Source organism: Gallinula chloropus, assembly GCF_964237585.1.
Source record: "Gallinula chloropus genome assembly, chromosome: 1".
NCBI lineage: Eukaryota > Metazoa > Chordata > Aves > Gruiformes > Rallidae > Gallinula > Gallinula chloropus.
Genome location: NC_140085.1, coordinates 146,783,895 through 146,910,817, shown reverse-complemented (window position 1 = coordinate 146,910,817; position 126,923 = coordinate 146,783,895). Strand labels below are relative to the sequence as shown.

General features: G+C 43.8%; 2 protein-coding genes across 3 annotated transcripts; one reads left to right on the top strand and one right to left on the bottom strand.

Annotated features, from left to right (window-relative positions):
• Positions 1-11,911: 11,911 nt before the first annotated feature.
• Positions 11,912-71,984, top strand: UXS1 (UDP-glucuronate decarboxylase 1; the record flags this gene model as incomplete). 2 transcript variants are annotated; one of them, XM_084262455.1, is made up of 15 exons in its annotated part: positions 11,912-12,011; positions 25,777-25,804; positions 28,493-28,541; positions 30,737-30,780; positions 33,705-33,765; positions 38,241-38,421; positions 46,870-46,974; positions 48,711-48,770; positions 51,035-51,156; positions 60,174-60,293; positions 64,217-64,260; positions 65,454-65,514; positions 66,931-66,992; positions 69,030-69,129; positions 71,123-71,984. In XM_084262455.1, the coding sequence occupies 15 exons, from the start codon at positions 11,912-11,914 to the stop codon at positions 71,252-71,254; spliced, it is 1,269 nt and encodes a 422-aa protein (XP_084118581.1). In that variant the 3' UTR covers positions 71,255-71,984. The 2 variants fall into 2 exon arrangements, with proteins under 2 accessions (XP_084118581.1, XP_084118582.1); XM_084262456.1 differs by lacking the exons at positions 66,931-66,992; positions 69,030-69,129.
• Positions 71,985-80,040: 8,056 nt separating this feature from the next.
• On the bottom strand, positions 80,041-85,101 carry ECRG4 (ECRG4 augurin precursor; the record flags this gene model as incomplete). The annotated part of the gene is made up of 4 exons (XM_084274237.1): positions 80,041-80,380; positions 82,247-82,395; positions 84,273-84,320; positions 85,008-85,101. 4 exons carry the CDS (start codon positions 85,099-85,101, stop codon positions 80,219-80,221), a joined length of 453 nt encoding a protein of 150 aa, XP_084130363.1. The 3' UTR covers positions 80,041-80,218.
• Positions 85,102-126,923: the final 41,822 nt, after the last annotated feature.

Genomic DNA, 126,923 nt, shown 5'->3' with positions numbered 1-126,923 from the left:
ATTCTAATAGAAGTATTATATAGATCAAAAGGATGAAAAGCTTCCCCTAACTGTCTTGCTTCCAGTGATTGATTTCAAATAATAAAACTGAGCAGGTTCAGGGCAAAGTATTTCAATGGGTAAATCAAAGATCTGAGCTGTAGACCGAGTCCTTGTTCTGGCTTTACTGCAGGGATGCATAAATTCCATACTGGTTATTTCACTGTGTTCAGAGCTCTACCTTTCCATACAGTCCAGGGGTATAAAAAGGAAATGCTAGTGTCAGTGAGGAAGGAAAGGTTTGGGGAAAGTTAACTCTTGAAACACTGAAGAGTAAAAAAATAATCTAAAGTAGAAGCAATGGCCAGGGACAGCCTCAGTACTGAAAATACTTTTCGCATACAAAGTCAGTGAAGAAACAGATTAGACAATATAAAATGCAGTCACACTAAAACATTTCCTAGCAATCTCTCCCTCTCCTTTCAGCCTACATTTTTCCTATTTGACTAATGAATTATTAATGGCTTTCTGAGCTTCCAAACCAAGTGGACCTACGGATGGGAAGGAAACATTTGCAAGAGCCATTTTATACAAGCATACAGAAAGCCTGACCAGACCCCTACCTCTAGCTAGACATTGCAGCCAGCCTGCAATGCCTGTCTGTGTACAAGCTGTGGCTGGAAAGCCCTGTTCAGGACCACAGAGCATGCTTTTGTAGCTCATTTTTCTTCATGGTCTACATATCTACAGACAGCATGGAACATGCCTATGCCGTGGTTACAGTTCAGCTCCAGCCAGCAGCCAACCACCCCACACCACTCACTCCTCCCACAGGAGGACAAACAGACAGAGCCCCACAGTTTGGGACAAGGACAGTTACTGACATGGCACTATGACAGAAAACACACACGATGATGACACTGAGCACCACACCAATGCAAGGAAAAAACTAATGCCCCAATCACACTCAAACTGCCCCAGAACCTCCCCAACCAGCCCCTTTCATGGGGGAGTGATGTCAGGTGGCGTGGAAACAGCCTGGGCTGATTCAGCTCACCTGTGCTGGCTGCTTGGGAAGGTTAACTCTGGCCTGGACAGAACCAGGACAACTGCAAACCCAGTCAATATCACAAACTTTCCAGGGTCCTGTTTGCATGTCTGTATTGGTTTGGGCTGGGATAGAGTTAATTTTCTTCAAATTAGCTGGTGTGGGTCTACGGTTTGGATTTGTGCTGAGAACAGTGTTGATGACACAGGGAGGTTTTCATTACTGCTGAGCAGTGCTTGCACAGCCTCAAGACTCTTTCTCACACTGCTCCACCAGCAAGTGGATGGAGGTGCACAAGGAATTGGGAGGGGACACAGTCAGGACAGCTGAGCCCCGATGATGGAAGAGATATCCCATACCATATGATGTCATGCTCAGTGTGTAAAGCTGGGGGAAGAAGAAGGAAGAGGGGCAACATTTGGAGTGATGGCATTTGTCTTCTTGAGTCACCATTAGGTGTGATGGAGCCCTGCTTTCCTGGAGATAGCTGAACACCTGCCTGCCCATGGGGAGTGGGGAATGAAGTCCTTGTTTTGCTTTGCTTGTGTGTGCAGATTTTGCTTTACCTATTGACCTGTCTTTATCTCAACCCACATGTTTTCTCAATTTTATGCTTCTGATTCTCTCTTTCCCACTGGTAGAGAGTGAGCGAGAAGCTGCGTGGGGCTAGCTGCCTGCCAGGGTTAAACCCACAACAACACACCAGCTCTGTATCTCTCTCCTACATAAAGAGCCTTGATTTTACTTTTCCCCAACGCCTTAACTTAGCTGTATGTGGGGAAGACGAAAATGTATGCCAGGTGTCCACATCTCTGGATCATTGCCATTCGCTCCTGCTGGACTGTGGTGTCCCCAGCACCTGCACTTGGCAGCTCCCAAACAGAGTTGTGAGCATCTAAACTCATGCGAGTGAGTCATTATGATTGGCAGTGGGATGTACTAGATGGCACGTGAAAGATGGGAAATACAAAGATTTTTGTGTTTTTGAAATTTAATGTTGTTTTTATTTGTGGTCTAAGACCAAAACAGTGAGGAGCATCAGGAATTTAGTACTAGGGTGTCCTTCAGCTCCCAGTGAAGGACAATGGTGCTATCTATAGATAACATCTTAACTAATTACACGATGAAATACAGATAGCAGCTACTGCTAAAAAGCACTGAAAGAGGTTTTAAGGCCTGGAACAGGCTGCCCAGGGAGGGATTTGAGTCCTCATCCCTGGATGTGTTTAAAAAAAGAGCAGATGAGGTACTTAGGGATATGGTTTAGCATAGGAAAGGAAGGGTTGGACTTGATGATCTTAAAGGTCTTTTCCAACCTTGTAATTCTGTGGTTCTGTGATTCTGTTTCCCAAAGGGCACGAATATGCTGAAGGGCATCTGAGGACCTTGGTATCCAGGGTTGTAATAGTTTCTGTTCATCCATAGCTATTTCTATTCATCAGTCACACAAGAACACCTTAGCTCATGAACGTGTGAGCCTTTCCCAAAGCCAGACCAAAGGGTACTTCCTGTGAGAGTATTGCAGATTTTCTAGTCTCAGAAGATTAATTTAGGTGTTATAAACCATAAATCTACACGGCTGTAAACACTGAAATAAATAATAATGGTAGTCAGGGATTTTTTTGTTGGAACCTCTGTAAAAGACAACACTAATCTCTAGACAAAGCTTGCTGATGTAGTCTCTCAGAATGGACATTTTCTTTAAAAAAGAAGAAAATGGAAAACAATGCCTTTCAAATCCATTGTATTTTGAAATGTTCACTGACATGTGACAAAACCATACAGTAGATGAATGAATGGCCTGACAGATGGAGTACAAAACTGGTCTGACTTGCACTTGCTCACCAGTTGGCTGGATTTAGCAAATGAAAGCTGCATGAGATGCATGAGTAATTGCTGGCTCCACTGCCAAGTTCATTTTGGGTGACAGTGGGTGGACTGAGCCAAGGCTCACTACCCAAGTGCAATTCACGTGGATGACTTCTTTCCTTCTCCCCTCAAACAAGTTCCTTTTGTAAATGCTGTGGAATGCTGGGTGTGGGGAGGAAAAGGGGTCAAAAACCTACTTTAGACTGGTATCACCTGGCATCATTCTCAAATTTTTTTGAGATACACATGGATAACTAAACCTTCTGCTTCAAGATATTTGGGCACAGCTTCTTAGTTCCAACAAACTACTTTCCTTTTATTTCCCCTTTCCATACTACTTTTCATCTTCTTCTGTAGATTTCTCTGCTCCTGGGGGCTTGTTCAACTATCCCAGGAAGGTGAAACTGCAGACTTTGTTCTTCAGTTTTGCTACAATTAATAGCTTTAGGAACAGAAAAGCTAATGAAGCCTGGTTTCCAAAGAATTTGTGTTGTGTGGTTGGATTGGGTTAGGGTTAATAATAAACTGTGAGCTCTGTTAGAAAATCTCATAGTCATGGTGTTCACACGTCTTTTTCCTGCATGGAGTCTTTGCTGTTTAATAAGACTTAAGCATAGCCTGTATATTTTCCATCTGCCTACCATCAATAAGCACATAGGGAAATTAACATCTCTGAGACTTATTTCAGATGAAACATCTCTGCTATTTCAGATGAAACAAGCTGGTCATTAAATTACCGAGGGACTGGAGAGATGGGAGAGCAAGGAGAGAGATGTAAGGACACATAGGAAAGCCCACATACATTTACAGAGATATGTACTCAGGCTAAAAAAATCAGAGCCATCACCAGCACAGACATGAGGGCAAAATGTCTAGGGACAACTCATCTTACTGATGTTTGATTCTTTCCAGAGTACTAGTTTAAGCGATCCTGGCAAGAGACTAATTTTTCCAATATAATCTATGTGGGCACATTTGTGCTATCTGGAAGTGAATACAGTGCAACTGGATCAGGAAAATGCTTCTGAGCATTTATCTGTTGAAATTACCAATTACTTGAATCAACACAATGATTTTCCTTTTCACAGTCACTAGAGGTTGAGATCCTGTTCCTACCTAAACAACCTAGTATGTGTGCATAGAACTCCCAGACTTCAGATCTAAGTCTCCTGATAACAGGATTACTTTTTTTCAGAACCTTTTGAAGGATGCTTCAAAGCAATCCATGTGTTGGACCTTCAGGATCTGGGAATACTTCCCAAATGCAGTTCATGTGTATGTTCCAGCTTTGTCTTCATAACATTCCTTCTTCAATGCACCGTTCACCTCTCAGTATTGTTTCCATAGCTAAAAAAGGGAAGGTTGCATGAAACAGTAAAATCATATGGTATTGGCCAGGCCTGGCCTAATCAACCTATCTTATAGAATCATCGAATCACCTGGGTTGGAAGAGACCCTTTAGGTCATCGAGTCCAACCATAGCCTAACCCTGACTAGTCCACCTCTAGATCATGTCCTTAAGCACTTAGGACCCACAAGCACTGCAGCTCCTCCAGGCACTGTGGCTACTCAGACCCCAGTGACAGGCTCTGTAGCTGAGCCAGGAAACCAACCGGTACCAGCATCAGCTGCCAATGAGGCCCATGGTAAACGTGAACTTGCACATTTATAAACAGAAGGATTGGCACAGCATTAAAAGATAAATTTCTGGTAATTATTTTTGATCCAATAATGCAAATGCTGTATGCATTAGGCAGTCAGTGTCTTTTAGTGGCTACTTCTAATAAGCACTTCAGCAATAAGTTTTCAGTGCCACTGACAGGCTCAGGGTAAAAGTTCACACATGAGAACTGCCACCTTTTTTCTGTGAATAACTTTCATGCCAGAAGTTGACACTGCTTTTATATGATTTGGAAATCTACAGGGCATTGCTTTCAACCAGCAGAGACTTTGTATAACAAGAACATTCAAGGGTTCTTTTGTTAATTTTGGTTTGTTGGTTGTTGGGCTGCAAATAATTTCCAAATTCAATTAACAGGTATTCACTGGGGGCATCTACTGTTTATGTAAGACCATAATTTAACTTTGGAAGGCAGCAATGAAAGCTTATTTGGTTAAATCTCATTAGCTACTGGAAAAGATATCTGGAATTTCTTAGCCCTCCTTACTTCAAAAGAGGAATTTGATACTGTAAATTACCTTGACCATAGGCTATAATTCCAAAGCCTGTAATTGCAAGAGTAAGGTTACACAGAAGGCTGATCCTTAATGTCTTTACTCATGTGAATACTTCTACAGGGATAACTAAAGCCAATTTATACAAAGGTACTTGTGCTTGCCTGGTTTTGTATCTATTCAGCTGTATCCAGGAAAAAAAGCAAAGCAAGTAAAATATCTGGAGATCTCCTAGTGTAACCCCCCTGCTAAATCAGGATCCACCTAGATGTATCATGTCCATGGCTGCACAAGATCATGTCCAAGCAGGTTTTGAATATCTCCAGAGGAGACTCCATAGGCTCTCCTGTCCCAGTGCTCAGTGACCCTCAGAGTGAAGATTTTCCTCATGTTAAGACAGAATTTCCTGTGTTCTAGTTTGTACCTGTTGCCCCTTATCCCATCACTGGGTACCACTGAAAAGAGTCTGGCTCATTCCTCTAGACATCCACCTTTTAGATATTTATGTGTTTATCAGATCCCCTCTCAGTCTTCTTGAGGCTAGACAGACCCAGCTCTCTCAGCCTTTCCTCATACAGGAGATGCTCCAGCCCTTCATTATCTCTGTAGCTCTCTGCTGCTCTCTCTCCAGTAGTTCTCTGTCTGTCTTGAACTGGGGAGCCCAGAACTGGACAGTATTCCACATGTGGCCTTACCAGGGCAGAGTAGAGGGCAAGGATAACCTCCCTTAACCTGATGGTCATGTTCTATTGATGTACCCCAGGGTATCATTGGCTGCCTTGTCCATGAGGGCACATTGCTGGCTCATGGAGAGTTTGTTGTCCACTAAGACTCAGGCCTTTCTCCTCAGTTTCTTCCTAGCAGGTCAACCCCTAATTTGCACTGGTGCTTGGGGTTACTCCTCCCTAGGTGCAATGGCACCCTCTACCTGCCTTTGTTGAACCTCACTTGGCTCTTCTCTGCCCAACTCTCCAGCCTGTCCAGGTCTCTCTGAATGGCAGCACAGCCTTCTGGTATGTCAGCCACTCCTCCCAATTTTGTATCCACAAACCTGCTGAGGGCACGCTCTGTCTCCTCATCCAGGTCACTGATGATGCTGAACTAGACCAGACCAAGCCCTGACCCCTGGGGCACACCACTGGCCACAGACCTCCAACTAGACCCTGTGCCACTGATCACAACCCTCTGGGCTCTGCCATTCAGCCAGTTCTCAACCCACCTCACTGCCCACTTATCCAACTCACACTTCCTAAGTATGTTTATGAGGATGTTACAGGATACAGTGTTAAAAGCCTTATTTAAGTCCAAGTAGACAACATCCACTGCTCTCCCTTAACCAACCCAGCCAGTCATGCCATCACAGAAGGCTATCAGATTGGTCAGGAAGGATTTCCCCTTGGTGAATCCATGCTGACCACTCCTGATAACCTTACCCACTTAATCATCTCAGTAGCCTTTCACTGTACTCTCTCCAGTATGTCCATGCCTCTCTTGTACTGGGGAGCCCATAACAGGATCCAGCAATCCAGGTGTGGACTCACCAGTGCTGAGTTGAGGGAAAGAACCACCTCCACACTTGCTGGCCAGCACCCCTAGATACTATTAGCCTTCACCATAAAGGTACATGCCTGGCTTTTGTTCAGCTTGGTCTCCAGGACCTCCAAGTCCTTTCCAGATGTTTTGGCCCCAGAAGCAGTTGGTAACTTGGGGTTGTTCCTCCCCAGGTGCAGAACTTTGGACTTCTCGTTGCTGAACTTTGTGAGCTTTCAGTCAGTCCTTTTCTCCATCCTGCCAAGGTCCCTCTGAATGTCAGGACAGCCATCTGTCCTATCAGTCACTCCTCCAGATTTTGCCATCTGCAAACTTGTGACAGGTACACTCTGACCCATCATTCAGACCCATCCTGATACAGAAGCCTCTTCTATTTGCAGCTCTCCCAGATCCCTCTTTGTAAGGCCATGGATCATCATAGCTATGGACCTCATAAACCTAACAGGGTCTCTACGTTACGTTTTCTGAAATGTGTGTGTATGTGTTCTCACTGTGATTCCTCTGACCTTCCCGATACTGCAGTGAATGAGATTTGTGGAAGAGGAGTAACATGAAACATTAGAAGAAATTTGTGCACTCCAAATAAAATTCAACTTGGCTGTTACACAACAGACTCTTCTCAGTAATGTCCTTCTATAAATTCAACTGTACTTGCTCTCTAACACCTTTAATTACCTTGTTTACTTTCTGCTTTATTGACAGCATTAAGAGTAGTTGAAGAGCACTAGGAGTGTTTTCCGCCTCAGAGGAGAGAACACCAATAGATATATCTAGACTGCAGAGCAGATGTGCTCTCCAGCACCTCGCAGTCCTGCTTCTGTTTCTCAGAGACTCAGCCTCTTATTCACACTTAAGCTGATAACCTTCATGTTGATGTAACACAGAAACACTATCACTGAGGTGGCTTGTAAACCATCTGCCTGAGGCTATGGTTTATGCTATATAATATACCATGCTGCTAAAATGGCTGAAGTCACATCCAGCTAGCATTACTGCAAGTAAAGATGCAGAAAGGAAATGGCTTTTCCTGTTCCTAGTGCTGCAGTGGCCAGCACAGGCTTCCAGCATAAGCCCCAAGTTGGTTTTGTTACCAAAGAGCAGTCTTCGGCCACTACATCGCAGGCATGTTACATGCACATACATCCTTGGGCCACCCCAAGAGAGGTTTATTCTTGTTTACTCTCTGGGGCAGTAATATACTGGGGAACAGCGGCAGAGAGGCATGACTGCTCTGTACCATCATACAAAAAAAGCTCTGGACATCTTTGGTACTAACTCCAGCATGATCTGGATTGAATCCAACCCAAAATAGATCCATTCAAAGTCACTGCTTCCCAAGTGCTGTGGGGTAGAACGATGCCAATTAAAAAGCTCCAAAGGGTTTGGGGAAATTACAAAATCTAAGCCATCAGTGAATAACTTGCTGACCTAGCCTAATAAATTAGTTTCTTTGATGGACCATAAAAGAACTTTGAGGAACAGTGGGTTTAGCTCCTTGCAAGTTTTATAATCAGTAATTTAGACACTCTCTCTGCTATTTCATTCTGACCCAATTATCAGAGATTCTTGCATGTGGCCCTTCTGCACTTTGGGAATACATACAGCACCTTAAAATCTTTTTTTTTTCAATTTTGAAAATGTACAAGGCTGCCTCAGTTACCTCAGGGGAAAAATGCATCATGACGAACAAGAACTTTATGTAGGTAATGCTACCAGTCAATTTAGGAATGTTGTTTGACTCATTTTTTTCATCTAGTCGGTGTATCAATTTCAAACCTGGAGCCTGAAGCAACTTCTCTGAGTAACATTGTGTGTTGGGTTCCTACATGCTTTGTGTAAAAAGGAGGCTCAACCTTTACAGAATGAAATCTTGGGACTACTCCCCGGTGATATCTAACGAAATTGCTTAACAAAATAGATGGACTGCACCCTAATTTGAAATGCAATTATTTTATAATTTATACCTTACAAATAGCTGTCTAAGTCATTAAATGATTCACCTAATTTCTGCAAATCCCTATCTAAGTAGTCATTTTCATATTATGCTTTGACATCTGCCTGCTTGTTTGTTTGCATTCACTGGATGATCTGTCTCTTTATTTGTATGCTTTTGAGGCCTGGGATTGTCTCAATTCTGCATTCATGTAATACTTAGGACAGTTGTGATCCAGTTGCATTTGAAACTGTTTATTGCCATCACCATCCAAATAATAAATAATAACTGTCTGAGGCACTTAGCAGCTTTCTTTTTCTTTTGAGATGTTAATGTTAAAAGAATTGACTCTGTTCCCAGAACTGCATGTTCTCTTTTCATTTGTTTCACAAAAACCGCACAAACTCTCAAGCTTCTAACTTTCCCTGCAAAGAAACACTGCTAGTGTTGTCTGAATTCCCCTTCTCACTATGATCACAGTGTGGTGGTAATGGCTTGGGTTTATTTTTGTGGTTTTTTCCAGTGTTTTGCAACTCATTTGCTTATCTCGTACACAGCGGTTCTCTCTGCCCGGGTACCAAGTGCCCAGGGTCCACTCTTGTCTCCTGGCTCATATGGTGGAATGTCATCTCTTGCAAAAACATGACTGGGACAGAGAGAGAAGATTTCCCTGTGTTTCCACATGACAGAAGTCTCCTTCATGCAGCATCGTGTGGAAATGGTGAAAATTGTGGCAGTTGTGGTTGGGTTTGTTTTATTCCTGATTCTGGAATGACAGGTGAGGAATTGCATGGTTCTGATCTGGTGTCAAGGAAAAGTATGTTGCAGGTGTGCTGTGAATTCCTAAGTTCATATTGGTTCATTCTTAAGTTCATTCACGTCCATTCCACATACACCTGCACATTAAGAGTTTTAATAATTCAAATAGTCATTAAAATTTTCAACTTTTAAACCTCCATCACTTCACAGGCTGTAGTTAGTGAAAGAAAAAAGTTTTCATGAAGCACTTTGAGAACTAAAGTTGAAAACTGGAAGACAGATTATGTATATTATCTACAAACTAGTCATGAAGGGATTTCCATTTGCTAAGGTCCCACTATCAGCTTGACTAAGATAATAACCCTAAGGCAGATGGATGTCTGCTTCCTGATCTATAGCGCGCTCCTAAGTCAGCACTCAAAACTGTATCATCCCTCAGTCTTTCTCTTGGCACATTTAACAGCCACCACATGCCAGAACCTCTGCTTTCGGTGCCAGTCCTTGGCATGAGGCTGAGAATATGACCAGCTGGATCCTGAAATAAATGTCCCTGCTCCTGGCCATCGTGTGCCTGGAGACCTATAGTACTTATAAAGTACATGCCTATCGTTATAGCTGAGATATGTTGGACTTATGTTCACCCTCCTGTGATTGTTAGACATGCTCTGGCTCACTTAGAATGATGTGGACACAGCTGGCCCTGGTGTCATTCATGACAAACAACTGGCCTTGTAGAGAGTGTGGTCAGGCTGCCTCTCACGAGGTTTGAGTCTCCTCCGCCATGAAGCACCATCCTGCTCCTTTGCTCTCCTTTTCCCACCTTCAGGGATTGCAGCCTGCCTTAACATGTTTCTGCAACGAAATTAGCCTGAAAAACTGAGCATGGTGCCAAGCGAGGTGCCTTACCCAGGCAGCTTGATCGAGTCATGGATCATGCAGCCCAGATTAGGGCAGGGCAACTGTTAAAAATGCCTCGCCTGCCCCTAAAAGCTTGTGAAAAGTGGTGTGGTGCATAGAGATGCCATTACAGAAAATACTGACTGAAAATAATGGGAGTTTGAGGGCAGGGAGGGAGTAATAGTCCTGTAATATTCTCTAACTTTTGTGCAGTGGGACAGCTACAGCTTTTTGGTGGCCAAACTTCCTCCTGGTATAAAACTCTGTTACTATTTGAGTTATTACTATGCAGACGTATTTGGTGCGGGATTGTGTTTTAAATGGTGGTATTTTTATTCCCTTTCTTCTACATAGCTACAAGCAGTGGAATAAACTGGCAAGTATACCAAATACAAATCATAGTAAAAAAAAAAAAAATCAGGAGGAAAAGAGTGGCCTTACCAAAGCAGAGGGTTGGGAGTTAGGAAATTTAAATTCTCAAGGTTTCCTGAATAAAGTCACTTCACCTCTCTGGGCTGCAGGGGCATAGTCCGAGTCACCCTGAACCACATCTTGCTGCACTTACCCTTCCAAAACTCACACATTTGACTGATGGCAGTTGTCATAAGAAGGAAGGGTTAACTCTTGTTAACTGTGTTAACTTTCTTTGTGGTCACAGTTACTTCACTGTGAACACCTGTATTTCTGCATTGAAATTTAAAGATTGTAAGTTATTCAATTCAAGAATGCTTGTTTTCATAGTCTTCTGCAGGAGACAAGTATCCCTCAGAACCAGTGTGAAGGCCGTACTACCGAGGGGAAAGGTTGGATAGTGGAGGGAGATTTCTCTTCAGATTAAGCGGGTGTATTTTACTGGCAGATCATGTTTTGACATGCAAGGAAGGTGCCTACTGTTCCAGCCAAATAGGAGTCTGCACTTTGTAGCAAGCCACAAGGACTAAGAATGAAAGCTGCCTTAGAAATATAAACCATTTTAAAGCACCTTATCTTAAACAGAGGCAAATTCATACACTGTTACTTCAGTGAGAGGAATCCTCAAACTTGTGATTTAGCATAGCAGAGATGCACGTGGCTCTTGAGATCACATTTGGTTTGAGGCAAATGTTGCTTTCAAACTAGCAGACACTGAAGGAGGCAGGGTAACGCATATTGCCAGTGTGTGTCCCTGTCTATCTGTCCATCCTGGCAGTCACCACCCAAGGGCTACTAAGGCAGGAGCTGACAGGGGACCAAGACACCAACGCTGAACCAGCGCCGGGGCACAGAGAGGCTGCAGGAACTCTTTCTTTCCCTCAGACACTGTCTGTGGGAGGCTGGCGACCTCCAGGCAGCTTCCAGTCAGGAACCCGCTGCTTGGAAGAAACGACGGGCAGGCCCCGCGGCGCCATCGCCGCATCGCGCCTCACCACCCGAGCCGGGCCCAGGGAGCTGCGCACGCTGCCGGGCGGTAAGAGCCCGCGCATGCGCCCAGCTTCGCCGCCATCGCTGCGACCGCCGTTGGCCGCCGGCCGTCTCCACAGCGGGGGAAGGGAAGGCGGGGGGGGGGGGGGGAAGACCGAGAGGGCGGCGCCGCGCCTGCGCGGGCGGTTCCTGGGCTGCCCGGGCGGGGGGAGCCGAGCGGTGGGTGGCCGCAGGCGCGCGAGCCCGGTGGCGTGGCCGGCCGTGCAGGCACCAGGCGCTGCGTGCCGCTGCCGCTGGGCATGGTGAGCAAAGGGCCGCTGCTGCTGCGCCTGGTAACCGCCATCAACCGGAGGAAGATGAAGCTGTTCCTGGGACTCGCCTTCGTCGCCTGTATCGCCTGTGAGTGAGCGGGGGTGGGGGTGGGTATGGCCCGACCATTCATCACTCGCTGGCCGGGCGCTCACCCGGTGCCCTCCGCGCCGAAGGGATGAGGGGGGCGGCGGCGGCGGCGGCGGGTCCTCCCGCGCCCCGTTGCGCTGCCCGGTTGCGAGGCTCCGCAGCGCGGCTGCTGCGGCCCCAGCGGGAAGGAGACTTCGCGCGGCCCCCCGAGGGCCGAGGGGTTCCCTCCTTTTCCCGCCCAGCTGAAACTTTCCCAAGTCCGGTGGGCAGCCGGCTAGGCCGTGGCGGAGGGCGCCGGCGGGGCCGCCAGGCGGGCAGTGCCATGCCCTGCTGTGCCAGGAGTCCCTGTCAGGCGTTTTTCCCCTGCCTGCCCGTGAGGGCTGCGCGGTGAGGCGCCCCCGAGCCCCCTCGGCGGCCGTTGGGGGTGTTCTCGCAGCGGGCGGCTCGCTGCGGGGACAGGCGGGCGCGCTTCCCTCCCCTCGGCGCTCCGCGGGAAGGGGCTCCGTGCGGCAGGCAGCGGTCCTTCAGGCCGAGCCCCAGGCGTGAGGTGGGGCGGGCGTGCTGCGGAGGCACCGTCTGGGCGGCGGGGCGAGCTGCCCCCGGGCAGAGAGGCTTGAGGCGGGGGGGGGCAGCGGTGCGAGCGAGACGTGGCTGAAGGACTAAGTGTTTCCGCAGCCGCTCCTCAGACCGGTCTTTGTCCGCGCTGATCTTGACCTGGTAGCTGCGTGAGGTGAGGCTGCGAGGAAGTTTTCCTGGGCAGGCCTGGCGTCTGGTTTATTTAGCCCCCACGGGACATCAGAGGGACTCACCAAAATTTGTGTTTGTGAATTAGCTCAGCACGTAGCCGTAACAGGCTGAAGGCTGGCACAGAGGTGTTTGGGGAAAACTTGGAGTAACCACTGACAGGGATGTTTATGACTTCAATTATTAGGCAGGAGTCAAATAGAGTCTCGGATTTATAACGTTGCCCTGTCAGCTGTCTTGTTTTTCTTGTCCAGATGTTTCTGTTGAATTTTTCATGTTCAGTTGGTTTTATATTAGGCTGTTCTGCTTTTGGACGTGGGTAAATTTTATGTAGTTGGCATATCACGAGGACGCGTCTTTGAACCCTTGTCAGCTGGGGACAAATGATTCTCTTGATGCTTCAAAACAAGTGTAAGTGAGCTAGCTTTGGGTGGGGATGGGGTGGGTGCACTGGATTTAGGAGCCTCCCTTTGCATTTGAGAGGGTGGAGAGGTACAACTTGAGTAACTTGGCAGAAGGGGTGATGTTTTCTACCCCAGAAACACAATATAGGAATTTCCTTTACTACCATATGTTACTGTGTTTGCAGGACCTTGTTATTTAGATACTGCGGTTATAGTTGAAGTTATGTGTCAGCTCTGACGCTGTCCTGGTTTTGGCTAGGACAGAGTTAACTTTCCCAAGGAACCAGCACAGGTGAGCCAAGCTGGCCAAGGTTGTTTTCATACCACTTGACTTCAGCTTCAGGTAAAAGGGGCTGGTTGGGGAGGGGTGGGTCTCCGAGGCTCCGGGAGGGTCAGAGTGTAGGCTGCCAAGCCTCTGGGCTGTTGGCTGTCAGGTAGGTAAGTGCTTTGTGTTATCTCTGTGTAATCTGTTACAAGTCCTGTTGTTGTTCCCCTCTCCTTGTGCTGTGTCAGCAAACTGTCTTTATCCCAACCAGAGGCTGCTTTTTTCCCCCCTTTCTCCTCCCTGGGAAGAGGAGAGTGAGCTGCTAGTGGTGCTCAGCTGCTGACTGGAGCTGGACCATAACAGACTCTTAGGACCATTTGCTTGTCCGTGTGACTTCAGGTTCCATGTGCACTGAAACAGAGACAGCTTAATATCTGTTCTTGTTTGGAAAGGGCTTGGTGTTTTGCTAAAAATTATACTTAAATTTTGAAAATAAAGTTGCTAGACTGCTGTTAAAATGCTGGATTTGAGTAGCAGTTGACATGGTCATTGGGACCTGGCAATTGATTAGATTCTATGGAGAGTAATTGGTATTTGCTCTCTCTAGCTTTGTGGGTAAAAGTTAACCTTAAAAAACTGTCATATGGAAAAACTGCTGTGATATTTACAGTCTGGTCCATAAGTCATAGATGTCTTCTTAATGCTTGTTTCTGGTTGTTCTTTGGGATTCCGAAGAAATGGAGGAGAGGTTACTGCAGATCAGACTGTCAGAAAGTGGCTTGAAAAGGAAATGGGTTGGTGTCTGATGGAAGTACATTAGATTTGAAAGAAACATACCATGTTGCTGTGTTTTTCAGTCTTCTGACTAGTGGTGAAAAGCAGTGGAATCATCAGTCATGGCTCTGGTGTCTTCAGTACACCAAGGTGCTAACAGATGCTACTGGTCTACTAGATTGTAGAGAGACTTTTTTTACTTCCTTTTCTAGGGAAGTGATTATGATCCCATCCCCCAACCCTGAAAGTGCACTCCTTGCAATATTACTGAATCATCACCGTGCTCTGGTTGCAGTCAGATAATGCCAGACTAAAATAGCGTAGAATCTGAGAAAACTGAGGTGCTGGTGTAGGTGTATGTGCTGGCATTTCTTCCATTCCTTCTCTCTCAAGTGCTCTCCAAATGACTAAGTGTTTTCAGGCTGTGCACCTCCTTTCCATGAATTTCCATTCAGTGTTAGTACACTGGGGAATCAGAGTTGGAGCACGTTATGTTGCAGGGAATGAAGTACTTGACAAGTACGTTATATTTTTTATGAACTAGGAGATAGGACTTTTTTGATAGTGCCATTTTGTCAGCTTGTATGTGAAACCCCAAGAGAATGTTGAGGGACTAGCTTCTCCGAAAGCATCTTATTCCATAAAAAGCTTCTGCTTCTTCATAAGTTTGCAAACTAGAGGAAGAGCTTAGCAGAGAGCATTTCAGCTGCTGCTAACGTCTCTGTCTCAAGAGTCATTAAGTGGCTCTCTTGGTAGCTTCTTAGCCCAAAGTGTTGGATAGTTAGGCTGGCTTAGGTATCCCTGCTCCACATCTTCCATTTCCCACCAGCATCCACCATGTTTCTGTGCTGTGCACTGGGTAGAGGAACTGGTCTGGAGTAAGATCACCCTTTCAGGATATGACTGTTTGGTAGTGTGGGTATTCAGCTGTTTTGGCCCGACTGAGAGGGCAGTGCAGGAGGCAGCTGGGAGTGCTGTTGGCAGTGTTGCTGTCACCTACAATTAGTGTCTTGCCTGAGGAGTCTTATTGATGTTGCTTGAAGTACCACCATGATGTGGGGTGCAGTCAGGTTCATATCAAAGAATCCTAGAACTCTTTTTATGGACTTCACTGGTTTCCCTAGTGACACTTAGAGTTAGAGGGATCCTTATTTTACATCCGGGTATGACTTAAAGCAACATTTAGTGTCTCATTTCTGCAAATCTAATTTCTATTAATTAAAAAAACACAACAGCTATTCACTTGAAACAGTATGCTATGCATAGTGTATATAAAAATAGAACCCCAAAGGAGCATTTCTATGATGCAGGCACTTGAAAGCTGTTGTGGCTTAATCAGCTGTTCCCTGGCAAAACTGAAGAGTTTACTGAATATTTACGTTTACTTTAATGTGTAGGCCCTATGTGAAAGGGGCAATTTTGTTCCCCATAGTCCAAGTGATGAATCTGGACATAGTGCAGCTACTAAGCTGTCAAAATCAGTCTGTAATCTAGTGGAACTCTGCACAATTATTTTAATATTTTTCAGAATTAGCTGATTTGACTTACTTGCAGTGCCACCTCCTGTGAACGCTGCATGGCTATACTGTGCTACACATAATGGGAATCCTTGGCCAAGGGTTAAGCTTTCATTGCCCTTTTAAAGGGGCAAAGTCTTCTGCTACAGCTTTTCTCTGATTTCACCCCCAACAAGATACTGCAGGAGTGTTGGTGCTAGCTGGGAGGGTGGGGGGAGCGTGGGGTGGGGTGGGGTGTGTGGACCAAAACAAATCCTTTCACTCATGGGCTGCACTTGCATCATCTTGAAGCCGTGGTGAAACCACAGCTTGAGAATGTGAGGTAATTATAAACACAAGTTAAGTGGATTTAATTGATTTTTGTTGTCTGTAATGAGAAATGTAGCCATCATAAACCAGCAACCAATTAAATAGAAACAGTTGGGGAAAAAAGCTCACCCCTATCCAGTGTCACCACAATATGAGTAACATACCTAGGTTTTTAAAAAGCCCACGTGTTTGTGGGTTGGTATGTCAATACATACACACCTTAAAATCTTTAGCTTTGAAGTTGTAAACTTTTGTCCAGCTTTATATGGACATACCGAGATGCTTCAGCGAAGCTGTTTTTTGTAAATTCTGGACCTGAAGTTGTTTGAGATACATTGTAAAATCTCGTAGGCAGGATTTAAAGATCAGAGCTTGTCAGTCTACATGACTTGCTTTAATCTTGATGCTACTGTAAATAATGTACTGATGTCTTAGTATAACAAGGGAGTTGCATTTTCGTAATGAAAATAAAGAGCTCTATTTCTGGTAAAGTAGAACAGTTCTTTTTGCTCATTTGTAGATCAAATGCTTCTCAGGAAGTATGTCAGTAGCCTTGTTTTTTTTTGTAGGGAAAAAAAGGAATAATAGGGTACTGTCATGAGATCCAAGCTTACGACCGCATTACTTTTACAACACAGCTACTGAAACAACTTAAAAACAAAATGTCAAAATAATGTGAGGGAAGTAAATCTTGCAGTGCAGTGGCTCAACTTTCTCCCAGCACTGTTAGTTTTCTGGTTGCTATTCTTTGTTTTACAAGATTAGCCGTTTGTTTTTGTCATGTTTCCATCAGAATGTAGTGTGTTCTTTTCAGAATACCAAGGTGTGACTAAGCTTTTGGGTTTGAATGTTGCATGGTGCTTGTCTTGCATTCAAAACAATGGCTAAATGCTACTTGATGTTGTGTTCTGATAAGCTTTTACTTTCACTTTTCATAGTAGAAAAGTAGCTGTAGATTTGGTCCTGTCCTATTGCTTCAGGGTAGCTGTCTGAAAGTTATTCAGCACTGTTGTGAAGAACACCAAAAATCTTCCTTCCCCAGCTGTTCTACAAGACCACTGGGACTGACCGTCCATGGAAGAATTAGCATTGGTCTAGTGTGACATCAGGCTTGCCTGCTTTTTGTCTCACCATGCCATGGATTCAACACACACACATAAAAAAACCCCAAACCAAACCCGTTTGCTTTCTGGCTGGCTTAATGTCCTGCAGAGCTGCTTTTCATCTGTGGGTTTATGCAAATAAGCTTACTGTCTTCAGCAGCTTCCAGGTCCCTGCTCATCAGGCTCCCAACTAGCCGTAGCCGTGTAGCTCATGAAAATGTGTTCACGCTTCAGTTGAGTTTGTCAGGAATAGATGGACTCCAACTCTGTTTGGCTTGCCAGGATGCATTAAACCATTTTTTTTTTTGGCATCCTGGAGAAATTCACCCTTACAGTTCTAGCTTATCTCCATCTAATATTTGTCTTTAGTATTTGTCTTTAATATTTTCTCTCCACTTAAATATTTGTCTTCTCTGTGGCATATGCAGGAGGTGGTGCTGTCATCATGTTGCTGAAGGACAAACACTCTTAGAGCTTTCATCTTCTTTCCTCTTTGTGTTTTTGCAAAGGGGAAATGTTTCCCTATCATTTATCTTGCTGTTCTCTGTAAAGTTGGTTGCCCAAGAGGAGCTTAGTTAAAAGTGGTGGTTTTCAACTTCTCATTCAAGGACCGTAGGGAAGGAGAGATGGGGGTTACTGCACCGATTTACCTGAAGGGATTTGTAAAGTAACTGGGAAAAGTGAGTTTGTTTCAGTTACAGTGCTGACCGTTGCTGTGGGTCTGCTGCAAACAATCATAGCAGTCAACAAACTTCAAATAAAATGCTGAAATTTTGAATTGATTTCAGTCACGACACCTCATTTGACTGTCACCTTAATTTGAGTCACATTACCTTGGGTGGCTGCTCAGTATCTGGGTTTTTGCACGTGTGCTGGTGCAACCTTGGGGTGTGGAACATTCCCTGCCTATTGAGGTGTCTTGAAAAATGCCCCACAGTTCTGCTGGCTGTGCTTGGGAAACAAAGGGAGTGTCAATGGCTAAATTTAAGAAGTCATTATCTTTTAATATTTTTTTAATTTATTTTTATTACTATTTTTAAGGCATATGAAAAATCAGGGCTGCTGTCTAGATTGGCAAAAGCATGACTTTAGTAAAACTGCATGTGATACATTCCCATTGCTGAGGTAACAGTTGTGCTACTTTCCTTCACTTGATGTAGGGAGATGTGTGGCCCCAAGAGCAGCCTGTACAGGTTGATTGGCTTAGAAGGTTTCTGTTTATTTAATCTGCCATGTTGCTTTAAAGTAAAGGGAGTGAAACAAAGTTACAGTTTGTTTCACTAAGAGTGAAACAAAGTTTCAGTTAAGTTTGTTTCACTGTAACCGAAACAAACTCTTTTTCTCAAAGGTTATGGATTTGAATTGTGTCAATCAGATTTATGTGGAGATAGATCTAATTTGATTTTTTTTTCATAATTTGCTGCTGTTGACTTAGACTTTTCAGGTTTTTTTCTATTATTAAGTGAAAAGGGGACACATGGGTATTAGCAATTTAGATTGCTTAGTTTTCACATTGCCAAAATAATTTTGACCCAATTCAGAATGTCATTTCTGCATAGTACTGCAGTATAGGTCAAAGTCTGTCTGTTGTCTCCCTTGGGAATTCAAATCTTTTGTAGGCAGTCACTGCATTTGCAAACCACTTTGTTGTTTCAAGCCTGTGAAGTCAAAGCTAGAAAGTTTTATGATGTCTAAGCACACTTGAATATGTGGTGATGAAAATTAAAGATCCTGTTTGGAACTTTATAACTGTGATGCATCACCTTATAGCAGAAAACAAAGGACAGACAGAAATGGATGAGTAGTAGTAAAGAATTATCCTAAAGATAGACAATAGAAAGGAAATAAGGTCACTGAATGGAGAACTGAAAAAAAGACTTAACAGGAGTGTTGGAAAGAATTTGACATCTGAGAACAGAATTCAGTCATAAAGTGGTGATGCTAACTGAAATGTTAGAATAAGTATTCATGGTTAGCTTCCCATCTAGTATGAAGCTCCATTAACTCTTGTAAAGAAAGAAAATTTGCATAATGTTAAATCTCACAGCTGCAGGAGTGTATCAGTTTGCCAAAGTATAATTAATCATTTGTAAGAGAAGGTACAAAAAACTCCTGGTGACTTGTTTTTGCTTTGCTAGCTGATGATGAGGAGAGAGATTAACATGGAGTGGTGGTATCCAAGCTGGAGAGCATCTTCACCTTTAGAAAACCCTGTGTGCTGGTCTCTAGGGTATTTCCCACATGGAAGAGGCCACAGTTCCTATCTGCTGCCTTCAATTTGGGGCAGGAACTTCGTTGTTGCACAAGATGTTACTTCAGGAAATGCTACAGAAATAACTACTTGCTGTACAGAAATCTGTGTAGCTATACCAGAGGAGTAGATTTGTTAATCTGAATGTTAAAATAATAAAATTGTACGTTCCCCAAGGGTATATAATTGTAAACTTCACCCAGGAAGTTGACATTCCATAGTATGAAGTTATGATTAGTAATTGTAAATTTTCTCCTCTAATATTGCAATATACTCTCTATAAATAATTTTCTGAGCAAATTAAGAAACTACTGGAATTACAGATAGGATACAGTTGGTGTGTTTTTATTTTTATGGAACCTAGAGTATAAAATACAGTTTCAAATGCATTGGCCAAATTGTAGAATGGTTTGGGTTGCAAAGGATATTAATCTAGTTCCAACTCCCTGCCATGAGCAGCGACATCTTTCTCAAGATCAGGCTGCCCAAGCCCCATCCAACCTGATCCTAAACACTTCCAGGGAGGGGCCAGCCATAACTTCCCAGGGAAACTTGTTCCAGTGTCTCATCCTCAAAGTGAAAGACTTTTTCCCAGTATCAAAGTCCCTTCAGCTAAAGCCACTACCTCTTTTTTTTTTTCCTCCACCAGTATGTCCAAGTCCTTCTCTGCAGGGCTGCTCTTGTTCCAACTCAAGTGCAGGACCTTGCACTTGGCCTTATTGAGTGTCATGAAGTTCATATTTGCCCACTCCTGAAGCCTGTTGGGGTCACTTTAGATGGCACCCTGCCCTTCAGTGGCACTACTCATCTTGGTATCATCTGCAAATTTGCTGGAGGTTGATTCAATCCCACTGTCCATGTCATTAATAAAGATACCAAGCACAACCAATCACGGTGAAAACTCCTGAGGGACACCACTGATTTCCCTGGAGAGCATCTTCACCTTCAGACATTGAGTCATTGCCCACAACTCTTTGGATGTGACAACCCAGCCAATTCCTTATTCATTGAGTAGTCAATCCATCAAACACTTATCTCCCCAATTTAGTGACAAAGATGATGTGTGGGAAATAATGGGTTTTGTTACAATATTACATATCTAATTGAGATCTACATAAGACTTTAATGCATCCCTAATAATAAAAATAAAATAATAATAAGCATTACGTGAGCTCCCTTTGCCTGATTTTCCTTATTGTCAAGTTTTCCTCTGGAGGCAAAAAGCTTATTTGTACCAGGAGGCTAAAGATGCTGGGTGACTATGGAGTCAGATATAAGGAAAAACCCCCCAACAACCCACTTTTGCTCTCTGAAACAGGAAGTTTGGCTGAAGCAATTCACTCTGGATATCCAGAGTTTATGATTTTGATCTAGAAATTGAGGTTGCACCTGTATTTTAATTGGTCCTGCACACTGTGCCTGTTGATAGTGAGATCAGTTTGAAACCAATGTAATCTTATACTTGAGCAGATGTTGTAAGGAGGGCAATACAGGGAAAAATTACTCGGTGTTCAGTTAAATCTACTTTCACAGAAGTTTCTTTAACTTATTGTCTTGGAAATACAAATAACAGAGCCATTGGGAAAGAAAATGGTTTTAAAAGAGATTGCATCCAGTTTTGTTATGGTTGGGTCTGTGGGCAACAGGGTCTCACTTTTCAAAACCTCTGTTTTAAAATGTTTGTGATGCTGAAACTAATACTGTCAGATTATGAGTGTTTGTAACCATCAGTGCTTTGTGATAGTCTGTGACATAGATTTTTAATGTGATTGTAAGAGACTCAGAGAAGAGGAATCATCCTGGGGTACAGGCACAGGCTTTCTTTCAGATTCTGGGTTGTTTTTTCCATCTTCGGATTTTGGCAGTGTTAATTATCTCATTCACAATTGGCTGGGGAAACAGAAAAATAAGGCATCCAAGGTTCTCAGAGTAGTAATATGTTTTATAGAAACTTATACACAGTGAGTATTATTACAGATGACAGACTCAGAGGGTGTTCAGGTGAAAACACACATCTTGTTCCTCTATTATGAGGATCAAGAAGAATAAATCTTACTTGCTATGCAGTGCAGCTGGTCAGAGCTAAAAATCCAACCAGGATAGATAGGAAAGTGTCCATTTAATAGTGGATGCTCAACAGCAAATTGCTTGGGATTTCTGTTGTTCATTTTCAAGTGTAACTGAACAGATTTTGTGTTTGGGTGTTTTTTTGGGTTTTATGGTTGGTTTGTTTTTTGTGGGGCTTGGGGTTTTTTTGCTTCATGCAGGCAGGGTTGGCTTGCATTTGAAGGATAGCTCTTGGAATGCTCCTTTGCTGAAAGCAGCCTGGTCATCATGCTGTTCTGCATTGGGTATAGTTTCAGAAAGGGTCTTTTCTAGGAAAAAAAAACCCAAACCCAAACACTCAAATTTCCAGTGATATATATGTTCAGTAGAAAAAGAGCAGAAAACATTATTTAATTTTCTGTGACTGCTTAGGTTTTGTTTAAGGTAGTTTTGAGAAGTCATTGAAAGCTACTTGACTATGAGGCTGTGCTTTCCAAATAGTCACAGTCTTATCTCTGAGGCTGGAGGGGGGAAAAAATCAAACAGTAAACCAAATAAAAAAGAGGATTGGGGTTTTCTGAAAGCCACAAGTGATTAATGTTTAGTTGGCAAAATGTAAATACCTCTTTAATAACAATACTATGATTAATACTTTAAGAAATAAATCTCCTTTTTTTTTCCCCCCCCCTAAAAGTACAGCTCTTTATTGCTTCATCCAAGGCATGTCATTCTTCTTCTCTGGAAACTGTCACTGTAAAGTGTAATGTCTGTGGGAGTGATTAATGCCTCTGATGTATATTTAATCTTCGTGGTACTTGCAATTAATCCTTGCAAAGATGCCACAACACAATTGATTGTTCTCATAATTTTATAGAAGGGATGCAGAGGGGGAAAAAACATCCCAGAACAGATAGAATGAAAACAGGACTACACCTTTGTCCTGCAGGTCATTAAACCAGGCTTTCGTGTGTCTCTGAGCAATCCTGATGTTCTGATCTCTTCCCTAATGGCAAGTCATAATTACTTTAATCAGTCATTAGATGAGTTTTACAAACAGTCTTTGAGAGAATAAGCAGAACCTCTCTTTCTTCTCTCTTGTAGGTGAGTGTCCTGATTGCTTGGTTACAAGTCATGCTTCTCTGTGTCCAGTCCAATTAGTCATGAATTTAACCCTTGCATAGAGTTTCAGCAGACGGCGGGAGGACGCTCTGCCCATGAGTGCTCTCTAGTTGGATGAATAGGGAGCTCTTTGCAGAGCACATACTGTGTGTGGCTGGGGCAGGAGATTGAGTACATTAAATCTCTTGAGATTTGAAAATTGGCATTGGACTGTTATCCTGGGTGTATACCTCTTGGCTTAAAAGATTTGGCTTTAGAATTGGAATATTTTTATATCCTTTTTTTTTTTTGACTGGCTTTTACAGGGAGGTACTCAGTTATGCTGGCATGTGCTCAAATTTGGCGCAGTAGGAGTCTGATGTTTTTGAAAAGTGGGTTTATGTGTAGTGCCTGATTCATGACCTTGTTAGTTTGCATGTCTGCAGCCTTTGGTGGTTGAACTTGGTGGGCCTGTTAAAGGGCTTTATGGTGTCTGTGAAGGTTTTCATCTTAGATCTAAGCTTGTAATTCTGCATCATCCTGCTCATGGATTTGGTCCCGCTTGCCTTAATGCATCTCCATCATTTTTGCCTGAATGTCAGACTGGCTTTGGCATAACCTTTAGGGTAAAGAAGTGACAAGCCAAGGAATTCCTCTGCAAACCATAGTCATACTGCTGGTTCTGAAGCTCTGTAAGCCTGTTTATAGAAACAATTGTGTATTCAGAAAAAAACCAAAACCTTAATTCAACTGTAGTGAAAAACCTTACCTCTGATCCCATCAAGCCTGATGTAAGCTGTGTATGGACACACAGTAGCTGAAGAGATCCTCCTTGTAATTGTGCATTCAGAATCCTTTGCAAGGGTGTTACGTTCAAATGTGTTTCTGCAGCACCTGTCTACATGAGAGAGACAGACTTCACAGTTCTTCACATCCCTCCATGTGGTATTTCCTACATGGTTTATTTTGCAGGGTTGGTTGGTTGTTGATTTTAATTTCTTCTCAATACTACAAAAATAATCTGCCTAGAAGTTTAATGGAAAGTTATTTACTCCTTCAGACCTGGAATGTCAAGCATAGTGTTTTTGGAAGTACATGGATGCCTTTCTGCGCTCACATTCCCTGCTGTGGACAGTAAGAATGCACAGTTTATGTATCTTCTTTAAGAAGCTGGCTTCTTGTGTGCAGTGTAGCTGCACTGTCTTCACAACAAAACTGGCAGGGTGGTATTTGTGGTGCAGCTGACAAGTCATTTTTTTTTTCTCAATTCCTGTTTTGCCAACTAAGCCCAGATGTTTTCTGCCACTGGGCAAACAATGCATTGGGTTATATGTATGGGTTTCTGTAGCCCAGAAAAATAACTGTTTGTGAGTATAGCTGAGTAATGTACAGCTTGACAATTCTGTACCTGTAGTTGCCAGATGGTCATCATTCACTAGGGAGAAAAAGAAAGGATTTTTTCCATTGATGTTACCGTAAATAATTTTAAAATCCTAGCCAGAGGTGAAATAACTTGGATTTAACTTAGTACCCAACTCAATCCTTTTTTCCCTTCAGAAAAATTTACTTTAATATAGTATTTACAGTATTTTTTAAATTCAGTTGGATTTTATTGGTAATCTTTTCTAATTTAAAGCTTCCTTAAATATCTTCCCCAGAAATTGACACAGATAACACCACAGAAATCACAGTGCCCTCCTACAGTTTGTTTGACTATCTGTCATGGATTCAAGTTATTCCTTGAATTACTCTAGATCATTCAGTACTTAAAAACAGTTCAGTAGTGTCCCCATCCCCTCAAGGGTGGAAGAGTGACTGCATTGCTGCATCTTTACTTCTGTCCTCCCCACTCCTTTCCAGGATATGTTTCCTTTTGCCTGGAAGATGCCTGTGGCTGTATCAGTATTTTTTTATTTTGTTGTTTCTGTAACAGCTCATCTGTTTGAGGTCAATAAATAGGTAATAATCATGAAAATATATGTCCAAAGCCTGAATCTGGGCAAAATACTTCATTACAAAAAAATACTTCTTACAAAAGCTGAGGATGCTTCAGAAGTTTTCTACACATGTGTTAATATTGAACATAGGATACTCCTCCTCCCTAAGATCCTGTGTAATTTGGATCCTTAGGTTGAGCTTCCTCCCTTAAAGAGGAATTGGAGAACGATTTTACGGCAGTATTCCAGGTACATCTCCTGTGTTGCTTATCGCTCGTGTTGCGGAGTCCCTTACGTAACTATTCTGTATTAACCTTATTTGTCTTCATGATTTGAAGTTGTCAGCTCTGGGGTGTAGTCTGGTTTATGGCTTCTCATTTTTTTACTTTAAACTGCATTCTGTGTCCCAGTTGAACAGCGTTCTGGCAGTCTTTGTGTAATCTCTTAAACCATGCATGGCTTCAGAGGTTTTTTCTAGCTGAAAATAAGTTAGATGTTTAAGCTCTCTCTGTGTTTACAAAAAGATTCATGTTTGCTGTGCTGTTTTATACTGTGGTTTGTCTTCCTTAAAACTTTTTTCCACATAAAGAATGTAATAAATGTTCTTTGTTTGCTTAGTGAGGCATTTGGTTACATTGCTTAATTACCTCTTGTGTCTGCACTGCAATATATACATATTTAGAGAGAGAATTCACATGTGTACAGGCACTTGTTACCTTTAAGGCGGGGTTGTTGTGACACCTCTTTGGACTGGTTCAGCTGTTGCCTGCACTGGCCAGTCTTTTTACTCTTGTCACACTGTGGTTTCCAGTTACTGCGGTCCAGGGCTACAAGACTCATTTCTTGCTCTTGCCATTTTTATTATTTTTTTAAGTTTTTCCAGTATCACTAATAACTCCCTAGCTCTGGTTTGTTTAATCTGTGTAACCTGTCAAATTATATAGTTCAGAGAATACTTGTACGTTTTGTTTATCTAATGCAGTGTGGGGGTAATGATCAAATAAGTACATTTGATGATTTGCTGGTCAGATAATGGCAGATGTGCACTGGAAGAGTCTAGCCTTGTTTGGGGGTTTTATTGAATTCTTGTATTTTCCTACTTTTCATTATAGTCTCCTGTGATTTCATCAGAATTCCTCCCATACCGTTAAATTGTGTTCTTGTCACTTGAGGTGTGGCATATATAATGTATGTAACTTTAGAGAATTTGTGATTAACATACTTAATATTGTTTTAAATTCCTTATGATAATAATAGGAAAAAAATTACCACATGTACTGTTACGTGACACTAATGTTCTCTTTTCTTATTTTCCAGCTGTATGGGGAAACTTTGTCAGTATGAGGTAATGTATATAGAGTTTTTTGTATTTAATATCCTTATCTGAAATAAAATGAACATACCTTTCCCAGTAACATGCATCACTGTGTCAAGTAGGGAGAAAACAGAACAGCAGCTCACGCTGTTGTTTGGATGGTTGCTAAGCAGCTGATGCAGTTTTTTTAAATACAAGGTGTTCTCTCTCAAAAAGCCATGTATGTCTGCTGCAGATCTCACACAGGATCTTACTCTCACTTCAGCATCTGCCTCTCTTCATGAATTTGTCTTGTGTTTTTGGAGATGCTTTCAGACAAGTTAGTTGGCATAGCTGGGCGCACAGGCTTGGATTCTGCTTTTCCTCAGTACCGATCTGACCGTACCTCAGTGATGATACAGGCTTAAACTCTGAGGAGCTGCAGATCCTACACTGCTTGCTATAATTATGTTTCTGTACCTAGAATTAGAAGTGTGTTTTTGAGGGATTTTTCTCTTCCACAATTAATTGGGAGAGAATCCAGTGGTCTATCTGCTGAAAAGCAAAAGAATCCTGCAGACTTTCCCCAGGATTTTTGCCCTCAGAAAGACCTAGTGTATGTCCTCAGGAGGGGAGGACATAACTGAAAAAGAAGGTGAAGAGAGTATTAGGACAGACTGTTGCCTGCAACAGAGTTTTTGTGCATAGAGGACAAATTGTTTCACCATGTTGTTTTGCTAGGGAAGGGTTTTGGTACTCTGTTGCCATACTTAGCAGCACAGAGTAAAGAATGCCTGAGGCAAAGTAAAAAAATTAATGGATTTTCTGTAGGCTCTGATTCACCCAGGACCGCTTACCCTGGGATCTGTTCCTATCTGAAGCTGCCCACTTTTCTCTTGAAGTTTCCCACCCCTCCTACAAATTGTTCAGCTGTTAGGCAAGCAGCTGCTGAAGCTTCCAGATGGAGATACGATTTAGATTGCCCTGTTATCCTGCCCAGCAAACTATGGCAGCTTGGCAGCTGTTACATAAGCAGCTGAGCGTTTCTAAAGGAAGGACAGGAACTGCAGACAGGGGTTTGAGAAAGCCAAATAGACGTGGGATCCAGTGTGTTCATCCCCTGATAAACTGTCCTTACAATTTCTACCATCAGCTGCATCTGACTTTTTATTTCAGGTGTCCATTATAGAGCCATCGAGGGGGAGAACTGTTTTTCTGAAGGCTGGATAGTGGTCCTCAGCCAATAGGATTGTCTTTGTTAGAAGAAAGAGCTCATTAAAAACTAAACTGCAGAATGCTAGTCCTTCAGTTCTGGGATTTGTGAATAAACAATGGTAGAAACTATTTTTGAGGGAACATTTTTATATTCTGAGAGATTTTCCAAATTTTCCTTCCTCATTTAGCAGAGAGGAAAGGTTATACATTCCACAGATTGTTCACATATTTTTGTAGATTTCTGTTATTTGCAAAACATTTGAAAATTTTTCACGAATTACTTAATATTGCCCAATATTCAGTCTATGTTAACTGGAGAGTTTTTATTTGCCACTAATACAGTAAATTTCAATTTGTTTTGAAAAGATGGTTCAGGGTCCGTGTGTCTTAGTCTTCTTTACCGATACAACAAAATTAATCTGGTCAGTAAGGTTTTTGCCTCAGTAATAGACTGAACTGACTTTTAAAGTAAGAGTTTTACAGAGGGATATGAAGGGGATCATTGCTCTAACTTCCAACAGTGTGGCGTATGTATATCTGCTTAATAAAGGATCTTCTGTTTCCCAAGGTGTAATGACTTGAGGTCCCAAGTAAAGGAGCTCTGTTTTATTTGAAAGAACTCCATTTTATGTTGGATAACCATGAAACCCCTAGCATGCAAAACCTTGCTTCTGTAAGATAAATAATTCCCCTTTCAGAAGTTTTAATTGAAAAAAATGATTATGCAAACTTCAGGAAAATTGCATAGATTAGGTGCAAGAGATAAAATTTAAAAATACATATTCTACGCTTATAGAAGTTTACACAAAGAAAGAACACAACTGAGATACTTCACACAATTAGATGCTAAATAAGACCACACAGATTTGTGCAAGGTACCAACTTCTTCGATGGTACTTTGTTTTCAGAAATTACCTTGACATCCCTCATCCTTCAGTGTATAATCTTGGCTTCATTTCAGTCAGGTAGCATTTGTGTGCTATGTCAGTATTGCCCATCAGGTGGTCACTTCAGACAAGTTGTGGTATAGGGTTTTTTCCTGGTTTTTTTTAATGTACATAGTCAAATCTAGCTGTGATTGCCCTTCTCTCTTTTTGAATGAAATTACAGTTGCAGCTTTAAAGGAAAACTATTTTTTAGCAAATAAGTAAACAGAGACCCTCAAAAAGGCATCTTAGGTATTTGCATAGTAAAGATACATTCAACATTTCTACTGACCTCTACCTTAGTGCAGTGATTAGACATTTTTCTACAGTGAAGTTAGTTTTCTCTGTAACATTAATGTCATCTTTACTGTTACTACTCTTTCCTGGGGGCTTGGTTCAGTTTCTGCCAAACTTGGTGACATGACTAGCTGATTTTAATGGGAATTGGGCCATCCACTTTTATTTGCTCTGAGCATGCATTTGAAATAATACTGACTTGTCATGCTTTGAAAATATCAACAGGAAAAACATGATGCAGGTACATGCATAGCAACTATTGCACAGGTATGGATTATGTTTTTTCTGTTCTTGCCAACAGGTCTCTTCAAGAAAATGGGGACCAGAAGGTGGAAAGTAAAATAGAGGAGGTTAGTTTGCGAATAGTTGTAGTCTGCTTTGCTTTGAAGACTCCATTTCTCTCATTTCATATTGTACATATTTAATTCTAGCTCATTACTCTCCATAAAATACAAAGTATTGGGATTTGTCTGTGCATAAGTTTTTGAACTCTTCTTCAGTTTCTAACGGATCTGTGACTCACCTTTTTATTCCCTCCCTCTAAACCTTTTTTTTAAAGTAACAGTTCTGCTGTCTCATTTCCTGCAGACTGTTAGATTCTTCCTGAGAACTGTTTTTTTTTGTTACTGAATTAAGGATATACATAAATCCTTCCCCCTGTCATCCTTACAGAATGCTTGCTGTATATAGGTTTCATTAGAAATTCAAAACCTACCAAAAATGCTTTGCTTTGTTCTTAACCAACGAACCAAGGTAGTGGTGTTCGTGGCTGGGGCTGGTGAGCAGTTCCAGTGCTTTAAGCACAAGTCCTGGCAGTTTCTGGAACAGATGTGGGTATTGGACACGCTGGTGGTTCTGTACTTCTGTGCCAATACCTTTGAATTTCTGTTTGAACCCAACAACTCCTTTTGTGAAATATTAAAAATAACAGTAAAACCAAATAATATATAGAAAAGTCTTTGAGTTCAATGTCCCCTACCCCTTATGAGGGAGTGTGTGTGTGTGATGGTACAAACGTAGTCCAGTCTGCTTAGTCTCTTGTATTTCAGCAGGTTTATATAGCAATTGGTCTTCTGGACACAGTGAGAAGCCTACTGTAATAGCCTAAAATCAAGGGAAAGTTTGTGTTCTTAGTTGGTCTTTTACATTTCTCCCCTCTCCCTCCCCTCTTTTTTTAAAATTCTGGTGAACATTGCAGTGAGCATTCTGAAATGCTCATTGTTGTGAGCATTGTGGCTGCCTCCTCCCCAACTGTGTTCAAGGCCAGCTTGGATGGGCCTTTGGGCAGCCTGGACTAGTGGCAGGTGTCCCTACCCATGACAGGGGGTTAGAACTAGATGGGCTTTGAGGTCCCTTCAATTCAAACAAGTCTGTGCTTCTGTGAAAATCCAGTTCTTTAAGAATGGTCAGATACTTGAAATACAGTGGGTCAGAGTTACTCTAAGGTCTGAGAAGTTGAACATTTATGGAACTTGTGTTTTAAAGCTTTAGCTCTACAGTAACTTGAACCGTTAGGATAAGTATGGCTGTTTCAAGAGCTCTGCTGCTCCACAGAGCTAGGTATTTAGTGAATATGAATGACAATACCATATTTCCTCTTAACACGAATATGTGGTTTATTCCAGTTCATGAAGTTCCTGAATTGTCTAGCTCTAACCCAGCAGTATTTGTACAAAACAAATTAATTGTGATTAGTGATGCGTTGATATATAGTACCATTTGAAAAGATAACCCTCTGATAGCTTCCAACTCGTGTATGGCCCTAGGTGGCAAATTTTGTGTCAGTGTTTAGTAAATTTAAAGAGTTCAGAGACTTGTTGAAAGTTGGCAGGACTGATAGAAATTTGTGTTCTATGATAATCTAAAACTGATGCCAATTTAAATGATTCTGTCTTTCAAAGCAGTTAAAATGCAAAAGTCTTCATAGGTGAACTATATTTTCTAACAATTTTTAATATTTTTAAAAGCCTACATATACTCTTGAATCATGGTATAAAAATATTTTTGATTTGTGAATACGATGTGTCTTTAAAAACATATACAATATTCAGAGAAAATTGCAGCCTTTGTACTGCAGCTAATGCCTCTGTTGCTGTGTCTGTGTACTGTTAAATGTCTGTCTGCTGTCCATTTGAATAGTTGAGGTTTTACTGACTGTCCTATTGTGCTGTTGCTTAATACAGATTCCCTTTTACAGCCTCAAACAAGTCACTTGTGACTTCACTTTGCCAAACAGGAATTGTAGCACTGGATGTTCTTACCAGCAATCTATGCTACTCATAGCCTTGAGGTCTTTTGTTTTTAGTGGTAATCTCCAAGGGATTTCACCCTGTACTAGGTGGCCTGCTTTTTGGTGAAAAAGATACAATGATTTCTCACATAAAGAACACTTTAAGATGCAAGTTTCTTGGAGTGTCTTCAGAAAAGGTCTTCATAGAAGATTGTTTTCCATTATTTTTGGTGTAAAGAAACTTCCTGTACTCCTGTTTTGTGATGTGAGCCTTGTTCTGTTCTTCAAAGATAAAATGTCATTCCTTTATTCTAGGTGGTTGCACCTCTAAGGGAGAAAATCAAAGATCTAGAAAAAAGGTAAGGTTTTTTTTGCCAAATGTGGGAAGCAGTACAAAACATAGCTTCTGTTCTATAATAGTCAGCTCTGTACTTCTAGGCTTGAGATAAATGTTTTGCATATACTCTCAGTACCTTTGAATCTTTGAGTGGGGACTGGGCCTCAGATGCTGTCAGACATTAATGCTTAGAGTATTCAGGTTGATTAATCTCACTAAAGTGGGAATGCTGCATTCTGTAAAGTTCAAACCCTGTGGAGAAATTTGCTGGTTTGAGTCCAGCTGGTGAATGAATTAACATGGTTTAGTAAGTCCAACCCAGGTGTGTGCTCAAGCATATTGGTTTGAAGTTCAAGGGACTGAAAAGGTTTTACCTCACATTTCCCACACTTGTGATCAGTTCCCGTGGTTCAGCTAATGTACAGTGATTTGATTCCATCCCTTAGTCTGTGCATGTGCTTTGGATGAGCCTGGCTGACTCACTTCTCTTGGGATTTGTAACGGAATGTGGTATCTTGGATTAATGATGCATCATCTTGGATGATGTGATTGAATAAAAGCAGACAAGGTTTTTGATGAGCAGCAGATACTAAGTGCATGCTGTAGTTCCACAAGCCCCTTAAATTGACACAGTTGTTTAAAAAAAGAAATAAAAAGTTCCAAGCCCGATCCATTTATTCCTGGCTGCTTGCATTTACCCTGCAACATCATTTTCTCACTTTTATGCCAGCAGAACCACTTGGGTGCTGGTAGTAAGCTGGATGGAGGAGCCAGGTATTTCTGTCTGTCTTTGCAAATAACTCCCTCGCTCCCCTGCCAGGTTGCTTTTCCATCAGATCAGTTCTCCCATCTGAGTGTCCTCATGGGCAGGTGCTTTTCATCACAGAGTAAGACCTGGAACAGGGGTGGGAATTGTCAGTTCTGACAAGAGCACTGCTGCTTTTGGCAGTGATAGTGTTTCACAGGTGTCACTGTTGATGTCCCAAGCAAACAGCTAGCTGAGACTGCTGCATTATGAAGGGCCAAGTCTGGACTTGTTCAAGCAGTACTGGTGAGCCTGGATGGTTATGTAGGGCATACTGGTGGTGCGAGCTGTTCCTCGGGAGAGAGGAGCAGAATCCCATTGCTTTTGGTCAGAGGTAGGCTCAACACCCACAGTGTTCTGGTGTTTTGAGTTTTGTCTTGCCAGTGAGCAGTTGTCCTCCTTCTCCCACCCCTCCTGTGCTATAAAAGGAAAATAAGAAAAGAAATTAAGACTTGTCAGTTCTGGGTTTCTTTTACAATTGATTTGATAGATTCAGTGACCTGCCACATATAATTTATTTCAGTGAGAATACTGATCTGATTGCTCATCTCTTAATGTAAGTGTGAACTTCATGGATCAAGCCAGGTGATGTATTGGCAACAGAAGCAAATTTCAGACTGTTGCCTGTAGTTGGTGCATCTGATACTGCCATATCAATTATAATGGTCAAGTTATAAAGATTTTATGTTCACATTAATTTTTTTGTGTCCTGCCTCTGTTCAATTGACTTATTTAATCTTTATTGATAGCCTACTGTATCTGCAGCTTCAGCTGTTACAATTTAGCAATCTATTTGTGGGAGTGTATCCTGAGTAGCTCTCTTTAAAAGAATATATTTTTCCAAATGAGCATTGAGTTTTTTGGGTGGAACTATCAAAACTTCTCCCAGGAGCTATCTAAATGCACTTTTTGTTTTTTTGAGTAGGGTTTGCAGTATATTGATGAGTCTGGCTTCCTATGTCTAGCAATGAGGAGAAAAGAATAAAAAAACTTTTTTTAACCTTGTTATGAGCCAATTTATGAATTATACTTTCACAAAATTTGGGGTAATGGGCTGTTATTGCGTGTATCAAAATAGGGCCTCCTATTGGTGTTGGGTTTTTCAATTTACCTCTGCTGCTTCAATTGTGTGTGGGTTGTTGCAATTAATTTTTGAGTGTTGTATCTACGTAAAGTGGCAGGAAATAACTACTCACTGTCAGATGTCCAAAGGTTGATTCTGCTTGCAAAGCTTACTCTCTAGTGACAGTAGAGTTTTTTACCTCATAAGCTGATAAAACCTGAAAGCAAGCTATCATCATGCTTTGGGGAAGCAGGAAAGACAAGAATTTCTTAATGCTAGTCTCATGGCAACAGACTGTATAAATGAAACTAAAATTGGAAAGTTTTTATTAATAAATTGCATAGCAAAGATTTGTATGTTATGTAACTTTATTTTAGGATGCTTAGTTCTGATTAAGTTTCTGTAAAGAAGAAGGTGCAAAAAAAAATTACTAAAGCTAAAATACCTTGAAGACCATCAAAGCAATGGCAGTGTAGCTATTTCTGAGAAGAAAATTCGGATTAACTTTCATACTGAATCTCTGGTAAAAACGGATGAAGCATCTGAAAGGGTTTCTTCAACTTTCTGATTGTATATTTGATTGCTGTGAAACTTTAAGGAGAATTAAAACTTTATCTTTTAAACTTCACATTGAAATGTTTGAAGTCAATGTGGTAAGTCTTGCTTTCTTTTCCAGAACTTTTAAAAAGGTGGCTTGCTTTTTTAAGTGGCAGTTGAACTTTAAAAAGTTTATGTTTTACTGCTTTATTCTTGTGTGATGTCATGCTTGGCACCAGTTCTACTCTCAAAAGATAGAAGTCCTGTCTTCTATTTTAGAATATCAGTTAAGCAGAAATTCTAAAAGCACTTTTGCAGATTGATTTTGATAGTTATCACAATGCTTTTACAAACCATAGGCATTTCCTCATGTTGGTCCAGATCCTTCTTTTAAAAAAAAGAGCTAAACATACCCATAGCAGAACTTAAAGAATGAGAGGTTTTCAGAGCAGTTTTTCATATTTCAAAGACGGATACATGAAAGAAGCAGCAAGTCCAAAACTGACATAGTTTTTTTATTTTGTTTTGAAATGTTCTGTAGTTTCACGCAGAAATACCCACCGGTGAAATTTTTATCAGAAAAGGATCGTAAAAGAATCCTGGTAAGTTGGTGTTTACTCAGGGGGTGGTTCTGGGAAATAAAAAAAAAAAAATATCATCTGTGGAATGTAATCAGTCTTGTAGGATTAATTAAAGACATAAACAGGAATAAAGTGAAATATCTTGTATGTTGTATGTTCTTGCACAGTGCCACTTCACTTACTACTTAATCTCTGTTGATGTTTGTAAAGTATGGATGAATACACTTGGGCTCTGGTTTGGATGTTTGACTTGCCAATTAAGCTACTGTTCTCTGCTTGGAACATTTCAGGGCTGCTTTACCAAAGGGTCTTTCATCTTGTGCTCCCAGGTGGCTTAAACTTGCAGAGGCTGGGAAGTTTTTTAGGCACATCTTGATAGAAATTTTGTGTGACTGAATTGGGCAAAATCTAGGCATAAGTCTAGGAAAGTAGTTTCTGTGCAGCACTATTAAGAAGGATAAGTTAATTAGACTGGGGGAATGTTTGTGTGTCTCTTGTGTTCCATATTGTTCCTAATATTTTCAAGCATCACAGATATTTTAAGGTGGAAGAGGAAGGCGGGTCAAGTGAGGACAAGTAGTTGTTCAAGGCATTCTGAGCAAAATCTGCTTCAACATCAGCTTTTCAGTTTTGTCTGCAAACACTTTTGAAGTTAGCTGTGTCCTAATTTTTTTCTTCTTTCAGTCTGTCCTGGGGAAAAAAGTTGTCACCATATTTTGAAGAGACAGAGAGAGTATAGCTACTTGTGATGTGTAAATATAGTTCTGCCTCTGCAACAGAGCAGTGTCTGGGACAAGTCCCTGCTAAAGTCCCTAACTTACCTAATGTTCTCCTTTGACTCTTCAAAATTTTGAAGAAATGCAATGAAAAAATACAATGGAAAGCAAGGTTTGTTCTCACTGCTTTATTAGACACCAGTCTTCACTGCTATTGCAAAACTTCATAAATAAGTGTTACCGAGTTAGTTAAATTCCTCAGTTCTGTCATTTTTGTGAGTCTGAAGGGGTAGACCTGTAGGCTCCCTGTTATCTTGTTGAATGAGGAAAGTATTTTGAGGGAAACATCAGAGCAGTGCAATTCTGAAAATTTCTAAATTGTGTGCTCATTTGTTAGAGTGTAATAAAGTGTCCTTAATGTCATGGATTTTGTGTGAGCAAGAATACTGGTGCAAGCTGCTAATAGGCTGTGGAGCTCAATATTAGCTTTTAATCTTTGCCTGTTAAAGACACTGGGTATTTTTATGAAGGGATGAAATAGGAGTAGTAGTTGGCATTAGGAGTGACATGGTGTTGAATAGCTTTTTGGTGTCAGTGTATTTTGTAGAGTTTAAACTATTGAAGAGAAGGCTGGCCAAAAGGATCAGTGAGTTGTTGAGTAATTTCTTCTCTGTTGTGGCCGGGGACTAGTTCAGTGCTTTCACAGGCCTGCCCACACGGGCAGTTTTGTTGTGTTAAAATGTCACTGTCATAATGTTCTCTTGAGTAGCTGAAGTCAGCTTCTTGAGGAATCAGACAGACCTTGCATGACACTTTGAAGTTTCTCAGGAGTAGACACAAGGATCATAATCCAAGTGAACTTTGGCAGATGATTTGCCTCATATTTTGTTGGTACACTAAATCCTGATTTTTCTCTGAACTTAGTCTCCACAGCACTGGCCTGATCAAACAACAGTTCTAGAAGTTATTTTTTATTATACTGCACCTCCTTGGAGGTGACTGCTAGCAGGGGCAAGAGAAGGTGTTCCATTAGTATAATGTTGACATTGGTTCAATGTGTCATGTGGGCTTTTCTGAACTGAATGTGGTAGAGAAATTAAAGCATTAAAAAACAAACAAAAAAAAGCCATATGGGAGACTTAATGTTTTGAGTCTGATGCCAGGCGGCAGAAGCCAACCTGTTGAGCAAACACACAAACTTCAAAGTGCCTCTAATGGAAGGATTACCAGTAAGATTTGTACCTTGTAGTAGCGGCTGAAGTTACCAAGCATATTGACAGTAGTAAGTAATTAAATATTTTCATTAATGATGTCTTATTGAAGAATGCCTATTTAAGCCCAAGGTGCTGGTGCTTCGGTTCAGAGATAGAAATGATTCACATGTTTGTGTATGATTTTGTAGATGAATATGTCATTGTGATTTGCAGGAAGTCATATTTAGAGATTAAGTATATTGACCTTGCTTTTATGAGTGGTTACAGGAAGGTTATGCAGAGAGCTTCAGTGATAAATCATCTTTTCTTTTTTTAATGTAGCATCAAGTAATGATAATAAAATAAATTTATACAGTTGTTTACTTTTCCAGGGGAAACTCAGCTTCTTTTCCAAGTGGTTCTTTATTTAATATCTATGGAAGCGATACATTAATAAAGCTAACATAGATTTATTGTAAAAACTATTCACAGATATAAAGTAATTGGAAACTTCATCCCAGACTAAATTGGTTTGTACTTTTTTTTTCTTGTTTGCATATAGCATAGAAGAGCACTGTAAGTGGTGCTTGGTTTGGTTTATGGGGTTGGTTTTTTTTCAAAAGGGAGATGGGGAAGAAACACCTTCTTTTACTGCATCAAAGATAGATTGTGAACATCAAGTTGGTTTTCTCTGGAAGCTGGAAATAGAAGTAGCATCAGGAGATTTCCTTGGGCCTCAGCTGATGAATAGGTTCAGGTAATCTATAGAAAACTTTTGTCCTGGTCACCACAATACCATGGAACATTCAGCAGGGCTGCAGCTCACTTCCAAGTCAGGATAAGCATATGGCAGTAAGTTTTGCATCCGTGTTATTTTCCCTTGGTTAATAGTGGCGTCTAGCAGAGGACAGTTCTCCCTCAGTTCCTACCCACCCTCTTTCCTCCTTCACAGCATTCTGCCAGAAAGCCGTTCTTCCCTCCTGTCTCTTCTGGGGTAATTGGAGTCTTGAGATGATACTTTTTTTCCTCTTTTTTTTTCAGAGGGCTTCTCCTAAATCCTCTTTATCCTTCACTTTAAGGAACTGGACCATGTACTGAATCTGTTACAGGGAAGCCCTGATAAACCCAGAAGAATACTAGATAGACCAACTAGCTGATTCTTTTATTACCTTCTACTTACACTGTCCTTGATGCACTGATGGATTTTTTTTCCTTTGTATTTTTGATAGCTTTCTCTTTGCCTTTGTGTCCTGTTGTGTTTTTGGTTTTTTTTTCAAAAAAGAAAATTTCTGCTAATCTGGCTTTTTTCAGTAGTGAATGGGGACTGAGTGGGCAGGATAGGTGTTTGGTCTTTGACTGGCCCAAAGGGAAAAAAAAAGAAGTTCAGGCATATACATTTGCCTCCATGCAGGTCTTTGTCATTGTAACACATCATCCATTCATTAGATTCTTCCTTGACAATTCACCATGTCCTTTTGTTGTTTGGTTAGTTGTCACTGCAGCTGAAGAATGGAGATAAATAGCTGAGTCACTTTCAAAATGTGAATTTGATCTTACAGTCACATAATATAGCTAATGCCACATGGGGTTTTTACAGATCCCTTCATTCTTTGAGAGGGGTGATGCATCATGTCTTTGTTTTCAAGTGCAGAGGAAGTAACTGCTGCTTGTAGATATGTCTGCCTGGATGTGTCACACGACTGGCAGTTGTGCTATGTACTGTGGTGACTGCTTCACTACCAAGTTAGTGATTTTATTTTTTTTTTAGTTTGTCTACTGTTCAAGACTGTGGTGCCAAAAGGGGAAAAAATAATGATCTTCCTCAATTCTGCATCTGCAGTGGAACAAGAGTACAAGCTTTTAGACATCTTTTTTTTTTTTTGTGGTAAACAATCATGAAATTCCGAGAGGCAAGTACTAGATGTTGGAGCTAATGGTATGAGAGGCTGAAAGCAGCATGATAGAATGTGAGCTATGGAAGTATTAAAACACAAAAGGAATTATTTTGGGTTTAGCAGATACTTTAAATAAGACATCTTCAAAGACTTGCTTTCGCCTAAGAATATACTTGCTTCCTTCTGCGAAGGATGAAAGGCTCTGCAGTACCGATTTAGAACACCTGACACGTCTGCCATCTAACCAGACAAAAGCTGGGTTTGACATTTCTGACGAGATAAATCTTCCACTAAAGTAACCTGGCATTCTGTTACCTCCTCTGAGAAATGAGGATCTCAGAGAATTCTCCTTTTCCCTTTCTGGGTCGGTTTAGACTTTGCTGTCGCATAAAAGGGCACAAACCAATTTGAAGGAAAAAGGGAACAAGAAAATCTCATCTGAAAAAGGTTTTGTTGATGTGAATGGTTAGCTAACTGTTCTAACCTGACAATGGTGAAATGTGTCAAGCATCTCTCTTGAAATTTTCAGTGTTGTAAATATTGGATAAAAAAAGTTTTCAGTGTGGAAATGTAGTTGTTTCCCCTGGGGTAAGTAAAGACCTGAAAGCTACTGTTCTGTCTTCATGTTTGTAGACTTTGTCTGGTGTTTCTGTAAAAAGAAAAAGAAATTTATACCAACTGTCCTAACGCAGATAACTGGAGGAGCAGGGTTTGTGGGTTCTCATCTTACTGACAAACTAATGATGGATGGCCATGAGGTTACAGTTGTGGACAACTTCTTTACGGGCAGGAAAAGAAATGTGGAGCACTGGATTGGTCATGAGAACTTCGAACTGATAAATCACGATGTCGTTGAGCCCCTGTACATTGAAGGTGAGTAGTCTCTACTTTGGTATCTGCACTTTGTTGTGTTTTACCCGTGTAAGTATATATGTTTGTAAATAATTGAAATTTATGCACCAGCTTCTGGATTGATCTGCTACCTTTCAGTAAGCTCTGTGTATTATTAGCTTAATTTCTTGTGACTGGTGGGAATTGAGAGGTTCGGAGTGCTTTTGTCTTTGAAATCAGTTCTTCCTTTAAAAGTAGGCAGGAGGAATGAAATCTTAAAAACTTCCTAATGTGACTGATTTTGTGAGAAGGCAAGATGACAGTCAGTCAGCCTGTCCCAGCCTCATGCCCCTGTGTGCCAGCACAGGTTTACTGTGCACACAGAGCCTGTGGTCTAGATATGCCATAGAGGGAGAAGTTTTGTTTGGGGCTGCAGTTAAGAAAGGGCATACCTCCTGCAACTGTGTATGGCCAGTTGAGAGGAGAATAAGCTCTTTGAAAGGGCAAGTCAGCTCAATTTCCTGAATTGCCCTATGTGTCTTCTGTGGAAAACTAGGCTCCTACTTCAGGTACAAATATTCTACAGCCTGTAGAATAGGAAATTAGCAGCACTGAATTTCCCAAGTTTTCAACAAAAAGCAAAAAAAAAAAAAACCAAACTAAAGAAAGAACCTTCCACTCCAAAGCAGTGGGCACAACTCAACATCATAAACCTCAAACTAGTATGCAAAATACTAAGATGTCATTAATGTAGCTGTATTTGAGAGATATATGCATTTATAGGCTTCCTGGGGAGAGTGTAAGTAAGTATATCAAGTCAATGAAAACATTACTCGTATTACACTGTGCCTTTGGTGGCTTTGCTTTATCCCTTTAAAACTTTGTAGCAAGTTAGTTGTGTTGGTTTTGTTGTGTTGTTTTTAAATGGGAGGTGGTATGGGTTGGGTTTTTTTTTTGGTCTTGCTCAATTCTAATAGGTGAAATTTTATAGGGAAAACCTCCGGCAATTGCACCTCTTGTATTACTGCTTGCACTGAATTCCTGACAAAGCAACTGAAACAGTCCTGCAGACACATGCTCCTGCTCTTCTCTGGCAGTGTGGTAGTTCAGTTACTGCCTGTTACTTCAAACTTTTGCTTCCCCTGACAGGATAATGAGACCAGGGTCTTATTAATTGACTGCAGGTGCTGGTAGCTTATACCTCAGCCACTTCAGTTTGTCAATGTTCCCAATCTTTTCCCCGTGTTACCTTCTTTCTGACTGAGACCACCTCAGAGAATTATCATTGTTACCAGTGCTGTCACCAGGTTAATAGGCACTAATGAGTGACAGTTCTAAGACCCTTCAGCTACCTCTCCCATGTCCTGTGCAATTTAGTCCTCACTTTGTACTGACAACAAATTATTATGTGTTTATTCAGTGGGCAGTTTATTGAATGTCTTCTCATACTCCAGCAGTATAAATTAAAGCTGGAATGGCGAAATGTTAAGATAAAATTAACTGTGATATATTGGTGTAGGAACATGATAAATTCTGCACTGAAATAAAATTTTATATTCTCATATAGGAAAGGGGGAAGGGAACAAAAAGGGTGAGGCAATAAGGGCTGTTATTGTAACAGAATAACAAATTGGCAGTTTCTCCTTTTTACTTGTAAATAGAAATGGGAATGACTGAAGTCGTGATAAAAGAAGGTTGTTATCTCAAGCCTTGCTGTTGATTGTTGATTTGCTACTATGCTTAAACAAGGTCATATAAGGATGCTTGACAGTTAAATTCCAGGGAGAGTAATCAGTACTTTATTTCTGAAGAAGACCTCGTTTCTGATAAGAGCAATGTTTGCAGTTTTGATATGGAAAGGGAATTTAGTCTCAAGATGCAAAGCTTTCACTAAGTCTCTTTATGCCTATTTTTGCCTGTGTGTCTGTGCACAGGCATCGCATTGAAGCTACAGTCTGCCTTCTCTGAGTTATTATCTTTAATCCATGACATGAGGTGGTACTGAGCATTGATGGATCTTGATCTGGATTGGCCAGAAATAGTAATAAATCACCTAAACACACGTTTTATTTCTCAGCCAAGGGATATCTATAGTTAACTGCACTGCTGAATCATTTTTTTTCCTCCTCTGCTATGATTTGCTTTGCGTTAGCATTTGGAGAAGATGTCAGTAGAAGACTCACAGAAACATAATTTCTATTTAGGCTTTTTCAAGCAGAGAAACAAAAAAAACCCAACAAACTCCCCCACTCCCCAAGCCATACACCCAACAAAGGCTCCAAAAGCCCCAGACACAAAAATGTAAGCCAGTTTCAAGATGACGTCCTAAATTTGCAGCCATACCACAAACTGGAATCCTAAAAAAACAAGTAATATGTCTTCAGTCTTGAGGTCTGTTTATCAACTGCCCTTAGGTAGACACATACAACACCTTTTTCTCCACAGTAGCTGCAGCAGCTGAATAAAACTGGAAGAAAACATCAGGCGGGTATACACAGCCCCTGTCCAGCGCTCACTGCCACTTCTTCCTATTTCAACACCTTTGGAAGCCTCAAAACAGTCTTTAATGTGGTAACGTGCGTGTTCCCTTTACACTCTGCTCTCTCTTAGATCCAAAAGACATCCTTATCTGAAGCGTTTCACAGTTCACGTGAGCACATTTAGGCCTCTGGATTCTTTTTGGCTGGATGTAGGGGTTTTTATTTGGTTTCTTTTTTTTGGTCTTGCCACCCCTTCCACAAATTTGAACCAAAACCAGGTCTGAAAATACCATAGATGTTTTATCACCAGTGACTTGGTTGAACTGATATCATTTCCCCAATCACAAATACACAATATGTTTTGAATGCTTTATCACTGTAAATTTAAAGGATCTTCTGCCCTTGGAATGATGTTCATAGTATTCCTCAATGGTTAAGCTTTTTAGAGACTTTTCTTTCTCTTTCCAATTTAATTAGATCACGCTGCCCGCTTTGGTTTTAAACTACAGGAGCACAGTTGCGGAGTAGGGATTTTGCTGATGGCCTCGACGCTTCACTGCTTAAACAAGAGCTCTTAGTAAAATATTTGTACAGTTTTCTAAAATTGCAGTCTGTGGCAGCTGAAAGTAAAATAAGTTATTTCTTTTTGGTCATGGTAGTGAAGAGTAGCTCCATTTTGATGCTCAGAGGCAGAGTTTTAAAACAAGTGCAAGTGTGCTGCCTAACTAATGTAATATGAAATAGGTGAGAAGAAAGTGAATTTGTAAATGATAGGGAAGGAAGTGCTATTTCATCACCTGCTTCCTTAGATGGATTAAAATATTTGATATGAGTATCAGTTAAATAAAGCTGATATTTTTGGTTGGTTGTTTATTATTATTGATACCAGTAATCTGGTTTCTGGTAAAACATTTCTTAAATGTTGGCTCTACTTTCAGGGGGTTGGACTAGATGATCTTTTGAGGTCCCTTCCAACTCCGGATGTTCTGTGATTCTGTGACTAGAACTAAAAATGCTTTTATTCTAAAGGAATATGCTGGCTTGTGGGTCTGAGTTGATTTTAACACTAAAACCGTAGGGTCACAAAATTGGGCAGAGGAACAGGCTGTAGCCTTCCTATGAATAACATCCTTCCTGAAGTCACGATGATCTGTTACTAAATGCTGTTCAACAGAATCCCAGAATTGTCCATCTCCAAGTCATTTCACACGCAATGTAAGGCACCAATACAGCTTCTCTTCTTTTTTAATTGAATGCCTTCAATACATTGCTTTTTTTGCTTTTTCTTGAGTACCTCCATCCTAGATTCCCCTCTCCACCCCCCAGCCCCGCCCCAGTCTTCGTTCCTTCTGACAGATATTCAACTTGATGATTTTAAATTGTTTAATTAGGGAAAGTCATAACAAGGGAGATGATTAACATATCCTGCTTAATTGTGTTTGTCCAGAGCCAGGTGAGGTGGTGTCTGGGTCTCTGGTGAAGCTCTCAAAAACTGCTGCAGTATGAGTAAGTAGTTTGCCTTAAGTTACAGGCAACACTTTTATAAATCAGGAGAACAAATTTGTATTTGTAGTTCTCTTTAGGTCAGTGCAATAGAAATGTCTCGCTTCACAGTGTCAGCTTCTCTGGCGTGCCCTACGGTAATCAAATTGGCATAGCTGCTCTTTACAAGCAAAGTCCATATGTTTAAGCTGTAGAAACATGTTTGTATGCTCCTGATCAAAGCTGTTCTGCTTAGTACTTTCTGACTAGCAAGTACAATGATGGATGAAGGTGCTTAGTGGCCATATGACCCATTTAGTCCTTTCTGATACTGTGACACATGTTCAAAGCAGAAATTGAAGATGAAGGTCATTCCATCATCGGAAGGAATGTAGATTCCTGTCATAGGAAAGGTGGTGGGATCTACCCATACTAGGCACATAGGCAGCACACAGAACACATGCAGTGATGCAAGTGGAAAATACAGACAGATGGTATGAAGGAAAGTAGTTCTGTTGTAATATTTTGTAAAAGTGAGTGGTTACACTGATTATGCTTGTTTAGTGTTAATGAAAACACAAGACTGAATGTTTAGGTCTGGATTAAGGTATTACAGATTCCATTTATACTAAAATATTGTGGGGGTTGTGCTTTTTACATAGAGAAGAGCCTAACTAACAAATTTTAGTTGCTGTTGATCTTGCAATATGTTATTAAAACCTTATGATTAATTTGGATTTCTGCATTTGTCACCCTGTACCTGGTAGCTTGAATGTTTATAACAGCTTCTATGCCTGTGCTATTTTGAAACACGTTTTTTTTTTTTTTGGCCTTTTTTCAGCAAAATTGTAACATGGAAAAAAACTTGTTTACTATTTCTTTATTATTGGTCTACCATCTTATGCTTGGTAAAGCTAATTCTTGATGCTGTGTTCAGTGACCTAGAGTTATAGCCCTTGATGTTAGACAAACCTTGCAGAAGGTTTTTGTTGTTATTTGGTTCTTTTATGGTCTTTATGGTAAAGTTTTCAAATAATTGCACTGTGGCTTAATTGCAAAGCTAGCTCAAGGCTTCTTAGCAAGCACAACTAAATGTAAACTCTTTTTTCTTCACCTCAAAAAACAAAGAGGTGTGGAGTTGAATTACAAGATGCATTTGTTCTGACCTTCCAGTAGATGCTGTCCCAGGCAGCCAAACAGTTAAGGTCCTATAATAGCTGCCAGATTTGCACTGGAGTGCACAAGTTGTTCACGTTTGCTTCTGGCTAACAACCGTATGGCCACTCGGATAATCACAGGCTGAGCTGTATCCTGATACAGATAAGGGAAAGGTAATTTTTGACCCTGTTCATCTGAATTGCTATGTGCCATTAAAGGAACTATCCCTACAGGAGCTGCTGTGTGTCAAAAATTCAGCGGGTGTGTGGAAAATGGCAAAAAATTAAGTGGATGGAAGTAGGAAGACAGGAAAACGTTCAATTCTGCTGTGGTGGACTAAGATTAAGCAGCAAGTTACTGACCACAGTGCTTTTGAACTGACTTTTTCACTCTGCAGAAGTTTTACCACAGCTTGTTGAAAACTAGATTTAGAAAGGCTTGTGAAGAAATAGGTAGAAAGAAACAGCATGAAACTCAGGTCGGAGTTCACCTCTGTCTTGGCTGCAGGTAGCTTTAGCTATTACTTTGCTCATTTTTCTTTGCTGCTGTGCTTGCATTACCTGCTGCCTGCAAGTACTGGTCAGCAGCTTCTCTGAACACTTCTTTCATCAGCTTCCAGTCTACCACTTTTCTTTGGTTTCACTACAGTACTGTGCTGTGGGAAGGGGATCTTTACATTCAGAGGCATAACTTGAGGTGGTCATGTGTTTTGTTCATATTCATGGCTCATCTGTAGGTAGAAGGCATCTGCAGGCAGAATCCTGGAAGTTTCAGTGGCAATAGTAGTGCAGGCAGGGCTTCAAATCGAGTTCACATCTTCCAGCCGTGGCTGTGTCAAGCTGTCTTTTAACAGCATTGCTACTATGGGTTGTCTTCTGTGAAAAGCTCTCTTTGGTACTGCCCTGGAGTTCATAGTGAACAGAAATATCGATTTCTGTTGATATGAGAGCAAATAGAGGAGCAGTCTACTACATTAAATTGTATTTCTCTGCACTTTTTAATGTGAGAATAAGTCCTCACCAGTGTGACACATCTGCCAAGGTTGTGTCTCTGGCTTTCTGGGCTGTTTTGACATATCCACTGTAGAGATGTAACAGCTGTAGACCAAAGAGAGCATGGCAGCATATAAAAAGGAGATAAACTTTGTGGCACCTGCTTGAGCATACTTACTGTCCAATGTCATTACTCTGTCCAAATGGTAGAGCTTGGGGTGATGGAGTCATGCAGAAACTGATCCTGCGGTGGTGCTGATAGATGATCGCTTTCTGTGATGAGGTTTCACTTGCAATGATTTCTTGTTTTGGTAGCTATTGACATTGTAAACTTAAGCATTGAATTAAATTTAATTATAAATTATTTCATGACTTTTTTTGTTGGGCAGTAGTGGAAAGATGCTGTGTGAGGTAAACTTTGACAGGATCCCACAGATGAGCCAGTATGCATTCACAGGAGCTGTGAGCTTAAAAGTTACAGTTAATCTAGAAACATGACTATATGTGCAAGAACATTTCACTGAGGATTCAGAAAGTTAAATATTTTACCATGCCTACTTTGCCACTATTTTTAAAGATTTATTACCAGAAAGTGTGCTTATCTTTAAAAAGGATGTAATTTTTTTAATATGAAGATGTTTGTCTTTTGAAGGCTTTTAACTATTTAACATTTTTGGTTACTTAAAGGATTGCTGGAAATAGGTACATTCCACATGGGTAAGTCGAGCCACTTAGGTACACTGTCACTGTAATCACGCAGCTTTTTTATATTACAGAGAAGTCAGGAAGCAAAGGATTGTGTCCTTGTTTTGTCAAATGAAATTTAGGAACTGGGGAAGAAGAGAAGACTTAATGGGAAACACATTAACATTTCAGTGTTCCCAGCTACTTGAGAGCTGCTGATAACTTATTTGATTTATTTTTTTTCTACTAGTTGTATCGCATATGCAGCCTGTGCTGTTTAAGCAACTGTAGTTACATTTAAATTAAGAAAAAGGAAAATTCGGGCAAGTTTTGCGTATTTTCTTCTTTTCAATTTGAAATTTGATGCTTTTATGCTGGTTTTGGCAAAAGGATTCATTTAAAACTGGTCATTGTCATGGATATGGTGAAAATTAAACTTTTATTTTGCTGTCAGTTGCCTGTTGCTTGTTAATTATTAAGCACCTGAGAAAATGGGTAAAGGAAACATGTTGGAGTGTACCATTTGGCCAGTAGTGTTCTGTTCTAGGGCAAGACAGCCTTATGCTACAGTGTTGTCTTCTGTCAGAACAGGAGCTGCCTTGACTTTTCCAGGTTCTTGCGTGTTTCAGTGCTGAGTCATCAAAAACAACAAAAACCAAAACCACCACCAAAAATCCCACAACTTTCCTTTTTTAACACATAGAAGGAATTATTTTGCCTTTTTCCATACAGACATTCTAATTTTTACATCACCTTTTGACTACTTTACTTGGATGAACTTGGTAGAAGATTCGTTATTTTTCTTCCTTAAGCATCACTGTGTCTCATTTAATCTTATTTTTAATTTTGGGGGGCATTTACTTGTCTGTGTTTTGGGGTTCTTTCACATGTTACATAGAAAACAGACATTTTTTTAATTACAAGACATGTTATAGAAGGCTTGCAGGTTGAGGTTTGTTAAATATCTGATATTGCTTATGGAAATGTGTTTTTATTGCTTTGTTTTTATTCTAATTTAGCAAAAAACCCTCTTTTTTTCCCTGTAATACCTCCAAACTTTGCATTCTTGTCTCATGAAGTGCATTTTGCAACCCTGATACATTGAAACCAGTCTTGAATTAGAATTTGCCTAAGATTCACGTAATTATCAATGTTAACCAACAAATATTTTAGGATTCCCTTAGGTTTAATATTTCAGAATGCTTCGGGTGTACAGCCCACCTCAGTTCTTTAAATCTGTTGCCAACCCCAAGCTGCCTTACTTCAAGTTAGGCTTCAGTATACCTTCATTGCGTATCAGCTACCATCTGGTATATTGGTTACTTATTTTCCATAATTGAGGGGTGGTTGTCTGGAATCTCTCATGGTGACTTAATCTTGAGGGTAACAGAACATTGCATATGCTTTTGCAGCTTCTAAACATTTTTGAAATACTCATAACTAAAATTTTTACAAGTGGAAAGTGTCAACACCCACACCGACTTCTGTACCGGTGTCAACAGTGTTGGTAGATGTTTTGCTTTAGCTTTTGCTGTACTAAAAATGTCCTATTTCTTTGGGTTGCATCAGGTTTGCATAACATATCATCTGTAGGCAGCAATATACTTGTTTCTTGACTCTAATGCTTTCTCATTTAATATGTTACGTGGGAAAATAATAATGTTTTCTTTCCCCTCCTCTCTGGCTTTCTGTAGTGGACCAGATCTATCATCTAGCATCTCCTGCTTCTCCTCCAAATTACATGTATAATCCTATAAAAACATTAAAGACCAACACTATTGGAACATTAAACATGCTGGGTAAGTGGAAATCTTTTTTCTTACTTAACTTTTTTTAGACATGATTTAACTTGGACAGAATTTTGGTGGGAGGAGAAGGTAGAGTGGATGAGCTGAACATTTTAGAAAGTTGATTCTTTCAGAAAAATAAGGGGAGATTTTCCCCTTTTTAAAGATTTTTGTACTTTTCCTTTAAATGTATTTGCAGGTGACATCTAACAGCATGCAAGCCCAGCTGTCAAAGCACAAGAACTTCATGTCTGTAACTTGGCTATGGAGTAATAACTGTGCAGTAATTATAGAAGTCATAGAAACAATTAAATGCATGGGATTTTTATAGCAAAATTGCATCCATGTTCTCATGTTGGTGACTGTGGAACATTCCCACAGTTGCCACGAGTGACTCTTCCTTTCCACAGCAGCAAACATTGAACTGCATTGGCTCTGTAAACCCTGAACGTCAGGAGTGCTGCACCCTCTTGTGCGTGCATACCCCTGCTAGCAAATTCTACAAGAACCTATAATATCTAACTTCATGCTGGAAAATTACAAGGCAACATTTTCAGCTTTAGGGGGTGGTGGTGCTGGGGGTGGGCCTATGACATGGAGGCCTCAAGCCTTCACTACTTCACTACTAGGGCTACGAAGATGATTAAGGGCCTGGAGCATCTCCCCTATGAGGAAAGGCTGAGTAAGTTTGGACTGTTCAGCCTTGAGAAGAGAAGACTAAGGGGGGACCTAATTAAAGTCTATAATTATCTGAAGCAGGGGATGCAGGGAATCAGCCAGCCCCTTTTCAGTGGTCTGTGAGGATAGAACAAGGGGCAGTGGCTGCAAGTTGAAGCACAGGAAGTTCCACACCAACATGTGGAAAAACTTTTTCCCAGTGAGGGTGACAGAGCCCTGGGACAGGCTGCCCAGGGAGGTGGTGGAGTCTCCTTCACTGGAGATATTCAAGACCCGCCTGGATGCCTATCTGAGTGATATGTCCTAGGGAGCTGCTTTGGCAGGGGGGTTGGACCTGATGATCTCTCGAGGTCCCTTCCAACCCCTACAATTCTATGATTCTATGATTCTTTCCTCCCGTCTTTGATCCATTTGGCACGTGCAGCAGCTTGAACTGGATGTCACTGATCCTGAGAGTTATTATGAGGATAAATAGCCACTGTGCATTATTAGCTCAGCTGAGTTTCTCACTTGAGCGATACTTTAGCAGGTACAATTAAGTGATTTAAGTGACAGTTGTACATCAGGCTTTGGCCATGAAGGCCAGAAGGTCTGAAATGGAATGGAGAATAATCTCAAGTGATTGGTAGGATCATCCAGACTTTTTAAAGGGCTACAATAAAGGGAAAATAATTTATTTGGTGCTATGGAATGTTGTTCTGTATCAGTTTCTTTATGTAGCTTATCTTTAAGTTTTGGTATTCATGATAGCATGTCCTGGTTTCATAACTGGAATGGCTTATCCTTCCTTTGCTTTTACTTAAGGTATAATATACTAAGTTCTTTAATCTTGGTTCAGTGTAGCTTTCAGTCTAAGAAGCAAACACATCACACGTGGGTGTTACTCTGCTGTTTCTCAAGTCTTTTAGCTTGGGAGTGGGAGCTATGGATGTGATTTTCAACTAGATTTATCTAGTGAGATAAATCAAATTCTCTTTAAAAACATCTAAAATGGGATCATGCTAAAGTGACTGAAAGACTCTTGAACTTGAGGTAATTATGTACTTCTTTCCATGTTGCCCAAAATTTAGGGTTAGCCAAACGTGTTGGAGCACGGCTGCTGCTGGCCTCTACATCAGAGGTTTATGGAGGTAAGAAAGATTAAAAAGTGTTTATTGTTCTTAAGATGTGACTGTGTGAAAGGTTATTTATGAACCATTTGTCAAACGACTGATAGATTTTTCATCACTTGCTTAGCCTGATTTCTTTTCAGCTGTACTTTTCACAGCTTAAAATGTGGGCACTAGTGATTGCTATAAAGCTCTAGTCAGAGTGGTAGAAGGAGGCTCAGACTTTGTAACTTTCCTATGTCTCAGTTTATGGCTCATTTTGAAAAGGCTTGTGTGGGAATTTTGAGTGTTGAACTGTGATTAAAATCCGGATGCTGTAATGAAAACCAGTGAAGAAAGATAATTTCATTAGCAAATCTACTTCTCTCTTCTCAGTGTACTTACGAATTTTATTGTTGCAATTTAGCAATCGCCCTGGTGTGTGCAGCACAGTGCAAGAGACAAGGGCTCCAAGCTAAGAACTGTGCATGCCTTTGTGGTGTCTCTTAAAATATTGAGCAGTGGTGCTATAGTTCTTCCTTCTGTCATTACTGAGAAATGAAGTAGCAGGAGAGTGACTGATAGAACAGCTAGCTGCATGAAACAAGAAGCTTTAGTACTTCCTTGGGGGCTGTGATAGACTATGTGCCTACTAGAGGAAACTTCCTGCTGCTGTGAACTCTTGCCAAATTGGTAAAAGCAGTGTTGCAAGGTTCATGGAGATTTGCAGGCACAGTCACCCACTCAACGTGAATAGTTTTGAGAGTCTAGGCTTTAAAATCCAAACAAGCAAACAGAAAAGAAGCATCTCTGTAACAAGATACAAAGCTTTGTAAGGAAAAATCAAGGAAGGACAAAGAATGTACCTCAAGGAGAGTACACTTTTGGTGGAATAACTTCAGTCAATAGATTGAAAGCAAATACCCAAGCAAGAGATTCCCCAAGGGTGACTGGGCAACCAGATAAGCAGCTTGAGCATCACTTGCTCATCTGTTATCTGTGTCAAGCTCCACAGAGAAAAGTGATAGTTCCAAGGACTCTTCTGTAATTGAACAAAGTCCCTTCTGGAAAAAGGTGCGGGACCAACAGGGTAAGGGGGACCCCAAAACAACCAGAGCCTCATTGCTTTGCTGCAGTTTGCCTGGTGAAGTAGTAAACTTGAAAGTGCCATGAAAGTGCCATTATCAAGCTTTTTGTGTCACTGAAGTGGAGTCTATTCACATCTTACTCTGTCTGACTAAGCAGATGAAGTCATTTTTGCTGAAAAATAAAGGACAGAAATTCAAGTCAAAAAATGTTAGATGTTTTCACTGGAGTTCTCAAAGCAGTGTTGTGTAGAGAGCTTCCAAGGGGTTCATAAGGCTGCCTCTGCCAGAAAGGAGACCAAAACTGAAGTAACCTTCCAGATCACAGCAGCTTCTGTGGCCCTTTTAAGAATGCTGTAGGCTTTCATAACTGTATAAAACCTTTGTTTATCATTGTTCCATAAATTTAAGTGTGACACTTGGAAGTTTAATATTAATGTATGCAAACTTCAGATCTGCTGTGGAGGACAAGGTGGCACAGATAGTGAAACAGGGAAATAGGACAAAGTGATTGTATTGTTTCAAGCATATAGAGAGAACAGGAATGGACACCCAAACCTTTCTAGGAGGTTTTTAGTTAGTTGGTTTGTAATCAAGAGCTACTGTACTGGGTCAAACCAAAGGATTGTCTAACCTGGCGGCTTATGCTAGGATAAAACAGAAGCAGAATAGCAAGTACATTGTGGTACATTGCTCTACTCTTTCTTCTTTAAGAAATGCAGTACTTCTCCGTTTGTCCATTTTCTTTTCCTTGTTTCATACTTTAAGAAATGCAGTACTTCTCCGTTTGTCCATTTTCTTTTCCTTGTTTCATACTTTAAACTTCATTTTTTCCCAATTAGAGTAAAAAGTACTGCCTGTATAACCTACAATATTTCCTCTGAATTACATTATATGAGTCTTATTTGATCCCTTGAGGTGGTCTGTCTTTGCAGAAAGTAGTTGAATTTAACCCTCAGTTCAGACTCTCTTAGGGGAAAGTAGATGGTGGCTGTTTTTTTGCGTGTTTACTAGAATCTCATATCTTCCCTAAGTGTCATTTTCATGGTTCTAGTGAATAGACTTTGAAGAAATGTTGTTGAAACTTAGTGTCTTAAATGCATAGCTCAAAGAGAAGGCATTAAAACTGTATAACACTGGTGATGTACTGAAAAATTCATGATATATGTTCACTTTTTTATAGAAAACAATTCACAGTGTTTTTCATCACTCTCCTCATAGATCCTGAAGTTCACCCTCAGAATGAGGATTACTGGGGCCATGTGAATCCAATAGGTCCAAGAGCCTGCTACGATGAAGGAAAGCGGGTTGCAGAGACCATGTGCTATGCATACATGAAACAGGTATTAAAGTTGTATCAGATTCAGAGGATTTCCTGTAATTACAAAGATTAAATGTGTGGCAAAACTGGTATATGTGGAATAGAGGTAGGGAGCAAAAGGGAATGCTTTAAGTAGGAGCGTTTGTACTGTACCTGCAAAATCTGTTTTCTTTGCTGCAGAAAGTTTTATTGCTCCCATCCATTGTGGTTTTTTTCAGATGAGTAGTGTTCTTCAAGAACTTATGCTTTAGTTTTCTTGATATTTTGTCTTTTAGCATTGTAAATGCTTTTTAGACTATTAGATAGCAGAGTTGGTTTAAGTTAGTCCTGTGCTGAAGTGTGAATTGAAATCAGAATACACAAGTAAAAATTAGGAAGTTCTCTGACTACTAATGATACAGAGGCAGTGTATTTTAAATCACTACAGAACTATCTTTAAAATTATATATTTATAAATACAGCCCTAAACAAAACATGTTTCAAACAAATACAGTAACATTGTAACTTAAAGTGTTTGTGAAATTATACATGCCAGTTTCTGTGGGTTTTGTAATCCAGTAGAAAGTCATAATTAACTAACCCAGCATCTGAGAATCTTATTTGCTGTTCAGCTAATCTCTGGGAGACTATTGGAATAGAAAATGTGGCACACTGAAGAAAATAGTATCACTGTATCTTTTTAATATGCAAAGGTACAAATCAGTCAAATGTAGTATATTTTATAGAATTTTAAACTGTAAAATACTGAGGGCTTCTAAAAACCCTGAAAACAGAAATAGATGATAGGACTTTAGGGATGGTACATTAGTACTGAGTTTGTAGTAATTTTCTCTTATCTCTTCAACCAGACAGGGAAGGCAGAGGTTTATGTCTCCTTTGTTCCCTTTTAAATCATTTAAGGTACAATAGGGGGGTACTGCTCTTGTTCAGGATAGTGCCTTCTGTACTTGACTGTAGAAAAGTATTTTTCAAGGGTCTGGAAGTCAGTTCACTTGAATATTGTAACTTTATGAACAGTGCTGGTGCTGTAGGGTACCTGATTCTTTTTTCTGGTACACACTGCCATATTCTTTTAGAAAGGCAAGACTGCAGGTCATTTTGAAAATCATGAGCCACATGGTGACTCATGCATGATTCTATCCCAAAAATTTTAGGCAGGATTTACAAAGGATAGTAAAGGTTTGTAAGGCAGAACTGTGGAGCATACATGTACTAAGTGAAAACTCATGATGCAAATGAGCTGTCTGTCCTAGGGCCAGCTCCAAATGTATTTTCCAAATGCCAGTAACGTCTTCCTGGAAATACACAGGTGAAGAAAACACATAGGTGTAAGGTGTATAAAGAGGTGGGAGGGGAGTTTTACTGCATAGCACTGCAGTGTGCATTTTGTGTTTTGTTCAGGAGTTGCTGTTCAGTATGTATGTAACTTTTTTCAAAATGCAGTTGGAATTATGGAACTACCTGGAAATACAGATACTCTTGTACACTTCAACACTGGCTTAATGTAAATACTAGTCACAATCTGACACTACCTTCATGGCAGGAATCTGATATGTTTCCACAGACATGTCATAAGCACACCTATGTTAAGCATTTTAAATGCTTAGCATATTAAGGGGGTACTGTGTTAACTAGATGTAATTTCTCTTCTTGTGCTATACATCTCTAAGGAAATTCTCCAGAGCTGAAGCAATGCTTCAGGTCACCATGGAATGTTGCAGGGAAAATTTTCATCTCCTTCTGCTTTCTTCATCTTCTTTTTCATACCAACTCTATGACTGAAGCTTTAGTAGTAGCAAATGGGCTTAGTTGTACGTGATGTGTAATCTTCCAATTAAGAATTCCACTGGATGCCTTCCTAAGCATATAGGAGTGAATGATTGTCAAATATTAAGTATATAACTGAACAAGTGTTACCCACTGCATTATAGAATATTCTATAGCCAGGACTGTGAAGACTCAAGGTGTCAAAAATTTTAGCAGGTAGCAGAGGAAAGGAAAGATATTAGAGGTGAAGTTTACTATGTTAATGAGAGAGAAAAGCACATGCACACTGGTGTTGAAATCTGCTAAATATACAAGTACATTGCAGTTGCAACATGAGACTGTTTTATATTGAGCTGTACTTCTCTCTAATCTTTAAATCACAAATTGAGTTGGCTTCATAAAAAGCCTTGATATAAAATGTAGGGGTAATGAAAACTGTTGATTGAATTGCGACTGGAAAGGGATTGAATAGCAAATAATCAGGTAGTTATTGAGTAATTAGATAGTAAACAAATAGCTATGCTGAATTAAATCAGCTTGCTTTAATGTCTTTTGGGAGTTTATCGTATATTATCTAATTATTGCTCATTGTTTTCTTTCCTTGATGTTCAATATAGTTCATTTTTAAACATGCAGTGTTCTTTTTTGGTGTTGTCACATGAAGCTTACTAGCAATTTGCTTAAGAAAAGATGCAGAATTGATAACTCTTGTGGAAAAGTCAGAATGTAATGGTTTGTGGTTCTGACAGCACAGGCAAGAGGAGGAATACTTTCATCTCCTCAGGGCAGAAGTCAGAAGCCCAGAGAACAGTCCTTTAATAAAACAGATGGTGGTTACTCTTGGAAGTGTACCAGGCCAAAGCTAAATTGTCATAACAGCTATCATGGATCCCTTTAGATTTTTAGAAGCCATGCAGGGGTGTACGTCCAGGAAACTGGGTATTAGTGAGGTTAAGTTTGGAAAAGGAGAGTCTGTGAGGTATTACAGGCTGTAATACCACCTTGGGCACTGCCTGCGAGGTAGAGTTGATATGGTACAGCACTATGCACTCATTCCTCTCTGAGGGAGCACTGACAGCTGTGAAGTACGTATGTCAACACTGCTACTAGTGTCCCATCTGAGTTGTTACATACCAAGTCAGTGAAATTCAGAAAGAAAAATTTTTAAATCACCCATAATTCCTTTCCTCTGCCAAGTCTGAGAGGTCACAGTTATATTATTATTCTCAACAAATGTGGGAGTTCATTGAAAATTTCAAGTACTGTTTGTTGTTAGTCATTTTTATCTTCTTGATTAACTGGCTCCACTTCAAAAGCAAAAACAGTGCTGCTTTCAATCATAGTAGCTGCATGGTTCACAAATAGGCTTTTTTGCTTTGGAAAAGAGAAACCACAGATAAAAATCCTTCCCCTTAGTTCAATAAAGTTAAGTCTTGCAAATTGTAATAATTCAGAGGTTAAAAAATGCTAAGCTTTTGAAACTGGCTTGTTCCAGTTTACCCTCATGCAGTCTGCTGTTTTCTAAAACCTGTTGGCATATATTCTCCGTGCTATTGCATTAATGGATCAGCATGTTTTCTAATGAGTTTAGAGCTCTGTCATTTTTTTCTCTTGTGGAGGAGCTCTGCACATGAACCTAAACATGGTGTGTGGTCCTGTACAGAAGTGGCATATAGTTTTCCAAAGCTATCTGTTGCCAACATTGAGTTGGAAGAAATGAGATGAAAAAGGGAGAACACTCCAGTAACTGAGGCAGTATTATAAAAGTGCAATGTGTTGTTTCACTTGGTCGTTAGTAATAGGAACCCCTCTTTCATAGCATGGGTATAATAGGCTTTTTTCTGTCAGTGGAGCAATGCTTTTTCCAAATTATAGGAAAATAAAGCATGAAAAAAATGTCAGGTCTTCTGGTCCATATTCAGACAGAATGGTTTTGCTAATGATCTGCTTATCTTTGCTGTGTTTCTACATGTTCTGTGCTGTTAACAGTTGTAAAATAACCTTGTGCCATAGTCATGGTTAGAAGACTAAAAAAGGGCATTAAAAGCCCTCTCTAAGGAGACTATACTAGTAATTCAGGTGTAGATGCACTTCAGTGAGTACATGTGTCTTCTGTCCTCCTTTTGGCTAGGATAGAGTTAATTTTCTTCCAAGCAGTTGGCACAGTGCAGTGCTTTGGATTTTAGGTGAGAATAATGTTGATAACACATGGATGGTTTTAGGTGTTGCCAAGCAATCAAGGACTTTTCAACCTCTCCTGCTGCCCTGCCAACAAGAAGTTGAGGGTGCCCAAGAAGCTGGGAGGAGACACAGCCAGGACAGCTGATCCAAATTTGCCAAAGGGATATTCCATACCACATGGTGTCATGTTCAGAGTGTAACTGGGGGTAAACTGGCATGGGATTTAGACCATGGCTTGGAAACTACCTGGGCTTTGGTCTCTGAGTGGTGAGCAGTTGTGTTGTGCATTCATTAATCTATCTTTTCTATCCTTTTAAACTGTCTTTATCTAAACCCATGAGTTTTTTGGGGTTTCTTCCATTTTTGGTTCTGTCCCCTGTCCCACTGGGAGGGGGACAGCGAGTGAACGGCTGTGTGGTGGTTTTAGCTGCCACCTTCCCAGTGGCAATGTCTCCTGTAGAAGTATTGGTGGAACAGGCCTGTGACAGTTTGAATTGGCTGTGTCCAGTAGATACAAAAGGTATGCAAGTTGAGGCAAGTGTTAGAAAAGGACATGCTCGTAGCAAGGAGGGACAAATATGGGTATGAAGAGACCTCTAAGGAAAACTTGACATGAGCCACCAATGCACGCTCACAGCCCAGAAGGCCAACCATATCCTGGGCAGCATCAAAAGGAACGTGGCCAGCAGGTGAAGGGAGGCGATACTGCCCTCTGCTCTGCTCTCATGAGACCCCACCTGGGATCCCCACCTGTTGAATCCCCAACATAAGAAGGACATGATACTGTTGGAACAGGTCCAGAAGAGGGCCACAAAGACTATTAGAGAGCTGGGGTTGTTCAGCCTGGAGAAGAGAAGGCTCTGGGGAGATTTTATAGCAGACTTCCAGTACTGAAGGGGCCTACAGGAAAGCTGGGAAGGGACTCTTTAGAAGGGCATGTAGTGATAGGATGGAGGGGGGCTGGTTATAAATTGGAAGGGGATAGATTTAGATTGGATATGAGGAAAATATTCTTCACTATGAGGATGGTGAGGCACTGGCACAGGTTGCCCAGGGAGGTGGTGGCTGCCCTCTCCCTGGCAGTGTTCAAGGCCAGGTTGGATGGGACCTTGAGAAGCCTGGTCTTGTGAGAGGTGTCCCTGCTCATGGCTGGGGGGTTGGAACTTGATGATCGTTAAGGTCCCTTCCAGCCCTAACCATTCCATGATTCTGTGATGTGTAGCTGCTGTAGTCTGGACAGTGGTGAACAATAAGCGTGATAATACTTCACCTGTAAGATAAGAGTTCTGGAGGTGTGCCTTGTTTGTGTTTAAGGTTCTGCATTATGCAGCAAGTAGAGTCAGAATGATGGTGGTTGTTCTTCTTAGCTTGTTTAGGAGCTCTACTGTTAATGAAATTCAGGTATCAGCATTGCTATTTTTGCAAAACCATTTTAAAACAGTTAGTAATCAGAAATCAATCACATTTTGCTTATACAATAGGCATATACATATAAATTACCTTAGACTGAGCCTCAGCATAGAATATTGTAGCCTAAACTCATCATGGATCCTGGTGAACACTGCTAGTAATTCTGCTGTGATTACAATTCAAAGTTTTGGGAACAATTTGGGGAGTTCCTGATCTCTGGAACACATGGCAAAGAGTGTGAATCGCTAATAAAGCAAACAACACAAGCCACCTTCTTAGTAACTTTAGCTGGAAACACTGAGACAGACTCATATCAGGTCACAGTGATACCCATGCAACCAGGCTTTCCCTGGCAGACTTTTGTTTAGTTGGTGAATCCTGTTGTCTGTCGGAGAGCAGACAATTAATTGCAGCTTTCCCTTTCCTGAATTTGTATTCAGGGAGGGCTAATTCATGCTTTCTGTTCAGTTAGATCCACAGACTTTACAGAGAAGGAAGCACTGTTTTTTAGGAGGACAGGCTTGCCTGATACCCTGATGAATTACAGCCACAGCGTATGTTCAAGCTGTTTCAGTGAAAAGAACCTCTTGACATTTGAGTTCTATTTGTATTGATCTGTTTCCTGAGACAGTCAACACAAGGAGATGTATTTTCTTAAAAAGCTTATAAAACAAGTCTTTTAAAATTAAGATGTTATCACAGCATCCTTGATACCTTCGTACTTCTGGAGCAAGGATCTGTAGAACCGAGTGGCAAAGAGTCATGCTGAAGTCTGAGGACAAGTTTGTTTTGCAGGGAGAGTGGATAACCTAACCCTGCTTTTTGACTGACAGCTGTAGAAGAGTCTGAGTATTTATTCAGAGGAAGTATCTCTGTGATCCATAACAGTCTTTCTTGCATCTTCTCTTTCCTCTCCATCTGTACAGACACAGTGTCTATGAACATGTCTGTATTGGTAAATTATAATAGAGTGAGCTGCTGTGTTTTGATAGCCCACAGTGCTGCATTTTATTAGCTTGCTCCTGGGTTCTTTTTTGGATTGCTCAAGTGACTTTGATTAGTCTGCTATAGGAAGGCATAGTCTTAAACTGGCAAAAGACAGTTGACCGCATTTGATGGCAGCATCACAGATTACCCTCAAGCTCTTTTGTTTATAAGTATAGATGTGGGCCAACTATGGTTTTCCGTTCTCTAGGATAGAGATAAATATGACACATGACATAGTGACACATATCTGTGAATATGGGGGAGGTAGCCAGTCACAACTAAAATTGTTGTTGATACTCATAGTAACAGGACATAGGTAAGAGTGTACCATAAGAATTCATAGGCAGCTAATACAAAGAGCTGCCAAATAGAGTTACTTAACACACATAAAGGGTCTCTTCAAAGGAGATATTCAAGAAATGGAGAAAGAAAATTTAGGACAATTTTAAGTTACTGGCTCCAGAATCTCTTTGTCTGTGGAAGAGCTGCTTTTGAGACGATAGCTCCCAGTTTTACAGGCACAAATGAAAATTCAGCTGTTTGGAAAACAGGTTTTCAGAGCAGTAGGCTGCAGAGGAAAGTTTTGCTAGATGACACTATAAATGAAAAGCTATTTTCAAAGACAACATTACAGTGAGGGGAGGTTAATAGGAAGAAGAAATAATACTGGATTCCCTGTCGCTATGGGCAAATGCCTATAGAGGATGTGTTGGTGTGTGGGTTTTTTTTCTAGACTCCTTGCTAGTTTCCAGCCAATACTGGAAAACAAGGCTGCTGCTGTAGCTTTTTGGTCAGCATTGTTTAATGAGTTATTTTTATCTTAAGTACTAGCTTCCAAGTGCCTCATTTTCTGTACTTGTTATTAATGGCAATATCTGGAAAGCCCCAGTGAAATATAATCCCTCCCTGAAGGGAGTCAGTGTCCTTTTTAAGATAGAGTGCTAGGCGAAGCGAAAGAACAAGAAACTCTTATCAGAGTATGTGTTTCCAGATACAGGGAACGTGTTGGGAATGGCTCTGCAATGTGCTGCTGGGAGCATGTGTTTGACATGTTACAGTGCTGTCTTTTTTTAGCTGATGGGAAATACAGAATATGTTCCCGGTGGATACATTTGGCATGGGAAAGGATTTCTGCTCTGTCCAGGGTGTCTCAGCACAGCCAAGTGGATGTTGATGTTGGTAGCTGGCTTTTCTTTTTGACTCGTGGATACAAGCTGCTTGTGTGACAAAGTGTAGGGCTTTACTAGGTGTTTCCCATTTCTCAATACCAAGTGACAGCTGAAATGTTGTGTATACCTTTTGCCTCTCCCACTCTTACCTGTAAATAGCTAATGCTATTGCTTTCCCAACACTTCTTTGAGGATTTGTTTGTTTATGAATCACGTGGAAACCCAAGAGAGAATAGGCTTTTCCCCAAAGTTTCTTGTACAGGAAGCTACATTTATTTTCAAGAACAGTGTGTTTCCAGGTGTCTCCCAGGTGAAATGTGTGAGCTGCAACAGTGTTATCTTGTACCAAGGATACATTTCTTCCACACGGACTCTTGTCTGCCAACAAAAAAGCAAGCATGGGTCTAAGCTTTAATAAAGGGCATTAAAACTAGAGTATGTTATATCATCTGAAGGAAGAACTGAACATGTACAACTCCAGAACGTTGTGCTTGCGACTTCAGTTGCTTCAGTTGAATAAGAAGCACAAGGCTGGTGCTTCAGGTGAAAAGTGTTTCCTGTGCTTGACACAAGGATGGCTTTTTCCTGGCCAGGTCAGGACTAGGGAGTATGAGGAAGATGCAAAGGCCTGAGCTGAAATTGTCATTCTCCTCCTTCCCTTGTAGCTATCACTCACATGGTAGCATCTATCTGTTTACAGCATACCACTCTGCTCTAAACTCATCAGGAGTCAAGTGGACACTTCAGCTCACAAAGGCCAAACATCCTTCTTGTAGGCCTTAGGAACTGTGGATCATCCAAATGAGTGTCAGTAAAATACCTAGAGTGAGTTTACTTCAGTCTGACATCTCCCAGTGTCAAAAATGTTTTTTTCAGTTTCCATTTTCCTATAGTTGTTGCATTTTGTTTTGAAGATTTGCAAAGTACCCTGCAGAAAGGACTTCTGGGAATTACAGAAACGTTTCTTGGAAAAATACTAAGGCATTGAAGTGACCTGAATTGTAAAGCATATATTTACATAGCCTGATAAGTAGCAGAGAGCTAAGAAACATTGTGGCTGTGGTTACAAAGCCACTTACTTTATAACATTAGTAAAGATACTTATCAGAAGCGTTCATCTTTTCCAATCTTTAGAAATACTCCCTTGCTACTACATCTAGTGATTGTGAGATGAGACTTGCATGCAAGAATTGTAGGTAAGTCCCAGGTGAAATAAGTTGGTGTTGAAAGGGTAGTACTGAAAAATCTTAGAGTTCTTGTTTGATGAAGATGCATTGCTGAAATCATCAGCTGTTCTAGCACTGATTTAGAATTACAGATACTGAGAACTAGTACAAATTACCTTGCTCTATGCAATACGGTTTCTAGTGGTATTGGTGAGAGGTTACAAGTGTTTTATGGTGAGAAAACAATCTGTAAGAAGGATTCTTAAGAAAAGTTTTGGGCAGAGAAGAGTTAATTTGCACTTTTGGGAAAAGTGACACTATTGTTAGAGTAATAACAATTTTTTTTAATTTGTCTACAGGAAGGAGTTGAAGTGAGGGTTGCCAGAATATTCAACACCTTTGGCCCTCGAATGCATATGAACGATGGTAGAGTTGTCAGTAATTTTATCCTCCAAGCTCTCCAGGGAGAACCACTAACAGTAAGTAATGACCTCTCAGTGACGTGAAGAGTTGTTCATCTATATATCCTGTCCTAATGTCCTATAAAAGAGGCTAGATTTTAGAAAACACTGAGGTTTCCTCCACACCCCTCTGAAAAATACGTTCTTTCTTGATGGTATATCAGTATTCCTCTACAAGACAGAAACAAGGTTACCAATTAGGAAGTGAGAAAGTGTTTTAGTCATCCTGAATTTGAACCTTTCTTACAACACTTCTAGGGGAACATGGCCTGTCAGAGTTTACAGAACCATGTTTTGGTGCCACTTCTTCCTGTTGAGAAACTTTCTCCAAACCCTTTTTGGAAGTTAGGCGTCTGTCTCTATGCGAGCTTGGAGATCAGCCTAAATTTTCCCTGCATAAGGTATTGTAAAAGATCTTCAGGCTACATCACCTGTTAGTAAATAGAGTAGTCCAGGACTGGATGTTACTGCCATTGACAAGCTGTTGTGGCACGGCTTGCATCTATACAGCTAAATTTTCCTACCATAACAATTGGTGTATCCAGACTGTTTGCTGGAATGGGCTCTTGGAAACGCATAAGCAGTGTTACAGTGTTGTCTGGGAGAACAAGAGTTGGCACAGGCCAATGTTCTGCAAAAGGTGCTGCTGGTATTTAAACAATACAGACAGTGCTTGACCTATGCCTTGATCCTGTTTAGTTTACTATTATAAAATAATGAGGATATGTAAAATAAATGAGGAGACATCCTGTAACAAGGAAAAGTAGTTTGAAATCTGAGATCAGTTGTGAGCTCATGGAAACATTTATGGTTTGTGACATACAGCAGAAATTTCATATAAATATTTGATAATATTGTCTAGATTAGAAAAGTGAAGTGCCAGGAAATCACTCAAAGGCTTCTGCAAAATAACTAAAAATGTTGCTAAGTACCTCCATGGGGCAGCTGTCTTCAGACTGAGATGTTGTTCCTTCTATTTGAGACTAAAATCCACAGCTCAGGCAGGAATTCCTCTAGGAAGGAGCAAATAATCCAAGTAGGAGAATGATGAAAGCAACTCCCACTACTGTGGCTCTTGTAGAGCAAAATCGTAAACTGGGGCAAAGCATTGAAGGGTCCAGACCAGGGAATAAGTCCTGTCCAAGCAAGAGGAAGCTTGGTGTCCTGTGATAGACCTCCCCTACCTCTATAATCTTTTTTCAATGATACAGCAAACTGTGACTCCCCACTGCAAAACCTGGGTGGCAGACAGGACCATGCTGACTGGGTGAAATCTAGAACTCTTTGTAATTTTTTTTTTCAAATTTCAATTTATAGATAGCTTGCAAAACAATGTACAATATCGGACTTAAGGACACTGATAATTTTTGAAAGATTGGTCTTCTCTGGAGATCTTAATTTGCTTACTTGGTGTTCATCAGTGGTGGTGACCTTAGGCAATCTGTTGTTATTTTTTAATATCGCCAGTGATGCATCTTGGCTACTCTGTTGTTCCTAACCATTGCTAACCAGTGAGCCCAGCTTGCTTAGTCTCTACTGATAGGATTCTCTTCAGCACTGAATGGGCTAATTGCAGGATCACATCTGTTCAGTACACTTTTTCCTTTACAAACAAACAAAAAGCAGTGAAATTCTTGCAGAAAGAGTTTGTGCCTTCTAGGCATCTCCCCAGAGGTGCAATTTGAGGCTGGTTCTGTTTGTTGCAGGACAGTAAGCAAACAGAAGCAGTCAAGAAGATGGAGCTTCTTTCTTTGACACTTTTGGTCCTTGTAGGACTTGCTTGTATCAAAACATGAGTGGAACTGTGTACTGCTTTGTCAGTACTGTATGTTCCCAGGAAAGCATCCTGGGGCATAAAGTCTGAGCCTCTAAGTGTTCTTTCAGAAGCTTATCTAGCATATGCAGGGTCAGAAAGTACTTCCATTTTTCAAGCTTGTCCTAGTGCACTAATGAGCTGTTGCCATATTTGGCCTTTCAAACGTTTCTTTTTCATTCATGTTTTATTGAAAGTAGTCCTGTAACCTTCTGTAATGAGCACAGGGTGAGAACACTAACGGGAAGTTTTGTGGAGCATTACTAAATACAAAGTAGTTATCTTGTTTTAAAACATGTAGTACATGGGATATATCAGTTAGAGAAGTCTCTAGTCATTGCTGTTCCATGGGAGAGAATATTTAAGCTCTCTTAAGTGCCATACTGTCTCAACTTTATCAAGAACCCATTAGAGGTTAAAATCAAACATTTCGCTCAGCATCAGTGTTCTCTAGGGAGTAACTGTCTGACAGAAAATTACTGGATATGAGAAAAAAACTTAAAGGGAGAGTTGTTTAGCTGACCGTGTGAAATAGAATGAATAATCAGCAAAAAGCAGTAATTGAGACAAAACCCCCAAACTTCTCAGCCTTGTGTCATCACAGAACGTGACTGACATGAATACCTAGTCTTGACCTCCTTAGAAACTAACCAATCTCTTGGTTCAAAGTAGTTGTTCAGATGAGGTAGTTAATCTCTTGAGAAAATGATCTCTTTAATTTGAAGAAAATACAGCTTATGCAAACATGCCCATTGTTGCTTTGTACTGTTGTAAAGGAGGGGTTTGTTAAGAGAAATTGGGAGGAGGAAACTGCATTGTGTTTTCCAGCCATGGGGCTGACTTTGCAGAAGTCATACACAAATTACTTAGTTGTGTAAAACTTATACCACAACCTAAAAGGCAACAAGCAGGAAGCTCTACACATACATGAAATCATCTTCCTGTTTGCCTTCAGAGACCATATGCCACAGCATGCAGTCTGCCTGCTCTCCTGGTGCATTAACCTTGGAATCAGGTATTGGGTAAACTCTTAAGCCCCTTATTTTACCCAGTGCCTACTGAAATGTGAACTCTTTGGATTCTGAGTCTGTCTCAGAGAACAACAGCTTACCAAGTGGCACATCATGGCATGTAAGGCCTGTTGCAGTGTAGGACATGAGGTAATGGTTTTAATCTAAAAAAGAAGGTAGATTCAGACTAGGTTTAAGGAAGATTATTTTTTTTTCACACTGAGGATGGTGAAACACTGACAAAAGCTGCCCAGGGAGGTGGTAGATGGCCACTCCCTTTCAGTGTTAGAAGCCAGGTTGGATGGAGCTTTCAGCTATCTGGTCTAGTGGAGGGTGTCCCTGCCCATGGCAGGGGGTTGGAACTAGATGGTCTTTGAGGTCCCTTCCAACCTAAACCAGTGTGTGATTCTATGAAGGCCACTTGTTTCCCTTGCTGTTCTAGAGATTTTTAGTACTGCATACAATTCAGGTGTGGAAAAAAAAAATGCTATCTGATATGAATGCATTATGTACACTTTAGGTATGCTTTAATATAATACCTATTTTGAACCTAAACAACTTGCTCACTCCAAAGTTCTAGCCACTAGATCCCATTTCCCCTGACAGTAATATTTAGAGATTCATATGATTATTATTTGCTTGTTCTGATTCCTTTAAACACAGTGCTTTTGTTCTTAACTTTTTTTTTTAATGGGCCACTAACATTTGGTGGTCTCTTTGAAGTTAGCTGTGTTCAATGAGCAAATAAAAATTGTTCATCATAACCACATCTTAGTATTCTGAGGTTCACTTTAAATATTTGGTGCTCTTTTCTGGCTGAGTACATGCTGCAACCTCTTCCAGTGTTCTAGGAGAGGACAAAGCATCACTCTGTCCTACATCCCTGCAAATGTTTCCTACATCCAGAATTCTGGTTAATAAAATGCTTAAGAATATGTTTACTGGAGACACATCGAAGAGGAAAAAGACCTTCAAAGAACAGATTCTTTGCCAAAGGCTGTGCAAGCACATCTTTTTCAATTCCTGCAACATTGAGCTTGTGCTTTAGGTGTTTTTCTTTGGGATGTTTGTCTAGAACGCTGAGGAAAAGCTAACTTCTAATTTTCATTTGGTTTTAGGTCTATGGACCTGGCACTCAGACAAGAGCTTTCCAGTATGTCAGGTAAGCCTTGTTTGTCTTGTCTGATAGTTACTTGGCTTGATGGTCCTTTGAGCTCAGCCACCCTTGTGTACACTTGCATTTTAGTCAAAGAAATTGTGCTTAGGCCAGCTTTACTTTCAGAAGGGAGACAGTGAAGTTTTTAAAAATACAAAGAAACAAAAAGTTAGTTGATTCAGAACTTTGAAGCAAAGCTATTCACGTGTTCTTCCCTTCGAGGGGACAGCGTGTGATCCATGATTTCCCTTCTCAGTGCCGCTTGAAGTCAGAGCGGTGTCTCGGTGCTTGCAATTCAGTGGCAATGCTGCCACCGTGTGTGTGTCTTGGGGGCTGCCGAGGCCAGTGTGCCGCTGTGCTGTTGGGGGAAGGAGCTGTCGTTGTGGCCAGTGGTTGCAGTGTCAGCAAGGCCACAGTGTACTTTCTCTGAGAGAAAGTGCATCTGTCCCTCAGAATCTTTTTCTCCCTTGTGCTAGCTGACCTTCCTTGCCAAGCTTCTCGATTGTTCTAATCATTCACTGCATAGAAATGTTCTTTTCCTCTGCTGAATTAGTGGTACTGGTGGTACACACTGTGGAAACCCCCTCAGTTCAAGGTAGCCACTCCTTTCCTGATTGTAAGCCATAATGAAATGGATCTGGGTTTGTATGTCCAGGGGCAAGCTGGTGCTTGCTGTTGATTATCCAAAGTAACTGAGTTATCTTGCTTGGGTAACACCAAAATACTGTGGGGTTTCCTTAACAAATTTGGTGTAACAATTTCTGAAAGTGAGAAGACAATTCAAATGACAAACCACCAAGCAGGTGGTGATGTTAAGTGCCTCTGTATTACAACTTCATTCTGTTTGAAATGGGCCTCCAGAGAGAAGAGGAAGTGAAGTGCTAATTGTTTTTTTTAGTAACTTGATTTTTTTTATTATTATTCTTTCATATGCTCAGATGAACTGTAGCCAGTGTATCCCGAAGATAATCACCCTTTCAAACTAACTGCCAGTTCAGGGTGTCTTACAGTAGGGCCTGTGGAACAAGCAGCCAAATAAACATGTGCCCATTGAAGCATGTGCTGTAAATCTCATTCTAGCATTCCTCAGCTGCCTGATCTGCCTTACTGGAGCTCTGAGGAGGCAACTCTCTTTTTAGACAAGAATATTATTTATAGGGAAGTGCAAACTGTTTCAATCTGTTCTTGGCTTTTTATAGTGATCTGGTGAATGGGTTGGTGGCGTTGATGAACAGCAATGTCAGCAGTCCTGTCAACTTGGTGAGTATGAGAGCTCCACTCTACTGTGAAGCGGCCAACGTCACCTCTGTGTTCCTCCTCACCACTGATGCTGATTTGTGGAAGTAATGAATGGAGCAAAAAAGTTCTTTCCATTCTAAATAATGTATTCTCCCATGTATTTTCCTTATAAATAAGAAGATTATAAACAATTAGCTGTTGAGATCTTGAAGTTTCAAGAACAGGGTAACTCTTCTAGAGTTTTGTTTTAGGAAAAAGATTTATGTAATTAGAATATGAAAATGAACAAAACGTGTGCAGAGAGGGACATGCAAAATACACCAAGGAAATGACTGAATTCTGATTTTAGTGAATAAAAAAGCACAGAAGGAATACTTTGAATAATTAGGAATCACTTCATGCTAGCCTTGATTAGAGGAAAATGGGATAGTATTTGATTGTATAATTTTCTAATACTGATTAAGGCTGCTTAGAACTTAATATTTCTAATAAGATTTTTGTTCTGTCCCATTTGTCACCTTATTCTCAGCAATGGATATAAGAATAGATAAAGGATGCACATGCCAGGTCATTTTTGTGTATGCCAGCTTCTACCAAATCAGATACTCAACACTGCAGGGCAGTTGTTCACTATGTTTTCCTTTTCTACTGTGGCCATGAATTCATTTCTGGTTTTCTTTTCAAATTCTGATACTTTTAAACCCCATTGCGTGTTTTGTCTCCAGAAAACTCAGTGTTTAAATCTCTGTGTACCTGAGTGTTCAGCTTTTGGTCAAACAAGATGTAGTAAAGAAGAATTTTGAAACAAGAAAAGCTAGGGATGGAGGGGAATTGAGTCTGAAGGTGAACTAATGCAAATAGGAAGCTTTCAGCATTTTGTTCTGAAATGCTGATCAGGAGTTTATGTGCAAGTTGGTTGAGGAAAAAAAGTGAAGAAAAGGAATATTGTATAGGAAAGCAAGTAGTCCTTATACATACTGATAAATAAGCTGTAGTAATTGCAGGAGCCCTTGTTTGCAGCTAAATTAGTATGGCTTCTAACTCAGGATGAACTGAGAGTCTAGTATACTTCATTATATCATCTCTTCTCAGCTCAGCAAAGCCCTTGAATGCAAATTTCAAACTGGTGATGGGGCAGTGTAGGCTGCTGAGTGGCGTGTCCCTTTACTGTGATTGAGGTGCATTTGCCTGTTCTTCACAGATTGACTGGGGGGAAGGGGCACCCCCCCCCCATACATTGAATTACCAAGGCAAATGTAACAGAGGGCAACTTTTCTAATGGTGTGGACTTTGCTAAAGTTACTCTTTTTCCACCAATTAAGAATAAGTGATAATGTTTAGCTTAACATGACCCTGTTAGAATCATCTTGTGTCAGAAAGCTAGCATGTCATAAAGGGTTTAACTGTTCTTCTAATGAATATGTCTTCTATTTCTAGGGAAACCCAGAAGAGCACACTATCCTAGAGTTTGCCCAGTTAATTAAAAAGCTTGTTGGTGAGTGCGATAAGCAATTCTTGGTAAAGCTTATGAAGTACTTATTGTCATTAGATTATTATTACATGACTAATGTGCATAATATATGGATAATTTAATTGGTCTTTGGATTTCTTAATAATGGTATCAAAGGCATTTAATTGTACCCTGATCATATAATTAAATATTAATCAGATAATTCAAATTCTCCCAGTTGTATGTAAAATATTACATGAACAGTACAATGAATGCATTCTTTCTGTGCATCTGTGCAATCTATACCCATTATTTTGTGTGATATTAATGCATTTTTTAGCTTTTTTTTGGCACAAGGACACCCCATAAAAGAAATGTAAAATACATGAATGAAAACGTCTTGTATAATATAATCTTAGCTGAAATACAGATACTTCAGCAAAATGGTTCTTAGCAATTATGCATGCTGTTCTCCTTCAACTACTATGAAAAATGTCATGTTGTGGTGACAGTCTGTCTCTGTTCACAAACAACTTGATCTATTTCAGTCACCCTAGAGAGGCGATTTAGCTCTACATCCAGAAAAACCCCAGTAACATGGCATGTAAACCATTTGCTAGATGTGGTTAGAAAGATTGTCCTGTTTCTGTGTGTTGTCATGAGGAAAGGCAAGTACTGTGTTGCTATTTAAGTGAGACTGGAGAGAATGGGCAAAGAGGAAGTGAAGTCCTCTTACAGTGTGAAAGTGCTAATAGAATCACAGAGTGGTTGAGGTTGGCAGGCACCTCCGGAGGTCATTTGTTCCAATCCTTGTGCTCAGTCAGGCCCACCTACAACTGGCAGTGGTCTATGACCATGTCCAGATGGCTTTTGAGTATCTCCAAGGATGGAGACTCCACAGCCTCCCTGGGAAACCTGTGCCAGTGCTGGTTCACCCTCATAGTAAAATAGTGTTTCCAGAATTCGGAGGGATTCTCCTGTGCTTCAGGTTGTGCCCATTGCCTCTGGTCCTGCCAGTGGGCACCAAAGAAAAGGGAGCCAGGCTCTTTTCAGTACTCCTTTACCAGGTATTTATACACATGGATAAAATCCCCTTGAGCCTTTTCTTTAGGCAGAACTGTCCCAGCTCTCTCAGTCTCTCCCCGTAGGAGAGATACTTCAGTCCCTAATCATCTTAGTAACCATTGCACTGAGCCCTTTACAGTATCCATGTCTCTGTTGTTCTGGGGAACCCAGAACTAGACCCAGCACTTCAAGTGTATCTCACCAGTGCTCAGTAGAGGAGGAAGATCTCCCTCGAATGGCTTGCAACACTCTTGTATTGCAGTCCAGGATACCACTCAACTGCCTTTGTGGGAAGGGCATACTGATGGTTCATATTCAACATGGTGTCCACCAGGACCTCTAGGTCTTTTCTTGCCCAGCTGCTTTCCAGCAGGTTGCTCCCCAGCATGTCCTGGTGCATGGGGGTGTTCCTCCCCTGATGCAGGACTTTGTGCTTCTACTGGTTGAACTTTGTAAATTCCCTTTTTTCAGCCTCCTTCCTGGACATCCCTCTGGATGGTGGCACAGCCCTCTGCTGTATCAGCAACTCTGGGGTCCCCCACTAGTCACTGGACTCCAACTAGACTCTGTGTCACTGATCACCACCCTCTGGGCCCAGCCATGCAGGCAGTTTTCAATCTACCTCATTGTCTGCTCATCCAGCCCTCAGTAAGGATGTTAGAGGAGACAGTGTCAAAAGCCATGCTGAAGTCAGGGTAGCAGATATCCACCGCTCTGCCCTTGGCTAGTGAGGGAGTGATGTCATTCCAGAAGGTTATTAGACTGGTCAAGCATAACTTCCTTCTTGGGAATCTGTACTGAAAGCTCTGTGAAATGCTTTGTGGGTCCATGTTGCTGTAGGAGAGCTGGTTCACCCAGCTGTTGCATGCAGCATAGCTCTGTCTGGAAAGCATTGCAGCCATAGAATCACAAAGCTGAAAGGTGCAGAAAGACTGGGTGCTCCAAAAGAGGTAAGGAAGACCTAAATGCAAAGCGTAGCAAATTGCAGATGATAATGCACTGTCTCTTGTTTTATAGGCAGCGGGAGTGAAATCCAGTTTCTCTCAGAAGCTCAGGATGACCCTCAGAAACGAAAACCTGACATCAGAAAAGCCAAGTTATTGCTTGGCTGGGAACCTGTGGTATGTACAGCTGTGTTACTGTTGTTTGCAAAAGCACAGGGAGGCAGAGAGGCATGGGGGAGAGCCACTCAATGATGACACATGTCAGTTCTCAGAATATCTACTTAGCTCAGTCTCCAGGACAGTTGTTTAAAAGATTCTCTCTCATGTTGCTCCAGCTCACAATTCAAGAACTGCTGGTTAAGACTCTGGCCTGTGCCGTACAGAAGAGCATATTAGCACTTGTGCTAGGTTTAAGTAGGGGGAAAAAAAAAAACACTTTTGGGAAAGGCATTTTAACCTTTTCACATGCATATTATGAAGTATCTGCCTTTCTGTAAGCCCAAGGAATCCTTTGAAATATGTGGTACGTAGAGTTATGGGAGCTAACGAGTTTGCTGTTGCTGCATTCCTTGTTCCTCCTGTTTTGCTGTGGTAACATGCATTATGGAAGGAAAAAAATGGGGCTTAGTAAAATATTTTTAGAATAATCTTTAAAGTAAGACTATTTTTAACATGATGTGTAATGTCATTGTAACCAAAAAGCTTGTTTGGAATAATAGGGAGAAATATGAGCACCAGAAAAGTATTCTGGTTTTTAGACTTTGTTTAAAGGGAGATGGCGAAACTCAGGCAAAACAGAAGCTAGACAGAGAGATGTGACAGATTTGGTTTTGGTTTGGGTTTTTTGGGGGTGTTGTGGTGGTGTTGTTTTGGTTTGTTGGTTTTGTTGTTTGTTATTATGGTGGACTGATGTAAACCAGAGTAAGAAGCCCTTATTTGGGACTACAGGTATCATACACAGGGGTGTTCAGAGCTTGTTCTCTATGTGTCAGTAAGCTCAGAATGTGCTCAAGGTTAATGTGACATCTCACTGCCCACAAGAAGGTCTGTCCATCTGCAAAGTGTAGTTACCAGCCATCTGTGGCCATGACAGGATCGTGGGCTGTCCTGCCCAGCGAACATGGTGGTTGGTTTCTTCCTTTCTCAACCTTTTTGGTGAAGTTACCTGTACGAGCATATGACCAGGCATAGCTGGTGAGAAGAGCTGGTTGGTTTGGGGAGGTGAGGTCTGATTAATCCCCAAAAAGGGTGTGACTCTCTTAGCCAGCTCCCCATTCTAGCCAGCACCGTGGCTTCTAGATGCTTTTAGATTTGCAGACAGAAATCTTCCCAGGAAACATGAGAACCTCTCTCATAAACGTAAGTCTGTTAATACAAAAAGGAAGCTCTGAACCCTCTGAAAAGATTCACAGAGGCACCAGCTGTTAATAGGCTGTTCCTGAAAGCCCAAGGATGATGTCAAGTGTTTAAAACAGTTAACTCTCTTACCTTCTGACCTTCTGTGTCTGGCTACTGTACCAGTGACCATATCAGCAAGCATGTCAGAGCATATGGCTCCTGAGAAAAGTGGGTAGTATTTCTGTTGTTCCTGTCTACAAATTAGTATTTAAATACAGTCATAGAGTATGAAGAATTACAATTATTTATATGGGATTTAAGAATATCAAATGAGATACTGAATATTACTTCCTATCCTATTGTCCCTGTATATCAAGTAAGCACTGAATAAATAAAACCTAGAAAAACCCAACAAAACCCACCACCACCTTTGTACCTCTCTGTGGTATTTAACATTCTGTGAAAGAGGATTTGTAATCATTAAAAACAGAAGGGGCTTATGTTTCCTCTCTGCTTATCTCTTCCAATGTATTATGACTTGAAAGTAGAATTATGTAAGTCTGTTTTGACAGTAAACAGGCCAACCATAACCATCTGACACTATTTCAGTTTGTTGGGTTTTTACTTACTGCATCAGAAAATATGTCTGCTGTTTAAAAGCAAACAGCAGTGCAGGGATCTAACCAGTACGTGGTGCTGTTAATACTTCCATCGGCCAAGAATGAGACTTCCTAGCAGTCTTTTGATAGCTGTATTAAAAAAGGATAGCATTATGAACAGAGTGTGATGTGGACTTAGACTGATATGATTCTCTCCTCATTTTTGGGAACAGGTCCCACTGGAAGAAGGTTTGAATAAAGCAATTCATTACTTCCGTAAAGAACTTGAGTATCAGGCGAACAATCAGTATATTCCCAAACCAAAACCCGCAAGGATGAAAAAAGGAAGAACAAGACATAACTGAAGACTGTTAGTTGGGCAGGAAATTCCCTGCTTGACATTTGATGGATGTAATTTTTTTTTTCTCGGGGGTTGTTTGGTTTTTGGTTTGGTTTTTTTTTTATTTTCAGAGAGAGAGACTTTGAAACAGGTATCATGAAGAACAAACTGGAATTTCATTCTGAAGCTTGCTTTAAAGAAGTGGATGTGCCTAAAAATAACAGATATTCCCCGTCCCCTGCAAATCTTGCCTTGCACTTTTTAAATCTGTCTTTTTATGTAAAATGGAGTAGAAGCATCTTTTAGTATCTTCAAGTTTTATATCTTGCTGTGAGATCATTTTGTTGTGACTGTCCCTGACAGTTTTATTTACTGGTTTCTTTGTGAAGCTGAAGATAAACACAAACGTGATGGGAAATGCCAATTTATTTATAAAATGGATACTATAAAATATGAGATGTTCTACTATGCATAAGAAAAAAAGCTAGTGGTATTGTCAGGTGAGAGAGACTGACATCTAAGTATAAAGGAGTTTAAAAGAATTCTGTATGAGAGCTTTATGTATTCTTTAAAGGAGAGATTTTTTCAAAGGTTTAGTTTTAGTTGTACACTTGAATTTGAGATATTTTCATTGATTACCATGGATAAGGATATTTTGAATCACTACTGTGTTGTGCGTACTCTGGGAATAAAGTTAATGTATTATTGGTTACAGTGGTTGAATATGCTATTTTAATAAAATACTGAAACTTCTATTTACTGGTTTGGGGGTTTCTCTGCGGATGCTTCTCTGGCACGATGCATCTGTGCATTTGCTGCATATTAATAGGGTAGTAACAGTCTGTAAAGAACTGCCTCGAGGTTAAATCCATTGCTTGCCTCTGAACGGGTATGTAGGTGTGGCTGCAGGGTGTCTGCTGGAATAGATCGGACAAAAACACCGGGATTTATGCCAGTTCAGGTAGCTGATAGTGATGCAGGAGTGTAAGATTTTATTTAAGCCACAGAGACAAACTTCAGCCTCCCGATGGGAGGAAATGTTTCTGTCTTAAGAACTTAACGAATTGCCAGTAAATGCTTTCAATTTTGGTAACTGTGCCTGTCATATTAACCAAAAAAAATTATCAAACAAGCAAAAAAATCCAATTCCCCTTATTTTTGCGAACTCCCCTGGACTTTATCTCATTAAACCTTGATGTTTTGTTAGATTTTGAGTAACTGTAGGTTGGCAGTCAAAGTGGGAGTTACTCATAGCGATGACTTGGTGCCTGGACACAGGGAGGACGCTGGGAGCATTCAGGCCCCCTTGTCCAAGTGTACCACCCTGCAGAGCCTCCTGGTGCTCCCCAGGCTTGGGGCCTCTCTTTCCCTGGTAAAATTCCTAAGGACTCCAGCAGTGATGGGGCTGCTGTGTTCTTCTCAGTGCCCTGCCTGGACCCAGGGCTCCAGTGATCCCTTTAGATTTCTTCCCAGCTAGTGTATGCAGGTTTTCTTCTAGTGGAAATCTGCCATGCAGCAAAGATGAGGGACCCAGGGAGTGTTTTCCTGTCTGGACTCAGAAGTAGAATTTGGGTATTGCACATTGCCTCCATCTTTTCACAGCTGAGCAGCTTGAGGTCTGCTTTTTTGTTTGAAGCCCTTTTCTAGGTACTTGATCTGGTTGTTTATCAGGTATTAAATTGCCTGAAAAGCACACAGTAGTGTGCGTGCTCCAGACGTGCCTGTAACCCGTCATTACCCATGGGCTCACAAAGCACAGCCGTTCCTTGCACTCACACCCGCAGCGGGATGTATGGAAAGTCGTGCCCACTTCTTTCATAGATCGGTGTTGAGACCTGTTAATCAGCTCCTGCATGGTGGATTTAACCCTGAAGCTCTGGATTATATGTGGGGGAAGGCGCTCTTTCTTCTTGTAATTTACTCCTCATGCAAATTGTACCATTGGATGCCAGAACATCTGTGGAGAGGTGGTGCACGAGGGTACAACGCTAGTCCCCAATTTAGGGCAGCCATTGAGAATAAATGGGAGCTGTGGGCACCAGCTGCTACTTCCAGGACTGTTTTTCATTTAATCCAATAACTTCAGTGCAAAATACATAAACTACTGGAAGAAGCATGCTTCTGAAGGCAAAATGTGCATTTCAAAAGAAAAAAAAATTAAAATCCCTCAGGAAGTCTGAACGTTTGGATGCTACAGATAGGAATTTAAAAGAATTTTAGGTTACTTCACAGCCTGACCTTGAGAAAAGGAGGGAATCGGAGGGAGGACAAATGGCTGGTACCGATACAACCCATCTGTGAGCATGTGGCAGCCTCCCACTGGGCCCCAGTGACAAACTGTATTGATTTGCTATTTTCCTTGCGCTGTTTCTAGCTTTTGTTTCAAAGGTTGGTGGTTCAGTCCCCTTGTTATTTCTAAATAGCATCTTCCAGAAACAGCAGCCAGGGCAGCTGGTTGCCCTTTGTGTTTGAAGCTGGTGACTGGTCTTCCAGTTGATCCGAAGGGCGTGAATCATGGCTGTTAGCTTGCTGGTGCTTAAAACTCAAAGTCTGGTGTAATTTCAAGTTTGGCCTGGACTGTTTTCGAGCAGACCGATTATGGTTTGCATCCTGCTGCTCTCTGCTTCCATCTGGGGGTCATGTGTCTCAGTAGGAGGAAGGTGGCATCAAGTTTGCAGGGAGCTGCAGGTGAGAACCAGCTGCTGCCTCTCCAGAAGAGCCACTTCTAATGGATTGTGATGGAATACAGCACTGAAAGCTTGGAAACACAGGACTCAGGAATTAATCAAATCAAGCCATCTTATTTCCATGCCCAAACCCAGTGTACTTCCCCCACCCCCAGGAAATTTGAGAACTGGGATTTTTCTGCTGTCACCTGGTCAGACAAGTAAGGTAAAACTGACACAACCGGGCTTGAGGTACCCATTTTGTCAGTGATGTGCACAAACAAGCAGCTGAGCCACCCTTAGGTGCAAACCCTCCACTTTCAGTAGGGAATATACAGTGTAGCAGAGGTCCGTGGTGAGCTGGCCAGCTTGGAGCTGCTGAGTGAGCTCATCCTTCTAGGAGAGGAGTGCCAGGCACCCACTGCTGGGGAGTCACAGAATCACAAGGTTGGAAGAGACCTTTGAAGATCATAGAGTCCAACCATTCCCATCCTATGCTAAACCATATCCCTAAGTACCTCATCTACCCGTTTTTTGAACACATCCAGCAATGGTGACTCAACCACCTCCCTGAGAAGCCTGTTCCAGGCCCTGACAACTCAGTAAATTTTTTTTTTTTCTAATATCTAATCTAAACCTGCCCTTGCACAGCTTCATGCCATTTCCCCTTGTTCTATCTTCTGTCACCTGGCTGAAGAGACCATCGCCCACCTCTCTACAACCTCCCTTCAGGTAGTTGTAGGTAGCGATAAATAAGGTCTCCCCTCAGCCTCCTCCAGGCTAAACATCCCCAGCTCCCTCAGCCATTCCTCTTATGATTTGCCCTCCAGCCCCTTCACCAGCCTGGTTGTCCTTGAACCTCTGAAGGAGGACCACTCTTGCTGCTGTAAGTTACCACAGTGTGAGGTCTGTGTTTTTAAACGTGATGTATTTTTGCTTTATTTCTCCATGTAGGCTGCTCGGAGGCTTGCTAAACCACATCACTGATCTGTGGGTAATCTTCAGTGAGGCTTGCAGATCTAATTTAGTGTAAGTAGCTCCATGAATGTATAGGTTAGAGAAACCTCATGTCTATCTTCAGGTTTGATTTTTTTGCTAAGTGGGGAAATCACAATCTGAGAGTCTTCATATGTCTGAAGTGCTAGAGGCTTCTCTTGAACGATAGAGTTCAAGAGTCTGGTGGGTTTAGCAGCCAGTGAGCTCACCGCCCTCTGGGCATTTACGAATGTCTCTGCGTCATCAGTTTTTTCAATACATTTTTAGAAATGTAATTTAGCTGAAAAAAAGTTTGGTTTTGTGTCAGGTAGGGTTGGAATTGAGTTTCAAAGTTGATAGAAAGGCAAGGGAGGAGGAGGAGAATTTAATAAATTAGTTAGCCTTAGGGAGCAGGATACAGAGGGCAAAACAGGGCTTGGATTAGCGTGATGGATTGAGCTTGTCCCCAGTCTCACTAGTATTGAGTTTAATGCTACTTGAGGCCAAGAAGTCCTTGAAGGTTGTTAGAGCCTGATCAGAGATGACCTGCCCACAGGAAGAAAATGCTTTGTTAATAGCCAGGGAAGCGTGTTCTCAGCATTGCTAGCCCTAACACCTCTACACAAACACACACTACCCCCTGAAATCAGGGGGATTAACCACCACAAATCCATAGTTGCTCTCTTGTGAACATTTCCCTGCACTTGGGTCTCAGCTGTCAGGAGAAGGGAGTGTCTTGTTTGTGGCTCTGACTTCCTAGAGCACCAGGAACAACAGCAATAGCTGTGGAGAAAAACAGGGCAACTTTTATATGGTAGGAGGTTCCTGAATGCAATTCCATACCAACAGGGAAGTTTATCTGGAATAAAATTTGTATTTGTTGGGAGAAAAAAAACCAACAACCAGTCTCTGGTTCTCTATTTCTTTCCTTAGTCCCTTCTCTCACTTGCCTATTTCATAACAGCAAATGCAGCAGGAACATTTCATCCATCTTGTTTTATTGTCATTTATGGCCAAGAAGCATCAGCTGGCTCATTCTTGCTGGTTTCCCTATTTTCCTTGCCCTTATGCAAGGTCGGGGTGTTCTGCATGCTTTGGTTTATGCTATGGCTAAAGCAGCTGGAAGGTCCAAATCATGAAGCCACAGGGATCTTTATGGTAGCCTCAAGTGCCACAATCTGGGCTCTATCCACACCACTGCAGAGCTATTTTGAGCAAAGAAACCCTCATAGAATCATGGAATGGTCAGGGCTGGAAGGGACCTTAAAGATCATCAAGTTCCAACTCTCCTTAGAGGTGTCACATGGGCAGGGACACCTCTCACAAGGCCAGGCTTCTCAAGGCCCCATCCAACTAGGCCTTGAACACTGCCAGGGAGGGGGCAGCCACAGCTTCTCTGGGCAGCCTGTGCCAGGGCCTCACTGCCCTCACAGGGAAGAATCTCTTCCTTGTATCTAATCTAAACCTGCCCTGCAGTTTAAAGGGTCTTCATGCTGTGCAAGAGTTCTTCATTTGGTGTGTTACCAACACTGGTTTAGTCATAACTCTAAAACATGGCACCCTGTACGCTGCGATGAAGAAAGTTAGCTCCATTCCAGACAGACCCCAGTATGTCATAGGAAACTTCAGCATGCAATGCAACCTAACAGAAAAGATTTGTTGGGTTGGTTTTTTTCCATCTAGAGAATCCAGGAAAGAGAGATTGCAGCCTTTGTTTTCAGCACGGGAAGTACACAGAACGCTGCTGGCCTTGAGTCAGCCTGCAAGGAATGGACACAGCTTACAGAGGCCTAGGGAGGGATGGTATTTATTTACAGCACTCTCCTGTGCTTCCTTATTCAGCAGGTCTTAATTCCCAGTTCTTGTTACTTCTGGGAAATGATGGAAACTATCAGCATGGTTCAAACATTGCCAAATTCAGCACGCTTTTTTGGTAGGACACAAAATGGAAGTATTCTTCTAGAAATAGGTGTTTTCCAACTGTGCAAAAGCGTGTGCTTGACTCAGAATATGATTATTCCCCTTTTGGAACAAAGGGTCCTCTGCTAAGGAAACACACCAGTTTAAACCCATTAAACTAGCAAGGATACTGCTGAGAGCAAGTGCTCCAAAGCCTAAGGGGAAGCTGGGTTTTTGGAGCTGGTGAGGCTATTGCCTGTCTCTGCGCGTGGAGAAGTGACTCGTGTGTTCCTTCAGTTTGTCTCCCTTGGCAAAGAGCCGTCTTGCCTGGAAGCATTCCTGCAGGGAGCAGGAGAGTACTCAGCTGCCCCCTGTGGTGGTTTAGCCCTGGCTGGAGGCCAGACGCCCACCAAAGTCAGTCTATTACTCCCCTTCTTAGTTGGACAGGGAAGAAAATACATATTAAGAGGCTCAGGAGTCAAAATAAGGACAGGGAGAGCTTTCTGTCAGCAACAACGTGGGCAAAACAGACTCAACACAAAGTGAAGAGAGAAACTACCTAATTTATTACACTACACTACAAAGAACAGTAAAACCCGAGTCAGGAGCATGACCAGATCTTAAAACACTTTTCCCCCACCACTCCCTTCTTAGCAGACTTTAGTCAGAATTTTGCTCCCTTCTTCCTCCTGCTCGCAGTACAGGGGGGCAGGGACTGGGAGATGGGGGCTTCAGTCAGTCCCTTTGAGTTGGTTTCCTTCTCGGCCTGGGTGGGGGGGAAGGCATTCATTCCACACCCTCCCCCTGCTGCACTGTGGGGTCTCACCCACAGGAGATAGTCCTCCATGAACTTGTCCAATGTGAATCCTTTCCCACAGGGCTTTATCTCTTCATCACAGTGTCTCTCAGTCCCTGTCCTCCACGGGGTTCCAAGCCTCCCCCCTGCAAACCTGTTCCAATTTCTCTCTCATCTCTGTGTCTTTGATTCTCCTCATGGCTGCAAGTGCTGGCAGGGGCTTGTTCCAACGTAGGGTCACCGCATCTTCTCTATGTCCCCACCTGCTCCATCCACCGTGGAGCCCCTCCACAGGCTGCAGGTGGGGTCTTGGACTTTCCCATGGGTTTCTGCACAGGCTGCAGGGGCATCTTTCTCTCTGGCACCTGGGGCACCTCCTCCCCCGCCCTTTCCCGCCCTTGGTGTCTGCACAGCTCGTTACATCTTCTTGCTCCCTTCTCCAGTGGCAAAATGCAGCTGCTTCCGGGTTGTTTTCTCCTATATGTGATTCTCAGAGGCACTATGATTATCTCTAGCTGCAACTTTGGCCTTGAATTTCCTGATGTTTACGGTTTTGGGGGCTGGCAGAACATTCCAGCAGCCATTTTCTGCAGCCCCCAGTCTCTCTCTCAGCACCCAGCTACTCAAAACTACGACACCCCCTGGACACCCCTCCCTCACCCAACGGGGACTTTGAGTGAGAGATGAGGAAATGCACCCAGAATTAAGAAAAAGTGTCAGGTAAAAGAACAATCCATGCTCTGGAAACCTCTTGTAAGCTTTTGGTGCTGGAGAGCTAAAACATCCATGCTGCGGTTCTTCTCTGACCCTGCTGTGGTTTGCAGTAGATGTTTTGTATCTTTTTATCTCTTTTTATCTTTATTCTGCAGCTCCAGAAGTCGTGGAGCCAACCAGCCTTCCTCACCTGCCTCTTCCCCACCCTCTGTGCTTGTCAAGCCTCAGAAGTGCTTTCTGCCACCAAGCTCCTCTTGAAGCCCATGACAGCTTCCCTCTTGGGGCTTAGGTCTGCGTGAGGACTTTCTCTACAGTGATGACAGAGAAGCAGCAAGGTGGCTGATATTGCTGTGGTAGAAACAGTTGTTGTATTTTGAGGTTCTTAAGACACACAACCCCATCGACCACCCCCCCATCCCTCTTTAATCCACTGTACCTCATTAATAGATGCCCGATCTCTGCTATATTCTGATGCTCCACCTGACATCTATAGAGTCCAGTTTGGATTGGGGACAGAGGGAATGTCATGGGAGGAAATGATGTCTGGGGACTCTGTTGGATGCTATCTGACACTAACTTCATTTTAAGTTTCTTTGTTTGAGTTCCTGTTTTGAGCTGGAGTGAAAGCTTGCAGCTGAGTGGATTATCGTCCCTGGAAGGAGATAGGAGCTGCTCAGGTTAGATGCTCTGCATCTCAGTGGTTACCTCAAGTGAGGTTTCTGCACTGAGCCCTTGCCCTGGAGAACCCTTTCCTTTCACAGGCTGTGGTGGCAGGTGAGCTTCTCTGCTCTGAATTCAGCTTTTGCTGACATCTGTGTCCCAACAGGAACTGTGGGCGGTAGGTACAGACGCTGCAGAGGAGGCAACAAGGCAGCGATTCAGAACGAGGTTTTTTCTACTTGTCATGGTTTTGCCCCAGCTGAGAGCTGAGCACCATGCAGCTGCTTGTTCTTTAAGTGGGGGCAGGAGGTGGGGGCTGGAGTTGACGGGAGAGGGAAAGGCAAGGAGAAGAAAACCCAAGGAACCAAAACTTCATGGGCTGGGATAAGGATAGTTTACTGGATTATAACAACAGGACTTTATAGCAAAATATATGATACTGATGACACATGATGCAGCTTCTCACCAAACCACACAGCTCAGACCGTACAGCTCAGAGTCATCCCCAAAACAGCCTGTCCCCAAACGCGTATCCTGGAGCTGCCTGCACATCCACCCCCTACCAGCTGCTCTTTATGCTGAGCATGACGTAATTGGCATGGAATACCCACTTTGGCCAGTTCAGGTCACCTGTCCCGGCTGTGTCCCCTCCCTTCTCATTAGTGGGGAAATACAACCAACCAAAAAGTCCTTGATTGCTCAGCAACAACTAAAACATCCATGTGTTATCAGCACAGCTCCCATCCTAACTCCCAAACATTCCCATCCACTGCTAGAAAAGACATTAACTCTATTCTAGCTGAAACCAGGACACTACTCCTCCTTCTGCCCCCCAAAAATCTGTTTTATTTGTTGACACAAACATGAATGAGCAGGTGGGTCTGAAATGTATTGGCTTATGCTTGGGATCCTGTACACCATGCTAGGCAGTATAATGGAATTCTGCAGCTGACTGTAGGACAGCAAGTGGAAAAAGCCCTTTGAAAAGGCATCTGCGGTAATGCCACTGGAATGAAACTTGCTGTCACGAACTCTGCTAAATCACAGCAACCTTTTCATTTTATCAAAAAAGCTTTATTTCTATCACACTTTGTAGCACTACTAAGTAAGGATAATTAAAAAACAAAATAATCACGTCGCTTTCTTTTGAAGCCCGGGAGCTCCTTTACTCCTGCTGTTCTACATGAGCAGGAGGGAAGCGTGGCCATTCCCAAGGAGAAGGGCTGGTCCTTGGCACAGAGCAGCCCCGTTGGCACCAGCTGGAGTCGGGTAGATGGCGTTAGTAGTCGTCGTAGTTGACACCCGCTCCGTGCCGGAAGGAGTGTGGATTTCGCGGCCCGATGGGTGCGTCTTCGTCGTAGTGGTGCTGGTAGTAGCCGCCATAGTACTCGTTACGGGCACGCCCGAGGCTTGTCCAGTAGGACATGTCGTCTTCAAATTTCTGCCAAGAGAAGAAAACACACGCTTTCCAAGCCTGCAACTAGAGCAAAGGGAGTGGAACAGGAGCGGCAGGAGAGGTTCTCCCCGTCTCCTGCAGAAATTCGGGCCCTTTTGTGACTGGTGCCCACCTTTTCCAGGGGGCTCTCCAGGCCCTGTGTGCGGTTGTTGATCTGCCCACAGCTCTGAAGCGCTACACCGGAGAGCGCTCTCGGCTGAAGCGCGCACAGGGCACCCCCAGGTTTATGTTTCCTTCTCAGTGGGGGACTGTAAAAACAGTAGAAAGCTTCATACTTCAAAACCTCAAGGTTTGGCTCCCCGCTGCCCCGTGCTGTTAGTCACTGCACCCCTGAGGGCGCAGTGGGTGCAACAGGCCCTTTCCTGGTAGCTGTGACCTGCATGGGTAGGACTGAACCGTGCGGTGCAGCCCTGCAGCTACGGAGAGGCAGTAAGCAGTTCAGCTCTGCCCACAGCAGCAAAGGGAAAACCGTGTGCAAGGACATCGAACACGTGCCAAGCCAAGGCCTTTCCATCTGAATGGATCTTTGGAAATATTTTTGGCTGAGATTTGGGGGCGGGGAGGGGGTGTGGGGGTGGTGGTGGAAAAGAAGAAAAAAGAAAAGTTTTGCAAAATACACAATGGGTAAGTCTGGCCCAAGTCTTCTTCTGGAACAAACAGTTATTTCATTGTTAAATTGTGTCTTAATACTCAAGGAAAACCTACTAAGTGGATTCATTGTATCCCACAACAGGCCTCATTTCGGTTTTCCAAACAGGCACAGGAACTCAGTGGGGAATTCATCTTATCTGCATGGCTTGGACTTATTCCTTACTTCTTCATAGTTGCCTTCACCTTTGGTTTCTGATGCATAAAAGCACTTTCCCTACTGTTCCTATGCCTTTTGGGGGAGGGGGATACAGCCATGCTGCTAAAAAGCCGCATTTATCTGCATAATTTCCAGGAGGACACACAAAAAAAAACCCCATCACGTCTCCTTCATTATTTCTCTCCAAGCAAAGGATTATTTTTCTAATTGTTCCAGCTTTGAAAATGAGTGCATTCATCTCTGCTGAGCAATCCCAGTAGCATGAAGGTCCAAACTGTACTCCGGCTCGCCCGTGCCAGCGCAGTCTCATTAAACATATTCACGCAGCTGACAGGCGCCAGGAATTCAGCATCTGTAACTACTTTTACCTCTTAGTAAATCGTTCTACGTGTGGGACTGAAAATAGATGTACGGGGTTTTTTCCCCCCTGTTTTCAGCATCTATTTAGCAGAGCTGGGAACTCTCGATTCCACTCTGGTGTTTTTACAAGTTAACTGTGTTTAAAATGAATAAATAAATTAAAATCCTCCTGGTTTCAAGGGAGGGAGGCTATCAAATGGTTTTCCTTTCACACTCGGTGTGGAGGCAGAGCTGCCACTGGTCGCGATGGGCAGGAGCTGCCCATAGCACAGCTGTACGTGACGCCAAGTGCAGCTCCCCACTGGGGAATGCTGATCGTGGCCGGCTCAGTGTGGATTTCTCGGCACATTACAAAGCAAATTGATTAGGTTGAGGCTGGCAAATTAATTTCCTGAAACACGATGGGTTACTTAGGGCCTGGCCACCCGTTCCTCAAAGCAGACTTTGGTTGCAGTTTGTTAAGTTCAGTGGCGGGCGAGGCCTCCACAGGGGATTTTTAACATCCTCTTTCTCCATTAAGGCAGTAGTGTGGGAATCTCCAGTGCATGTGTGCTATTTGTGCCCTCAGCAAAAAGGAAATCACAGTGCCTGTGGACAAGAAGAGGGCGGCCACTCCCCCTGGGTGCCCTCACAACCATACATCCACGCTCACAGCCGCTCGCTTGGAATCCCTACCGACTCACCGCCTCATCGAATCCCAGGTACAGGAACTGCTGGTACCACTGCTGGACGTCAGGCTGGCTCCGGTCCCACAGCTGCCGCCTCTGGCGTCTCAGGCTGCTTAGGAACTCCTTGGCCGACGTTTCTTTCACTGACACCTCAGGCTTCACAGCTGAAATTAATTCCCCAACACCCCCCCGGACACACATCCCCCCCCAAAAAAAAAGTAAAGGATGTGCCAGGAAAGTTTTAGTCAGCTTGAAGCACACAGCTGGCAGCTGGGAAGAAAATGCTTCTTGCATCCTGGCATCACCTTTGTGCTCGGCAGCGCAGCGCATGCCGCAGCAGTGGCAGCAATAAGCCCAGGCAGCACGGATGCAATGGGATTTCTCTTGGCTCCGGTAAAAACTGTTCCGAGCTCGAAGCCATAAACTAGTCAAGGAATTTAAATAAACCCAAGCTGAAAAAGCACACGCATAGGGGTTTTGAGTCTGTTGTGTAAGAGCGTAGCTTTTAAATGCTACCAAATGCCCTGTGTGCCTGAAAATAAAAGCCCACCAGACTTCTGCAGCATGGTGTGGGATGTGGATGTGTGGGCATGCCAAGGGGCAGGCAGTTTGCTGTGGCTGCTCGGGGAATTTATGTACCCCCAAAAAGCAGGGGGTCCCTGCCATGCATGGGAATGGGGAAACACAGTGTGATGACTTCAACAGGTGTGAATGAGCTTCTGGGGAGGATGCAAGGGGCAGGAGGGGAAGTTGGATGGAGATGTGAAGACTATTGAAGAAGGAGCTGGGCTGACTTGTAGGGGAAGGCAAAGGACTGTGGTGGGAAGGAGCTTCCTCAGGTCAAACCGATACCTGCATTGTCATGGCAATGTGCCTCATGCAAGGGACACTGCCAGTGAAGGAACCCACACTGCGTACTTAGCCTGCCCACTTCAGACCACAGCTGGAAAAGGGGAGCAGGGCTGGAAATCAGGGACTACATATTCCCCCCATCATCACTTCAAGGCTCTGTGGTTCTTCCTGGTCTGGAAGGGACCATGCTGGGGGTCCTGAACACACAAGCCAACAGCTGTTGGTGTGCAGGGAGGGTGGCTGTTGCAAGCGCTCACTCCCATCTGCATGCAAACAGCACAGAAGAGTAAGGTAGGGGACCCATGTGCAAGGAAAAACAGCTGTGGATGGGATGTGCATTTTGGGGCTGATGAGTGGTGGTGGGTGATGCCAGGAGAAACCCAGTGGGAAATTAATTAGGCAGGCTGGCAGAAAGGGGGAGTCCCCTCTGGGGGGGGGGGGGGGGGCGGGGTGTAAATTTTTGCTTCAGCCACCAAGCAGGCTGAGAGGGGGCACCCAAAACTTCTAGGGTGTTTCAGTCCTGGCCCCCATCTGCTGCTGCAAGGCTGCTTGTCCCTGTCCAGCTCCATACCCATCCTCAATCAGCAGATCTGCCTGTGGGGCCCTTGGCTGTCATCTCTCCCATACAGTGGTCTTCCAAGAAGGAAGCACGCATGGGTGCCAAGGATGAAGGGAACAAGTCAAGGCATCACGAGCAAGCCCGCTTTGCACTTTTTCTTCTCTACACCTGAGCCAGCTGTATTTCCAAGCATTATAATTCCCTGGAAAAGCTCATGACTTCCCAGAACAAACCAGATAAATGCCATGTCTGCCATGAGCACAGTGGAAAACAGAGGTGCTAAGCAGCACGTGGAGCAGAACTTGGGCGTACTGCCTGAGGCTGGGAACACCAGCTTTTGGGAGAGGGCTGTGAGAAGCAGAGCCCCTGGCCTTGCCAGGGCTGAGTCCCAAACGGACAGGTAGGCACAGGCTCTGTGGGGCTGGCACCAGGCGCACAGGAGGTTTTGGTATGGGATGTAGTGAGAGCGACTGCACGCTCCCAGCTTTGAACCAGGTGTTTGTAGGCAGCAACTCTGACTGTTCCCCCTGAGCTGGAGCTCAGAGTGACAGCGCAGTGGCAGCTCGGACTGATGGCAACAGCCAGAAAGAAAAATAAGGAGGGAAAGCGCTTTGGTCTCTCTTTGCTTACCTTCGCGTTTCTGGAGCATCAGTTTAAGCTTATTTCCCTTTGAAGCATCTAGACAAGTACGAATAGAACATATTTGTTTAGTGAGAAGGGGAAAAAAACCCATAAAGACAACAAACAGAATTGTATCTTGAAAAATACCGCAAGTATTTTTGTCATAGCTCCAAGACCACCAGGCAAAACTCTGTGGCAAGACTCTCCCGGAGCCTCCCTTTGCTCCCCTTTCCATACTCAAGCGCAACGTACGCTGTAGGGAAGCTTCTGACACCCCAGCATCCTCTCCCCAGCTCCTCTTGGCAAGGGAACCCCGATACTGCCCTTCCTTGTCAAATAAATGGATGTGTTTTTTCAGCAGAAGACTGCAGCTGGTGCCAATACTGGATTACCCTGGAAATCCCTGGTCACTGAGCAAGGGGCAACTGGGCTCCTTTAAAATTCGTCCCGGCAGCACGTCAAAGTTATCACCCCACTGAAGCCCCTTCCCAGAAGGGCTCCAAGGCTTCAGCCCGCAGCCGGGCAGTGCAACAGGAGACCTGCGAGCTCCCGGCTGCTCCGGAATGCTGTGTTCACCCCAAAACAAGCTCCGATCCAAAGGATGCTCCTCAGCTTGCACCAGTCCTGGGGCGACCAAGAGCGCTCCCCCAGGCAGGACGCGAGGGAAGGCTTTTCCCCTCTCCCCGGGATGTCCCGAGTGAGGTCTTTCTCCCACCCCGCACCCCGGCCCGGGCGCTCACTCACCGGGGGCCGAGCAGAGCAGCGGGAGGAGGAGGAAGAGGAGGAAGAGGAGGAGGGCGGCCCCGGGCAGGGCCCCGCGGGGACACGGCGGCGGCATGGCGGCGGCGGGGGGCGGCGAGGCGAGGCGACCCACCTGGGCGGGAGGAGACGGAGAGGGTGAGGATGGAGCCGGAGCTGGAGCGGAGGGAAGGGGAGGGAAGAGAAGGGAAGGGACGGGACGGGGAGCTCTCGCCCGCCCCACGCCGCACCCCGGCCTGTCCGGCCCGACGCCACGGGGAGGGGCGGGGAGGCGCCGGGGCGGGGGTGACAGGTCTCAGCAGCGTGCGGGTTTTCACTCTGGGTTTTGGTTGCTTTTTGGTTAATATTTATTTATTATGTATTTTGCTTGGCTGCACATAAGCCAGTGCAACTGATCGAGGTCCTTTCAGCGGGTCCTGCAGGCTGCTCCGACAGGAGAATTAAAACCCGATAAAATGTCGGTCGTTTAACATTATTTCTTTACATATCAGGCCGGTCTGTCAGTTGCCTGTAACAGCAGATGGGAACTGAGAGCTTGTCTCAGTAGGAAAACGAACGAGACTCAACCAAAGGTGACTTAATTCAGAGGGTTTTCCCCCGCTTTCCCTCCGTTCCACCCTGCCAGCCCACAGGGAACCACAGCGCAGTTCCACTGATGGGCTTTAGAAAAGGAATTCGGAGCTGTTTAGCTGCGTACAGACAGGTTTAGCTCACAGCAAGGACTCAAGGACCGAAAGCCAAACTCAAAAACTAGAAGTCCCTGCTCAGCAGGATCATAACTCTAACGATGCCTGACCTTTTCCTAACTCGGATTTCAGCTTCCCTCGGTGAACCCGGCTTCTCCCAGCTGCAATGCCAGACGCACCTTGAAATCCCAGTGAGAGCCTTGGACACAAACCTCTCTCTCTCTCTCCCCTTGCAGCAGAGACGCAGGACACTCAGGAGACCGTTCGGGGCATCTCGCCTCCCGCTGAAGCTGTGCCAGGGAACAGCGAGGAACGGGGGAGGGATTTAGGGGGGAGGTGAGGGTGAGCGGGGGAGAGCCGGGCTCTCTCTGTAACCTGCTTGTGAGAAATCTGGCAAGCGCCAGGACCTCAGCTCCCTGATCCAAGGGCTGATTCCAGATGGGTTGCAGATGCAGATACAGACACACGCACACACACACTGTATGTATTGCAATTGTATATAAATATGTATATTGAACAGGCTTGTGTGTATATACACACACGTGTGTGTATGGCAAGGGAGCTGTGCAGTGATGTGATGAGACGTGGAGCCTGTCAGTGCTATTTCAGGCACAGCTAATCAGGGGGGGTGGGACAAGCCCCTCTGGCTGGCTTTACCACTTGCCATAAAATGCTGGAGCAGCACCAGCCCGGGCTGGTGCCTCAGAGCTTCCCCAGCCTGAGCTGTCACTTCAGGTAGCACCCCCAACTGCTCCTCTCATCTCTGCCCTTGCGAAAAAAGAACCTGGAGCTGCCCCCAAAGCCTTTCCTCTGCCTTCCTCCCTTCCCCCCACCCCTCAGTACCCTCCAGCTAATGCTCAGGCCCCTCTGCTCATCCCATTTGAAGCAGCAGAGGCAGCGGCACAGGAAAGTCATGCTGCTGCTTCAGCCAAAGTGGCCCTTGCTCCCTGGAGATCCCATGGCTTTGGGATGGGGGGCAGAGCAGGAGGGAGCAGCATCTTCCAGACCCCTGTGATGGAAACAGTCCCTCAGAAGGCCAGTGTCCCAAGTCAACTCCCAAACAACCAAGAGCCAGAATTTGTCCTTTCTGTCATGGCTTTTGAGTGTTTTTCCCTGATTGCTCCATGTTTCAAGTGTCAGCAGCCTTAAATGCCGGGTGTTGGAGCAAAAGCCCGTTCTTCAGAATCAATGAATCCTTTCATGAGCATAACATTGACAGTTTCTGCACTGAAACCACCCAGGGCTTTTGTATAGCTAGTCACAGAACACAGCTAAGAGGGACAGCAGGGAGGAGTATGTACGTAAGGCTACCTGAAGCAGCCATGAGGCAGATAATTTAGAAAAACAGGGTAATAACTCATGAATATTCACAGTCCACTGCTGTTTCGGTGATGGCAAAGGGGGTTTTGTTCAGCTAGACGGTTTGCAGCAAGCTTTGCATGGGTGCTGGGGCTCTGCACAGCTTCAGGTTCTTGGTGCCCCCAGGCCAAGGGAATACAAAGCACAAAACCTCCTCTGGATGCCGAATATATCACGATGACTAAAGGAACTGCTGAGATAAAAAGCTATCTGGTGAAACCCAGAGAACGGATCGACTCAAGTGCAAGGTCATTGCTCTCGTGTTGGAAGAAGTGACTGACAGGAGAATATAATGCTCAGGGTTAAACTGAGCACAGTATCTTCCAAGAAGAGGTCACTTTCTCAGTTCAAAGGACAGAAGGTTTTGACATAAAGTTAAAAAGTTGTGTGAAAACGTAACAGCACCTCTTTCCAAAGGTAGTGGTGAAAGACAGCCAGTATTTTCCCAGCAGCAGCAATCTTTATTTCTGCTCCAGGTTGTTTGAAGGACTAAGGCAGCGTTGCCCTGTTGTGACAGTAAGACATCACTTTTTCCTGCTGAGCTTGCAGTTACTGTGTCATTGTTAGAAGTGTTTACCTCCTAATGAGTTTCCATGCTTACTGACATGTGTGTGGTACCTCTTTCAGCTATTTCTCATGCCAAAACACCGCAGACACTGTGTGTGCAACTGATGCTGTGGTGTTTTCCTGGGTTCTCTGCACCTAGTAGTGACATCACCTTCTTTAAAACATCCCTTTCCTCAGCACGGAGGAGTTTAAGGCTGATCTTAGGGCTTGGTTTGCCTCTGCTGGTAAGCCAGAGCTGAGAGGTCTCTGCCAGCATCCATGCAGCATCCCTGAGGGCTCTAGGTAAGCAAGTCTGTCCTAATGACATCATGGAGTCTTTCATTGCCACTGGTGACAATGGTAAACTCTTGGTGTCGAAACTTTGTTGAATGATATTTAATGTCATCGGCAGCAGGACTGTTCCCCTGAGGGCTGCAGGATGAGGAGCAGTGAGTGGGGCCCCTCTCTTGCACCGTGTAAAACTCTGTCAAGCCCCACAGCCTAACAGGGACCATGGGGATGCCCACGGCAGGGTAGCAGGATGGAGCTGGTGCATTTCATTGCTTGCCTAGCATAGGGATGGGCTATGGTCTTGCAAGCCTGCGCTTTGAGGCAGCAATTAGGGAGCAATCCAACAGGAAGCCACTCTTAGCCTGACCTTGAGAAACAACGGGCAGGGTCCAGGCAAGGAGCTGGCTGGAGCCAGAGAAATCTCAATCGCTGAGCCTACTGCCAGCCAACATTGTCTTTGGAGCCCGCAGGGCTTCGTGTCCAGGTTTTGGGGTCAGTGGCTAAGATTCTAGCTGAATTTTCAAGCAGTTCTGCAGCTTGCAGCATGTTGGGCGGCTGCTCAGGTGATCCCGTTCCCCCTGTGTGATGGCCGAGTTTACGCGTGGTGGTTTTAATCCCGGTGGTTTCTGAGGCTGCCTGACCTGGTGTGGGCCTGTATCACTGAGCAACAGACCTTAACTAAACCATGAGAGGGAAAAAATCTCACCCCTAATGCATTGCTTCATATTTAGGTGTCTGAATTCCTTTATTATCCTTGTATATTTTGCCTAACATTGAGTACAGATAAATTCCCATATGGCAGAGAGGCACCGCTGCTGTTGCACCTCATCGTAGCAGCTCTTGAGAGAACCGTGTTGTATTCACTCGAACGTAAGATCACATCAGTAATGACCATTCCAGGGTGCTCAGGAACTCAAAGCAGAAAAGAATCACCTTAAAAAGATTGATCTTGGTTTCTTTCCTTCTTCCTTTACTAAGCTTCCTGTTTTCAAGCGTCTCAACGCTGTAATGTTTCAAAACATAGAGTGGGTTAAATGCTTATATAGTGTAGGACGCACAGAGCTGGAATTTGAAGGGGAAAAATCCCCTCACCAAATGCAACAAGCTTTATGATAAAATCCTGAGACCTGACATCAGTTTACCAATGTAGCAAGCAAATGGGTAAGCTGGAAATCGGCCAGGGATTGTGGGGGATGATGCTCCACCTCGTGCAAAGAAGCAACGTGGAGATTTTTAATGACCCGCTGAAATGACCTGTCGTATGAAGACCACAACAGCATTGAACAGCGTTCCCAAGACCCAGGGAATTATTATTTCCTGTTAATGAGGAGGCTTTTACAACTCCCCCACCCCAGCCATATTGGCCTGGTCACGGGCCTGAAGGCAGAGGCACTCGGCTCTCCAGATTGTTTTCTGCAGCCTGTTCCAAGGAAGCCACAGGAGTTGTGTTTTCCTTCCAAACAGAAGGAAGAACACTTAAGTCATCAGTCAGTTCTTTCCAAAACGTTTTGACTTCCATACTATTCCTTCCAGTTACCCGGACTCCTCCTGGCAGTGACAGGAGCAGCCCCAAGTCCCAGGACAAACCCCTCTGCTTTAGGGAGAGCTTATTTGTTGCTGGCTGAGGGTATCATCGACCTCAACACGTGGTGTGGGACACACTGCATCCATTGTGTCTCAACTGGTCACACCGTTACTTTGGTCCATATAATCAGTAAATGCCAGTGTTTATATTTTCCATAGAAAATAGCTTAAAATACAGGTGTCATGTGTCCCCCACCCTGTGCTTGGCTACTACTGATACTTTTTGCGGCTTCTGGCTGATCCTGTCAGATAAGAAATGGTGTTTGTTGGTCTGTCTGTCTTCCTCCCTTCACTAACTGACAGTACTTTGCTGCCCTCACTACAGAATTAATCTGACTGCTCTTGTGGTAAGCACAGTGAGAAGCAGATTAATTCGGCAACGTTATCTGGACCATGGCTACTTCTACAAAAAATTCTCTCTCTAAGAAATACTTCTACTTTTCCTCTTCCACTGCCTCCAGTATATTTTTAGGATGAACTTGGAAGGATACAGCAAGTCTGTGAGCCACAGAATCACAGAACGTTAGGAGTTGGAAGGGACCTTGAGAGATCATCTAGTCCAACCCTCCTGCCAGAGCAGGATCTCCTAGATTAGGTCAGATCTGATGGGAAGGGAGATGGAGAGGGGTTGTAGCACATCACAACGTGCCTTTTCACTACAGCCTGATTTCATTTGAACCACTCTTTCTTTTACTGCTCCCTCTTGGGACTCTTCTTTCTATGCTTCAAAACATTTTTTTTCCTGAACTCTTATTTCTGAGCTATTTTTGACTTGTTTTCATTCCCTTATTTTATTATTCACATCCAGAATGCATGCATACTCTTTCAGGAAAAAAAAATCCCAACCAAAACCCCACCCCCAGCCAACAGGCTGCAACTACTCACAGATGAGTAAATGCAAAATCTTTAAAAGAAAAAAAATCTTAAATTTAGCCATTTGTTTTTAGCATCCTGCTTCTTGCACGTTGTCGCTGTCTTAATGGTCTGTACACGTTTCTGTTCTGCCTCCGTAGCTCTGGGCTTACTCATGGGCTGGGTGTTATTCATATAATAATAAAAACAGCTACCTGACTTCATGCTACATCGTGTCATCAACGACCATGTGCTATTCATGAAGATCAAGCCCTTGCCTGAAGGATGTCCCATACCACCACCAGCTGCCCTGTCCTGGCTGTCACAGTTTCCCTGTCTTCCCAGGCCCCCCAACCAAACCCTCATCACGAGATCATTATTTCCTCTCCTGCTTCACCAAAAAAGCTCTTTTGAGGACACAGCACCATCATGTCAGCAACTGCAAGAAGAGGAATTTCTTGCAAGCCCACCCACCTTCAGACACTTGGGCACCTTCATCAGTGTGGGGGACTGTACCTCCCCTTGCCAGCTGCTGCACTAAAGCCCTTTGCAGAACAGGTCATGTGAGCCTCTTCTTTGGTAAAGAGCATCACCAGAGGAGCCAGCCTTTCCAGTTTGGTACCTTTTGATGAATGCAGCACAACCTGAAGGATGTCTAGAAACCAGGTTGTGCTTCCTGAGGCAGCTGTCTTACCCTTAAGAGCTTAAGTCAAGGTGGTGGCTCGCTACTACCAAGATAGGAAAATCTCTCTGCACCTTGCTACCTGGTCCTCCCCTCCCTTACCAGCACTAGCTCCAGCGTTTTTCTGGAGCCAATTTAGGCTGCTAAAACAGCAGACCCAGTTTTCTTATGCTGGGTTAGTAACATCTAGAGCTAGTGACTTCTTCAAGGAAGCATACAAACAGGAGGGGAATCAACTTTTTAAAAGGGTAGATAAAGGCAGGACAAAGGGGAATGGACTAAATCTAAAGGGTGGAAGGTTTAGATTAGATATTAGGGGGAAGTTCTTTACAGAAAGAGTGGTGAGGTGCTGGAATTGGCTGCCCAGAGAGGTGATGGATGCCCCATCCAGGCCTGGGGGTTGTTGGCCCTGCCTGTAGCAGTGGGTTAGAACTCCTTGGGGTCCCTTCCAACCCAGACTCTATGATGGCTTAGCGAGGTGGTTTGCAAGAGCCGGGGCCAATTATAAAGGTAGTGGAAGAGCATGGGAATGGGGTGAAAATGGCAAGACAGAGCTTCTCCATTTAGCTGGGGGGGAGTGGGTGGATGTATGTGTAACCCACCCCAAGGAATAGGTGAGGATTGAGCCCACATGATGCTCAGTAAGCTCTGACCTGGGAGCAGGTCACTATGACAGAGAGGTGAATTGAGTACACACTGACCCCACCCCACCTGAGCACCCTGGTCAGAACACTTCCTCCTCTTGTGTTGCATTTGAAGCTGTAGCAAAATCTAAAACTGGTCCCCGCAGGCCAAATCGGTGTCTTCATGACCCCTTAGCTATGACTTGGACGCCTGTTAAATTTGGGTGTGCTCCAGAGCAGATGCCAGCCTGCAGAGGGAAGTTTACCAGCAGAACTGAGCATGTGCTTTAAGCATTTATATTTTAAAATTTGAAACAGGACAAAGCACATTTTCATGGGAAAGGAGAAGAGGCACATCCCAGAGAGCTGCTGCTGCCATCCTCTGCTCAGTTTGAAGCCCCTGCTTCAAAGCACAGGAGCTAGAACATGGCCCGAAGCCACAAAACCACCGCCTTCTCCCCTGCCTGCCTTCTCAGGCAGGGAGGGATCGCATGGCCTGAAATTTCCAGCAGCACCTCCAGCGTGCCTGAGGCAGACCCCTGGCATGCAAAATGTCTGCCCAAACGGTGGGAATCCAGCAAAGTCATTGAGAGCAGGTGACTGCTCTCTCCTCGGGTTGAACACGAGCCTCTGGGAGCCTGAATAACAGGCGGCACGTCCCAGCTTGGAGCGCGATGCTCCGGTTATCGGAGCAGAAACCTCACTCGTCTTCCTGGCATTATCACGGGTGACCTTACACCTCCCTTGATCTGCTTTACAGACACTCTCGCTGCCTCTGCTTTATATCTGTGAGCTCCAGTTGCACCAATTCCCTGCCTAAACCCCACCTGTGAACAAGCCCGTGCCTCTGTTCATCCGATGTCTGATTACCTCTCTGATTTCTGGTTCGGTGTGTTTCCAGGAGAGTGCACTTCTCGTAGCATCCCCGTGCTGCTGCTGCCGAGTAAGAGGTTGTGACATCTTTAATCTTCCTGAGTGAAGCCCCACTGCACCCAGCTGTGCTCGGGGGCCAGAGGCTCCAAAAGGTGCGTGTGCCAACGTGGCAGTACCACTGCAGCGAGGCAGGGAGATTTGAGGGGGTTTCATTTTTGTCTTTTTTTTGCCTGTTAAGATCATTCAGGCATCCATCCTGCAAGCATCTGTGTGCACATGTATGTATTTTTAATCATAAGAGCCCTACAGTACCCCATTTATCTCCGAAAGATTAAATCCCAGCCTGCTGCTGCTACGCCTGGATCTCACAAAATGCAGTCATGCAGCAGTGTGGGAAGGCAGGCGTTCCATCCCCAGCAATTTGCTCTCCTGGGGTGGTGTTCTGTGGGTGGTGGAGGGATGTGCCCCTGGGCTCTGATCTCAAAGCCCGGCACAGGGCCTGACCCAGCTCACAGCAGGGGCCATTATCTCTGTCTGTGCTAATAAGGCTGCACGACTTCTGAACTGATGCTGGCTCTCCTTCACCCAAGCAGAAGAAGCTGCCCACATTTATTCATGTAGACAGGCCTCTGAAATCCCTGCTAGCTCCTCTAAGCATCAGTGTAATTGCTCTCACCCCTTCGAGCTCTCGCCACTGGGGATGGCTGAAGCACAGAGGAGCTAATACACTGCTGTGGTGCATCTCCAGCATGCTGTTTTCTCTCCATCAAGAAGGGGCTGGTGGGCAAGACATACCTGTTTTGGGGCCAGATAATTCCGTTTTGGGCCAAGCTAGATATACAGTTTAACCAGAAAGCTAATACGCTTCAGAAATAGGAATTTGGAGGCTGTAATCCCTCAAGGTGAGTTGAGTAATTCAATCACTTACTCCTACCAAAACCAACACCAACATCTCTACCAAAATTAACTTCTATCAAAATCTTCTCCTCCTTTCACAAGATCTGCCATTATAAGCCTTCATACCCAACTCCTTTTTTTCCTAAAAGGAGGCTGCAGATATTTTTGCCCTAAAGAACATTTTCCTGGTTTATACCTTTTCACACCCTGCATGGCAGAGCTGCGGTACTCTTCCTAAGCGAAGGATGGTGGCAGCCTTTCTATTAGGTAATGTTACCACCTAATGGCCACAACAGAAAGATGCCTTCCAACTGTTAATTATTAGTAGCAAGGCAGTGACATTAAGTCTAATTGGCTGAACATTATTTGGAGCTGGAGAGGATGTGAGCAGGTTAGTCACACAGTGATGCTCTGGTGACACTGATCTCTTTCTCTGCCGTGTCTCTGGGTCAGCGTTTAGCCACAAACACACAGACAGACCTTTGAGGACTTCTTGCACCTTACAGGGACAGCACGAGCACAGTAATGACCACATCATAAATCAGGAAAGGCCACACAGCTGTATTAGTTTATTTTTCACCCAATAACTGGGTTGACCCTCTGTCTTCAAGATGGTCATTTGACCATCAGACAGCGTGCAGCATGCGGTGTAACTTTGGTGTCAGTAATCACTTGTTCCTCAGGCATGGTAGGATCACAGAATCCTTTAGGTTAGAAAGAACCCTTAAGATCACAGAGCGCAACCATTTACTTAACATTTGCAAGTCCACCACTGAACCACCACATCTACACCTCTTTTAAATACCTCCAGGGATGGGGACTCAACTGATGAGATGGGAGCAGATAGGACGTTTGGTGCCTTTTTGTTTTTTCAGTGAAGGGACAACTGGGGAAGCACAGATCAGCCATACTTTGCACCATGCAGTACCCAACTCGAGCTCATTTTTCAGAGACCTCACCTGGCCCACTGCTGAGCAAATTTGAGGCAGGTGAGCAAAAACAATCCTGGTTATGTTAGTTCAAATGCAACACTTGGCTTTAGGTTTAGGAACATCAACACTTTATCATTGATCATTTCATATGAATTGTTTTTTGTTATCAGGTTTATCTTGGCTATTTAATGAGAAATGGGGTTACACACAAAAAAAATCCCCAAATTCAGGACAATATAACAGAGTAACAGAATCATTACAAAGCCACTACATATGCCTATGGAAAAGCTTAGGATAGTACTAATCTTACATGACTTATTTATTTTGGACTTAAAACATTCCATACTGAAATGTTTAGAGAGGAAGGAGAGAAATACATGGAAGGAAGAAAAGAGAAAGACACATCTGAAAGAAGAGAGAAATAAATAGCAGTGAGAGGAGTGTTTATTTGGAAAAAAAGAGTGTGTGTTGTAAGGTATGTATTTTAGTAAAGAAGCCAAACCCCTCCAAATCTCCCCTGCTTTCACCATTCCTGTACAGTTCCCATCAAACCTGCAGTCTCAATATGTGAAATGATCCATCAGCCTCCCCCAGCCACAGAGAGATCCCGCTGCCCAAGGCACAGATTGATTTCCCTGCAAGCGCACAGACAACTCCCAGCTAGGCTAAAAAAGAAACAAAGTACAACAAAGGCTGACAGAATACCTTCAGTTTTGCTTTCATTATGGACAAATTCCACCGCCTCTTATTTCATCAGAGGTTTCTTTCACATATTCATCTCTGATTTCCACTTAAACTTCACATATTTTCATTTAAAAATAAGCTCTCTCACACACAGAGAGCCAACCTCTTCTATGCAAATAAACATAACGAACCAGGACTGTTCAAAGATCCGAGCACACTCCCTGCATAGCAGCATATTGGAAAACATATCTACCTGCCTTTTCCCTTCCCTGTGAGCAGCTTCAGGAATAAATTATCCAAAACAATCTGAGGCCGACTCTGTGACAAGAGCAATTACAGTTATGAAACATGTATATTTTGTTTACTGATATTTGAATTCCGTGCACGGGCGATGTGTGAGCAGGTAGCGAGGCAGCCTTGCTCCCGGAGTGCTTATAACCTAATTGGATGTGTAATGGGCTCAGAGTCTAAGTCCCAGGGAATAATATCAGATGGGTGTTAACAAGCGTGTGTAAAGTAGGAGGCATTTTTCTTGGGCAACACTGAAACAACTTCAGAAGGGTTGTCGTGAACTATACGGATCTTTCTTAATCAAGGGAAGGTTTTTTTTCCTCCCTAAAAGACAATCTCTGTCACAAGTGCTCTCCTTGAGCCTGAAACATGAGTTTATGCAGGAATGTCAGAGCATCTGAATTATGCAGGTGGTCAGCCCGGAGTGATGTCTCCCAGCCTTAAAATCAATGTGTCTCTCTCAGATGCGAAAGGAAGGCAAAGACAGGTGGTAGCGCAGAGTTTGTACGTTTACAAATTCCCTGTTAAATTGATTGCTCCAAATTTATACAAAAATGTCAGGTGACACCAGCTTCCCTTCGGCCTCACCGTTACCTTCTTCCTGCCAGTTGCACGGCAGTGGCAATACCTGAGGAAGCAGGACGGCTGACGGCGGTGCTAACAGGAGCACAGGGGCTGCAGGTAAGCAGCAGAGAGCAGGCAAAGGCTGCCGGAGTAACAGATGGGAAAGACCAAGGGGTGACAGTGGGACCCAAATCTGTAAGGCTTTGATAAATTATATTTACTCTCAGAAGTAAAAGACTTGTGCCTCCTGTGGAGGATGGAAGCTGCATGGTGAGTGGTCAGAGCAGTCCCTGCAAAGCACAGCCCCCACAAAATGAAGTCACGAAGATGCGTGGTCTCCCAGCACTACCTTGAGACCCAATCATCAGGCTGGCTGACTGCCACAGCAATGGACTGACATAAGGGCTTGCCCTTCCTATAACTGAAAATCCAGGTCTCCTCCATGCTTTGTTAACTCTCCAGCTCCAAAGGCTTCAGCATCTTTTCTCAGTAATCACCGAAAAAAATAAAAGTAAATACATCAATATTTTCAAAGGCCATTGACAGAGCCTTAAAGGCATCCCATCTGTGTCTGTCATTGGAGAGCTTCTCACCTCCATGCCTCTGCATTAATATTCGCAGGGAATGACGCCATATGAAGGAAAAAAAACCCCAAACGGCACTGAGTATGAGACCTCTAGGTAATACTGGAATGGATTTGTTACAGAGCATCAGTGTGTTGCAACATCCAAATGAACATTCAGGAGAGAAGCCCCAGAAAATACCAGATTTCTTTCAGACCACCCTTCTGTGTACCATTAAGTATTGCCTGTAGTGTAAGTCAAGCCAGACTCAGCATGCAAACATTTCTGTATTTCAGCCTGTGCTGAATAAACGGGGTTTTCCTATTGTTTTTTAATGACAGACACTTCCCTTGGATCTTCATGCACTGGCACAGGTCATTCAGCTGCCAGCTTCAAGTTCTGCGTGTCTGTGGGAACACAGACAATAAACTGCAATGCTTAAACGTGCGTGCCAGGGAACAGACCCCTGTGTGCTGCATTTGTTTTAAACAGTGTTTGTTCATCACTCTTGCCAGCACTTATTGAGGGACAGACAACGTTCTTCCACCCTATTCACATATTAAGAACTTCACTAAGCCAGTTAGGTTTCTCAAATGTCCCATGCTGGATTTACTTAGATGAGCTCTCCTCTCCATTAGGCATTAGTTTGAGGCCAAGGATCGATCTTGGCCTGAAAGAAGACCTTGGCAGGTCTCGGGAAGAGATCAGTTCAAAGAGTTTAGGAGAAGTCTGTGCCTGAGTTAAACACCGAACACAAAACACAAAGCAGGATGCCTTGCCCCGAGTCCCTGTCCCCAGCCTGCCAGCACAGCATCTTCCTGCACCTCTGCGTTAGTCAGGGACAGGGTGAGTTGTCACTTCTGACCATTTTAATAAGTCCCACTGGAGGGATGCTGTGGCTGGGCTGGGACATGCATATCCTCAGGGCACTGCCGCTACAATTGCATTGTGGTGCTGGCAGAGAACGTCTCATATGTTGTCTTCTGCAGACCTGGCTTAACTCCTCAGGTTATCCAGACTATGAGCCAGCAAAAAACAGTCTTAGGGGAAGGGGGCGACGTAGCCTTTACAAACATATTAACTTCTGATCAGATCTGAGGATTAGAAATAAATACACTGTGGCCACTGCTTTCAGCTTGCTTTCAAGAATCAGTGAGGCTGAGCTACTGAATCGTCAAGCTTGTGCTTGTTAAAAATACCCCCCTTTATTCCCTGAACATGGTGCTCTTAATTGCACCTATGAATTAATTTTTTGGCCCTCTTGTGTAACAGCATGAAAGACAAGTTTGAAATATAATCTGACAAATCTACAGAAGTACATAAACCATAACGGGTCTGTGCTACAAACTGGAGCTTTCATTGAATTAGTGATTTGTTTGAGTTGTTTCCTCATTGATCAGCTGCAATAAAGAAAATATTAAGAAACAAACGATAGCATGACCCGAGACTCTGCTAATGCTCCTCTGTGTCCACTTGCTGCCCTTCACTCTTAATATTCTTAGCCATATCACTATGGAGCGTGCATTCACACACACAGACACACACATATGCACAGACAGACAAAGAGCATCCTTCCAGGAAGGAAAACACCCTGCATGAGGCTACACACCACTCAAGGCGAAAACGTTTCTTTACAACACCCAGCAGTTGTTGCCAAGGCAGGAGTAAGCCATCACGGTACCTTTTTTTGATAGACAACTGACACTTTTATTGCATTCCTCCCCTTCCTCCAGCAAAGAAATATTTTATCAGTTTACCTTGAAAATAATACGCTTCCCGTCTCCTTCCCAAGTGCCCGGCCAGAAGAAATGACCTTTCCTGCCACGGAACAAGTTTCTCTTTATTTCAGCATGTCTCACCTCCCACGAGCAGGGCAAGAAGCGACCAAGGCTGCGTGCACGGGAGCCACGGGACTGCTGGGGATGCCGGGTGTGAGAGGAGCGTTTATTCCCCCCTCTCCCCAATCCCAGCCCTTCGGCTGCAGGCGTCTGCCGAGCGCTCCTCGGACCGAGTGTGGGGAATCACATTTCTGCTCCATCAGGCCGACTGCCTGGAGAAAGATGATTGCAAGCAGATGTACCCGTGTTCTCATGTGAAAGGAATTCGGGCTTTTGTGCCGGCTGTAGGATGAGCGACCCGCGCCCGGGACTCTTCCAGTGCTCCGTAATTCCTTGCAGGTGCTGGGAACCAGGACCCACGGGCGCAGCGGAGCTGAGAGCCAGCACGCAGGGGGTGCCTGGGGGGACGGCACACCTGGGGTCAGCAGCAGGGCCAGGGGGAGAAGGCAGGACCTGCAAGCTCACCTTACTGCAGGAAATGAGGAGTCCTGTCTTCTAGAGACCCGTACTCCCGGTAAATGTCAGCCATGCTCAAAACCCCACAGGGCTGCAGCAACAAAACTGGGTTGTACTCCAGGAACAAGGTGTTTTACCCCTTGTTATGGATAATCCAGGAGGAATGAACAGAATGGACATCAGGAATATCGAAGTGATTTGCCAGAATCTGTAACTTGTCAGGGACAGGCAACGAGAGTGGCAGCTGCGTCCTGAAAAGGTCTGGTTTTCAATGGGGAGCCTCAGTGACAATGCAAATGGCATAAGGAAATCACAGTGGGTTTAAAGAAACTTCTGCTGCAGTTACTGCTGTATTTTGGGGCATATTATGCATTTTGTAGCACCACAAATGCTAAGAAACGATAGACATCCAGGTGTTCAGTGGAAATGGATGTACCCGTTGGATCAGACCTCAAGATGTCTGGCCATATGTGGATGAGTATTTGCAGTCATGGCACGTATCTGAACATATAGTGATGAAGCAGCTGCATAAAGTCCGTAAGAGCTTGGGTACTCCACACCAGGATCACCTAAAGGCAACCAGCCACACATCCACAGTAATGTAGGAGTACTGAGGAGCAAGTCTGTATTTACTGCCACCACTTGGAAGCAACATGGTCATGCACACCTCAAAAACACCACTGCTGCAGCTTGCCATTTACTGTGCAAAACCCAGTCCACCTAGGGTAGGCATCCAAACCTAAAGGAATAGGACCTGAAAGCCTCAAAAATCTGACCCCCTTTTTTTTTTTTTATTTTCATTGATACCACAGAAAACATTAGCCCTTGAAGAGATCTGCCCTCTTAGAAAACTAAAATTTAGGTTCAAGTCCCTGAAGGTCCAGTGGGATGAACGTTATTTAACAGCAGAGATGCAATACCGATCCTGCTTCTTCCCACACTGTTCCATCTGCCCACACAGCTCTTCAGATAGCCATGCAGTCATCCAGATCAGGAAAGTGGCTTTGACTGCAAGTACTCCAAGGATAAAAAGAGAAACAACCTCCCCATCACTTCACTTGATCATCTGATGAATGAGCTGCAGCACAGAGGACAGGAGGGCACCAGGCAGGGATGAAGACCAGTTAGATGACTAAGCTACCCTGATGGCTCACCACCACGAACACCCTCTCTTCTCCTTTCATCCCTTCCAGGAGGTGCTCTCATTGCTTATTCCACCTGGGCTCCAACAGCACATCTCTTCACCCAGCCAGTTTAACTCACTGAGGTGGCAGAAGACTAACGCAGCAACAATAGAGCTGGGCACAGCGATGCACCCAGCAAGTGTATGATGGGAGAAGATGTGGAAATGGGCAGCTGAACTTGAACAACCAGCCTCTCCATGGAACAGCAGCGAGGTGTGAGATAGTTCCAGCTGTCTGGCAGAACATGATTCTGAACAAAAAAGGCAACTTGGGAAACGCTGCAGAGTAGCTGCAGTGGCTAAGGACAGCCAAATCCAACTGGATACATCCCTGATGTCATTGCGGGGTGGCAGCGGCCAGAGACACTTTGTGATAAGGGCTGCACAAACACGTGTGGAGGCACCATGCATCTTGCTCATCAGAATTCTTTACAAAGCTCTCATGACTCTTCTGCCTGGCTTGCAGGAAAATGAAGAAGCCTCTGCAGAGATACCTGCTCAAAGGCTGCTTGACACCAGCCGTTCCCATATTTTGTCCTGCAAGGGCTTTGCAATCCCTGTCCCTCTCTCCTGCTCAAAGGTCTTGTCTCTTGTGAGTCATTGCCCTGAAGCAGGTGACGGGCTGCCGACCAGAGCCCTTTTGGGAGAGAAATCCAGTCCTTGGGAGGCTTTTTGGCTGGGAGGGGGAGAGATGGATCTGCCACCTCACAGCAATGGGAGCAAAAAAGGCACTCCGGGGGTTTGGTTGCTTTTTATCATATTACTAACTCCAAATTTTGCAGCAAGAAGATATTTCCCATTCCCAGGCACTAATCTTCATGCATGTTTGTGTCTGGTCTGCACTGCTGGGTTTAGTTTAGAGACTGAAGTGTACACCAAGGGGCTGCTCTCGTGGTGCCTTATGGCAGTGCACACAGAGACACTCCGGGGTGGCCCTGCACCTGGGGCCTCATGTCTCTCCTCTGCCATATGCACCTGACTTGTAGCACCCTGACCCTCACTGATCAGGCGCAGGAGAGCAGGGGATGCAAGTCAGGGATGCAGGGGATGCAGTCAGTCCTCACGGATGACTGGTTGTGCTGATGTGCCTGGAGGCCACTTGTAGAGGAGCTTTTGCTGCTCCCTCCTCCTGGCTGCTGTGTCCCTATACACAGTCCCCCAGCTGGAAGAGCTGGATGGTTCCTGGAGATGCCACAGCTGGGGGGACAGAGGGCGGCTTGTATGGGGCAGTTATGTTGGAAGGACACTGCAGCAAAGGGAGAGCCATTCTGGTATATGGCCTGACCCAGGTGCCTTCCACAGGCTGTGTTTCTCTGCCTGAACATGTGGCACATGGATCATTGTCACAAGTCACGTATCAGATGGAAACCTAATGCCCTGCATAGGGACTTTCCTGCAAGGATCCAGTGCCTAGGAGATGCAGTACCCCAATTCAGAGGTACAAATCTACAGCCGGTTGCCCAGATTACTTTTTTTGGGGGGGTAATAACTAGAAAAATAAGTATTATGAAAATAGTCATGAGACAAATGGAGTATGACTGGGTGAGAATTTCCCCTCGGTAGAGAGCCTTGTGTTATTAAACCAGTAACTGGAGCAGAAAGCTACTTCTAGACAGATGCAAAGGGAAGAAGAAAAAAGAAAAGAAAGGCGGTTGACGAGTCATTAGTCTGAATTACTGGAAAATGGGCAGCAAACTGACAGGTAGCTTCCAGCAGATTTCTATGTAAAGGTTTAGCAGAACTTTCACAGGCAAAGCTTTGAAAGAAATTAGAAATTTCATTCCTGATCACTAAGAAAGGCTTAGACATTAGCCGGAGGAAGCTTCGATGTTTAGAAATCTGATGATGCAACTGCGATGGGGAAATGTCAGCAGAGAGTGGTTGATTTTAGCACCAGGGGAAACAGACAAGAAGGGAAGGAACACAAATCCTGTTTATTTCAGATTTCTTGGCCCATATTATTTAAATTGCCTATCAGCCCACATCAGAAAGATAGACAGTTTCTTTTTTTACACTAGTGATTTTGCTTCACGTTGGGTATAATAGGGGCCAACAAACCCTGCAGTTACTGAGCTGTACAGTAACTAAACTCGCTATTTTGAGGAAATTCTCCCTGTTCTCCTGTGGACACTGCCTCTTTTGGCTGCTCCCCCTGCTTCCTCACATTCCATTACTCTAATGGATCAAGCTATGAATGGCCCCTTCTGTGAGGACACGCGCGAGCTCTCAGAGCTGAGCAGTGTTTTGTTGAAGGCCACAGGTACCCTGCTGCCAGCTTTATTCCATAAATAACTACACTGGCATCTTTTTGGGAGCAGTGGGGGGGGTGGAAACCCACAACCTCCCACCCCCCCGCCTCGACCCAGTTAAATGAGAGGATTCTATCAAAATCCTCCTCCCCTTCAGACTTCAATACTTGTCTAAAGCAGATGGCCCCATAAATAATACATCCTAGGAAACCCGATCAGCCACCTCTGGGATACGCATGAGCTCCTGTCTCTCATAATATCATCGCTAGATTAGCTCTGGGAATTCTTCTAATTTAATCCTTTTAACGGGTCATGTGCGCAAGAAGCGGTGGCTGAGAAAATTAGATGCATTTGGTTGGGCTAAACAGTCAGTCCTCTGGAGCTGGCAGGTCCTTGCTCACTGCTTTTGGGGGCTTTGGCCACGGCACCCAGATGTCCACCCCCCTCACTGCCCGAGCCCGAGGCAAGAGACCCCAGGACTGTTGTGGTTGAACACGGGGAGTTCGGGAAAGAGGGGCCTGGGGACAGAGCATCTCAGCAGTGCTGTCACGCGTGGCCAGAGCTCTCAGCAGGGAAAGCCATCCTTCGAGCAGTGAGGTGCTTGCTGGGAGTGGAACGCATCGTATTTATGTTAGGATGTGGCACAGAAATCTGTAAGTTCCATTTTATTTGTCTTTAGTGCCCCTTCCTTCCTTTTTCAAACTACTGGGTTTTAACAGGTACTCAGAGAGGCCCCACAGGATTTGTTCTCACCCTCACCCAGCCTCACTCCAGGCATATGGGCAGAAATAGCAGGTACCAGTGATGGGGTGTGTCCCTCTTGGAGTTACCCCAGTGGTGACACCACTCTCCGGGCTTCCCATCTCCCCTTCCTCCTCCTCCTCCTCCTCCCTTCCCTTGCTACAACCCGAGCTCCACACACATTGACAACTTTGGCACCATGGCTGTCCCAGCTTGCCTGGTCAGGCCCTTCACAAGCTGAATTTCATCTTCTCAACCTCCATTCTACTGGGAAATGCATTTACAACACTCCTCAGGGATCAGAGTCACCAAAATGACCCCAATTAAAAAAAAAAAAAGCCAACCCAACAACCCTTTCTCAAAGCAAAGCAAGCAAATAAAACCATTTTCAGGTGGCAGCAGCAAACTGTGATTCAGAGGTTGAAGAAACAGGATTCTTCTGAAGGATCTCCCTGCCAAGGAAACTGCGTTGCAGCCCTGCACCCTGACACTGCACACAGCTTATGCTCTATGAGGGGAACTACAAACCAGCCCCTCCTTCCCCACGACTTCCCCCTGCCACCCCCTCCATCTCTCCTGGTTCATCCCAGCTCCAAGGAATGGATGCAGATGAAGCCCTGGCTGGATTTGAGCTACCTTGGTTGCACACATCCACAAGGATGGATGAGCAACCTGCTCTAGTGAAGATGTCCCTGCTCACTGCAGGAGGGTTGGTCTAGGTAACCTTTAAAGGTCCCTTCCAACCTGATGCATTCCGTGATTCTACTCTATGCGCAGGGTGGAGCTGAGGGACAAAGTGCATCCATAGGTACTGAGGAGAGAGGCAAGCGCAGGGGCTGCTTCTTGTGTCTCCATGGCTGTGGAGCCACAGCCTGGTCCTTGCAGTCACACAGGCTGCAGCAGGCAAGCTCAAAGACCCGTTTCTGAAAGGTTTGGACATGGTTCTGTTTCTTTAAAAAACGGGACCGGAAAAGAAAAGCTGGGCTTGAGTCCTTATCTGGAAATGCCTGCGGGGTGCAAATATTTGAAAGCAGCACTGCTGAAACAGAATGGCTTCTAAATCATAACAAATCATATCTTGCATTTCTGTAATGCCTTTCATCCTATGTTCTCCTCACAAACATAAACACACGAAGTTCAACCACACATCTGGCGAAGCGTTGTGCTGTGTGGGAGCTTTCACATCCCAGTTGGGTAGATGAGCAGGCATGTGGGGTCGGTAGTGACCCTCTGCCCCACGCCAGACAGGATATCTGAGGCGGAAGTTGGGACGTGACCAAGACCTGCTGACCACCAGCCTCATGCTCAAGTTGGGAGATATCTACACCCAGTAGCCCTGCGGATTTATTTGTCGAGAGACTGGATCCAGCAAATAAAATTCAGAGGGGAGAGTAACACTGCAGGGGGCAAAGCAAACTCAACTTTCCCAGCTGTCTTTTTTGAGCTATTCGATGTCTATCCAAGGCAGAGATGTCACCCCATTTAGGTTTCTGTCTCCTGCATGCCCGGCTGGTATCCTACTGGAAACCGATTATCAAGAGACACATTTACTGCGTGGCAAATCAGAATTTGTTATTATCACCACCCCATTAATTTCCACACACATCTGCTGGAGTACTTGTTTCTGCCTGTGTCTCACATTTATCTTCATCTAATCCACTTTTTACTGCCCTTGTCTTAGTGCCAGCAACTATCATGAGGCACTGTAAACACTTGTTAGTTAACCATTTGCGATCACCAGCTCTCCAGGCTCCACGTTGCGCTTGTCACTGGAGTGCAGCGAGTTTAAGTTATGAGGTATCACCATTATTTAACCACATTATGAGACAAGTCACAAGCAAGCACCCTGAGCTGGTCCCAGCCCCCACCCCAGGGGCAGGAGGGGAAAGGAAGTTTGGGATTTTCAAAGAAGTCCAGGAACTAAGGAGCCTGAGGGTTCCTCCTGGATGTCCTCCTGCCCTCAGCCCGTGCCAGCATTTTCTGTAAAGCTCAGCCTAAATCCTTTGATAAGCAAATAAATCGAGAGGTTTTGCACATCCTAAGCCTTCTTCAGGTCCAACACCAGCCTAAACGTGCCCCAGCAGCCCCCACACTGCTGGCTGCTGCTGCCTCTGATGCAGCAGGATGGTGGGATGCTGCTGGCTGGTACAAACCCTCAGCCTCGGCAGCCTTTCATCTCCGTCTTTCCGCCACTGTCCAAATAGGACACGTCCCCAGTGAAGGGGAAATGCTGCTGATAAGACAACACATCCCGCTCACAGGCATGCCGGCTTGCTATCCGTGCCTGCTGCCTTCAGGACACCTTAGGTTAAAATGTTTTCTGCTGAATCAAAAAGAATTTCTCCCATACTACTTGACAGCCTCTTTTCCTCTGTCAAATGTAATTAACTTCCCCTAATTAAAGGGCTGCAGCCAGGCTCAGCAGGAAATCAAAGGAGCTCAGTCATCTACCAACAGCTTTTCATTTCTGCTCAGAGTTCAGGCAGCCAAAGGCCAAGAAGCCTCTCCTGCCTCCTCTGGGACATGGCATCATATTGGTATCATGAAGACAGGAGCCAAGCCTGGGCTTCAGCAGCCCAGGAGGTGTGCTGATGTTGCTAGGCAGGGGTGGGCAGCAAGGAGGCAGCGTGTCCTGGAGCCTGTGGGACACCACACTACCAGGTGGTCTGTGCTTGGCATGGTGGACACCAGCAGAGGTCTAATTCTGGTTCTGGTAGTGGGCTAAACAAAATGTAGAAGAGTTCTTGATACCGTCTCCTAGCAGCACGATTCCCTTGGTGGTCTGTGATCTGTCCTGTTCAGATTTATTGTGTCCAGTTGGAGTTATATTTCTTCTTTCTGTCTTTGTCTGAAATACGTATCTATTTGTCAGGACAAAAATATCCCTCCAGAGCCCCTCAGACAAGGGCACGGAACCAGGATGGAGGGAGGTTTGTTGCCCTTAGCAGGGCGTGCTAGCACTAACTGGCCACAGAGAAGTCCCTAGCCTCTCCTGGGGAGAGCAAGGAGACAGTCTCTGGAGGAAGAACACAACAAACAGGGGAATCATCATATTTTCATCTCTACAGATATCTGCAACAGTGGAAATAATATGCGTGTGTACATGTCAGAATCTCCTCTGCCCCGATTTCCCCTCTGCACCCAGTCCCCCGTGTCTTGCCTCCCTCTTGTCTACTCGCCCCTCTGTGACTTTGTACAGATTATGGGAAGTTGATTTCAAGAGAGCAGCATTTTGTAGGGGGCACGTGCTATCATCAGTTGATAGAGGTGCCTAGCGTGGTCATGGATGGAGCCCTCCTCCTCCCCCGTTCAGGCACTCTGACATCCCATTAACTTTAGCAATAGGAAATTACATCTTGTGTCAAGGTTGAATTCGTCTGACTTCAATTTCTACCCACCAGATCTTGTTATCCCCTTGTCTGCAACATTATTCCACCCCACCATTCCCTTATCAGACAGGTTTTTCTATCTGTAAGAACACAAGTCACCGCTCAGCCTCCTTCCTGGAAAGAAAACCAGCCTGTCTGCCCAAAGCCAGACCTGGGAAGGCTTGGTCTGCAGGCAGAGGGTCACTGTGACTGTCCTCCTGTGGAGTCTCACCAGTATTTCCTCATTGTCAGGACCCCAGAACTGGGCATCTCACCCCAGAAGTGGTCTTCCCATGTTGTATAGAGGCATGACCATGTCCCTCTCCTTGTGCAGCATTGCCCTGGGAAGTAATGCCAATGAGGTCATTCATAGCCACTCTCACAGCCTTCTTGAGACATGCCCTCCTGTCTTACAGGTATTATGTATATTTTCCAAGCTGCAATTTGCCTCTAATTTAGAAACATTTAGACATGTTTTTGATAGTGATTATTAACCAGACATTATTCTTGCTCAGTAACCTGTCATTATCATCAAAGATTCATCCACTAACTTTCCACCATGTATTTTATTTTTCAGCACATGTAGATCATAACAGCAAATTATTTAAATTTTAGATGAAATTTTGCTGGTTAAAATTGTTTTTATTTTTGTCTTTCCACAGGTCTTCTTGGGTGTAGTTACATATGTGTCTCTTCTTCAGTTCTCTCTCCAGTGGTGACTTAGACTGTAATGCTGGTTGTCATAATGATGCTTCAGGCTCTTGTAGTGTAGAACACTGTTGATCTCCATGCCAATAGTAAATCCCAGCAGCTTCTTTAGAAGCAATTTAGTTCCCAAAGTTAAAGTTTAATTACTAAAGTACCTGAACATTTACCAGGTTAATTAGACTGGATCAGCAAAAATCTCATTCAGATGTAGTGGTTTCCTTATTTCCATGTAGATATGGATCTGTTTTGGCTTCGATGGAGTCTGCTGTGAACCTTCATGTCCCAGGCAGCAAAAAGGCCTGCAGCCTTTCTTCTTTTCTCACTAGCTGCTTCTTTCTTCCTTGCCAATTTTTGTCAGCGTTGATTACATAGTGGCACTCTGCTCCACTCCAAATGGGTAGTCCTACCTGAAGCTCACAGAAGCTGATGAAAGTCCTTCCACTGGTCTCAGAAGGCCCTACCTGAGGCTCATAATTGATGCATTACCTTGGCTGTAATCATCTGAGGTACGCAAAGAATATAATCTCTTTCTATCACGCCGTCTTTTTGTTCCTCCCCCCACCCCCCCGAACATGCCATACAAGCTGTTAATGGAGCAAATGACATAGAAATGTAATCTGTATTCCTGCAGGTTTTGTGGCTGTGCTTGCTGCTTGTTCCTTATCACCCAAAGCGATAAAACCATGTTGGTGATACCATAATTGAGCTCAGTGGAAGCGATTTATCAGGTTTCTAACAGAGAATGAAAACTTTGGGGGTGGGAAACAAGCAGCAGGAGAATATGAAGTTTCCAGAAACAAGAGTCTTGGTTTTTTTGTGCAAATGGTTGTATTAATTAAAATGGGGGGTGGGGGAGTGGAAATAGTCAGAACAATTCAGCTTACAGAGCAGATGAAAAAAAGGAAAAAAAGGATTTTGAAGTTCTTCCTGAAATGTCATCTGGGTTTTATTATCTCTAAGATAATGGCTAGTGTGTAGGATGTGATCTTCACTCCTTGCTGTTAACTGATTAGGAATAAATCTACAACTCTTCACTATGCAAAGAAAACATGGCAGAGTCCTGTACTTGGACACAGGAACAACAAACATACTTTGAGGTTTTTCTTTCATGGGAAAGAATAATTTTTCCCAAGAGCCAAATCAGAGTCTTAAAGGGCTCAAAAGAAAGGCCTTGGTGATTTCAGTAGAGTTTGAACTAAGCTTTTGTTTAGTTTATTTCCCTGTTCTTACTTTTATGAGTCATTACCTAGTATTTGCACCACAGTAGCACTGACAAGCCCCAGACTTGGGGTCCCATCATACTGAGCTCCAGATAAGCACACGTGAAGACATCAGGTTTTACCAGTGAATGCCCACCCAACCGCTGCTGGACTTTGTGACACGACAGAGCCCCACAGCCACCATTGGTGGCCCTGGGCCTGGTGGCTTCCACTCTGCCAGGGCTGAGGAGAAAAGTCACATCTCCTGGCAGGGGCTGTTGTGGGGACCGTTGCCACCAGCACCTCCTGAGGGTGACACCAACCTGCAGAGTGGGTCAGATGTCCAATGTCTCTGGCCACGAAACCAAACCTCAGCAGTTTATCAGTGAGACAACAAGCTTAAAATTAAGCTGGTTCTTCAAAGAGTGGCTCAGGAGGAAGCACTGAGACCTGGCACCGATCTAGACTGAGAGCTCATGGGTGTCTATGTAGGGTGTTTACTCTCTGACCTCACTAACTTCCTTACCAAGGACAAAATAATTCCATTATCACAATAGGTTCAATCTTAGAATCGTAGAATGGTTTCAGTTGGAAAAGACCTTCAAGATCACAGAGTCCAACCATCCATCCTGCCCTACTAGGTCCAACACTTGACAATGTCACCAGTACAACTTCTACTCTTCCAATCCTTTCAGTAAAGAAATTCTTCCTAATACCCAAACTAAACTAACACCGCTGCAACTTCATGCCATTTCCCCTTGTCCTGTCACTAGTAACCAGGGAGAAGAGATCCACCCCCACCTCACTACAATCACCTTTTAGATATTGGAGAGGCCGATGTGGTCTCCCCCCTCCCCATCTTATTTGGCTGGAGAGCCATCTTTTGGGAGAAATTCTCCTTTCCCTTTAATTCATTGTTCTGTTTTTCGCTCTAATGGTAGAGGAACTGTGAAACAGCCCTATCAAGAATTTCTAATTCTGATAAATTAATCGTCTCCCTGTAGAGTGATCGATTACAGGAGATGCTGGGAAATGCACTTGCACGTTTCAGAATTCATTAGCTATTCCTCTTGAGTTATGAGTTAGTGGGCAAGACGAAGCAATGTGTTTGGAATAACCCTTTGTAGCCCCTGTGTTTTTAAATAGGCAGCTGACAATTTACCAGTCCCTTCTTCTCAGCTGTTTGTTTTATTTTTCATACAAAAAAGGATGTAATCAGCTTTTCTATTAAATAAAAAGATGAGGATAAAGTTCCCATTGTTAAATCACGTCTGCAGCAAGTCCTTATCTCCACATAAAAATTATTTTCTAAATCTTCCGTTTTCCATTATCCCATGTGCATTAAGTTACTGCATTTTTCTACCATGATTTCTCTGAGGCAGCCCTCTAAAACTGCTATGGCAACATTTTTCTTCTCTTATTTGGTAGACAGGGCTGGCTTCCTTGCTTATAACTCAATTCAGGAGCCAAGTAGGGCTCATCACCATGAGACCAACACAATCTTTCCATCTCCCCTAGACACACCTTGCAAAGCCTACACCATGGTTCTCTGTGTTGGCCCTTTCTAAAAAGCCACCAGGACAGACAGAGATGCTGGTAGGTGCTGTGGCAGTTGTGTCTGGTCTGCCATGGTTAATGCTGCCCCTTTGGCCACATGAATCTATGATGAAACCTTGAAGAGCAGCTTGGATACCTCTGCCTCAGGCCCCGAGTGTACCCTGATCGTTTGCTCTCTGATTCTCCTGGCCAGGATGGAGCTGCATCCATGCACATTCATTAAACATCTGTGGGGTGAGGATGCTGCTTCCATTGCTTCTACACATTCCCTGCCTGAGAGACTGCATGATCCCATCTTATGAAACAGACATGGCAAACAGATGAGCAGGAACAGAGAGGTGGAGATAAGAACTGTGCAGAGTCCTCTAAAACCCCAGAACCCCCCCACCCACCCACCCACCCATAGGTGTGAAGAAGTCATCCCACAACAAATTCAGCCAAGTTCTGCAGCAAACCAGTACACTGAATAAGGGGAAGAGTGGGTCCACAGGATTGTGATGGCTACCAAAAGCCTTTCCTGGTGGTTCTTGAACTATCACTTCATGATTAAAACATCCAAAGGCCTCAGGCAAGTTCAGGAATGTGATATGCAATAAGAATCCAATGGTGCAGGGCGAATGAGAGAGCCTTTGTCTACAAAAGCAAATTCAGAAGTATGGGATTCCAAGTCAAAAGGCTTCAGACCAGTGAAGGCTGCAGACTTCAGGAACTAGACTGTTCCCCTCGGCTCCTTCCTGTGGGTAAATCACCACTTCCAGAGCTCATTACAAGAGTCCTACTCCCAACCCAGGCTTGAATGCAAGTAAAGCATTTTCCAGGGCAACAGTCCAGATTCTCCTATGAGATCAGCCTCAACAACTAGTATCAGTAATGCAACTGTTGAGTCATTAAATTCAGTCTTTGGCAGTCACAGACAACTCCATAATCCACACCCCTCCTTTGCTTTGCCACAAAACACTTCATCAATCCATGACAAGCTTCAGATCTTTGGTGCAGAGATAGAGCACCCAAACAGCCACCTCAAAGCACCACAGAAAGGTATCAAAAAGCGTTCTAATGCCCTAGGACCACACCAGAGTAAGAAGTCTGTCAGGTGAAAAAGACGGAAGAGAAACACCAAGCGTGGTGTCTTGTCCAAAACTTCCCTATTCCCCACAGCCGAACTGAACATCAAGGGAAGGTACAACGTGGCCTGGCTCCTGCAAAGTACCATCAGGACCACGGAATTAATGAATCTTCATTCTAACTTGGCATAAGTCACAGCCAACAGAGCATTTTGCCAAGGAATCTGTGGTTGAGGATCAAGTTGCATTTTTGTGATTAACCCTGATTTGGAAGTTTAAATCTTGAGCCATTTCTGATAAACTCATATCAAAACATAAAAGCTCTGGGAAGTTATAGCAAAAGGCATAGTAGGTAGGAAGTGTATTGCCTGCTAAATTAATTTATTCAGGGGAATTCAGTTCAAATCAGGGTTTAAGAAAATAAAAAGTAAAAATCAGGACACCTTTAAAAGTGCCTCAGCTCCTGCTATTATTTTCCTGCATGATATCATGTTCTTCTATTTTTGAGATGATAAACACTTCCACAGCAACCATTTTGATGTCACAAACAGAAAATAATGAGAGAGATAGAGGGAGGAACCAGGAGCAGAGGACTTCTTTAAAATGAATAATAATAATCCTCTTTTTCTGCAAAAACCTTTGATGACAAAAAGCTAGAAGAGAAATACAAAAATGAAGTCCCAGAACTGTCACCGAAGACAGTTTGTTTTAAAGCTTTCCAACAAGATATAAGTGGGTCTTTTACCCTGTATCTATTGCTGTCCTCCTCAATAAGCCAAAACAAAATAAAAATGTTCTTCTTTCTACTGTGGAATTCTGATCAGAACATGCTCTTAAGCATCACATCAGTGCAGTTCCCACAGAAGACAAGGTCAGAGTTTGACCCTTCACTTTATTTTTAAACACACTTTTTTTGCATTTGAACATGTAAGTAGTAGTAGTAGTTTGAGAAAGGAAAAAAGAAAGAAAGAAAAAAAAGTCCAGATGAAATGTCAGCAAGGAATCAGTTGATTCTACTTCCAGTTGATACACTTAATGTCCTTTACTGTAGTGATAGACAGCTATAGTTTAATCTCAGTGGGATGAGCATACCCCAATATATACATTATTTCATTAAGATGAAATAGAAGTCCCAGGAAAGGGAAGAATTTAATGAAAAGGGAAAAGACGTCAGCTATGAAATTAGGGCAAATTTATGGTCTGCCTCTAGTCAAGAGAATACATAAGATAAATCAGTTTGAATAGAAGGATGCTACGTGCAGTTCTGAAGGTGGGCAAGAGAAAACTTTCATTGAAGTGCCTTGAAAGAAAAGGAGACTTTGGAAAGAAAAGCTTCTTAAACATCAAAAGACAAAGGACACCAATGAGGCTTAGTGAGTTAGTCTTTGAAATGCGGTACCAACTTCCAAGTCAGCAAAACATGTATAGATTTAAGAGTAACAGCCCGATGTTCTCTCCTACTTCTGAAAAGTTACTTTCACAGATGAGACTGCATGCCTCTATTAACACTAATCCTTTTTCCTGCAGCCTGCCCTTCCAAAAATAAACCAGTGAGGTAAAAAATCCTCATGTTGGGAGAAATCAAGAGGACTGCCTAAGATGCCTACTAAAAAAAATTTATAATCTTTTCCAAAGTTGGATGCATCCATTTGCTTACAGATAGAATCACAGAATCACAGGGTTTGGAAGGGACCTCAAGAGGTCATCTGGTCCAACCCCCCTGCCAAAGCAGGTTCCAGTGCGCATCTGACTGCTGCAAAGAACCCAATTGCAGTAGGTAATCCAGGCCACTTAGATGTCCAGTTCTTAAAACTGAGACCTGCACAAAACACCACTGCCTATGTCACACTGCAGCCCAGCTCGAGTAGATCGGGTTGGAGCAGTTGCTTTCGACGGGGAGGATGTTTTAGCACTAGAATGGCAGAGCAGTTAAGGGATCAGGAGGAGGGTGGCCACGGTGCTGGCTGCAGAGCACACAGCAACCAAACAGGTGACACGTTTAAAAGAACCGCACCCATCCAGGCATGTACATGTCTGTGTTATTTGCTCCCATGAGATAAAAGGAGAGATAGAAAGCAGGGTTTCATTTCCAGCTTGCAAGATGTGATTGCAGACAGCTCGGAGAACAACGGGACCGCTGAAGTGATGAAACCTGGTTTCCAAAAGTGTTGCAATACAGACAGCAGAAAGCAAACCACATCCAACTTTGCTGGACACATTATCTTGTAACATAAGTCTATTATTGCACCAATGTCATTTCTGGGACACTTCCCCCCACTCAGCTTCAGCTGGGCAGTTTGCCAGCAGCCCCGTGCTGCACACCGAGGTGGTGAGGAGCGGTGCTTCCCCAAGCCGCCTCGTGGGACGGGGCAGGAGCAGCCACCTTCCCCTTCTGGGAAGGCTTCTCATGGGAAAGCTTCCACAAATCCAAGGGAGCAAAGCAGCAAGGCCTTTTCCCTATTCTCTCTTTTTTTTTTAAAAAAAAAAATGGTTTTAGCATTTTGTTCTGGACCTGCTAAGCAAGCCCGAACGAGGGAGAGACAGAAGGAAGATATTTACCTATTAAAAATAAATGATTCAGCCATGAATTTTTGAGACTTGCAGCATATGGCTGGAAAGCTTCTCAGGGTAAAAAAAAAAAAAAAAACCAGAAAAATAATCCTCCTGAGACTGAATTTCCTTTTGATAGAGGAACTTGAGCAAGGGTGTGCTCACTGGGGGCCTTTAAACATGCCTTGTGAAAGCAGATGCCTGCCTGCTTACCTGTGGCAACGACACATGGCTCTTCCTTTCATCAGCGATTTGGTTTACTTTGGAGCGGTCGGGTTTATAGCTCTTCAAGGACTTTAAAAAGCCGTGACTTGCTGATACTGTTTCTACACACTGTGCTTTGAAGCAAAGACTAGACACCATGTAAACCACATGCTAAATAATATTTAAATACCCGTCATCTTTAAGACCGCTGTTGTTGGGAGGCAGCTCTGTGCTGGGGTGATTTAGGAGCAAAATCGCTGCAGGCACTGTACCGACAGCACTGCTCAGGCATGGGGGGGGGGGACGGGGACGGGGACCGGGTGGGTGCACCCCCACACACCTGTGTTGCCCAAACCTAAAACCTGTGCCAGCCCTGAGCCTGTGTTTCCTGGCTGAGAGAGCCAGTGCCTTACTTCGAACTCCAGTCAGAGCCTGAAGCAAAGGTGCTGGATTGACTGGGAAGGGGTGGAGTGGATTTGGGCCAGGCTTATAGTGAGCTTAAGGCTGAAATTCTTACAGCAAAACACAGGCAGGTCAGACAGGCTGCATCCCAGGATTCACTGGGATGCACTGAGGTGGCTGGGAGGAATAAAAACTTGGACTTGCATGGGATTTTGGCTTGGATATCACACTGATGTTTCATCAGCTCCACAATGAGTTGGGGAGTGGAGAAGGCAGGCTCCTAGGGGGCAAGGGGTGAGACCTGTTGAGGAGAGATGGGTTCTGCCACTTGCTCCCGGCAAAGAATGTGTGAATGACACTGTCACATATGCTTTTTAATTATGTGTCATTTATTGCTAATCCTGAAGTGTCAAGGTCCTGCTGAAGCAAAGAGCTTGCAGAATAACAGAGAGAAAAACATCTCTGGGAGAAGGCTGCAGGACCTGGCTGGGACCAGTGCCAGGGAAGAGGCTACGGCCCTTGTACGTCAGACATGCATGGGATGGTGGGGGACAGGAGCACCCCAGCAGCTGTGTGAGGCAGCTGATGCAGGTCTGGCAGCTGATGGACACCAGTCACCAGGCAGTAGCTGCTTCAAGCTCTGGAGGGGCCGCACACATCCTGTGCGGTGCTCTTTGGCCTGCTGGCTCAGAGAGGCCTATGGAGCTGAGAGCAAGCTGGCGATTTTTCAAAGACAGCGAAGCCTGGAGCAAAGAAGGGCAGCACAAAGCCCCCCCAGCCACACGATGTGGTTATGCCCCAATTCTTTAAAAAGCAAAGACAGATGAGACATCTTAGCCCAGGTCAAACTATCCTAACGTGGTCTCTCGGGGATGGCAATTAAACAGTAATTGACACACAAAGAAAAGGCCAAGATGACCAGGGGGATGGGACAACATCCCTGCGGACTCAGTTCCAGCTCTGTTTTATGTTACCCCTCCCTGTATGCAGGACATGCAGCTGTGCCAGATCTCCTGCTGCTGGCCTGAACCCTGGACAGGGGTGGGGGGGCTGCACTCCCCCACACCGGCTACACTCATCAGCCTTTGTTTCACAGGAGCAGCACCCCCCTGCTCCCCTGCTCACTGCAGGAGCACAGAGGATTTTGGCTCAGTGTTATATCTTTTGGCTGCTTTCCCTGCCCCCAGCCCGCTAGTGCTTTTTAAGGCAGTTTCTGAAGGGGTCCATTCCCCAGGATGGCTGATGCATTCCCAAGAACCCGGAAGACTTGGTGTGACTTCTAGGCTGGGGAGCTGCCATGTCCTGGGAGCATAGACACAACCCCATGGTGCAAGGAATCACAGCGAGTTGTGGGAGCTGGGTTTTTTTGGTTTGGTTTGGATTTTTGTTTAGTATTCTTCTGTATCTTGTATGAAGCTTTACATACAGAACTACGGCCATCACAAGGGCAGCTGTGTCCCCTCATGCAATACTCAGCTTGCTCCTACTGCCTCAAATACCTCATCTTGCTGCTATTTCCAGCAAAGGGACAACAGCACCTTTTGTCTGGGTTTGCTTTGGGCAGCTGGGCTTCTGAAATATGAACACACATATTTTGCCCTCTTTCTTCTCGTTCTCCTCTTCCTAACAGTCTCAGCAGAAGTGCTTGTGTGCCAGATTGTGTTTGAAGGAAGGCGCCTGTGTGACTTTCTTTGCTTTTCTCCTAAGACAAGTTCATTCCTCCCTTCTCCCCCCCATACCGAGGTGCCTCTGCTTTGCCATCACAGAGCTGCAGACAGAACTGGACTCTGAGACAACGATTGCAGGTTATGAAGTAATATCTGCATTACATCATTGTTTTATTTGACAGGTGGTGATTGGGTAGCTGTCACCATCTCTCTCTCTCTCCCTGCGGCAGATGACAGAGGTAGCTGCATCCCCAGCGCCGCCAGGCCCTGCCAGTGCCTGTATCAGCCACTGAGAGTCCCTCAGGTGGCAATTTCCATTTTCTTCTGCTTCTGTCAGCAAAACCAGCAATGTTTCTTTTGCTGCTCCTTCCCTTCACTCGGCTCTGCCTTTCTGCCAATGCGTATTTGCAGCACAGAACTCCCCCTGTTCCCCCAGATGGAAAGCTGTGTTAGGACAGACCCAGCTGCAAGCCAACCCCAGCGCTGCAGAACCTGTAACCAGGCCTCTTGCACTTACCCGGATTATAACACCCTATTAGTCGGGTGCCTCAGTGTATTGGGCTATGCAGAAAGACCGTTGCTTTGTTTTCTATTTGCTTTTTCTCTTCTGCAAGCTCTCTGTCACAGTGTTTTCTGTTTGCTTTTTCTCTTCTGCAAGCTCTCAGTCACAGCCATCAGCTGCCAAACTCCTACCCATGCGCTCCATTTTCGGTGTGGATGCCTAGCAAGTGAGAAGCTGGATTGGAAACCCTTCTTCACTGCTGCATCTGGTAAGCATTATCGGCTTGGGGTCTGCGAGCTTTGATTCAGGTCAGCTGGCATCAAAGGAGACTCAGCAGTGTTTGCTTTCAATTCTGAGGGTGAACAAAATAATCTGCTCTGAAGCTCGGCCTGCCCTTCATCGGGGGTCACTCCACACGGGCGGCACAGGAGAGGGGAGAAACGGTGTTGCCACTTTCTTCTCCGGTGTCACAGCCGGCGTCAGCAGACCTCTGGAAGAGGGAGGGAACCACGCTACCACTCGTTCACATATTTTGAATAGTAAAGGTGTTAGTTTAATAAATCTCCCGGAGGAGTAAGAGTTGCCCTAGATCAGTATCACCCCTTTGAGCCTGCAGTAGCTGCGACCGATAGTTAGTGATCTGACAGCGGGGGCAAAGGGGACGTAGGGATCAAGATTTAGCTTTTGTGAAGGGCCCCAGCCACTTACCTTCCTGAACAGGCAAATTCAGCATCCACAAATGCTAATCACTTTCAGCACCTTTGCCTATTCTTTCCTCCTGGTCATTTCCCTACATTTTCAATTAATTTCATGCAAAATAAATTATCTACCCTTCTTTCTGAGCATCAGCTGTGTTCCTTCCAAGGCGGAGCTGATCAGGCTGTGACCTTTCATTCCTGGTTCTGATGGAGAGGAGGAAGAAGGGACTTGCAGGCACAGCAGGCTGCCACTCTGGTGATCCAGATTTGCTTCCTCAGTGTCCTGCCTCACCTGTGGAAAGCAGGGCCAGAAAATCTCCTGCCTTCTCAGAGGTGCAAGAGGAAAAACTGGTCATAAAACTGGACAGATCCCAATGTGATCCATGTAGCTGTCAACAGTATATTATTATTATTGTTCTTATTATTATTCTTGCTGTACACTGGCTCTTTTTTCTCTAGCCAAGTGACTGCTGAAGCGAAGTGGAGCAGCTTCAACAGGAAGGTGTGAGAGACGCACCCAGGGAGCTCGAGAGAGAGAGAGAGAGAGAGAGAGGAGGAAGCTAACCTGTACCTACCACATCCTGCATTAATGCTGCTGCTTTCTGAGGGGAGGGGGGCCTCTTCTTCCTCCCCTGTACTTTTTAAGAAAGGCTTATTCATTTTATCCAATGCATTCCCCTTAGGCACTGCAAAGGGACCACAAACTGGGGAACAGGCTGTGCGAGAAGGTGCTGCCCAACACCCAACCCAAACCCCATTCAGAGAAACCATGGGAACCAAAGGTCACTTACTCCTGGAAGAATAAAACCTACCACCAGGCAGCCAGCCATTTCCCAGGCTCAAGAGATTTCCTTTGGCTTGCTGAATGTCACCCTAAATGGTGTGACCAGAGAGGCCCACTATTTAAACATGTTTTCAGCTTCTTGTGTGAGTGGTTGTCACGCATGTCCTTCATGCCTCCTGCTGAAAGTGCACTTCAGAAACTTCCTAACAATTAAAGGTAATGCAGCAGGACAACAGGACCTCTGGCTATACACCTGATTTCTGTACTGAGAACGGGCACGTTGTTTGTTGTGGATACATAATCCAATAAACTTGGGACTCCTATTAAAGAAAAAATGTTCCTCAGCTGTATTTGGTCCTGTGAGCAGGTTGTGGTCTTTCATAAGCTTTTGCAAAGGCTGTTAACCAAAATACATCACAACAGCTATTGGCAAACTGTTATTTCTGCTGCTTCCTCATCTATTTCCCTCTGTTCTGCATGACTGCTGACTCAGGTTTGACGACATTGTGGCAAGACCAGATGAAGACCTCACCCCAGCCTGGCCATTCACACCCCCTCAACACCCATTTTTAAAAAGTGACCTTTTTAGCTTTTTTTTTTTTTTTTTAATTATTTTTCCCCCTATCTGCTTCTTTCCAGCTCTGATCTGGTGGCACAGCCCTATCCCCAGGGACAGGGGAACTCCATCCCGTAGCTCTGTTGCCAAATTCACTGCTTCATCAGATCCACCTCAGCACCTTCCCCGTCACCATCTCCTATAGCTGGAGAGCCCTTCAGCAGCCCCTGCCTTGCCAAACCCTCCCTTAGACGCCGCTCCTTTTGTGCTTGCTGTTAAACTGCATCACCCCAGCCCTGCGGTGGGCACGGACCAGCTCTGGTGTGCTGAGCCAAGGGCAGCTCTTCCACCCTCAGCTCACCCTGCCTTTCCCCTGCCTGCAGATCCATGTATCACCTTGACTCTTGGCTCCAAGGAGATGGAAAGACAAACTTGCAGCAAAACAAAGCTTATATTTTTCTTTTTTTTTTTTTTTAAATTACGACACATGTATTGATTTGGGGCTTTTTTTTTTTTTTTTTTAGTGATTTACTCTGCCTTTGGATAGAGAGTTGTGATTTACTGCTGGTGTCATCACAGGGGTACAAACTTTTGTGCAGGTTGTGGCTGCATCAACTTGGAGCTGTTCACATCCATGGCGCTTTCTTTGCTAGACATGTGGGAATTGGGTCCCGGCGGTGCATCCATGCTAGAGGCCTGCCCTGATTTAATTCTTACAGGTGGAGTTAAAGCACTACCAAGTAGGTAGCCCATCATGTGAAAGTACTGCAGGCCTCTCCCTGCTGAACGAGGACGCTCAATGTAGTCTACTACTTCCCACTCTGGGATAACCCATGAGCGCTTGGGCAGTCACCTTTCATCAGCACTTGACCCAGTAATAACCTATAGAAATCCTTAATGCAGGAATGTTGTTTCATATCAGTGACACTCTTTCCATCCTCCCTCCAACTTTTAGAGTCTTCCTCCCTTCCTGGCCTCGCACCCTCCGGCTTTCTCAAAAATCAATTGCACAGGCAGCAGGGTTACCTTGATTTGCATCGCACTCGTCTGCAGTCAATACAGTCAATCCTAAGGCTTTGAGTTGCCATTCAGATTAGAGACTCCCAGCATTAGATGCAGCTGGGCTGATCTCAGGAAGGATCTCTCTCGTCTTGCTGATAACCAGAGAGGCTACAGGAGATAACCCTCATTTGGAGCCATCTGAAATACTAATCACCAGAGGGCACACCACAGGGAGAGGATCTGTTAAGATTCACTGTTCCATAGCTCATTCCTTCTCCTGATTGAGAAATATTTATTTTACTGCTTGCTTCTCTCCTTCTGCCTACCCAACACCATGTCCATGGGTCTCTCTACTCAGGATCCAGAGTTTGAGCCTGGGAATATATGACATTGCTTGCGGAGGTGCATAAGATTTGATGATTTGCTTGCACAGGAGAGGAGCTCTCTGGTTCCGGGGGACAGCATGGAGGAAAGCAGCAGTTTCACAAGCTGGCAGGGATGACAACCCATAAAGAGAGTGTTGGGGTTGACAGCTCCTGCCTACCAGTGTGCTCCATCTCAAAAAGGCACAAACTCCTCCATAGCCCAACTACCCCTGGGCACACGGGTGATTTTGGTGTGTTTAAGAATGACTCACTAGTGTCACGTGCTTTGAGCCCTCCCATCCCCTGTGGACGTGATGGCTATAGTGCTGGGGCAGATGGACACTGATATTTCTATACTTGCCCTGGGATTGGACACCCCAGCTTTCCTGTCATTTAAGCACAAGAGAGGAGATCTAGAGGTCCCCAGCTGGAGTCCTGTTAACTTCAGCTTCTATTGAGTATCTATAATATTGGAACATCTTGTACCAGGAGCTACAGAAAATGACCTCTCCTAACGTGGGAAGCCTGGTATTATTATTATTTCCAACACTGACACAGGGTTGAAGAGTGGGAAAGGGAAATTGCTTGTAGGATTCAGATGGCTGGGATCCATGGCTTGCTCCAGCTGATGGGTGGGAGACGCTACATGAAAATAAACACGCAGTCTTCCTCTCAGCTCTGTTGGCAGGAACAGTAAGAGCCGGATGCAAAAGAACATGGAGCTGGTTTGATCCTTCTGTTCTGCCCAGCTGGATGCCAGGGGAGAGTCTCTGAGCGGGGGTGGAAATGGTGCTCGGCATGCACCAGAACAAGCAGGAAGACAGTTGGTGTCTGGAATCCGTGTTATCACCACTTCATCACACAGCCCTGTCAGTTCACATAGGACAGTGGAAAAATGCACCCACTTCACAAGGATGTCATCTGGTCTCCCATCCTCCCCATAATTCATCACAGACACAACAGTGCTACCTGGCAGAGGACTTTTTTTTTTCCACTAGAGAGGAAGAACACTAAATAGTGCTCACAAACACACCAGCAACACATGGCTCTGTTAATAATCTTCAACTGTGCTGTGCCTGTCTGTGGCACTAGAAAGAGTCAAGAGGAAAGCAGGCCTTGAAGAGTAAAAGCGAGCCACCAGAGCCAGAAGGAAGTCTAGAGACTGTCAGTGTCTCAGCTCCAGAATAACTGAGTTATCCTTTGAGGGGTCCAGGTACGGGATAGGGTTAAAGTTAAAATTTCAACTACAGTAACATTAGTGGTTGGGAATGAGACAAAGCCTGAAGCTCCAGATGGTGTTGGACTGACAAAGAAATGTGCCAGCTGATAAAAAAATGTATCCCCTGATACAGGAGGGTGCATTCAATCCCACTGCCCGTGTCTCTGATGAAGGTGTTGAACAGGTCCTATAGCTGGCGTGGGGTTGTAAATGCACTGTCAAGGGAGAGGAGAGGTTGCAAAGAGCTTTCTCACCTCACAAGTTCTTTATCTTGGCCATGGTTTGGTCAATGTGGCAAACACTCAGCTCACACTCAGGGTTTAGGGTTAGGTTTGGGAGAACATCAAAGGTTAGAGCTCCATGTGATGTGGAGCTGCCAAGAAGCTCCCTGAGAGGGAGGCACTCGCTTCTTCAGGATTTTGCCTCTGAAAACTTCATCAGTGGTGTGGCTTGCACTACTTGGTGATAGTCCATCTAAGGCCAGTGTTTAGGATTAGGGGAGGGAAAATCCTCAAACTCCAGTTGGGTTGTGGCTGAAGAGGGAGGTTGTAAATTATTTCTCTCCTGATTGCTGCTTGATTTCTGCTATGCTTGTGGTCCTTGAAAAAGAGCTTTGCCCATGCTTAGAGTTAGGGCTTAGGTTGGGGGAGGAGCAAAGCTTAGAGCTTCTATCAGCTTGGGGCTGGCAAAGGAAAGGACAGGCTGGAAAAAGACTTAATTGGGAACTTCTCCATCTGGGCCCATGGCTTAGTGTCCTTGGTTAAGCCTCAATCAAGCCCATTTGTCAAGGGATGTCAGTAGATGTTTTTCTCTCTAAATCAGCCAGAGTTGGATCATGCCCATTTGTTGTATTTTCCTCCTCAGTGTGGAAATCAAGCCTTATTTAGATGTTATGTAGAAGTCCTCTGAAATAGAACTCCCACCCAGATCTCACAAACTTGGCTGTACCCATTGATTGATCGCAGCACTCCAAAGGAGGAAAATATCATTGATGTGATTTAGAAACCATACATCACTCCACAAGACTGGTGCTTCTTGGCTATGCAAACCAGGGGAAATGGTCTTCAGACAAATCCATCATATTTTTAAGGTGGATAGAAGTCTACCAGAACTTGCTCACGTGCAGATTCAGGTCACAACTTCATATTTGCAAGCCTGTTGACATTGCCACTTAAGCAGCACCAAGTAAGTCCCTCCTGGGATATGCCAATTCAACACTATTGCCACAGCAATATGTCAGTCATATGTGTAAGAGGTTCATACAAATGGGTCATGGTACACATGCATGGGCAGGTTAAGCACATTCATAGCCTTCTATTTTTCTTCTTCCCACAAAAGTGGGAAGGTTCACTAGCCCCAAAACCTGAACAATACTTATTAAATGTGATCTTCAACCTCCAGTGGAAGGAACTAAAGTAATGGTCCACTCTTACAACCTCACTTTGCTAAGGCAGTGATAGGGAAGGACAGGGCTCACTTTGAGGTGTTACAATTTGAGTAGAGCAAGAAATAAAAAAAAAACACTTGAAGCTAAATAAATTCTTCATGGGCAAAAAGCCTAATTAATTGGATTAAGGAGGAATAGGGGTATAATAGGAAGGGTGATATTATGAGTGGTGAAAGAGAAGGCCAAGGGCTCCTATTAAGGGGAAAGGGTAGTGATTAAAGTGGGTGTGAGATACAGGAGACTCTTCAGGGCTACTTCTCACCTGCATCTGCAGCAGCAAGAGGCCTAAAAGAGCAAAACTCTCAACCTAATGGCCAACAGGTCAGAAGTGTGAGTGTCCTACTGGGATGAGAAAGGACACTCATGTACTAGCAATTATGCCTGACACTTAATAAGCAGGATGGAGGCAGAAAGACTTGACATCTTACCTAAGTTTGCAGTTACTGAAGCCACCCAGCTAATAGCTGAGCCTAGCTTATATGGAAAAAATGTGATTCATAGAAAACCTTGCAGAAAAACATTCATCCTCCTCTAGACTTTCATGGATGGCAATATCCAAGACACCACCACCTGCTCTGCCACCAATAACTTGCACGTGAATCACTGATGGTGCAAATGTTGCAGGTGGCCTGGCATGACGAGTCAACCTGTGCTCAGGTTGGACTCGATGATCTGAAAGGTCTTTTCCAACCTAGTGATTCTGTGATTCAGACAGCTATGCCCACGGAGTAACCAGGCACAGGAACAGCCTGCCACACTGCCCAGCTGCCACATCAAGCACCCAGCAAAACCACTCTCACAGACCAGTAATTCCCAGCAACTACACCCATCTTTGGAGGTCAGAGAGAGCAGTGTAGGGACTTGTACCTTAATTTAGTATTTCCTGGTTTGCCTCCCTGTGCTTGGTGCTCTGGGAAGATGTTTGTACTCAGCACTAGCAAAGGCTGGGGCTGGCAGGGGCAGGTGGGTGCAGAGGTTGTCTTGTTTGCCATTGAAAAGACAGTTTAGTGCACAGTGAGACGTGCTGGTAGGTCCCATCACATACTTACACCTGCAAGCAGTTCAACGGCTCGTTGGATGAAGGCCACAAGGAAAACACGTGCTGCAAAGGGAGAAGAACAACAAAAAATACAAGACCAAAACAACACACTCTGCACTAGTATCAAGAACCTGCTTTGGTGCCACAGGGATCCCAGCTCCTCCCAAAACCGAGGAGCTGGGATGGAGGTGCAGCCCATTTCAGGTCACGCTGCGATCTCAGCCGCGACACCGGCCTGCAAGAGCCAGACCAAGCGTCAGTTTTCAGAAGGATGGATGCAAAGCTGACATGAACTCCAAGTTAGTTGTTTATGCCCTTGCTCAAAACCACAACATTCAAATCCTAGTCAGAATTAGCCCTGCAAAAATCAAGCAAACTTAATAGCTCATATCAAAGTTGGCCTCACTTCAGGAAAATTTTTGGTGCCTTTGTAAACACAGCTGAGACTCCATTTTTCTCCTTCCTATTGGCAGCGTACTTCACTTGCTAAATAAAGACATCTAAACAATCTCTCTTTGTACAATAATTTTTATGCTTTCCCCATCAGTCTATTTCAGTCAGCTGCAGTACAGTGCAAAGCAGCATCCAGAGCATGCATTAAAAATGTTTGGGGTTTTGGTCAAGGCACTAACAGGAAAACCCAAAATTTCCTGGGTGTAAATGCAGGGTGAGAGAAAGACTCTCTTTCATCACATACCTTTACAAGGCAATGTCCCACTGCTGTTTCCATTTTTGAAAGAAAAAAAAACCCTTGTTTTTCTGGGCAGAACTTATGGTGCAAATTTTCTTGAGCACAAAAATCTACCAAAAACCCTCTGCGTGCATAAATTATTTCATTTCTCCACTTTGTATCCTGAAATCACTGTTGCTCAAAGCCCATTAGTTATTTCTGCAAGATAAACACTTGCTTTGTAATGAAATTGTTTTTATTTTTGCCTTGCCTTGGAACTCCCTAGAACTAATTTCCATTCACCCCCACCCCCGGAGGGGAGTTACTCTGCGCCGAAGCATCTGCTCGAGGAGAGCTGCAAACCAACAGCTTTTTCTGTCCAGTCATTTTGGGGTGACTTTACCCCAATGAGCAGAAGTCACTCTTCAGGAGACTAACAGTGGCTTTAACAGGCTTTTAGGTTGGGGGACAATCCAAGTCACCCAAAAATACCTCACCCCCGTGGTTACCTGAAGCAACCTGCCAGCTTCTCCAGGGACTCGGCAGCCAAGGATGGTGCATGAGGGAGCAGCGAACCTCTCCCTGCACCTCCAGCTGCAAATAGCAGCATTGCTGCAGCCAGCCTGAGATTCTGCTGGGTATTAATCCTAAAAAGCAAGAACAGCATTAGCTTTGAACGAAGGTGGGCTAGGTGAGATGCTCCCTGCACTCCAGCCTTACTTTGTCTAGTGATTTCCCCTGTGTCAATCCAATCCCTGCTCCCTTTTTGTTTTTTGCTAGAGATCATCCTTGCAGATGAGGAGAAATCCCTGCAAAACAGATTGTTGTGCTGCTGGCATAGCCTGGTCACTATTAAAATAAAATGGGGGATGGTGATAAGCGGGCACATGCGTTACTAGGTCAGGAAGGAAGACAACTGTGTGCTTAGCAGTGGCATCATCTGAACAGCAGCGTGGGCTCTGTAACTGATACGTGACATCTGAAGCACGTGTGAGCCCTTCTCACATGCTGCAGGGAAAAAAAAGCAACTCCCCTGAGACTCGGGAAGAAGGATTGACTCGCCTTCCCGTGCCTCGGCTTACAAGCGTGCTCCATTAATTTGGCTTTAAATGACTCTGAAGACAGCACACAGTTACAGTCTAATCTACTCACATAAATGATTAGGTTAAAAGAAAAAAAAAAAAAGGCAAAAAAGCTGTTGCCGTTTCCATTCGAGAGCGAGTGCTTCTCTCTGCACCAGCAGCACAGGCAGACCTTTGTTCAGTGACCCCTACATGGATTTCCAGCAGCCAGCACAGAGGGACGGACTGTGCCTGGCAGAGAGAAGATGGGTGTGGAGAGCATCCCACCGGCACACTGGCCCGGCGGCTAACCGCGATGGGGATGCGGGGCAGAGGAACTGTGCTGGTCTGTTCAAGCTGCCAGGTTTCCTGACAAGAGACGGTTTTCTCTACCCACTCCCCCCACCCCGCCAAGTCCAGACCAAGTTTTGGCCCCTTGTGAGTGTTCCCTGTTGCCAGTCATTACCCAGCTGTTGCATGGCTTGTCATTCAGCTCCATGCCTCAATTACTGTAAACGAGGTGAGGGAGAAGAGCTGGGTACAGAGGAACATCGATTTTTAAACGGCATTTTGTTTCGGAGTGATACTCAATTAGAAGAGATTGAAACATCTCCCATTAGGCTTCTGGAAAGGAAACCTCCCCTGGGCTTTGACAGCAACAGGCACAAGTGAGGGCTGCTCACCCCAGAGCTGTGTGTTGTCTCCATGCGATGGGCAGCCTGCTCCAGCTCCTGCCTGGGACCCGTGTGAGATGGAGATCTGGCTTTGGCACTGACCCTCACAGGCTGGGACGAGCCATTCCTCAGGGTCCTGCATGGAAGAGACAGCTATGGTCTGTCTCCTGCCCTGTGCCTAAGAGTCTCAATCCATTTCCTAGACACATGGAACTGTCTGTCCCCATGCTTCAGAGAAGACAGGGAGCATCAGGAGAGATGATGAAAGGTCCGTCTGATTTTTGCATCATCCTCAGCTTCGAAGGGGCATCAGAAAGACATCCCCCCCTCCCATGAGAAGACAGAAAGAGCCTGGAAACAAGCAGAGATTATTGGCTCCATCTGCACTCGTACGGCTGGAAAAATTTTGAATGACAAACGTACTTAGGGCACCTTGTGCTAGTACAGAAGCAGCACCACCCATGGAGTGATTCAAAAGGAAAAGTTTTGATTTAGTCTCCAAGTTGCACTCACCACCTGAACAGCTGTTCTGTTAGCATCCAAGCTTCCCCGCCCCACCCTTATTTTCAGAACAGAAATAACAAGAAAATACATTAAAATGCACAAGTTTTAAGATTGAACAACAGGATTTTATCTCAGCAAACATGTTACTGAAGCCCAGGAGATCCAGAAAGCCGGAAACTTACTATGAACAGGGGTAGAGAGGCAGGGGGGTTTTGCCAGCAAGTGAGGAAAGGGTTGGAGGAGCAGCAGTACCACCAAATTCATTTCAATCAGCTGCATAACTTCTGGATCATAAAAGTTCATGCTTGTACCCAAACCACGACTGCTACCTTTGCTGGCCTGGAGGTTTGTTCCGATCACGTTGGAGGTGCTCAAGTGAAATTAAACCGGCAGTTTAATTCTGTGGCCGTACGACACCTGCTTTGTGAACAGACGGCACCTACATCTGGAACCGCCAATCCAAAAAACCCTTTCAATTACTTCAGAAATGAAAGAATATCATTTTACAAAGAAGAAAAAAAAAAAGGCAGGGTGGGAGGGAGGAGAGGAGAGCCAGGATGCCACATGGCAATCCTTCACATTACAAATACGTAGCTGCAGAATTACAATAAGAATGCCTCAATCACAATGCTGATTTCACACAAAAGTAGACAGCTCCAGAAACCAAGCAGAAAGACACCCTTTTTGGGTCTTTTTTTGGCTCCTCTAGTTGCATTAGACATGCAAACTACGTGTATTTGCTTTTTCAGACAGACACGTGGGAGACA